Source organism: Prunus avium, chromosome 1 (genome assembly GCF_965620075.1).
Source record: "Prunus avium chromosome 1, drPruAviu1.hap1.1, whole genome shotgun sequence".
In the NCBI taxonomy this organism is placed as follows: Eukaryota; Viridiplantae; Streptophyta; class Magnoliopsida; order Rosales; family Rosaceae; genus Prunus; species Prunus avium.
Window position 1 is genome coordinate 59,129,295 of NC_142284.1, and position 136,036 is coordinate 59,265,330.

The 136,036-nt window shown below is 36.9% G+C and overlaps 19 protein-coding genes and 1 long non-coding RNA gene across 42 annotated transcripts in view; 13 read left to right on the forward strand and 7 right to left on the reverse strand.

The window, feature by feature from the left end:
* Positions 1-7,176: 7,176 nt before the first annotated feature.
* Positions 7,177-13,478, forward strand: LOC110771216 (inositol-pentakisphosphate 2-kinase-like). Of its 11 annotated transcripts, none has more exons than XR_015832829.1 (11): positions 7,177-7,474; positions 7,599-7,737; positions 8,154-8,357; positions 8,686-8,833; positions 9,343-9,383; positions 9,522-9,632; positions 9,838-10,437; positions 10,632-10,831; positions 11,871-12,473; positions 12,565-12,753; positions 13,102-13,478. XR_015832829.1 is itself a non-coding variant. In XM_088246759.1 (9 exons), the coding sequence occupies exons 2-8, from the start codon at positions 7,636-7,638 to the stop codon at positions 10,785-10,787; spliced, it is 1,362 nt and encodes a 453-aa protein (XP_088102885.1). In that variant the 5' UTR covers positions 7,177-7,474; positions 7,599-7,635; the 3' UTR covers positions 10,788-10,831; positions 13,102-13,478. The 11 variants fall into 11 exon arrangements, 2 of the variants coding, with proteins under 2 accessions (XP_088102885.1, XP_088102884.1); XR_015832832.1 differs by having other exon boundaries at positions 12,565-12,660; XR_015832830.1 differs by having other exon boundaries at positions 11,871-12,217.
* Positions 13,479-15,442: 1,964 nt separating this feature from the next.
* Positions 15,443-19,331, forward strand: LOC110771214 (putative disease resistance protein RGA1). 3 transcript variants are annotated; one of them, XM_088251356.1, is made up of 3 exons: positions 15,444-18,624; positions 18,710-18,758; positions 19,130-19,331. In XM_088251356.1, the coding sequence occupies exons 1-2, from the start codon at positions 15,797-15,799 to the stop codon at positions 18,723-18,725; spliced, it is 2,844 nt and encodes a 947-aa protein (XP_088107482.1). In that variant the 5' UTR covers positions 15,444-15,796; the 3' UTR covers positions 18,726-18,758; positions 19,130-19,331. The 3 variants fall into 3 exon arrangements, with proteins under 3 accessions (XP_088107484.1, XP_088107482.1, XP_021831164.2); XM_021975472.2 differs by having other exon boundaries at positions 15,445-18,624; positions 19,045-19,331; XM_088251358.1 differs by lacking the exons at positions 18,710-18,758; positions 19,130-19,331 and having other exon boundaries at positions 15,443-18,628.
* A 1,407-nt stretch (positions 19,332-20,738) lies between these two features.
* LOC110771212 (putative disease resistance protein RGA4) lies at positions 20,739-22,510 on the forward strand. Its single transcript, XM_088249731.1, has 3 exons — positions 20,739-20,762; positions 21,201-21,763; positions 22,179-22,510. Exons 1-3 carry the CDS (start codon positions 20,739-20,741, stop codon positions 22,219-22,221), a joined length of 630 nt encoding a protein of 209 aa, XP_088105857.1. The 3' UTR covers positions 22,222-22,510.
* Positions 22,511-23,299: 789 nt separating this feature from the next.
* LOC110771211 (putative disease resistance protein RGA1) lies at positions 23,300-26,236 on the forward strand. Its single transcript, XM_021975470.2, has one exon. The coding sequence runs from the start codon at positions 23,366-23,368 to the stop codon at positions 26,204-26,206; it is 2,841 nt and encodes a 946-aa protein (XP_021831162.2). The 5' UTR covers positions 23,300-23,365; the 3' UTR covers positions 26,207-26,236.
* A 3,358-nt stretch (positions 26,237-29,594) lies between these two features.
* UPF3 (Smg-4/UPF3 family protein) lies at positions 29,595-38,714 on the forward strand. 3 transcript variants are annotated; one of them, XM_088246940.1, is made up of 14 exons: positions 29,595-29,854; positions 30,620-30,726; positions 30,998-31,093; positions 31,435-31,533; positions 31,892-31,971; positions 33,346-33,444; positions 33,680-33,803; positions 34,847-34,902; positions 35,060-35,558; positions 35,740-35,838; positions 35,975-36,093; positions 36,186-36,241; positions 38,142-38,284; positions 38,382-38,714. In XM_088246940.1, the coding sequence occupies exons 1-12, from the start codon at positions 29,715-29,717 to the stop codon at positions 36,225-36,227; spliced, it is 1,560 nt and encodes a 519-aa protein (XP_088103066.1). In that variant the 5' UTR covers positions 29,595-29,714; the 3' UTR covers positions 36,228-36,241; positions 38,142-38,284; positions 38,382-38,714. The 3 variants fall into 3 exon arrangements, with proteins under 3 accessions (XP_088103066.1, XP_021831171.2, XP_021831172.2); XM_021975479.2 differs by having other exon boundaries at positions 29,596-29,854; positions 34,817-34,902; XM_021975480.2 differs by having other exon boundaries at positions 29,596-29,854; positions 34,817-34,902; positions 36,189-36,241.
* An 843-nt stretch (positions 38,715-39,557) lies between these two features.
* Positions 39,558-44,812, reverse strand: LOC110771229 (putative methylesterase 12, chloroplastic). Its single transcript, XM_021975491.2, has 5 exons — positions 44,189-44,812; positions 42,695-42,934; positions 42,470-42,613; positions 41,667-41,801; positions 39,558-40,081 (listed from the first exon to the last, which is right to left on the reverse strand). Exons 1-5 carry the CDS (start codon positions 44,426-44,428, stop codon positions 39,809-39,811), a joined length of 1,032 nt encoding a protein of 343 aa, XP_021831183.2. The 5' UTR covers positions 44,429-44,812; the 3' UTR covers positions 39,558-39,808.
* Positions 44,813-48,949: 4,137 nt separating this feature from the next.
* LOC110771224 (disease resistance protein RPV1-like) lies at positions 48,950-50,541 on the forward strand. Its single transcript, XM_021975488.2, has 2 exons — positions 48,950-49,739; positions 50,203-50,541. The coding sequence occupies exons 1-2, from the start codon at positions 49,267-49,269 to the stop codon at positions 50,366-50,368; spliced, it is 639 nt and encodes a 212-aa protein (XP_021831180.2). The 5' UTR covers positions 48,950-49,266; the 3' UTR covers positions 50,369-50,541.
* Positions 50,542-51,435: 894 nt separating this feature from the next.
* Positions 51,436-55,539, forward strand: LOC110771223 (vacuolar protein sorting-associated protein 60.1). 2 transcript variants are annotated; one of them, XM_021975486.2, is made up of 8 exons: positions 51,436-51,654; positions 51,763-52,004; positions 52,492-52,643; positions 53,384-53,477; positions 54,194-54,265; positions 54,368-54,479; positions 54,859-55,025; positions 55,302-55,539. In XM_021975486.2, exons 2-8 carry the CDS (start codon positions 51,936-51,938, stop codon positions 55,353-55,355), a joined length of 720 nt encoding a protein of 239 aa, XP_021831178.2. In that variant the 5' UTR covers positions 51,436-51,654; positions 51,763-51,935; the 3' UTR covers positions 55,356-55,539. The 2 variants fall into 2 exon arrangements, with proteins under 2 accessions (XP_021831178.2, XP_021831179.2); XM_021975487.2 differs by having other exon boundaries at positions 51,438-51,654; positions 54,859-55,019.
* A 5,569-nt stretch (positions 55,540-61,108) lies between these two features.
* LOC110771226 (crossover junction endonuclease EME1B-like) lies at positions 61,109-70,755 on the forward strand. Of its 2 annotated transcripts, XM_088245918.1 has the most exons (12): positions 61,109-61,524; positions 62,720-62,875; positions 63,010-63,089; positions 64,364-64,543; positions 64,619-64,772; positions 64,853-64,962; positions 65,387-65,562; positions 66,799-66,862; positions 66,991-67,109; positions 67,470-67,559; positions 68,322-68,436; positions 70,417-70,755. In XM_088245918.1, the coding sequence occupies exons 1-12, from the start codon at positions 61,206-61,208 to the stop codon at positions 70,594-70,596; spliced, it is 1,743 nt and encodes a 580-aa protein (XP_088102044.1). In that variant the 5' UTR covers positions 61,109-61,205; the 3' UTR covers positions 70,597-70,755. The 2 variants fall into 2 exon arrangements, with proteins under 2 accessions (XP_088102044.1, XP_088102046.1); XM_088245920.1 differs by lacking the exon at positions 70,417-70,755 and having other exon boundaries at positions 67,470-68,243; positions 68,322-68,461.
* A 383-nt stretch (positions 70,756-71,138) lies between these two features.
* On the reverse strand, positions 71,139-74,011 carry LOC110771210 (disease resistance protein RUN1-like). The gene is made up of 4 exons (XM_088245915.1): positions 72,959-74,011; positions 72,237-72,512; positions 71,555-72,118; positions 71,139-71,449 (listed from the first exon to the last, which is right to left on the reverse strand). Exons 1-4 carry the CDS (start codon positions 73,877-73,879, stop codon positions 71,315-71,317), a joined length of 1,896 nt encoding a protein of 631 aa, XP_088102041.1. The 5' UTR covers positions 73,880-74,011; the 3' UTR covers positions 71,139-71,314.
* A 735-nt stretch (positions 74,012-74,746) lies between these two features.
* LOC148298096 (protein MKS1-like) lies at positions 74,747-75,747 on the forward strand. The gene is made up of 3 exons (XM_088249732.1): positions 74,747-74,754; positions 74,837-74,877; positions 75,069-75,747. The coding sequence occupies exons 1-3, from the start codon at positions 74,747-74,749 to the stop codon at positions 75,737-75,739; spliced, it is 720 nt and encodes a 239-aa protein (XP_088105858.1). The 3' UTR covers positions 75,740-75,747.
* A 1,263-nt stretch (positions 75,748-77,010) lies between these two features.
* On the reverse strand, positions 77,011-82,376 carry LOC110771209 (disease resistance protein RPV1-like). The gene is made up of 6 exons (XM_088245908.1): positions 82,200-82,376; positions 81,052-81,608; positions 79,673-80,762; positions 78,533-78,811; positions 77,868-78,431; positions 77,011-77,774 (listed from the first exon to the last, which is right to left on the reverse strand). Exons 2-6 carry the CDS (start codon positions 81,585-81,587, stop codon positions 77,247-77,249), a joined length of 2,997 nt encoding a protein of 998 aa, XP_088102034.1. The 5' UTR covers positions 81,588-81,608; positions 82,200-82,376; the 3' UTR covers positions 77,011-77,246.
* Positions 82,377-82,383: 7 nt separating this feature from the next.
* LOC110771230 (disease resistance protein RPV1-like) lies at positions 82,384-86,347 on the forward strand. Its single transcript, XM_088245910.1, has 5 exons — positions 82,384-83,079; positions 83,350-84,442; positions 84,987-85,262; positions 85,379-85,942; positions 86,032-86,347. Exons 1-5 carry the CDS (start codon positions 82,550-82,552, stop codon positions 86,155-86,157), a joined length of 2,589 nt encoding a protein of 862 aa, XP_088102036.1. The 5' UTR covers positions 82,384-82,549; the 3' UTR covers positions 86,158-86,347.
* A 1,349-nt stretch (positions 86,348-87,696) lies between these two features.
* On the forward strand, positions 87,697-91,469 carry LOC110745395 (uncharacterized). Its single transcript, XM_021945480.2, has 4 exons — positions 87,697-87,916; positions 88,312-88,722; positions 89,287-89,565; positions 90,107-91,469. The coding sequence occupies exons 2-4, from the start codon at positions 88,414-88,416 to the stop codon at positions 91,190-91,192; spliced, it is 1,674 nt and encodes a 557-aa protein (XP_021801172.2). The 5' UTR covers positions 87,697-87,916; positions 88,312-88,413; the 3' UTR covers positions 91,193-91,469.
* A 4,592-nt stretch (positions 91,470-96,061) lies between these two features.
* On the reverse strand, positions 96,062-97,232 carry LOC148298097 (uncharacterized). The gene has a single exon (XM_088249733.1). It carries the CDS (start codon positions 97,142-97,144, stop codon positions 96,062-96,064), a length of 1,083 nt encoding a protein of 360 aa, XP_088105859.1. The 5' UTR covers positions 97,145-97,232.
* A 2,555-nt stretch (positions 97,233-99,787) lies between these two features.
* Positions 99,788-103,975, reverse strand: LOC110745394 (Tetratricopeptide repeat (TPR)-like superfamily protein). 5 transcript variants are annotated; one of them, XM_088245460.1, is made up of 4 exons: positions 103,664-103,975; positions 102,798-102,902; positions 102,351-102,432; positions 99,788-102,158 (listed from the first exon to the last, which is right to left on the reverse strand). In XM_088245460.1, the coding sequence occupies exon 4, from the start codon at positions 102,050-102,052 to the stop codon at positions 99,869-99,871; it is 2,184 nt and encodes a 727-aa protein (XP_088101586.1). In that variant the 5' UTR covers positions 102,053-102,158; positions 102,351-102,432; positions 102,798-102,902; positions 103,664-103,975; the 3' UTR covers positions 99,788-99,868. The 5 variants fall into 5 exon arrangements, with proteins under 5 accessions (XP_088101586.1, XP_021801170.2, XP_021801169.2 ...); XM_021945478.2 differs by lacking the exon at positions 102,798-102,902 and having other exon boundaries at positions 103,668-103,975; XM_021945477.2 differs by lacking the exon at positions 102,798-102,902 and having other exon boundaries at positions 102,317-102,432; positions 103,668-103,975.
* Positions 103,976-104,040: 65 nt separating this feature from the next.
* Positions 104,041-117,139, forward strand: FANCM (DEAD/DEAH box RNA helicase family protein). 3 transcript variants are annotated; one of them, XM_021945471.2, is made up of 22 exons: positions 104,041-104,556; positions 105,158-105,301; positions 106,570-106,652; positions 106,761-106,875; positions 107,379-107,470; positions 107,641-107,695; positions 107,772-107,893; positions 108,005-108,118; positions 108,649-108,839; positions 109,418-109,548; positions 109,805-109,865; positions 109,971-110,041; positions 110,914-110,963; positions 111,028-111,193; positions 111,393-111,520; positions 111,614-111,946; positions 112,029-112,095; positions 113,119-113,745; positions 113,860-114,336; positions 114,623-114,674; positions 114,858-115,004; positions 116,259-117,139. In XM_021945471.2, exons 1-22 carry the CDS (start codon positions 104,172-104,174, stop codon positions 116,815-116,817), a joined length of 4,170 nt encoding a protein of 1,389 aa, XP_021801163.2. In that variant the 5' UTR covers positions 104,041-104,171; the 3' UTR covers positions 116,818-117,139. The 3 variants fall into 3 exon arrangements, with proteins under 3 accessions (XP_021801163.2, XP_021801164.2, XP_021801166.2); XM_021945472.2 differs by having other exon boundaries at positions 113,860-114,267; XM_021945474.2 differs by lacking the exons at positions 104,041-104,556; positions 105,158-105,301 and having other exon boundaries at positions 106,569-106,652; positions 106,739-106,875.
* A 4,249-nt stretch (positions 117,140-121,388) lies between these two features.
* On the reverse strand, positions 121,389-125,188 carry DNK (P-loop containing nucleoside triphosphate hydrolases superfamily protein). The gene is made up of 5 exons (XM_021945481.2): positions 124,246-125,188; positions 123,434-123,904; positions 122,687-123,064; positions 122,544-122,611; positions 121,389-121,849 (listed from the first exon to the last, which is right to left on the reverse strand). The coding sequence occupies exons 1-5, from the start codon at positions 124,867-124,869 to the stop codon at positions 121,639-121,641; spliced, it is 1,752 nt and encodes a 583-aa protein (XP_021801173.2). The 5' UTR covers positions 124,870-125,188; the 3' UTR covers positions 121,389-121,638.
* A 4,916-nt stretch (positions 125,189-130,104) lies between these two features.
* On the forward strand, positions 130,105-132,399 carry LOC148298098 (uncharacterized). Its single transcript, XR_015836039.1, has 2 exons — positions 130,105-130,326; positions 132,066-132,399. It is a non-coding gene; the product is annotated as an uncharacterized LOC148298098 (long non-coding RNA).
* Positions 132,400-135,324: 2,925 nt separating this feature from the next.
* Positions 135,325-136,036, reverse strand: part of LOC110745399 (transcription repressor MYB6) — a 1,757-nt gene continuing 1,045 nt past the window's right edge. Inside the window, exon 3 of the mRNA XM_021945485.2 lies at positions 135,325-136,036. This exon is cut by the window's right edge and continues 154 nt beyond it. Coding sequence (XP_021801177.2) covers positions 135,512-136,036 — 525 coding nt within the window. The 3' untranslated portion in view covers positions 135,325-135,511.

Here is a 136,036-nt window from a genome sequence, read left to right on the forward strand (position 1 = left end):
TTAATTGGTTGTTTGCACATTAATTTGTGTCCTTTTAGGAATGCAACACATATCCATGTACATATCGTACAAATATCGACAATATCGACGGTAATATCGGAAAATATCGATGTCGATAATTTCGCTCACACTTCAACAATATTTTATCAAAATATCGGTGTAATATCGCTAAAATATCGAAAATATCGAAAATATCGATGTAAAGGAAAAAAAAAACAAAAAAATAAGAAAAAAAAGGGGGGGAAAGGAAAAAAAAAACACAAAGGGGATTTGAACCCCTCCCATTTTACTCCTCTAACACCTTAACCACCATATCACTTATGTTTTTGTGATAATATGCTAAAATATTTATATTTATATGGGTGGCATGTTAACAATTACATGCAAAACTATTTTGGGGATTTATCATTTGATGACTACTCTTCATAATACACTTACTCTACACATAGAGATGATGAAGATAGTGAAAATTTTGAACCTCATATAGGAACTCTAAGTGGTACTAAGTCACTCATGTATCTTACCATGCAATGTATAAAGTGTAAAATATTGTAAGAAATCATTATATATAAATGATTATAGTGTGTTTAATCTATTTTCATTAATTACTATATATTTTCTACACTTACAGTGTTTGTTAGCTCGCTGTATAATCAACTTAAATCAGTTAAATCCATCATGCAATGCATTTCCTTCTAATTTTTTGTGATAAACTAATAGATAATTGACTAAATAAACATTCTCCAAAGTTTCAATAAAAATTTTCAAGTTTTTCTTATATTTTTATTCAATTTTTATCGATATCGATAATATCCCGATATTTCCATCGAAATTTCCGTGTTTTTGGACTACCGATATTTCCGATATCATCGATATCCTCAGCCCATCGACGCGCCCAGCCCATTATCAAATAAACAGGCCAAAGCAATACACTTGGCCCAAACATTGAGACTGGAAAGCAATCAAAACCGAAAAGAAAATTGGGCTTGAAACCAAAAATGGACTTGGCAGCTTTTTAAAGGAAGAAAAGAAGAGAAGCCCACAAGAGAAACAGACTCGCGTGACCTCTGTTTTGGAGAAGTCAACAATTTCGGCTGGAGTTAGAGATTGAACAGAGGCAGTTAAAAAGAACATCTCTGAAAAAACTCTGCCAAACCTGCTGCCAAAGAAATCAAAACCCATTTTTTCCAGAGATATTTTCTCTGCTCCAAAGAAGGCACCATTTTCAAGGGATAAGCAGACTCTATGAAAAGGAGATAAGCGGGAAACAGGGAGTTGTTCAAAAACTGAGAACTTACCATCACAAGCTTCAGACTCTTGCAAAAGCAGTTGAATTGGAAAAAGGGTTTGGCACCCCATCAAAAATACAGGGAAATAATCACTTCAGGAACTGATGGTTGAGTGCTTGCTTGCCAGAAAATGGATAGAACTCCCTTTCTTTTTCTTTTAAAACTAAAAAAAATCTTTTGAGATTGTTTGCCGCCCATTATTAAAAGAATTAAAACTCCCACTCCCAAAACCATTTCTTATAAATACAAGAAAGAGTGAACAGAGCAGAGAACAATCAACTCAACCAAAAAACTCAGTCAAAAGACAAACACTCAAAATGATCGCTTGATCTCAGAAAATTTTCAAACAGATTCAAACAGACCTAGAATCTGAAACATTTCAATTTCAAAAGCTTCACAACAAGCTCGCAGAATCATCCTGTTTTTCCCAGCAAAGACAGTTAAAACACTGCTTCTGATTTGAATCTCAGTTTACAAAACAGCAGAACGAGATTTTTCTCGTTACAAATTTGGTTCAGCAAAGCCAAGACAAGCAGAGTTTGAGTTTTCTTACAAATAGGAAAACCTCAACAAATTTATGGAGAGCCCTGACCAAGCAGCACAGGTACCACAGTACAGTCCCAGCTTAAGTCCAGCCACTTCTGCCCCTTTCAGACTGGAGAAGTCCCAGTTCTGCCCATCCAAAAGCCTTCCAGGGCTTGAAATAGATTAAAGCTCTGCCAAACTCAAGCTTTGGTATTGATTTGTAGTTGGAACCTAACAGTTGAAGCTGTCAAAGATCCAGTCCAGCCCAGGCATACCCAGTCCAGCCCAGAACGGAGGCATCTACCCAGACAGAAATAGAAGCACATCCTGCTTTTTGTCTTTTTATAGTCAGTTTTCCCTTTTTGAGCTTTGTAAAGAAGAGTTCTGCCTAAAAGCGGTTTACTCTGTTGTCATTTATTCTGGCCAGAACTACCAATTTTATACTGTGAAAAATTGTGAAGTCCTCACCAGTCTGAGGCAGGAAAAGAACTTACTTGGGAGATATTCCTCACCCAAATTCACAATCGCTTGTTCAAAGATTAGTAACTTGGGGCGCAAGTTATCTATTTTTAAAAGAAGTCTGCTAGGATTTTTATCGCTAGCAGTGGCACGCTCGACACACAAAGAAAGTTAATTTATTGACCAAACATGGTCTTTGGATTAACGGGGAACTTTACCCTACCATCACAGAAAACAAATCAAAACGGGTGAACAAATAATCATTAATATATATATATATATAAGATTTAAAAAAAATTATAATAATAATAATAATCAGTTCCTCTCCCACTTTGGGCCTAGTTGGAAGTGATTCTGTAAAGGCAAAAAGTGCTTTCTAATAGCGTTCGGTAGAAAATTTTGAAAGTGCTTCTATTCCTATAGTTTTTCCAATTCCTAAAAGGATCGGCTTTTACTTGGTATACCCAACTACCGTCAGGTTATATCTTGACATGGGACGACAGGCAAAAAGTGTTTTTGGCGCAATTTGTCAGTTCCAAGAAGAAAGTCTCCTCGATCATGGACGTAGCACATGCAACTCAAAAGCCAGCGGAAAATGTCAATGACTTTGTCATGAGATGGAGGACACTTAACTTCCAATGCCTTGAGAAAATTACTGAGCAATCAGCATTGCAAATGTATTACAACCTCTTGTCAGGCATTGCAAATTTGGTTGCCGCAACTAAACCCCAATCATTCGATGTGTTAGTGTCAAAGGCGAGCAATGTGAAAAGGCATATAGCTTGACAAAAATTGACGACCCAAAATTTTCAAATTGGGGAAAAGAAAATGAAAAAACGTCATACCTTTGTCAATACATATTAAAAAAATGAAAATGGCAAAAATAAAGAACCACCAAAAAGGCTAACTCTTAAAGAACGAAGATATGTCAAGTATTTTTTTGAAGATGATAATGTTGAAGAAATCTTTTGATGAACTTCTTGCTTGCATTGCAAGGCCATTACCCTACCATAATCAAGGCATCCTGTTGTGGCCAACAAGATATAAAAACAATAAATATTGTTGGTAGTCACTCATACACTCAAGCCATAACAAATATGATTAAGGTGAAACTCAATGCCACCGCGTCATTACCAAAGGGAGCAAAACATGTGGGTTTTAATGTCGACAATGAGGTCACAATGGTACATGCATATCCAGATATGCTGGAGGCAGGGGCGGATCCACAGTGGAGCAAGGGTGGTTAATTGACCCCCGCAAAGCCGAAATCTGATGCGTGAAGAAGAAAATTTGACCCCTGCAAACTGGTGGATGGCTAGGCAATTCATGCCCAGCACATGTTCGAAGAAATGCCCCAAAAGGTGTAGGCAACTTCAACATTGATTCAGATTTTTTTAAGCTTGATGGCGCTTCTGCTATTTGTATGTCAACAATCCCTAACTTTTTTAAGTCTTAGGTTTTTTGTTTGTCGCTCAGTCTCACCAGAATTAGCTGCACCCAATTGAAGAAGACGATGATGTGTTGAAAAGTGTTGGCAGCCAAAGAACCCAAATAAAACAGACAGCCCCACCCAACAAGAAGAAAATAAATTTAACATTTTTTTCCGATATTTTCAATAAATATTTATTATTGAGATTTGAATGGCAAAATTACTTTCTAAAAGAAAGAAAAACTTTTGAACAAAATGATTTACAAAGACAAATGATAATGATAAGAATGAAAGTAAACAAATAATCTACTTTCTTATAATTAAAATAATAATCTACTTACACGTATTAATAAACCCATCCAAAACCTAGATTATAAATTATCTTCTTGCTCACTTTTAGACACAAGTAAATATTATATTATGTTGTTTTTGGGTAATGAATAAGCAGCTAATTATTTAGTTAGAATGACTTTTTTCTAAGTGTCATCTATTTATATTGTTGGGTAATGAATAAGCAGCTATTTATACAAATCATCTATTTATGTTGCTGCTTATTCTCACTTTTAGACACAAATTATATTATCTTGTTTCATGAAAAAAATAATAATTGTCATCTATATAGAGAATGAATTGAACAGGGGGGAAATTTGCTCATCATGTGAATAAACAAAAACAAAAATCAAATTACAACACTAAATGCTGCTAGCATTGGTCCTTCATTTGAACGAGTCTCTTTTCTCCAAAATGTTTGTTGACATTTTACAAGTTGATCCCTAGAAGTAAAATTCTTGGATCTGCCACTGTCTGGAGGTCCACAAATTCTCACTCTTCATGAGCTTGTGACTACACCAAGTTTAGAGGTATGGGAAGATTCATTGGTCGACAAATCCGCTGAGGTATGGAAGATTCATTTGCCAAACAATTCCCACCTAATCACATATCTTCTACTTGTTTCGGTGTTTAGATTTGAGGCATGTCATCCTTAAAAAATAGAAGAATGAAGAAGTGGGTGCAAACGAAAGTTTAGGTCCCACAAAAGAATGACTATGAACAGCTCGCAAGGTCCCTCACACACTTATTGAGTTTTTACCAGCTGAGTTCTTTGCAAATGAATTTGTAGCTGGGGAAGAAGTTATTCAGTGCAACATGCTCTCTGTAGAGAAATATGAGGATGACACATATGTTGATAAGATTACATTCTTCTTTGATTAATGCACTCATCTACAAATAAAACACAACAAAATGAGGAAGATGAGTCCTCCAAAACCTCGAGGAAGTCAAAGTCAAAAGAGATCCATGTCTCCCTCCCGAAAAATAATGTTGCAATGGAAGCTCCAGTCTCCACCTCAAAGGCAATGGCCCCTAAACCTGATCATGGTAAAGCAAATGCATCATCACAATCACATACAGTTAAGTATGATATATTGGCTCATCTTAAGCGTATATTTGGTCCTCTAAGTATTTATTATGCTTTACAAATGTCAAGAAAGCTTAAGGAAGCACTTGTAATGGCATTGATGATCCCCGACCTATATAAGTCATGTCTTAAGTCAACAAAGATTTGCGCATCATGCCTGTTAGCAATCACTTTTGATGAAGATGACTTTTTTCGTGGGTCCGAGTTTCATAACCAACCACTCTACGACATTATCTTCTCACTTACAGAGTTCTTGATATCCAAGGTTGATCTGCTTTGCCTGACGAAGAAGTATTCACAATAGAAACCCGCACATGGTAGTTGTATTTTGATGGGGTATCAAGAAGACAATGAGCATGGGCATGTTTAGTGTTTTTTACGCAATCGGGGGCTTAATCCCATAATCATTCTCTGTTGTAACTTTATGCTCAAATAACATGGCAGAGTATGAAGCACTCATCATTGGCCTTGAAATTGATCTCGAGATGCATGTCGATTGTTTGCGAGCATATAGTGATACACACTTAATTGTCAGGATAGTTGGATGATCAATACAAAGTCAGAAATGCCACTCTCGTCCCATACCATTAAAAAGAAAAATATACCGTGTCACAATTCCAAGATATTCGTGTCAGTCACATCCCAAGGTCAGAGAATGATAAAGCTGATGCATTGGCTGATTTGGCTACATCATTAACACTACGTGGCGAAACATATTTACTAATCATTGTTGGGGAACATCATTTACTACTCCCAACAATAAAGATAATTGAAGAGGTTACTGATTAAAATGTCATTACGGCTTATGAATCTGCTGAAGATCCAAATGATCTCGATTGAAGCAAGCCTATAATTGAGTATCTCCAACATGACAAGTTGCCAAGTGACTAAAAGAAAAAAGTTGAAGTTAGGCACAAAGCAATCCGATTTATTTACTTAAATGACACCGTCATAATCTCATGTTTCTTCTTTTTTGTCTAACCCATTTAAAAATGTAATTGTAAATATATAAAGAGGTTAAAAGGCTTGTGGCTTCCAAATTCTCTCAGTTGTTGCTATCCAATTTTGAAGTAAAAGGTAACCTAATTTCAAAAGTAAGGATTCCAAATTGAGTATGGTAAAGACAAAACACTATGAGTTTTGCTATCATAGGAAAATATAGCTTTCTTAGATCTCCACGTAGTTATATCAACAAGAAAACTTTGAGGCTTGTTTGAAGTTTTCTTAAGCACTATCATTGTAACCGTTCACATTTTATATCACAAACAGCTATGTTCATGAGAGTTTTCGTTTGAGCACCATCCAATCCACCATTGTCTCTCATTTCCGGTTTGTTGTAATTTATAATTCAAGGACTTGAGAGATCAGCTGAACAACCAACTTCTTTCCATTGAACACGTCATTCACACAAGCACTCCCTCGACCAACATCAAACGACACCAACAACTATGTCACCAAATTTAAGAAACAAAAGGTGCGAAATTCTATAGTGATGATGTCATATATGGACCTCTTATGTGGGCCTTTATATTAGTCACATGATCATTTCTTTAAACTTAAGTAAAGTTACTATTCAGATGAATCATATGACTAATATGAAGATCCACATCTATGGTCCATATATGGCACCCTCACCATAAAACGACTCAACCCTCACCATAGAATGACTCAACAAAAGGTAATTACTGTCAATCAAGAATTATATAGTGAGGGCCTAATATATGACTCTATCTTTTAACCGTTGGATCAAAATGATTGGCCATTAGATCAAATTGATTAACCTGAACCAATATTTAAGAAATAGGGTCTCACTTAAGGCTATATATTAGATCCTCACTGTAGAATTACTCTACAGTCAATAGGCCTTCTGGTTGCCAAGTGGGTTTGTTCTCTGTAAGCATCGCATAATGGGCGAAGCCCATTAATTAAACTGCAATTTGTTTTGTTGTGCGTAGCCCAACGACCCAAGTTCGTATATCTTGTCGCGGTCGACCTGTTCTTGTGATTTTTCCTTTCTTTCTTTTAAAAGTTTCATTTTTTCTTTCCTTTTACTTTTCCGGAGTGGGTTTTGGGTTTAGGTTGCTTGTCTCATACTTGTGCTATAAATGCGGTATAACTAGTGAGATTACGCGGAAAGGAATTAGCATCCCAGAAAGTGAAGCTACAAAGGTAAAAGTGAAGCCACTGACACAGTGATAAGCCATTAAGAAATTGTTCGAGTCCAAACAAAGATTCCCAGTTCCCACTACGAACGACTTTCTTTGTTTGTTCTGCGTTCTCAGCCTCAGGTCTTATCTATTAAATCATCATCTCTCTGCGACTTCGGTGTTTTGTGTGTCAGCTGATTCTTGCAAGGTGTTTGATCAAGCTGATTCTTGCAAATCTTATCTCCTCAATTGGGCACTTTCAAATTTCGATCTTGCATTGAGGATTTTTGTTTTGGATAGAAAAAAGAAACTGAAAATCTTCATTTGTGCAGTAACTATGAGCAGCTGAATCTTAGTCAACACCAAGATATGGAGGTTGTTTTAGAGAAAAAAGACGCTGCTGATTGGGTTTACAGAGGCGAAGGCGCTGCCAATCTTGTTCTCGGTTACAGCGGATCCGCCCCTGCTTTTGTATGTTTCATACTTTGTTTGATTGTTTCCAAAACACACACCACCTGAGCTTCAATTATGCACTTATCTAAAAGTATGTGTTTTTTCTTCCTGAGAAAAAAGAGAGAAGAATTTCTTAGGCCGTTTGATAACCTTTTCAATTTTAGTTTTTAGCTTTCATTTTTTGTGCTAGAGTATAGAGGAAAAAGAGGGGGAATGAAAGTGAGAATGAGTGGAGATGAGATTGAGAGGGGATGATGGTAGGGAAGAGTAACAAAAGTGAAAACAAAAACTAAAAACTGAAATCTCTTTGAAATTGTTTTCACTTTCAAGTTTTTGTTTTCACTTTTGTAACTCCTCCCCTCTCATCCTCTCTCTCAACCTCATCCTTACTCTCATGTTTGAAGCTTATAATGATTGTACCTTGCTCTATGTAGATTGGGAAAGTAATGCGTCTACAGAAAGCTCCAATTAATGGGTCAAAGTCCATGAACAGTCCCACTGCATTAACCGTGCATGAACGTCTTCTGTGGAAGGACACGGAGGACATTGTAGCTACCTCTAACAAAGAACTTGCTTGCCAACTGTTTGTGAAGCACATCATGAGCCCTCTATTGGGTTCCACACACGTTGATTCTGGGGTATGTAGCTATCTACACTTGTACTAATGCATGATGCTTGTCCACGTTGTATGTATCATTTCAAAATAGTTATGGTGGGCTTTAAGGCATTTTTTAGTTGAGTTGTATTTGTACATGGGGTATGTATCTATGTCCGGGTCCAAGACAATTATGCCGCGTCATGCGGTAAGCTTTCTCTTATAAGGGGAAGCTACAATAGTGTTGATGGAAATACCCTCATACTACTGCAATATAGTTATGCATTTGGTTTTCCCGTGAAGTCATGCATGCATGTGGTAAGATGTACAAAATGGTTTAGTTCTTTAACCTTCAGTTTGAAATTTGGCAGATGCGTGTCCCTGCTTCCAAAGAATTCTTGGAGTCGGTTGAGAAGAACGTAATTTGTCAGCGTCCTGCTTCTCGAGTTGATGCTGCCAAAGTTGACACACAATGTGATTCTGTGCTTCTCATGTCTGATCATTCTCTTTTTCCTCGTGGTAATTAGTCTCTCTGTTACAATTTTAATTGGTGCTGCACTTAAAGATATAGAACTGTCTGTTCTGCACTTGTCAATAATTTAGTTCGAAAGTCAGATGGCTTATTTAGTCTAGCCTATGATCCAGGTTTCTTTCTTTCATGCCTGTTTTGGTTGCTAACACTTAAAAGTTCTCCCTTTGCCTTTTACTTTTCTAGTAAAAGATATGAGGTAATATCTACACACCTACACTAAAACTCAGAGAAGCAGGGAGAGAAACCTGGAGATAGCAGCATTCTGCTTAGAATCATAGGAAATTTGTATCTTATTAAAAGTAGGTGCACATATTTATCTAAATATTGTCTTGTGATAGATATGATCAGAAGTTTTCTTTTATGTTTTGTTTTATTTCTGAGACCTTAGGAAAAAGCTCTGACAGTCCGGAACATAATAAATTAATAATTTGATTGTCACTTTTATTTAAGTGTAAATTTCAAGGAGTGATAGTTTATTCTTCTTTATTCATTTCAGGTACTCATGAAGTTGAACCCTGTATATCTGTGGAGATAAAGGTGCTTTTCCCTGTTTGTGTTCTTTGTTTCTATTTTATGCTTGTCATGTAAACTTTTTTCTCGTTACCTTCACATGAGTAATACCCTTGAAATATATTTAGTTATTCCTTTTTTCTTTTCAATTGTTCCCAAAAATAGCCAAAATGTGGATTTCTGCCATCTTCAAAGTTCATTGATGAAGGAAATGCCATTAAACGGAGCATTACTCGTTTTCGGATGCACCAAGCTCTGAAGTTGCATCAAGGAGAGGTGTGCTTTTACTATGTTCTTCTCTTGGTCAAATTATTTACTACCCGGAAATCAGCCAAATGAGTTCCATATGTTCAATGGGAATTCCATCTCATCTAATTCTTAGAACTTCTACGCACAAATATAAGCAAAGAGAGTCCTATTGTAGTAATACTAAACATCAATGTTTAATTTTGACTTGGATATGTCTAAACCTGTGTTACAGGTATCAGAATATAGTGAATATAATCCACTTGATCTGTTCTCTGGATCCAAGGACAGAATACATAAAGCTATCAGGGATCTCTTCTCAACCCCGCAGAATAACTTCCGTGTATTCTTGAATGGTTCTCAAATATTTGGGGGCTTAGGTGGTGGTGCAGACAGTACCGATTTTGTGACTCGGGGAAAATTTGAAGATGCACTCAAGTGTGTTATTCAGGGAGGTGATGGTTTGCGCACAATGAGTTTTCTACTGCTTGTTGCTGAGACAGTTCATAAATCTGGAGTGTTGGATCGGCTCCTTGAGGTCCAGAAACTTGATAATCTTGACATTGATGGGGCTATCCATGCGTATTATGACATTATTTCGGAGCCTTGCAGGGTATGTAGAGCATCCGGTAAAGAAAAAATGTCACAGAGATATCTTTCATTGCATTCCATCTCTTTGGATGAAAGCTTGAAGATTGTGAAGGATTTTTTGATAGCTGCTACTGCAAAGGACTGCAGTTTGATGATTAGTTTTAGACCAAGGGAAGATGGGAATCCAGGATCTCCATATAATAATTTGTATCTAGATTCAACCAACCAATTTTTTGATTACAAGGTACAGAGCCTCTTATCATTTTGTTCCGACTGATTTTCATTTTTTACAAATTTTCTTCTCGTAATTTAATACCATTTCTTAACAGCTAGAGCACGTAAATATCTTATTTGAGTTGCATTTTCCTAGGTGAAATCCCCTGTGGGGGAAATCCTTCCTTTTGACATTAATATCTTATTTGAGTTTCATTTTCCTAGGTGAATTTCATTGACCTGGATTTGAAACAGTTGAAGAAAATGGAAGAATATTATGAGTTGGATAAAAAAATAGTAAGCTACTACAATCAAATGGTGGAAACTGAGGAAAGACAAAAGAAAAATACAAGCACAATGGCTCTAAAAACTGCAAATTGAGATTTGTTGCTGTGCCATGGAAGATACTTTACTTCAAATTATGAGTAAGTGCAAGTCGGTTGATATATAGTATTTTCTGTAAATTATTGTTGTTAATAGCTGTATTTGTTTGTATACTTCGTGGCTTTTAGCCATTATTTCTTTATTTCCTTTGTTTCTATGAAGTTTTTGATTTGCAAGGTTTGTAATATAAGCAAGTTATTCCCATCCCTCTTCCCCTCCTTTTTCTTTGTGCCAATGATTTATCATATATAAGCTTTATCTTAGTGTTTGCATGTGGGGTTTGGTTGGGGAAGGGCTTTGTTTGTTTTGAAGAATGATGAAATTCTTTTCTTTGTTCTTTTTTCTTTTTTTAATAACTGGTTTGAAATATATCCTGGACTGCCGCAGCATGCATCATCAGTCCATGCAAATCTTTCATTTCTAGAATAGATTAAGCTACGGTAATTTTTATACTGCAAGTCTGCAAATGTTCGTGGGCATGTCCTAATTTTGTTTGAACTTACCATTCATTAGGAGGCAAATGCATTCAATTTAGATTGAGTTATGCATATTTACTGCAACTTTTTTATTGTATTAGCATAAACATGGCATGCTGCTTTAGTCCTCACATAGTTTTGTAGAGGCACGTAATCAGTGTTTCATGTTGTTAATAAAGCTCATGAAGACTAACGAGGGAAGTAGAGAATGTGATAAAAAAAAACCGTTGTATAAGATTGAGAAGTTTAATTGGAAATGAGGAGAAACTGATGTATCAACTAACTTCAATGTGATTCCATCAAAAACCCACATGGCCTATTAATTTAGACAGCTGGATTTTCAAATTGTGGTATTAGTACTACTATAAAGAAAAACAAAGGACCAGGGCATCCATGGTGTTTTCTAACTGATATTTTAGGGAATCAATGAATTATCTAAGTTTGAACAAGCGATTTCTTGCATAGGCATTAATCTAAATTTCCAGTTTTTATCATCAGAATTCTTTTTGCACTTGCTTTATGCTTCCTTATAGTTCTTCATATTTTTCAAGTTTTCCATTGTTGGTGCAGATTTATATTTTGATATCCTTTAATAAATTGTCAGGTAAACGTAAGGATCTTACAGTTTTGATTTCAACAATGGAACCAAACACATTTAGTTTTGAGCAGTAACTTATGACATTTTCCACTTGTCTGATGTACAAAGTGTGATTTGGAGTTCGTTTTTGTAACTACATTGCCAAACCACGAACATTCAAAAGAAATGACTTGGAAGAATCAATGAACCTGATGCTGGAACATGTTTCTAGACCAGGTGGTAAGACTAATATGGAAGGCTCTGTGAACTCTGGTTGTTCAGCTTTGATATTTTGATCAGCATATATGTGGAATATAAAGGCCGTGGGTTGGCTACATCATGTGCTGAACAATGAGCTCCTGAGCTGTCTATAGGTCTATCTCTCTCTCTCTCTCTCTCTCTCTCTCCCTCTCTGTTTGTTTGTGTGGATCTAATCCTGTTAAAGTTGATGATTCAAGTACGGGGAAGAAGGAATTAATACGTTCCAGAAGTGGGTCAAGTTTGCCCTCAACTGATCCCACTAAAGCTGAATTGAGAAACTGATTGCCATTACTATATCCCAATACATTGCATAATGTCAGGTCTTCTTTATTTTCTTGGAGACATCCTGAGCTAAAACCTCATTTGTTGGTTTGTTCAAAATCTTTGTTTTCTTCAGTGAATCAGCATGTTACTTCTAGTAAAATTTGCTACAAGCTGACACACCTGTGTGTACAAACAGGCGAATGGGCAAGCTTGTCAGAGTCAGGCAGGCCTGCAACATTTTTTGGTGAAAACCAAGGTATCCCCCGCGCGATTGAGGGGACTAACCCTCGAGGTACTGTCGGGCGCGAAGCGGCCTGCAACATTTTAACTTTGCTATAAAATGTCTCATTTCTTTTAAGATAAAGAGGATTTGCATTGTAGAAAGGTGTGTTTTTCTTCCTACTAAAACTATAAGTAATTGTTCGCATATATCATAATTTTTCTGTGAAGAGGATTTTTCAAATGAGTATGAAAGGTGCTTTGATGTTTGTTTTGTTAAATCTCTGGAGTTAATTTTCAATTAGCTAATATTAATAAATTAGTTTACTTATTAAGCCACACGAGGTTTGTTGTTTTGTTTAATCTGCATGCTTTAGTTGTTTCTCAAAAAAATTAATTCCCGAATCGAAAAATGTCTAAGAGAAATGATTGCAACAAGCAAATTAATTGATTTCTATAACTGGACAAGCAGTTTCTACTCTTTCCTTCATTTTAATACCGTTCATCATTTCAGGGACTCTATGGAAGCGAACGGAGGGGTGTAAACCATCAAAGTCAGCCTATGGAAGTTCCAATAACTGATAATTTTGATAATTTTCATCAAAAATCAGCCTTGAGAACTTGACAGAGACTTGATGAATTTCGAAGGTCTACTGAGCTTTTGATTTACAAACATTGATGAGTACCCTTATTTTTTGTTTTGTAAGCAGGAACTTCGTGAGCACCTTATTTTTAAGGTACAGGCAACATCGACTGTATATATAACTAATCTACTGGTGTATTGATCATTTGCAAAACTTCCTTTGTGTCATTAATTCGTAAAATGTACTCTGACGAACTGGTGAATTTGGGTTTGCAATTTACCTTGGCTGTCTCATTGTTTTTTGTGCATCAGTTCCCAGTTTTTGCAGTTCCTCTAGAAGGTGTGTTTTGTTTGCCTTCGGTAACTTCGATTTGGTGCGTGTTCTTAAGCTAGAAAAGTCGTTAATATCGTTAACCTTGCCTTCAACAACTAATTCATAGGAGAAGAGGTAACTTGTTTTGAACGTGAAAAAAGAAGTTGAACAATTCGTTGGCAATCTCAAAGCTATTCAAGCTGCGCGCGCTTGAGGATGCAGAGCAAATGCAATGTCTTCCCTTACTGGGGTTTCTTTTCTTTCCTCTAAATATACTTCACGAGGCCCATTAGTCTCTTGGATATGGAGCTTAGTGCAACAAGCCTTTGGTCCAATATCCTTTTTATTTTCTTGCAGCATTGGTCTCATTTTTTGTGCTTGGGCATGGTCTTGGAAATTGCCCAATGAATTATTGGCTTCTTTGAGTTCCTGAGACCATCTCCAACCATTGGGGTGGAAACCCAAATTTTCATTTTGAGTCCAAAATTCTTCTTCAACCCATGTATTTTGGAGGGTGGAAATTTGAGAAATATCTAATTTGGGGTGGAATTCCAGTCCAAGTTTTGCCTGAACTGGTTTTTTATGTGGAGCCTAAAGCTTTGCTTGGAAGCCCATATGAAAAAGAAAAAGTGTTGGGCCCCGCGTGACAGCTTTGCTATCTATCCAGCAGATTTGTGCGCAATAGCTGGCAGCTCCAGCAAAGGTGATTCCAACAGCTGAATTCAAAAGATGTGCTTTTTTTTTTCTTTTCTTTTTTTCACTCCAACGGCTATATTTTGCATCTGATTGATATTCGGCAATCTGAACGCTAAAATTTCACATACAACGGCTCAAATTTAAATCCAAGGGTCAAAATAATATTTATAATTAATCTAAATCAGATCTAACCCCAAAACTTATTCCAAACTATATAAATAGCCATTCATTTGGTAAATAATCCACTAATTTTTTTTTTCCTTTCTTCTTTTGTTATATTTTTTTATTCTACTTTCATTCTTGTTGAGAATGACCCCAAAACATATGGTGAAGGTCATCATCATCAAAATTGTTGAGCATATTGCTCCAACAAAAACATATGGTGATGAACATGCAACCCTCTGTTGATGAAGGTCATCATCATCAGAATCATCATTGAAGAAATTTTGTATACTCTTCCCACGTGAATTCATTGTAAGAAGGAGAATGAGATTGAAGGAGATTGTGTGGTCAATTCGGTAGAATAACACTTCTTAAATAGAGAAGAGAATGAGATGACCTACATGTTTGAAAATAATTGAATGAAGATAGGAAAAAATAGGGAAAGATAAAGGAATCCAATAAAGTGAGATGAACAAAGATGAGCAATAGTTCAGAACATGATTGAAACAAGACAATAGGGGATGGGAAAGGGTTCAGAAAATAATTGAAGAACACAAGTGGAGGTGGGCAAAAGTTCATAACATTATTGAAGTGCCCTTTATGATATATTTTTTTCCTTAGTCTTTTATGAATTTAGGAGTTAGAGTTTTCGATTTTTGATATTGAAATCCTTGATATTGGAAAAAATAAAATTAAAGGATTGCAAAAAAGAGCCAAAGCGATAGATTGGTAATGATTATTACTTAGTAGAAAATAAGAGTTTAAGAAGGAAGATACATGAATTTCTATTTCTTTTATTGTTGTTGTTACAATAGAAGAACAAAAAAACAAAAAACAAAATCAAGGTAAAACTGTAAAATTGGAGGCACAAAGAACTAACGTAGAATCGAAATTAGAGAAATGAAAAAGCATTTGTGGATCTGCGGCAATCAATTACAATTCATTTTCTGAAAACGAATTCGTAAATCACTTTCCGAAATTTCATATGTAATACCTTGATCCTTGATTTTAATACTTAGAATTAGTAAATAAATACCCATAGTCAATAGAACTAAAATTAAGTAATACACATCATATCTCCATCTAGAGGCGGACAAAAAAATTGTTGTCACCGGTAAACAAGGGCGGCTTTATTTTAGTGATTGGCGTGGAGTTGGAAATTCGGATACATTATATAAATGGCTTGGATACTTTTCTTTTGGGGGACCGGTTGACTTGGAGTTTTCCTTGATTACTTACTCGCTATAGAAACGTACCAGCCCCAGATTAGAATATATGTCAACTTGTCACTTTAAAATATAGTGTCCATGTTATGCATCTTGAAATTGACTTGGAGTTTGCCTTGAAGACTTACTCAGCATATAAACTGGGCATAAGAAAGGGAACACCACAAACAATCATCCTGCATTTTTCTTGATCATAAACACTGTCAACCAATTTCTAAAGCTCAAAATAATGGCTGCTGGGCTCATTTCCATGCTGCTAGATCGCTTGGCCTCTGCAACCTATGAATACATAGAAGGAGGGGTGAAACAAGTTTTGAACGTGAAGGAAGATGTTGAGAAATTCACTGGGACTCTGGAAGTTATTCAAGCCGTGCTTGAGGATGTAGAGCAAAGGCAAGTGACAGAGGCAAGTGTCAAAATCTGGTTGGATAAGCTGAAAGATATATCCTACCAGATGGTGGATGTGCTGGATGAGTGGAACACAAACATTCTCAAACAACAAGTTGAGAAGCAAGAAAGAGAACAAAATGATCTTGTTCCCCCCAATAAGAAGGTACGTTTCTCTGATTTCTTTTCTTTTCGCAAAGACAGTCGGGAGATTCTTCGCCGTGACATTGCTCTGAAAATAAAAAATCTGAATGATAAGTTAACTGAGATTTATGAGGAAAGAATAAGGTACCAATTTCTACGCAAAGAATTAGGCATAATTCAACAACCTCAACAACCTCAACAACCTCAACGACCTCAAACTGCATCTTATGTCAATATGTCTGAGATATTTGGTCGTGAAAAGGAGCAGAATATTTTGATAACAAAGTTGTTGGGTGATAGTAGTGAAGAAGAAAAGGGGCTCCTTCTCATCCCTATTGTAGGGATGGGAGGCATGGGAAAGACAACTCTGACCCAACTAGCCTATAATGATGACCGAGTCAAATCCCATTTTGATATGAGGAAATGGGTTTGTGTTTCAGACACTTTCGATGAGATTAAGATTGCCAAAGCCATTAGTGGCGATTACGCCCCAAGTTCAAATGAATTGGATGAGGTCTTGCAATGTATGTCTAGATCCATCCAGGGCAAAAGGTTTCTCCTTGTCCTGGATGATGTATGGACCGATGATCGTGAAAAGTGGGAAAAATTAAAGGTACCATTAATCCAAAGTGGTGCTAAAGGCAGCAGAATACTGGTGACCACAAGAAAACATGTGGTTGCTAATATGATGAGAGCAACAAGAAACATGATCAATTTGGGAGGGTTGAGTGATGAATATTGTTTGTCAATCTTCAATCACATGGCCTTTTCGGATAGGGATGTACACGAGTTTGGAGATATTAGCAAGGAAATTGTAAAGAAGTGTAAAGGTTTGCCTCTTGCTGCAAAGACTTTAGGTAGTCTCATGCATAATAAGACAAAAATGGGAGAATGGAAAGAAGTTTTGAATAGTAAGATATGGGCTCTAGAGAAGGTCGAGCAAGAAGTTTTCCAACCCTTATTCCTAAGTTATTATGATTTGTCCCCAACAATTAAATCTTGCCTTTTATATTGTGCTACTTTTCCTAAAGATTACGAGTTTCAACGAGATGATTTGATTAACCTTTGGATGGCACAAGACTATGTTATTTTGAAAGGAAATAAAGAAAAGGGAACAACAGGTGGTGCAGTTTTTGACAACTTAGTGGCACGATCATTTTTCCAAGATTTTGAGAAAGATTCTGACACTGGTACAATTACAAGTTGCAAAATGCATGATATTGTGCATGACTTTGTACAATTTCTCACCAGGAATGAGTGTTTGATTATCGATTATGGTGAGGAAACTACCAACGAATCGAAGGTATTGGGTGATAAGGTTCGTCATTTGACCTTGAGATATGTTCCTGAAGGTCCACTTGCTATCTCATCCTACAATTGCAAAAAGCTTCGCACGCTCATAACTTTTGGTTCAAGAATTACTACCATAGACCCAAATTTAATTTTACAATTGAAATGTCTTAGGACATTAAATTTGAGTGGTAATTTCATCAAAGAACTCCCAGAGGAGATTGGTGAATTGATACATTTGAGGCATATTGATTTGTCTTACAATCTTTATTTGGAGAAATTACCAGACACTATTTGTGGTTTGTACAATTTGTCTACCTTGAGCCTTCGTTTTTGCTTCAAACTTAAAAAACTGCCTGAAATCATGGGAAACTTGATTAACTTAAAGCATTTTTATGTTATCAGTTGTGGAGTTCTAGAGTTGCCCAAAGGGATAGGGAGATTAACAAGTTTACAAACACTAGATGTGTGTCGGTGTGGTGGTGACAACGATGAAGCATTCCAAATTGGGGATCTGAGAAAGTTGAACCTTAAGGGACGTCTGGAAATACAACTTGTGGGGGATGCGACAGATAAGAGCGAGGTTGAGAAAGCACAATTGTGGGACAAAAAGCTATTTCATCTCACCGTTGGTTTTAGAAGGCAGACGAACAGTGGTAGTAGTGTAAAAATACTGAATGCCTTACGACCGCATCCAGATTTGGAATCTTTAGAGATTTGGGATCATAATGGGACCACGTGGCCCAATTGGATGCAATCTTTACACAATTTGAGAATCCTTGCTCTTGGTAAAGGGACACAGTGTGAACTTTGGCCTCTTGGGAAATTGGAGTGCCTTGAAAGACTGACCCTATGGGAGATGGAAGGAGTGAGAAAGGTCGGTGTTGAATTTTTGGGATTAGAAGATCAAACCTCATTCAGAATCAGATCACCACCCCTGATATTATTCCCAAAATTGAAACAACTCAGCTTTTTGCATATGGAAGAGTGGGAAGAGTGGGAAGGCGTGGAAGAGTGGACGAAAGAGGATTCTGAAATTACAATCATGCCATGCCTTTCTGAGTTAACAATTTACCATTGCAAATTGCTAAAAGCACTGCCAGACTTCGTCTTCAAAACACCACTGCAGACTCTTCGCATCCTTGAATCTGAGAGACTTTCAGAGCGTTACCAAGAAGGAAATGGAGAGTGGGCCAAGATTTCTGCTACGAACCCAAACATCCGCATACAAAGAAGGTAACTGAGCTCTAGCAATCCCTTATTTACATACTTATGTATCAATTCCAACTATGATCTTATTTGTTTCCTTCAAAATCTTCAGAGGCCGGCTTTGGTAATCTTGAGATGAGTATGATAATCTTCTTTAAAAGGTACTTTCCTTTTTAATTTTCTACTAAAAGTAAAACTAATTGTTCGCATTCCTGTTGGGCAGTTGTTTTAGGTGCTTTGATGTTTGTTTTGTTAAATCTCTGGAGTTAATTATCAATTAGCTAGTATTAATAAATTAATTTACTTGTTATGCCACACGAGGTTTGTTGTTTTGTTTAATCTGCAAGTATTAGCTTTAGTTGTTTCTCAAAAAATTTAATTCGGGAATTGAGAAATGATTGCTAGGAGCAAATTAATTGATAAACTACGTATGTGTCATCATTTCAGGGCAGAGTGATGTAAATCATCAAATGTCAGCCTACGGAAGTTCCAATAACTGAAATTTTGATTATTTCCATCACTGCCTTGACAGAGACATGGTGAATTTGGAAGGTCAACTGAGCTTGATGATTGCCCTGATTTATTCTGTTTTGTAAGCAGAAACTTTGTGAACACCTTATATCTATTGGTGTATTGATCATTTGCAAAACTTCCTTTGTGTCATTAATTCGTAAAATGTACTATGACGAACTAGTGAATTTGGGTTTGCAATTTACCTTGGCTTTCTCTTGTTTTATTGTGTATCAGTTCCCAGTGTTTTGCTGTTCCTCTAGAAGGTGTGTGTTTTGTTTGCCTTGGGTAACTTTGATTTGGTGTGTGTTCTTAAGCTAGAAAAGTTGTTAATATCGTTAACCTTGCCTTCAACAACTAATTCATAGAAGAAGAGGTAACTTGTTTTCAACGTGAAGAAACAAGTTGAACAATTCGTTGCCAATCTCAAAGCTATTCAAGCTGCGTGCGCTTGAGGATGCAGAGCAAATGCAAGCAACCAAGGCCAGTGTATACAACTTTTTGCAACTTGTAAGGCCATCCCCAATGGGGGCTTTATTTGGGGCTCAACCACCACAGATCTCTCATATATGCAGCCCAATGCCAAAAAGGCATTCCCAATCGGGAGCTTCTATAATGAGGAGGTAGAGTGAGGAGCTTATTTGAGGAGGCCCATCTCACCATCAAAAGGGGTGTGGACCCCCCAATGCCCCCCCATATACTTTGTTTTTGGTTGTTGATGGTGAGATTTCACCTCCTCAAATAAGCTCCTCACTCAACCTCCGCCGGAGCTGTCCTCAAATCTGTGGACACGGATGCAGCCCCTTCAGCCCGAGTGGTCCCCACATGAATCACTTTTTAATCTCCTCAATCGCCCAAGACGCGCAACTGCCCTCATACTCTCCTACCAAACCACATGCATGGGCCCGCTAACACATAAAAAATACTTATTTTTGTACTCTCCTCTTTTTCTACCGTTTCTTTTTCTTTTCAAATGAATGTCCTCATTTTTTATATAGAAATAAATGGCTAGTTTTTTTTTTCTTTACTCTAATCCCTTTTTTTTAATAGATATTTATAAAAATACCCAATCCTAGACATGTATTTATAAAAATACCCAAGCACTATTTAAACATAGAAACATACTCAAAATGGGTTTTGGGTATGTGTGTAATGATGGATTTTGGGTATGTTTATAAATGGGTTTTTTTTTTTTTTTTTTTTGTGGTGAAAACCAAGGTATCCCCCGCGCGATTGCGGGGACTAACCCTCGAGGTACTGTCGGGCGCAAAGCGGGGACCTCTCCCAACAAAGTCTGCTCTATTCGCAAGCGCCTGGGTTTATAAATGGGTTTTGAGTGTGTGTAATGATGAGTTTTGGGTATGTTCATAAAGTATTTTGGGTGTTGGGTATTTTTATAATTTCAGCCCCCATTTTAGGTATTTTAGTGAAACTCCCTTTTTTTAAATCTTGTCCAAATTTTGATTTTTTTGGGTTGAAATGTTTAAAAAAAAAAAAAAAAGGGTGATTGGCGTGGAGTTGGAAATGGGTTGGAGAGTGTAGTAAAAAAAGCAAATAAGAAGATAATGTAATAAATAAAAAGGTAAAAGCAGGTTGACGAAAAGTGCAAGTGGAAAATTAGTCAAAAGATAATGGCTCTTGAAATCATGAAAGAAGTCTGTGTGTGTGATTCTTCAAAGTTGGCTGCACTTTCCAGCGCACCAGCACTACTTCATTGTCTTTTTCAGATTCTGCCATTACTATTATCTCTCATTGTGATTCTGATTTCCATTATCTCATTCTGACTCTTTTTTGGAGGGAGCTATAAAACACCTTCGAGGTTTTTAAGTAGTTTTTACAAAATCCACTTTTATTTGATTGTTCGTCCAAAAATTGATAATTTTATTTATATAAAAATTTATGCAAATGACAAAGTTAGGCTCAATGAATGTATTGTAATCTAATCTCAAATACTACTTTTGGCTTTTAAAAAAAATGTCTATAGGCTAAATTGACAATGGTGTGATAATTCAAGGGCAAATAGGCAGATACCGAAAACAAAATTTAGAAATCAATCAATCAATGTTGTCGTTAATCTGGTCTTGTATGATAAGGTCAAGAATGCCTTGCGACCGCACCCAGATTCGGAATCTTTATGGATTTACAATCATAATGGCACCACGTGGCCCAATTGGATACAGTCTTTACACAATTTGAGATTCCTTACTGTTTCTTCGAGTACACATTGTGAACTTTGGCCTCTTGGGAAATTGGAGTACCTTGAAAGACTGACCCTATGGAATATGCTTAAAGTGAGAAAGGTCGGTGTTGAATTTTTGGGATTAGAAGATCAAACCTCATTCAGAATCAGATCACCGTGCCTGATATTATTCCCAAAATTGAAACAACTCTACTTTGCACACATGTGGGGTTGGGAAGAGTGGGAAGGCGTGGAAGAGTGGACGAAAGAGGATTCTGAAATTACAATCATGCCACGCCTTTCTGAGTTAACAATTCGAGGCTGGAATTCGCTAAAAGCACTGCCAGACTTCCTCTTCAAAACACCACTGCAGACTCTTGAGATCTATGGATCTCCCAGACTTTTAGAGCGTTACCAAGAAGGCAATGGAGAGCGGGCCAAGATTTCTGCTACGATCCCAAACATCTGCATTATCAAGTAATTGAGCTCTAGCAATCTCTTAATTATTTACATACTTATGTATGAATTCCAACTATGATCATATTTGTTTCCTTGAAAATCTTCAGATGATGGTAACTCGCTAGGTATTTTTCTTCCTACTAAAACTATAAGTAATTGTTGGCATATATGATATCATAATTTTTCTACGAAGGGGATTTTTAAAATGAGCATGAAAGGTGCTTTGATGTTTGTTTTGTTAAATCTCTGGTGTTAATTTTCAATTAGCTAGTATTAATAAATTAATTTACTTGTTATGCCACACGAGGTTTGTTGTTTTGTTTAATCTGCAAGTATTAGCTTTAGTTGTTTCTCAAAAAATTTAATTCCCTCTAAGAGAAATGATTGCAAGAAGCAAATTAATTGATCAACTATGTATGTGTCATCATTTCAGGGACTCTATTGAAGCAAGCAGAGAAGATCCAATAACTTCGTGAACACATTATTTTTGGTTTTTGTAAGCAGAAACTTGGTGAACACCTTATGATATATATTCAAGAAAATAATTGAATGAAGATAGGAAAAGATAGGGAAAGATAAGGGAATCCAATAAAGTGAGATGGACAAAGCTGAGCAATAATTCAGAATATGATTGAAACAAGACAATAGGTGATGAGAAATGGTTCAGAAAATAATTGAAGAACACAAGTGGAGGTGGGCAAAAGTTCAGAACATTATTGAAGTGCCCTTTATGATATATATTTTTTCCTTAGTCCTTTATGAATTTAGGAGTTAGTGTTTTCGATTTTTGATATTGAAATCCTTGATATTGGAAAAAAATAAAATTAAAGGATTGCAAAAAAGAGCCAAAGCGATAGATTGGTAATGATTATTACTTAGTAGAAAATAAGAGTTTAAGAAGGAAGAGACATGAATTTCTATTTCTTTTATTGTTGTTGTTACAATAGAAAAACAAAAAAACAAAACAAAAAAACAAAAAACAAAATCAAGGTAAAACTGTAATCATTGATGTACACACATATATATATATAACATATACATTTAAAAAAATTGGGGGCCCTAAAATATTGGAGGCACAAAGAACTAACGTAGAATCGAAATTAGAGAAATGAAAAAGCATTTATGGATCTACGGCAATCAATTACAATTCATTTTCTGAAAACGAATTCGTAAATCACTTTCCGAAATTTCATATGTAATACCTTGATCCTTGATTTTAATACTTAGAATTAGTAAATAAATACCCATAGTCAATAGAACTAAAATTAAGTAATACGCATCATATCTCCATCTAGAGGCGGACAAAAAAATTGTTGTCACCGGTAAACAAGGGCGGCTTTATTTTAGTGTTGTCACCCTATATCTTGGTAATGCTTCATGTAAGGTCAAGAAAGACAGTCTGGACTCTGGCACACTCACCAGCCCCAGATTAGAATATATGTCAACTTGTCACTTTAAAATATAGTGTCCCTGTTATGCATCTTGAAATTGACTTGGAGTTTGCCTTGAAGACTTACTCAGCATATAAACTGGACATAAGAAAGGGAATACCACAAACAATCATCCTGCAATCAGTTCTTGTTCGTAAACACTGTCAACCAATTTCTAAAGCTAGAAATAATGGCTGATGCTCTCATTTCCGTGCTGCTAGAACGGTTGGCCTCGACAACCTATGAATACATAGAAGGAGAGCTGAAACATGTTTTGAACGTGAAGGAAGATGTTGAGAAATTCACTCGGACACTCCGAGTTATTCAATCTGTGCTTGAGGATGCAGAGCAACGCCAAGTGACGGATCAAGCTGTCAAAATCTGGTTGGATGAGCTGAAAGATATATCCTACCAGATGGTGGATGTGCTGGATGAGTGGAACACTGACATTCTGAGACAACAAGTTGAGAAGCAAGAAAGAGAAGGTGATCCAAATGCTCTTGTTACAAAGAAGAAGGTACGCTTCTCTAGTTTCTCCCGTTGCTTTTGTTTTGGCAAAGTCAGTCGGGTGATTCTTCGCCGTGACATTGCTCTGAAAATAAAAGATCTGAATGATAAGTTAACTGAGATTTATGAGGAAAGAAAAAAGCACCACTTTCTACGCAAAGAATTAGGCATAATTCAACAACCTCAACAACCTCAACGACCTCAAACTGCATCTTATGTCAATATGTCTGAGATATTTGGTCGTGAAAAGGAGCAGAATATTTTGATAACAAAGTTGTTGGGTGATAGTAGTGAAGAAGACAAGGGGCTCCTTCTCATCCCTATTGTAGGGATGGGAGGCATGGGAAAGACAACTCTGACCCAACTAGCCTATAATGATGACCGAGTCAAATCCCATTTTGATATGAGGAAATGGGTTTGTGTTTCAGACCCTTTTGATGGGATTAAGATTGCCAAAGCCATTAGTGGCGATTACGCCCCAAGTTCAAATGAATTGGATGAGGTCTTGCAATGTATGTCTAGATCCATCCAGGGCAAAAGGTTTCTCCTTGTCTTGGATGATGTATGGACCGATGATCCTAAAAAGTGGGAAAAACTAAAGGTACCATTAATCCAAAGTGGTGCTAAAGGCAGCAGAATACTGGTGACCACAAGAAAACTAGAGGTTGCTAATATGATGAGAGCAACAAGAAACATGATCAATCTGGGAGGGTTGAGCGATGAATATTGTTTGTCAATCTTCAATCACATGGCCTTTTCGGATAGGGATGTACAAGAGTTTGGAGATATTAGCAAGGAAATTGTAAAGAAGTGTAAAGGTTTGCCTCTTGCTGCAAAGACTTTAGGTAGTCTCATGCAGAATAAGAGAACAATGAGAGAATGGAAAGAGGTTTTGAAGAGTAAGATATGGGATCTAGAGAAGGTCGAGCAAGAAGTTTTCCAACCCTTATTCCTAAGTTATTATGATTTGTCCCCAACAATTAAATCTTGCCTTTTATATTGTGCTACTTTTCCTAAAGATTACGAGTTTCAACGAGATGATCTGATTAACCTTTGGGTGGCACAAGACTATGTTATTTCGAAAGGAAATAAAGAAAAGGGAACAACGGGTGATGCAGTTTTTGACAACTTAGTGGCACGATCATTTTTCCAAGATTTTGAGAAAGATCCATACACTGGTACAATTACAAGTTGCAAAATGCATGATATTGTGCATGACTTTGTGCAATTTCTCACCAAGAATGAGTGTTTGATTATGGATCACGCTGAGGGTGCTACTAGCGAATCAAAGGTATTGGATGATAAGGTTCGTCATTTGACCTTGAGATATGTTCCTAAAGGTCCACTTCCACTTTCTATCTCATCTTACAATTGCAAAAATCTTCGCACGCTCGCAACTTTTGATTCAAAAATTACTACCATGGACCCAAATTTAATTTTACAATTGAAAAGTCTTAGGACATTAAATTTGAGTGGTAATTCCATCAAAGAACTCCCAGAGGAGATTGGTGAATTGATACATTTGAGGCATATTGATTTGTCTCACAATGGTGATTTGGAGAAATTACCAGACACTATTTGTGGTTTGTACAATTTGTCCACCTTGAGCCTTCGTTTTTGCTATAAACTTAAAAAACTGCCTGAAAACATGGGAAACTTGATTAATTTAAAGCATCTTTATGTTTTGGGTGGAGGTCTAGAGTCGTTGCCCAAAGGGATAAGGAGATTAACAAGTTTACAAACACTAGATGTGTGTCGGTGTGGTGGTGACAACGATGAAGCATTCCAAATTGGGGATCTAAGAAAGTTGAACCTTGAGGGAATTCTCAGAATAGAACTTGTGGGGGATGCGACAGATAAGAGCGAGGTTGAGAAAGCACAATTGTGGGACAAAAAGCTATTTCATCTCGCCGTTGATTTTGAAAGGCAGCCGAACAGTAGTAGTAGTGTAGAAATACTGAATGCCTTACGACCGCACCCAGATTTGGAATCTTTAACGATTAGGCATCATAATGGCACCACGTGGCCCAATTGGATTCAGTCTTTACACAATTTGAGATTCCTTAGTGTTGGTTGGGTGGCAGGGTGTGAACTTTGGCCTCTTGGGAAATTGGAGTGCCTTGAAACATTGACCCTATTACGTATGGAGGGAGTGAGAAAGGTCGGTGTTGAATTTTTGGGATTAGAAGATCAAACCTCATTCAGAATCAGATCACCACCCCTGATATTATTCCCAAAATTGAAACAACTATCGTTTCTCTATATGTTGAATTGGGAAGAGTGGAAAGGCGTGGAAGAGTGGACGAAAGAGGATTCTGATATTACAATCATGCCATGCCTTTCTAAGTTAACAATTTACGATTGCAAATTGCTAAAAGCACTGCCAGACTTCCTCTTCAAAACACCACTGCAGACTCTTCGTATCTCTAGATCTGAGAGACTTTTAGAGCGTTACCAAGAAGGCAATGGAGAGTGGGCCAAGATTTCTGCTACGATCCCAAACATCCGCATACAAAGACGGTAACTGAGCTCTAGCAATCTCTTATTTACATACTTATGTATGAATTCCAACTATGATCATATTTGTTTCCTTGAAAATCTTCAGATGATGGTGACTGGCAAGGCACATTTATGAAAACATCTGTCTCGGCGGCATATATAATCTTGAGATGGTGACTCGATAGGTATTTTTCTTCCTACTAAAACTATAAGTAATTGTTCGCATATATGATATCATCATTTTTCTATGAAGAGGATTTTTAAAATGAGTATGAAAGGTGCTTTGATGTTTGTTTTGTTAAATCTCTGGAGTTAATTTTCAATTAGCTAGTATTAATAAATTAATTTACACGAGGTTTGTTGTTTTGTTTAATCTGCAAGTATTAACTTTAGTTGTTTCTCAAAAAATTTAATTCGGGAATTGAGAAATGATTGCAAGAAGCAAATGAATTGATCAACTATGCATGTGTCATCATTTCAGGGACTCTATTGAAGCAAACAGAGTGATGTAAACCATCAAAAGTCAGCCTACGGAAGTTCCAATAACTGAAATTTTGATAATTTTCATCAAAAGTCAGCCTTGAGAACTTGACAGAGACATGATGAATTTCGAAGGTCTAGTGAGCTTTTGATTTACAAACATTGATGAGTGCCCTTATTTTTTGTTTTTGTAAGCAGAAACTTGGTGAACACCTTATTTTTTTAAGGTACAAGCAATTCAGATTATCTACTCTGTATATGTATTGATCATTTGCAAAACTTCCTTTGTGTCATTAATTTGTAAGTTGTACTCTGAGATTCAGTCTCTAGTTTAGACTATACCTCGTCGCTTAGTTGGCAGCTATAGCAATTGGGTTTGCAATTTGCCTTGATTTTCTTTTGGGTTTGCAATTTGCCTGGGTTTCTCATCTACAAATCAACCTAAGCTGAGCTACTGAGGTCCCCCTAAATTTTATGGAAGATAACATCTCATGGCAAGTGGAGCCTGTTTTCTAATAAGAATTTAAAATGAGTCCCTAAAAGCCTACAAGGACAAACATACCCACCGAAAAGGCCACTAGGGGCTTGTAAACAAAAAAACACTCCAATACATGCCCATAAAAGGCAAAAAAGGCCCACTAACAATCAATAAACGGCGAAAAAGCCCCACTGCAAGGGGCATAAACGACAAAATAGGCCTACTATGTGGGCCATAAAAGGAAAAATAGGCTCACTGCATGGGTCATAAACGATAAAATATGCCTACTAAAGAGTCCATAAACAACAAAATAGGCCCGCTAAAGGGCCAATAAATGACAAAACATGTAACATCTCGTCTTGGATTTTAAACTTATTTTTAAAATTTTAAAATGAATGGATGGTTTTGCCGTTTTAAAGTGGTTTAGAGGCCACTCTTTGTTCAAGACTGGTTTTGCCATTTTAAAGTGGTTAAGGCTCCAATTCGTGGAAAGCGTTCTTATGAGTTCGTAGACACGTACTATGCGTAAATTATAGTCAGAAAGTTACGATCAACAAAAGTGCAGTGGCACAACTGTAATTTTCAAAAAAGTCAAAAAAAATTTTAATTAAAAAAAACTCACGACAACTTTCTCTCTACTCACCTTTTCTTCTCTCTCCTCTCTCCCTGATTCTAACTCCTCTATTGTGAAAAAAGGGCGAATAGCACATGAGGAAAATTTCTAACACCTTTCGATTGTGACACGCAATGAGACCGATCGAGAATTTCTCCTCTTCGACCCACGAACCTTTCCCCCAGCACCCCTAGTCCAATTAACCACTGTAATCGTCTAATTTTGGACGGAGAATTTTGGGATGTTTGCATAGTTGATGTTGCCGTTTTCAAAGGCAATTCCTCGAGCTCCGGCCACCTATGGCCATTATTCTTCTTAGAAAATGTGCGCCTCTCCTCCCTCTACATTTTCCCTAAGTTAGTCGATGTTGTTATTGGCTATCGTCAGCGCTGCGAGCTCGAGAAGCTCCCACCAAAACCTTCACGAGTTTGGCTTTTTTTAGGCCAATCCGACCATTTTTCGGCCAAGGTCAAAAAGTAAAAGGTGTTCCCCTTGAAGTGCTTGTGGTTGTGGAATATTGGGTTGTTGGCAATTTGGACTTTTTTGGTCGCCAAAAAACTCCTCAAGCCACGAGTCGCAGCTGGTGGTGCGTGAGCACCTAGTGGAGCATACTTTGCTTCGTTATTGTCTTTACGTCGTCTCAAGCACAAAGATAAGCTTGGATTGGCGAGATTCTATCGTTTGATCGGTGAACGGAGTTTTGCCTATTAAGTATTGATTAATTGGGAAAATTGAACCGTCGGATTGGTTCTAGCTTCGAATGTGTTGTTCCCCGTAGAAGAAGAGAAGACACCTAAAGTTCATGATTTGGTTCGATTCTTCTAGACACTTTCTATAACAACCGCACCGTGTGCAATTTCCCATTTAGTTCTAATTTGAGAGAAAAATCGGACCAAACTGCACTGTGCCCATCCATATTCTCTTACATAAAGTTCTTTTGGGCCTTCGCGAAGAGGGGTTGTGTGCTTCACTAGGTAAAACAAAATGAGAAGGTGACTCACATAAAATGATCATCTTGTCCTTAAATTTGAAGAAAAATTTAACATATAATGATGTTAAGACCAATGATGCTAACAAAAGGGGAATTTAGGGTCTAAATGAGTCATTTTTAAAGTTGAAGGATCAAAATGTGAATGGAACACAATTTCAGGGCTTATTGCTCTCCTAAGGCCATCTCTAATAGTGGGCTAAATTTAGCCCTTTCACATCCAAAACCTGTCTTCAACAAATGGGCTAAATGTGCCATGTAACTGGGCCATAGCCAATCAACAGGCCGAAGGGTCAAATGATGGGCCAAATGTGGCCTATTTTTTGGGTGGGCTATATCTTATTTTATTATTTATTGGGTGGGCTAGTTATTATTTTTAAATTAAACTATTGTTGTTGTTTTTAAATTAAAGTTTTTGTTTCTTGGGTTTTAAATTAATTCTATCATATCCAAAAATATTTTTTATTTCTAAATCCTATCCAAAAATATTTTTATCTTCTAAAATAGATTTTAAATATGGTCATTTTAATTAAATCATCCAATATATTTAAACAATATACTAAAAACTAATAAAATATTGAGAGGCGATGATTTAACCCTGCACTAATGGAGAAGGTAAAAATATAACCCAGCACTATTTCTTAAAAAATTATAAATTATAGGCTAAATTTTATAAGTGGGCTATGTTTAGCCCTCCACCGCTATAGATGGCCTAAGAACTCCAAGTTCGGCTAAAGGGCAGTTTACAAAACAGTGTATAAGGCCATCATGCTCCAGAATTGGGCTGGACTTTCTACACTAGGCCCATTCGATGGTCCTGCCTTCCCAACTTAACCCAATCTTCAATTTTCTCGTTGAATTTTCTAGAGGAAGAGAAAAGAAATTCACGGAGGGAAGAGAAAGCGGTGAAGGGAAAAGTACACAGAAGAAAAACTCAGAAGATTGTTTTGTGCGAATGAAAAACTAATCGGAAGATGAAGGACCCATTGGTGAGGACGAAGGTGTTAGTTCGGCACTTGCCTCCGTCTCTGTCTCACTCCGATCTCTTTCAGCAAATCGACCATCAACTCGCTGGCCGCTACAACTGGTTTTGCTTCCGTCCGGGAAAGAACAGGTTAAGTTTTTTCTATATCTTTTAATATTGTTGCTGTGGCTTAGAAAATTTTGGCCAGGAAAATTAGGTTTAGGATTGCTTTGTTCTTATTTTTTTTAATTCCAGAGGGGGCTGGTTTTCGATTTTTGTTTCCCTTGAATATGGTTGGGTTTTTTTTTTTTTTTTTTAATGGGAATTTTTTAGTTGGAGCTGTTCTTTTTACAAAATTTTTTACCGGTAGCATTCTAAGTGATTGTTCATTTTTATTGCGTCTGAAAGCAAAATTTGATTTTGATCTTAAAAGCAAGGAAAACCACTTCAAAATGCATTTCTTAACACTTTTTGTGGCATGGAGAAATTGAGAGTTTGTGTAGAGATGTTTATTTCTTGTTTGCTTTTAAGGGGTTTCTGAAACAAAAAGGTTTTAGGCATTTTATATTAACTCAAATGACTATTATTTATTTTTGTGGGTGTAGTTTGTTGAGTTTTAGTTATTATGATGGGATGTTAGACTTCGACATAGAGTCCCTACTCTTAAACTTGGCCTAGTCTAAATAGACTTGGGAATGTGTTTTGTTCCCTTCTCTTCTCAGTTGCTAAATTTTTCTTTTCAAACATTTTCATAAAAGCCAGAACGACTTGTGTATTTGGGTGGACTCTCATGATATATGGAAATTAGGTTTTGAAACTTAAAAGTTCTATTTCTTTCTTTTTCATTTCTTTGCAAAGAATTTGAGAATAAGGCATTTTCTCACTTCCGCGTTTTCTGTTAAAATAATGTTGCAGCCAGAAGAATCAGAGGTACTCTCGAGCCTACATAGACTTCAAGCGGCCTGAAGATGTTTTCGAGTTTGCTGAATTCTTTGATGGACATGTGTTTGTTAATGAGAAGGGTAATAAAAAAAATCAAATTTGTTTACTTTACCATGTTACAAGCATCTAGAAATTTCTTAGCTTTAGTTTATGCTTCAGTGAGAATTTTTTATTTAATTACTGTTTTATAGGTATATACTAATGTTTCTTTGTACTTTCATGTATATTAAACTTCAATAGAAAAAAATTTCTTATGGAGTCACTGATTGATTCTTCGTGCACCATGGTGTTAGAGTGTTATTCTTATTTTGTTTTTGAAGCTTGAAACTATAATTTTTATTCTTTTCTCAGGGTCTCAGTTCAAGGCTATAGTTGAATATGCACCCTCACAGCGTGTTCCAAAACCATGTACCAAAAAGGATGGCCGTGAAGGGACTATATATAAAGGTACTAAGTTAGGACTAGACGAGGAAAGAAAAAAGAAAAGAAAAGAGGAGTATAAAACAGAGATGAGAGAGGCAACAAAGAATAAATAGATTTGAAATTAAAAGCTCAAATCTGTTCATTTTGTTTTTATTTGAACAACCATTGTATGCTTTCTCACATCGCTCATGTCTCTTCTTTTTGTTGTCTCCCTCTCCCACTAAAGAAAAAACAACTGAAATACACAATGGAAACATTTCAAATGGGCATTTAGTTCTCAAGTAATAAGCTCTTATGATATCTGGATCTGACATAGGCAATTTGTTGGCTTGTATGACTAACTGCTATATAATTGACGTATGTAGATCCTGATTATTTGGAGTTCCTAAAACATATTGCGAAGCCTGTTGAGCATCTTCCTAGTGCAGAAATACAGCTGGAAAGAAAGGAAGCAGAACAAGCTGGTCAGTTATACATTTACCGACTCTATGTACACGTCTTATGACTGTAAAAATAATTGATGATTTTGTCACTTTTTTCTTCTTACATGTCCACACACCACCTTCATATTCATACTAGAAATGTATGACGCAAGACCCTTCAATCCCCGCCCCCAAGAAAAAGAAAGGGGTTGAGGCAGTACCTTGTTTTGTTCAGTTTATTTTTTATTAAGGAAAAACTAGTTTGACTAGCATAACTGCCTCTAGATATTTGGCTGTCTAGTTTCCCCTCTTCTCCTTTTGCTTGTGATGAAAGATATTTACTGAAAGGTAAAAGTTGGTTGTCTCAAGATTTGAAAGTATTCCTCTGTTACTTTGTTAGGTGGTGCAAAAGAGCCTCCTATTGTTACCCCCCTCATGGAGTATGTTCGTCAGAAACGAGCTATCGGAAGTGGGACCCAGGTAATGGCACAAATTTTTTTCTTCTATGTGTTTGTGTGTTGAAGAATACAATTTTGGGAAATTAAATGATATAAGATTCATTTCAAGAGCATTCTTGTGAAAATCCTAGGCTCTTGTGTAATCTTTTGACTGACTATGGAGCCCTATTTAACACACTAATGACCAAGAAATTACTTAGTGATCACCTTATCAAATAATCTCTAATTTTATAATGAAATTACGAAACCATCTAATGAATTACAGTAGTTGGATCCCTACTTTTATGTACTCGCCCGTGCACACTTGCTTGTATTTGAAAGTGCGAGTATTTACCTACTGAGTAAGAGTGATTGGCTTTTTATTTTTATATGCTAGCCTTTAAGACGTGAACTTGTCTTTGAGAAAAATCTTAGTTAAAAGTAAGATAGATCACTATGGTGGTCCAGAGGTTGGTTTTGGACAGAATTAGATATCTAGCTGTTTTTTTGGGTATTTTTGTCTTAGCATTTTTCCTTTAGGGTATTACATCTTGACTAGGAAGAGTTTTGAGTAATTGTAACTTAATTTTGGTACACCACGGTAGTTGCTTTTTGCTTAGATAGACTTCTTGTTCAGCTTTTTAGCCTTATTTTCTCTTTTTCCTATCTAAAAAAAACGAAGAAAGCACAAGGGGCATGTATCTCAAGTGGTCAAAGAGCATGTACCCTTGCACCCGAGGTTGTATGTTCAATTTCCCCCTCCCCCAATATCGCTTGTATCAAAAAGGGAAAAAAAATCGAAGAAATTGTGCCTGTAAATACAGTGGAACAAATGAGGTGTTAAGTTTGCCCCGGGGGGTGGGCAGCAGATGGAAATGGAATTCTTGTCTTTGTGTTTATGCAGGAACTTTTGTATTACAACCACATGAATTTTTGGTATGTTTTAATGATGAACAAGGGCAACATTGTATATTGATAGAAGTCTAATTCCTGACTAGTAGCTCATTTAAAAATTTCCCTGCTCTCTCCCAAAAAGAGAAGATGTGTTTCTTTGAATCCAACCCATGAGTGAGGGGCGCATGTGCACGAGACTGGACGCTTTATATTACAATGAAATGAAAACACAACACCTTGGGAAGTGTTTGATGGGGCCCAGTGTTTGACATCATTGCAGTAAAGCAACAAATGGTCACCTGATATGAGTTAGATGGCCGTCATTGCTTAATACAAGTATTGCATAAGTTGACAAATTAAGGCCTGCATTAATTTTCTTTTGACCTTTTAATCATAACAAGTTTGTGTTATTTCATAAAAAGGTGCGATGTGAACTTTCTTTCCTGTATCCGGATAAGTCTTACTTTATATTTTTATTTATCTAAAAGTCCTTTGAATTATCGAATTTTGTGTTTGATAATAGGTTTCATCAGTTGTTCGGAAGGTTAGAAGAAGAGCGGGGGCTGCATCTCTTAACAAACGTGGCTCAACTTCTACAAAACGGGTCTCTGAGAAGAAAAAGGCATGTAAATCAGTTCTTATATTTTTCATGAGATGCATAATATATTTCCATGAAATAACTTTTCAGTTGATAATTTTTGAAAATATTACATTCATTTGGTTAATTTTCTCAGTTTCATCACTTACGTGCAGCTTTGAGTCTTTGTGTTTACCAGTTGAAATATTACCGTGACATGTACCATGTGACATGGAAGCTTAGGGAATCGCTAAGCTCAAGTTACTTTTTTTATTGACAGTACATATTAAAGGACAGTGCTAAACATACAAGTCGAAAAGACAAGTCAACTTTCACTGTGGTCCCCAGGCGAGAGGATCAATTGGCCAGTTCAAGTGGAAAAGAAACCTTAGAAAATGAAATTGGTACTTAGTATTCTTTCATTATCAATCATTATGTTTTTTTCTATGAGATATTTGCTATTAAAACTATTGATGACGATGTATTGATTGGAGGAATTTCTGCCTCTAATTTTAGTTCAGAATTGGCCACTATTGTTAGTACCATTTGGTTGCAAGAAATTTTTTCCGATAGTATGCGGTTAGTGGTTATAATATGTTCTGATGTGATAATGTTTCTGTATTTTTTAGATAGGGTTGTCAATGGGTCAGATTAAAGATCCGAATTTAACTTAAATTCAATTAGGTTAAACTATCATACAGAACAAGTGTGATGGTCGAATTAGATTCCAAGAGTCCGCTTATAGTTTATTAAATTTGGGATTGGGTACAATTGATTAGAACATTAGATTAAGATCCGAAATTGATTTTAAATAGTCATTGATGAAGCGCTAGATATTTATATGAGATTTTATGTAAGTAATATTTTTTTAGATGGTTGTTTTGAGACATTCAAAGTTGATTACTTGTTAATGAACATTTCTTGATGCTGTTATCCTGGTTGTCTATAAGTGTGTGCTTATTGCTGGTTGTAAGTTTGAATAGGCTAAAAGATGGGTTGTTGACAGCTCTGCAAAATTAACTTGGTGCAGAATGAAACATAAGCTATCTTGTAAGTTGATTTTGTCAGTTTGGTAAGCAAAAGTTTTCTACAGAAGTCCAAAAAAAAAAAAGGTTCCCACCATAAATTTAGATTAATTAGCCTGGTGGAGTCCATCATAAATTTAGAAGAGAAGATGTAAATGTGAACATTATGCAATATCATCACTTTTTAATGACCATTATACTGGATTATAGTAGAATTTTGAGGTAGCGGTTTCATTTGACTGAAATTTGAGGAAATGAACTTTCAATCTGCTTGCACAGGCCAAAATAGATACAAAATGGAAAAAAAATAAAATTGCCCATCATTTCTTTGTATTTTTTGTCTTTATCCTGTGTTCTTCATGTTTGCTTACTTTAAATTTCTACTATTGAAGGTTCTGTTTCGGGAATCGCTGTGATTGCAGACTCTGGAAAGAAGAAAATCCTACTCCTTAAAGGAAAAGAGCGTGAAATACCTTCTGTGAGTTCTCAATTTTTTCAGTTACCTAACTTGGTTGTCTCTGTTATTTCTGAGCCTTTTTTACTATTTAATACTTTATTACATGGACATTATCAACTATTTTACCACTCAATATATCATTTTGGATATGCTGTAATAGACTTTTTTATTTCCCTAGGCTTCTGAAGGTATGCTACCACAGGGGAGTGTAACATCCGTTGGAAGTTCTGTTTCAGCTGCTCCAAAGCAGAACCAAAGGCGTGAGGCTGGTGGAAAGTTGATCAGAAGCATACTTCTAAATAATGAGGGACGCCAAAGTCAAAGTTCAACTGAAATTCAGCCTCAGCAGAAAATTCTAAGTCTGAACTCAGACGTTAAGCGGGCGTCTCGGCCCTCCAATGCAAGGTTAGGGTTGAATGGTCAAGTCTCTAATAATGAGCCTAACTCAATGAGCTCTGAAGGGGATAGAAAGAGGGCTACAGTTGATAAATTTTCAAAGAAGGATCTGCATGGTACCACTAATGTTAGTGAGAAGCAAGAAAAACATACAAGAAACAAGGATAGACCTGATCGTGGTGTTTGGGCTCCTCTTCGTCGTGCTGATAGTTCACATGCTAGTGATGAGCATTTGCCATCCGTACCACAACGTCCTCAACTGCTCTCTGATTCCTTTGAAGGTAAAGGCTGTTGCTATACATGGATATTCAGGTGTTTGTCAGTCTATGGATGATCTATTTTTGGAACATGATTTTTGGAGTTAAATCATCCTCTTTCAAATCTTAAGCCTGGTCATAGGGAGGAATTTTGTGTAGTTGTCATCAAGGAAATGTTATACACTCGCTGTTTATGATTTTCCAGTTTCCCATGGAGAAGTGAAGGATGATACCTCTTATGGAAGCAGGACTGGGGAAGTTATAAATCCTACAAGTGGACGTAATAGTTCTCATGTAGAGAATGGTTAGTTATATAATCAAAGCATGACACTAGCCACCCTGAACTTATGTGATGTCATTTATTTATATATTTATATCTTTGAAATAACACATGATTTTATTGATTACCAGTCCTGTAAAAACTTTTTTGCTTTGTCTAGGTTCACAAAGACATTTTGGTCGCCGTGGAAGTGCCCATAATATAAAAGATGATGGTTCTATAAATGTAAGTGAGGGAAAGCCATCTAAAAGAGGTGCTACTGTTCATGGTGCCCCTGAGGTATGCATCACTTGTCATGTAGGTTGCCACATTATTTTTATTTCACCTTCATTTTATCAGAAAGTGGTTGACAATCTTTCACTGTTTGCTAGCAGAAACAAGTGTGGGTTCAAAAATCATCTTCAGGTTCTTAGAATAACCAAGGCTGGTATGTCCTCAGTTACTTGCATGTTTTGCTTCCTTCTTTTTCTTGCCTTAATTTTTTCTACAGTTGTAGACAAAAGAAACTGCACTAGACTTTTCTGCTATTTGTTTCATGTCTCAGACGGGTTCTACAACCCAAACGCCCATGATTAATGATCAATCAAATTCATATTTGATGTAGGATATGGGTGAATTGAGTATTTAGGTAATTTAGTGGAAGCAAAAACAAAGACAAAACAGAAAGTAGATGGTAAAAGATGCCTTGGCTTCACACCAAGGAGTCTCCAATCTCTGGAAAATAAACTTTTCTCAATATCTCAACAACTCAACTCTATATTGAATTACATAGAAGGGTATTTATAACAATCTAACCCTAGAGTGAAAAGGAAAAATTAAACTTATTCTAGGAAAGAAATCCTAATCCAAATAAAAAAGGTGATCAAATCTAAATCGTATTAAATAAGTAAACCAAATCATAGTCAAACAAGAAATCCTGAATCCTTCGAAGAGAGTCCTGTTAACACTCCTATATTATTGGCTTTCCGGACAATCACCAGACCCTTACTTAACTTATTCATTTTCTTGTGTAGCGAGCGTACCGGACTAACTTACTCTTTCAGCGGTAAGAACTTAAGTATAGAAAACTTAGAAAACAAGTTTAAAACGCAGAAATCATCCATTGCTCCAAAATTGTCAGATTTGACGACCAAATTAAATAATTTCCCCTTCCATCTTTTTCGTTTGTAGACCCTAATGGGTTGGACAAAGATGTCCTCATCAATATTGATTTCATTGATTCAACTTTCTATTGTAGCAACTAAATATAAGCCATTACTGTCTTGCCTGAATATGGTAATATGTAATCATCATGGAGCACATGACCTTGGAACTATTCCTACTGTCTAGGAAAAGGAAAAGAAATTGGGTAATAGTAGTGTAAATTGCTTTTGTGTTTAGCCTTTGTAGTTTACGTTTCCTCAAGTGATGGACTGAGAACTTCACATATAAGAACTAAACGCCTTGCATCTTCTAGGCATTTTTAGTCTTCAAAGAAGTTTTCTATTGCTTCGCATATCTGAGAGCATTATCTTGTATCTTATTTTAGGGAATATTCTCTTTAGTCTTTCCATCAGAGTGGACTCCCAGCTAAATATTTTTAAGTTTGACAAATTGACAATCTAGATCAGGTTTTCGGTGATGTTATAGCACTCAAATGGTTTATGAGGACACACTTGTGGTGGTCATGGAGGCACATGGTAGGGACATATAATTTCTGGAAATACGTGGCAGAGTGGAAGGAAGGTGACAGATTGGCGAATTTTATGTTTATAATTCCTAGGATTTCCATGGGGATGGTTTCTGATAGCCTTCTGAATTTTACCAGGAAGGAACCACTAAAATGTGCCTTGTACCGAATTATTTGTGTGGCTGCAAGTGAAAAGGAAATTATGGCACCATATAGGGGGCAGTCTATTTTATACTGGTGATGGCTATATCACTGGTCTAGCGTTTTTCTTCACTCTCTTAGCGTTTAGATGTTCTTTTAACTACTAAAGTTCTGTTGCAGTTTGCATGCATGGATTGTGCCACTTTGGCAGTTTCTAGTAAATATATTATTACTTTCTTTAAGGGTTGATGATGGTTGTGGGGCTTTTACAATTACGAGTATTACTGCAGTCAATAGCTGTTGTGCATTGAAGGAGAAAGAGGAGTTTTATTTTGTTTAATGTGAGTTTATTTGTGGTTTAATGGTTTGGTCTGCAAAAGCGGGTCTTTGTGCATTTTGGGTGTACAGCCTGCATCTTGACAGCTGTTATATTTTATCTGCAATGAATGACCTTGTCCCAATTGTCTGTGAAAAAGATTTGGTGGATTATAATGGTTTGCTGCCCTGTTGAAAACAGATTCTTTCATTCAGTCAGAACACTAAATTCCTCATATGTCCCAAGGCAATCATCTCTGTTATCGTGGCTTAAGGCCTCTACTGAAGACGTTGTGGAAATGGGGGCTTACCTTAAAGGAGAACTTTTGGTTGGGCCAAATTAGGGTATGTCCGTGTGTTATTATTTTGAAATGGTTCCTAATCATGGGTTGCAATCTCACATGATATTTTCTTTTCATTTTTTTTTCCCCTCACTTTGTAGACCAAATTTTCTTATGGTATGATCCAATTTGTGCCGGATGGACGGATAGCAGCATGCTCATTTGGAGTGCTGAGTTACGAGCCCTATGGACAAGATGACAAAAGTCTTGAGAGATGGTTTGACTTTTATCTTCATTGCATGACTTTATCGTTAAGTCATATGTATAGTTTAACTAGTAAAGTATTTCCTCAGGGGAAAATACTCCCAAGTCCTGATTGTTGTGATGTATAAGAATCTTCATGTCTATCTACCGACCCGTGATTGTGAACAATGTAACATAAACTAAGGAACATTTTGGTAGAGATAAAATTATGTACAATGGTTATTTTGTAATTCTAGCCAAATTTTCTTTACTGATTGTGAACAGTGTGCAATGTATTAATTTGCTCACGTACTGATTATTCGGTAAATCAGTTTTATAACCCCACGACTCGCTTGTCGCATGAATGGAAAACCGCCACCAATTTTTCTCAAAACTTATGGCTGAAAGCTCTAAAAATGGTGGATAGATCCCCTCGCATAGAATCGAGCTAGACTGACTGATTCTGACTCTGTTGTACAGGCAAAAGCATAGGTAAGCTAGCGGCAAAGCAGGGTAGTTATGAGAGTTTGTACAAGCTTTTCTCGGCCTCTAAAAGATTAGCTAGCCAGGATGATGAGGAATAAGGAAGTTAGATGATGATGATCAGCATGATCATGAAGAGATCAAGAAGGGTAGTTATGATCATGGGAATAATAACAAATTGATGAAAAAGCCCTAGCGGCTCTTTGTTGGGACTGCTGCAGGCAATCCCAATATTCCAGGAGGGATGGCAGAGTTGGTAGTTTTCCATTCCTGTGTATTTTTTCAGAGATTTGTTGTTCCACTTCGATTTTATGCATGGTCAGTTTGTTATTGAAAGTGGGATATACGTCCAATACAAAAATGTATTAACAGTCATAACAAGTGTACTAACAATTAACCGTTAATACACATAAAATTTTAGTGTATTAGGTGGTTCATTGCCAATCCAATGAGAACTGTTAAACAACCACTAGTTCCAAAAGCTTTACATTGGACCACTTGCAAAGAAGGCTTTAATACCATGTTAGACGACTACTAACCTCAAAAACTTGAGCTATTAAAGAATAGGTTGATAATGTATATGAAGCTTACAATGCAAGGACAAGGACCACTGTTGTAAATTCAAGCTTCCTGAGCCTTATCCGCAACAAAACACATGAGCATGAGTAGATGAAATTGCTTTTGTATAGTGTAAATCAGCATTTCTTTTACCTATATACTAAGTAGAAATTGGATACAAGCAATTGAGCCACCATGTTCTACATACAACCATGGCCGAACATCATAGAACTAAGCAATCAGCTACGTTTTTGTTATGTAACTCAAAGGTAAAACAAAGGAATACAATTTCTGATATTTAAAGCTATGGAATCTGAGCAATTTCCACCAACATTTTGTGCAGCGATTGTGGCTTTGAGAAGAATGGGCAGTGGTCACTGCCTTTTATCTTGAACACTCCCTCTGGTGGGTTTTCCCTCACTAGCTTTTCTTGGACATCTGGGGAAAGTGCCCGATCATCTAATGTTTGAATGAAGAACCGCCGGCTAGTTCCATAGTTTTTGGGCGACAATGACAGTTTTTCCATGATCGGGCCTAGTGGGATAGGTCTCATGGAAACCATGGCCAGAGCAACATCCTGGAATGAATTAACTGCCGTTATAGAGATAATGTGAAAGGAAGTTAAATCAAATTAAGAATAGATGACGAGAAACCGAAGTATCTCAATAGATTATACCATGGTGAAGAAACCCAGGAAGGCCACACAACTTAGATTTTATGGTGTAACACTAAAGGAGACTGATCATCATATATTGTTCTCAGAAACAAAAGACTCAATGGAACAAGAAAATAAAGTTTACAAAAGTAGAAGAGAGTTAGAAACGAAAATATTATGTTTGTTTTGTTAGTAAACAAATTTTTAGGGGTTACAGTTGAACTCTTTAAATAAGGAATATCTAGCTGAATCTGAAAATATGACGTGTGTGTGCGCCTGTGCGTGTTTCTGTCTTAAATATGCTGGAGAGGTGAATCAGAAAATAATGGCAACATAATAGTATGCATAGTAAATGACAAATTTTAATTAAGTAGGACTCAGCTTTCATAAGTGACTACATACATCTTTGAGGAATAATATATGTTGATCTGGAAATATAAAATGTGTGTGTGTGTGTGTTTTAAAATAAAATTTCACACCCAAGCCCTTGATGGAAAGTGGATATAAAATGCTGGTAAGGTGAATCAGAAAATAATGGCAACAAAATAGTTCGGATAGTAAGCAACAAATCTTTACTATTTAGGACTCGGCTTTCAAAATTGACTAGGTACATCTGTGAGGCATCATAGATGCTGATCTGGAAACAGATATGAGACAGTGAAGATATGCTATTAATTTATGAACCCTTCACATGGTTCTACTTATTAAAGAGAAACAGAATGATTGAAATTGATTCTGTCGTTAGATAAGATAATCAGTACAATCTTGTTGCTTAAATACAAGGCTATACAAGTCAACTGAGAGCTGCCAGGTCAGCATAACAATACAATGACCTACGGTAGAATCTAAAATGTACAAACTAAAGTCTGTAGAGCACTATTTACAAGAACACAATATTTCATGCCTGTCCTACCTGTAAGTCTTTCTTCAATGGGATGGTTCTCGCTCTCAATTTTTGAATCAGAGCACTACCAAAAACTAGTGCTAGCATCAAACATCTCACTTTCTAGCGTAATGGTTTTCCTTAGCCAACAAAATATAAAGAGAAAATGCAAAAACTAAGTCAAAGGAATATTAAATATTTGTTTCACGAAGATTACATATGCCCACTGTGTTGATACAGGTAAGTACCAACTGCCAATAAAAAAAGTTAAGGACACGATACAGATTTCCAGAATTTTGATTGATCTAACTACAAAAAGAATGCGGTTAAACATATCTGGACACGATGGAGGTATCGTGGACTTGTATAAATGTAAAAACACTACTTGCATTCTCACTTCTATTTACATGTTCTCATCTTACTTTCCATTATATTTATTTAGCTCTGCATTTTGTTTCAAATCATTTAATGGGCACATATAATATTCAGCTACACATAGTATTATAAAGGAAATGCATAACTTCTACAAAAATGCTGCTTCCTGTGAGGAAAAAATACTAAGACAATATTAACCTTGAAAAACTTGGACAAAGTTATCTGCTTTAGTTGAGAGTTGCACCATACCTTTGCAGGAGATTGATTGAAATATAACCCTTTCATCTGCTCTTTCTCAAACATGAATCCTGTAGGAGGCTTGTCTTTTCCATTCCCATGAATCAAAAACTTTGACCCTTGCATAAATTGTTCTGCAGAACCAAGCTGCAATACAGATTTCCTTCTTGAGAACACGAAAATCAGAGAGTATAAAGAAATTAAACTGCCAAGGGGAAGAAAATGGCTTGCTTGAAAAAGGAAATATAGTTTTATTTTAAGTTACTATAAGAACCTTCATTAATTATAAGAACATAGAGATAATTTTTCTACAAGAAAGGTGTGGAGGTTAGCATTCCCAATTTATAGATTGCAAGACAGTCCAGCATGCTACAACGTGAGACAAACTGTCTATCATGACTGCATATTCATACGTATGATTCTGTATGATATGGGTCTGATTGACAGTGACAGCATAAGATGTTAAACTGCCTGGCTACCAAGTGAACATTACCATATATGTATTTACGCGCAGAGACACCCACCCACATATGCATGCACACACTCATAATGGATTCACTAGAAGCTTGGAGGTTTATTTAAATTTTTTACACAGATAGTTTTGCACGGATGAAATTAATATTTTTCAATGACATTGTATTCAATGCCTATGGTGTGACGAAATAGTTGCAATAGCTTGGAATTTTTTGAAAAGGAAGAAGCATTTTCTGTTGTTTAGAAGTACTCAGTGGCATTATGCTGCATGGTCATAACTTTCAGACAAGACCAACAAATTCTTAACAGATGTTAGCCTTAACCAGTTTATAATAAATTACCTCTTCAGCGAACACATCAAACGGTCTCTGGCCATCAGACACCATAGTAGCACAGATGAAAATTGCTTTTGAAATTTTCTGCGAAAAGTGCTCTAGTGCATAAGAAACACAGGCACCTCCATTACTGTGACCAACCAAGATAACCTGCACGAGAATTAGATGTATAAATTTGACAGTATGTTACATGCTTAGTGTAATGGAATGAATAACATCTCAGCTTTTAACCTTGTCATCCTCTTCAAGATTTTCTAGATATTCAATCAATGGTTTTGAATATTCTGCCAGCGTAGCAACGGAGTTAGTATCTGTAAGATCAATACCAGAACCCTTGAGATCAAAGGTAACCGGAAGCAATCCTGCTTCCTCTAGTAGAGCAATTGTTTTGTACCAACACCATGCTCCAAACCCTTCTCCATGTACCAGAATAAATTTTTTTGTTTTAATATTCTCCAAATATTCTGGTACCTGTAAAATAAAATGAAATCAATAATCATGGAAATCATTCAAGGGAGGACAAACATGAAATGGTGGAGGACCATATCTTAGTAACTGATTACTATGCTCAGAGTTGCTTGTCTATATGAATCTATTGGCTACTAAAAAAAGCAGACTAGCAACCAAAACAAAGGAGCAGCAGGAAGGTGAAAGTTTTATGGATATTGGGAGTTGTACAAAGAGATGTTATTAATTATCATTTCCTAGAAGAGAAAAACTGTACTTTAATGGATTAGATGACCCGGTGTTGATTTTGAAAGCAACAGACCAATACTCTTACAGTTATGACATATTTCCAGCTCAGTTAAGGTCAAGGTTATAAAGAATTTCGAATACAAACAACACCGGGTTAAATAAGTACACATTTCTACAAAATTGAAAATACATCATACAGAAAAAGACATAAAATTTATGAATAGATGCCTTCACAATCTTGCTTAATGACCACCCCTTGATAAACAGCTAAATCTTTCAAGAATGATGGCTTTAACTTTATCTATGTTATATACATATTGGATATATAATATGAACTGCTTCCTGTTTTTATAGAAAAATCTGGGTATCCTGAAAAGGAACGTAACGTTGTTTAACAGTACGGTGGTTGCAATGGTAATTGGCAAAACAGGACTCAAATGGTCCAACAAGCTACATAATATAAAGATCTCAATACTATTTCGACTTCGTTCCGGGCTTTAGCACAATTTTCACACTCACTGCCATTAATAATGGTTAAATACCATAAAAGCACTGATCTCAACTGCCTGATAAAATATCTAGAAAGCTCCCATCTCAACCACTGAAACTGAAGTGAGCTGATCAAGGGTTATAAAGTTGGATGACTCTTTAGAAAAAGTGAGACTCCAAACACACTTTTTGTTCTAGATACAGAAAAGGTAAACTAGAGATCATAAGACTGTGTTAGAATAATATAATTGCCAGATCTTTGACAGCACAATCATCTAAGAGCGCATCCTTTTGAGATGCACTTTTCAAGCCATCAAAATAAAGAAGTATCATTACCTTTTCACTTCTTTAATATTCATTCATAGCTTTTCTATAAATTGGTAATTTAGTAACTGTTGATTTCACATTTAATTAAGCACTTTTTAGCTTTAACCCAAAGCTACTTAATCATTAAAACCCCCTTTTCATCACAGATCAAATCATGACAAAGAAAAAAGTAATATGTGTTTGAAATCAACTTTGAATCAAAACAAAGCACACCTGCTTCCCATTAGCGAATGGATCAGCGAGTCTCCTAGAGCTTGTGGACCCAATTCTTCTAGACATGGATCCGTCAAACCTCTGAGACAATTGGTGCTGATGAAGAGCCATAGACAGAGCTTGCCTGTGCAAGAACTCTTCCTCAGCCAGCAGTTTCCTCTGTGAGCGATTTACTCTCTTGCTTCTGGATCCACTATCTTTAGTATCTTTCTTTGACATGCAAATAAATCGATTACCCATTGTCGGAAAACAAGTTCTAAGCAAAACCCACTAATCCTTTCTGGGAACTTCCACGGAAAACGGAAGAAAGTCAGGACATTTTCCCGGAAAATGATGTATTGTTGAAGACATATGACATTGTCCGCAAAGATGCAGTCTTGTATGTCAAAGCTGAATTTTCAATCAACTTTTTACCTCAGAAAGAGAGGAGAGAGAGAAAGAGATTAGGTGAGGTGAGGTTTGAGAGGCAGGAGAGAAGTTGTTGGGTACAATAAATAAGAATGTGCGATGTGCAATGAAAACCAGGAACACTACCACCCAACTGAAATGAGAGCTATTTAATGCTTTTCTGTTTCTTTCAAGGCTTCAACGGTAGAAGACTTTTCACTTCTCTTTCCTTTTTTGTTTTCTTATTTTCTTTCCAGAAGAGTGTCACTACAAAATGGAAATTCTGTCTCTACAGAGCTCAGTAAAAAGCAGAGACGGAGCAACTTCACTCTCTCTCTGTGTCAATTTGCCATGGTAAAATCTCTGCAGCATATTTCTAGTTATACATATACGTTGCAGGGTGTGGGGTGGTGTGGTGTGTGCGGCGTGCCTCGTGGCTATTGAATGCTGGATTGTCATTTAGTGATAAAACTATAGTGAACAGAAGACTTCTGCGTGAAACTAAACACATTGTTGACCAAAAATACCACAAAAGATATAATCGGGTAACCGAAATAATGGGTTGATGTGGACATGTGGCGTCCATCCGTAGTGCCACCGTGACGCAATATACGTCCTAGATGGTGACACGTGAAATGCATGTTATCAGCTCAACCAGAAAATAAGGAATATTTTTAAGTTAAGGCTTGAATCAAATCCTAGTTATAGAAATAAATACATGGGTTTTAAATTGAGGTATTCCTCAAGTAATTGTAGGACTCACCACGCATTGTACAAAATTGTCTTTGTCATTCGCTAATAAGGGGAGAGGGGGGGAAGTATTATATTGAGTGGCCTCAAGATTGTCTCCTACATGATTCGAACACGGGTGCACTTGAGGGGAGAGGGAGAATTTGTCCTACTTTTTCACTATAGTGCCACCCCATGCGCTGTTTATTTTTAGGTATTTGTTTAGACCTTGATTTTTTCACCCATATGTCTAAAAAAAGTGGCCCTTCAGAGTTGATGACAATTGAAGAAAGATAAATGTTTTGGGCCTAAGCCACACGAGTGGCTTGGGTAAGAGACCTAATCTCCGTGTTTTACTCCAACGTTGTTCATTATGTTAAATTATCGTTAAAAAATTCATTAAAGTCTAAAAATTAATAAATAAAACATTGGTAAGTTCAGTTTATAATATTAATACAAATAACAAAATTAAAAAAAGAAAAAGAAATTCTGGAAACCCAACAGACTATGTGCTAGTTTGGCATTGCTTATTTGGGGTAATAAGTGATTTTAAAAAAAATTTGAGAAGCCCAGCCCGTTTGGTAAACTATGAGAAAATCACTTATTGTTAAAAATTGCTGTGAGAGAAAGCTACAAGAGAAAGCAGCTAATGAGGTGCTTTCATTTTCTGATTATGCAGGAATCAGTTTCGAAGAGGCGCTAGGTTTAATGATTATGCGAGAATCATTTTATGATTATGTGGGAATTAGTATCAACAACACTCTTAACAAAAAGTTTACCAAACACCAAACTGCTTTCTCTCACAGCTAGTTTCTCTCACAGCAAGTCTGACAGTGATTATTTTCACAGCACAACAATGCCCAACTAGCAATATGTGTCCTTCTCTCATGCTGCTACCGCCACCCAACCCAACACCACAACCATCAGTTGCCTGCAAATACTGATATTGAATCTTTATTTCACTCATATTGTGGGTGTGGGTGGGATGGAAAAAGGGAGAGAGAAAGAGAGAGGAAAGAGATGGAGGAGTTGTGGGGTGGGTGGGTGGGATGGATCGGCGAGGGAAGGGAGGGCTTGGGCCAGATTTCTTTATCTCCCTCCCTCTCTCGCTCTCGCACCCTCTCCCTCCCTCTCTTTACTTTGGGGATGGATAAGCGGAGATTATCGCTCGGAGAATCGAAGCAGCTGTTGATTTCCTTCTGTGCGGTGATGAGCTTAGAGAGGCAGTATGAGGGGATGACAACGAGGATGGAGACTGCGGCGGCCCTGACTTCAGGGTCGGGGAAGTCGAGATCGGTGAGAATTCTAAAGCAGACTGTGTCCTAGAGGTCGGCGGTGAGGCGGGTAGAGCGAATGAGATCAAAGGCGAGCTTTTGGCAGACGACGGAGGCAGGTGAGGCAACGATCTCTTCGACAATGAATTTGGCGATGATGGATATGTCGCGACCAGCTACGGATTGCTGGAGGGCTTGGAGGAAAGTGTCGGACTGGCGAAAAGCGTCGTTGGAGCGGAGGTCCGCTTGGATATGAGCGAAGAGTATGTCCATTTGGGAAGCTGAGATCAACTTCAGTTGATTGAGTTGACCGGTTTTAGGGTTCGTTAGGATTTGAGAATTTGGGACATTGAGAGAGAGGAACTGAGAGTTTAGGTAGATTGCAGTAGAAATGCAAAGTATGCTAAGCTCTAGCTTTTCTTGTATTGGTTTTTAGTTTAACGAAGAAAATGATGAGGGTAAAAATCATCAGGCTTCTTGGAGGTTCAGTTGGTTGGCACGGCTAGATTGGCAAAAACAGAGTTCATTGTAAAAATCTCCTTTTTTGGCAAAAACAGACTCCCAAACCCCATATATTTAGTCACTCTAAAATCTCCTTTTTTGGCATTTGCTACGCGCCCACTCTCCCACAACCTGAAAACTCATAATTCTAAGCCTGCCCACATGTCTCTAGAACGACCTGAATCTAGCTCTTCTTTTGCGAACCCAGCCCAAACACAGATACGGTGAGAGAGGAAGAGAATGAGATAGTGAGTCGGGGAGGGGCAGATATGTGGGTGGGGTTTGTATGGCTTTAATGGTGGTTGGGTGGGGAGGTGATCGGAGATGGGTCGGAGATGTGGGTGGGGTTTTCAAGTTCTGGGCAGAGAGAGAGAGATAGTGAAGATTTTTTTCTTTTTCTGTTTTTAAAAATCTAATTTAATAATATTTTCGAAGAATTTTTTATTATTTTTGTTCACACATTAGCATCAAAGTGGGTACCACAATTGCCACGTCACCAATTTAACAGAAAATCTAACTGTGAACTTGATAGACAGTGTAGATTGGCTGAATTTGAAAACTATGAGGTGTAAAATGATGAAATTCAAACCCGATGACCCATATTAAGAATGACCCCAAACCTTGAGGAGGTCTTTTGATGTTAGTCCTAAAATTTAACCACTAGGCACTAATGTGTGTTACAGTGTGTGTTACATCTTCATCCCCTTGCTACCTTTAACTGAAAAATAAAATACGAGAGTTATAGTGGTAAAATCGGCCAACTACTGGGACTGAAAGTAAATTTTTGCTTTTTTTTTTGGGCTAACGACAAAACATACCCTGCAAGTTTTGGGTGGTTCTCAATATGGACCCCAATGTATTAATTTTATCAATTTACACCCTTACATTTGCAACATCGTCCAATGTTATCATTACGTTAAGTTGACCGTGTAGTCAATCGTTAAATGCTGACGTGTCTACTGTGGGACCCACCTACTAACCAACCAGTTCCTAAAAAAACATAAATTAAAAAATTAAAAATAAAAATCTCAACTCCTCCCCAGCCCAACAAACCCAGCACCCCTTGTTCACCCCCTCTTGCCCCACACCAACCCCAGCCCCCAGCCCCCATCTCCCTCTCTCTCTCTCTGATACTTCAACTTCCCATTCTATTAAGTCCTAATCCTTAGGTGGGAAAAACACAATCTAACTTTCCACAACCACAACTTCAACTACAATCTATCAAAAGATTCAGACCTTCAATTTCAATTCACAACATATAATTTACAGATCACAAGATGCACAATTCACTACTCAACAAACAACAACAACAACAGACAATAATTGATTTGTGATTAAAAGTGGAAAAAGATTTAAAAGCAGTTGACTTTAACTTAAAATCTACTCAAGCTAAGCTTTCTCATGATTTCTGTTGAGACGACTGTCGTCAATTTTGCAAGAGAAGACCTGTTGGGGTAAGCACAAAGCCTCGATCTTGGGAAGCACATGTCGTTGAGGACGTCGCTGCGACACCACTGGCACTTTGGGTTCCGAGAGCATTGTGGCTCCGACGACATGTCGTTGTAGCTCGGGATCTGGTTCTGACTACCGTTGTTCCTCCTTTGGCTAAATTGGGTTTTGATGTTCCGCCGCCGAGCCGACGCCAAGAGAGAGAGAGAGAGGGATAGGGGCTGGGGTTGGTTCGGGGTCAGAGGGGGTGAACAGGGGGCGTTGGGTTTATTGGGATAGGATTTTTTAAGTTTACTTCTTCAAAATTAAACAGAGAGTGATTATGGAGGTGTTGGTTTTGTCTGTGACAAATTGTTTCGACAACCAAGTTGTTTAGCTGCTTCTCTTTGGATGCGGGTGCATCTATTAGACTTCCTAATCTAATCTAAATAGGCTCATTAGCCAATAAGGCTAAGTTTTAGTTATAATAAATTAATAGGTTATTTTATTATTTGTTTTCCTATTCTTACTAGGATTTGGTTCAATTTCCTGTTTTGGTTTTAATTTCCTTTGTCAATTAGGGTTTCTTATTAAACTAGGAATAGGAATACTTGGCTGGTGTATTCTAGTATAAATAGTCTATAGAGGGTCTGAATATTCAGTATTATTAATATTATCTGTGCAGCACACGACCTTTTTCATAAAAATTAATCAGACGAAACAACTTGTTCAGCATACAAGTCTGCAGTAACAATATTAATGGATACCAGTATAGTGGACGAAGCCTCCTCTCCATCCTCTCCATCCTCTTCATCCTGCTCCTCAATTGATGAGATGTACGATGTGTTCTTGAGCTGCAGCGTAGACACACGCAAGACCTTCACAGACCACCTCTACTGGACATTAAAACGCGCCAGAGTCGACGTCTTGATTGCCGAGAATAAACTAAGAGGACCAGAACTGATGCAAGCAATTAAACAGTCCAGAATCGCTGTCATCATCTTCTCAAGGGAGTATGCATTTTCCAAGATCATGGAGTGTAGAAGAACACTGGGGCAGATGGTTTTGCCAATTTTCTACGATGTTGATCCTAAAGACGTTGGGAAACAAACTGGTTGTTTTCTAGTCTACTACCATAGAGTTACAGATTGGGAAGAAATGATGCAGTCTTGGAGAAAGTCTCTAATTGAAGCTGCAAATTTGTCCGGCCTTGATTGTACGGAGAGTGATGGGTAACTACTTATTTCCATCTCTTTGTTTCTTCTGTTCTTCTTTTTCTTAATGTTTTTTCCCGACCTATTTTTTGCATACCACCACCATGCATTGTTTGAATGATTCCTTTTTACAATATTTAAGTGCCAAAATCATCTTTGGTTTTTATCAGTGTAATGAAGAGCTTATAGGATCACTGATACGAGAATTTATAATCATTCTCTTTCTTTTACACGTGTGGTCAGATATTTTTTATATTTAAATATATTTCTATTAGTGTTTTCAGAAGTTTACAAAATCTTAATGGGATTATGAGATTTTGATTCAGCAATTTCGGATAAATGTTGAACTAATACATTCAAATCTTATTCAATCCCAAGCTCTGTAGTCATAATGAATAAGATAGATTTTCAATTTAATCTTGCAGCGTTGCAGCGGCCTAATTAATCTTACTTTTGCTCAATTTTGAATTTTAACTAACAGGTATGAAGGAAAGTTTGCCAGACAAATTGTTGACGAGATCACCGGAAAACTGAAGATCGCATGCGTAGACGTTGCAGCGGCCAAAAGATGCTCACATTCAACTCCAAAGCCCACGGCCCTCCGCTCTCAAAGTCAACAAAGAGTCGGACTCAAGACAAAGAAGTGAGAGTTCAGGTCCTTTCAACGCTACTCTCCATGTAACTTTTATCGCGTAGTTCATAGTTTTAAGGATTTCATGTAACTTCCGTAAACAAAACTCAAAAAACTGTTTTGAGTTCTTGGGCATTCCCCATTTCGATAATCTATTTCATACATCAACAAGATTTTCTTTGTTTGTCATTTACAAAGCCAATTTTTGAACATCATCCAATTCATCCAAATTCCTTGAGATACCTGCATTTCTTAAGTTATTTGAAACCACTTGGCTATCGAGCCTAATGCCACCACTAAGCTACCGAGCTCGGTGATACTATTAAACACATTTTCAATTTAAAAAGTTTTATAGTTGAGACCTAGAACTCTACTGTCGAGAACCCGTTCTTAACTTGGCCACAGTAGCTCGAAAGAAGCCAAGATCACAGCAATACATCACTCATTTGCACCCACTTGTAGGTGAATCTCTACAACATGTCACCATCAACATTTTGACCAACGCATTCAAAACAACTGACCACATGACCCGATTTAAAACTAGACCAAACAATAATGGTCTGATTTGGGGTCAATTTTGAGCTTTTATAAACTGAGTTGAATTAAACCGGACATATTAATTGTATAAACTTTTATATTATTTTATTTTATACTTGTAAGTCTCTTATTGACTAATAATTAGATAAATATGCTAATAAAGATGTTTGATCGAAGTTATTAATCTTTAGGTTATAACTATTAATTTGCCGCATAAAAAAAAACTATTAATTTGATAGCACGTTGAATTTTGATGACATTTCATGGAAATGAAAAGAAAAAAAAAAAGTATGTTATCGAATTTTTGTTTTGTTGTAATTGGACTAATAAAGTTGGAAAAAATGCAAAAGAAAGAAGGATTAGCCGTGTGAACCCCTTCTAATCCGAACCAAACTGCCGTGTACAAATTGGAACTTCACCCATGCTACAGAGAATCCAAATCATAATTTAACCCTTTGGGTTAAGTGAAAAGCGTTTTCCTTTCACACCAAAAAAAAAAAAAAAAAAAAAAGCGTTTTCCTTTTAAAAAGTACATTTTGTTTTCTTGTTGGTGAGTTTTGATAGCTTTCTGTCCAAAACGCAAAGTAAAGGAAGCCGCGGGGAAGGAATAGCGAACCCACCTCGAAAAATCCCAAATTTGCATTTTCAATATTCAGAAAATTCCCAAAATTAGTAGGGCTTATTGAACTGATCGAGCTCGGATCTCATCAATTGTCCTCTTATTTTCTTCTCATCAACTTTGAGTTGAAAATTCCCATTTTCCTGGTAAGTTTGATGGAAATCTGATTGGGTTTTTGTAGATTTGGATTTCTTTTTGTATGTAATGAGAAACCAGATTCAATTTTATGATTGAATGCTCTGCCTTGGTTTCAGATATATCCCATTGACTACAAAAGGGGGTGATTTGCTGAAGCAGACCATTGAAGTATTGCTCTCTCTCTCTCTCTCTCTCTCTCTCTGTGCGTGTTGTGTTCAAGTGCTTTGGGAGAAAAAGCTTGGTTGAATCGGTCGTAGCTTAGGTCAAAGGAGGAGAAGTACGAGAGAAGATGAAGAGGGTCTTCGGTGTCAAGAAAGAAAAAGAACCTCCGCCGTCTGTTGGAGATGCCTCCGAAAGGGTCCTCTCTTTCTCTCTACTCTTCTAGTTTATTTCGTAAAGCTATTGTTGGGTATCTCAGAATTAGGGTTGGGGTAATCAGGTATTTATTGTTCTTTAGGTTACTTGGGAAGAATCCTGGATTTTTCAACTTGTATTCCCTTCTTGCTTTAATATGTTTAGATTGGTAACATGGGAAACATTAACAAAATGCATAATTGCCAAAAATGGGTCATGAACAATTTTAAGAATTGCCAACTAACTGGTGTATCCATCTTATTACAAACCCATATTCAATATCTGTTGGGAGAGCCAGTTAATGATAAACCCTACTATAATCAAGAGTGAAGATTTATTCAAATCATTATGACCAGCTTTAGAATCGATAATGGTTGTAACTAATTTGATGCTTGGTTTCCGAGCAACTCTTGTTTGAATATTTCAGCTTTACAATTTCTGTTGGTATTCTGCTAGAACTGTTGGGTGAAGTAAACATTATTATGTAACAGATTAATAAAAGAGGCGAAACAGTGGATGAGAAGATCAAGAAGCTTGATATTGAACTTAATAGATACAAAGAGCAGATCAAGAAGACAAGGCCTGGTCCTGCACAAGAAGCTGTCAAGTCTCGAGCCATGAGGGTTCTCAAGCAAAAGCGAATGTAAGTGCCCCCCTTCATGTTAATGGTTTATTGCTCCTCTATGTGATTTATGTTTCCCCGTATTTTGTTGCATGTTTCATTCATGTGAAATCAGTCAGCAGTTTTATCAGGATTTGGAAGTTGGTTTATTTGGACTTTTCAGAAAAGCTTGGTCTTTGATTCGAATCTTTGAAGAAGGTTACAACTGGGGAAATAGGAAGAATGGTTAAATATTTTTGTGACATCAGAAGGGTTAAGAATGGATACTTATGTGTTGGACGTAAGTGGTTGATTGAAGACTTGGAATGATATTGTTGGAACATTTTTCACATAAACATGATGGGCAACTGAAGTGTGAAGGTTATGCTAGAAGGTTATGCTCCAGGGAAATACTAAGTAGGCATGCATACAGATGAGTATGTGCATGTACTTAGATTTTCTAGAGCGTAGTGTTGCTAATTGAAGGCATAAGGTTTAAGTTTTTGCATTGTCTGGCCTCAAATGAAAAATAGAATATTTTGCATCGTGAAATACCAAATCTAGGTCATCACTGGGACGTCGAAATGAGTGAGATAGGGTTACATTTATGCAAACATTTTTTTATTTGCCATTAATATTGGGATCATTCTCTTTGGCATCTAGAATTTGATTGATACATTTTGCAAATTGTAAGGGGTATGGTGAATATACTGTATGACTCAATTTGCATTATCCTTTTTTCTTCAATGATTTGTATTAATTCATTAAGTTTCTGGACACAGGTATGAAGGACAGCGTGACATGCTGTATAATCAGACATTTAACCTTGACCAAGTGGCCTTTGCCTCAGAGGGTATAAAAGATGCTCAGCAAACGGTATGTCTTTAGCTGTTAAATTTTGTGATTATGTTCACATGTTTTTTATTGAGTGTATATGTATAAGGATCTATTAGTCTCACCATGCCCATGTGTTGGATTGTTTTGATTGTCAAATGTGAGGATTGGAGGATAATGAATGTCGTAGCTCAGCATAACAAATGACTTTGTACCATGAACTTTTATCTTTTTATTGGTGAAATTACACCTTTAGGCTTGAGGGCTGGGGGTATGAACCCAGTAATTTTTTTTTTAATGACATGTATTTAGATGGATAAGATGCCTTCTTTCCTCTCATGAAGGGGGAGAAAAAGGATAAGTAAGATGCCCAAATTAATGAGGTAGTTACTGATTTGCAACATGTTGGAGAGTCACTCTATGCTACATCAAATTTGGTTGAACTGGGGCTATACTATATTCACCTTAAAATTGTTGGTTTTCCTTGGTAGCGCCCCAAGGGGCATAGTTCAAAGCTGTTGAGGAGGAGCTTTTTCTGTACCCTGATTGGAACCTGCTGCCTACCTCATGAGAGGTAGGAGATGGACCATTTGTGTATAGGGAGGGTTTTTGCTTATAAATATGTGATTGGTATAAGTCCTAGATTCTGTTGTACTTCCTGGTATCCATTTAGATTTCTAAATGTAGATTCCATGGAGGCATATTTTCTGCAGTGAGTAGATTTTGTTTGGAAATTAACTTTGATATGTTTTACACAGATGACAGCTCTGAAATCTGCCAACAAGGAGCTAAAAGGAATGATGAAAATGGTGAAGATTCAAGATATTGATGTCAGTAGCAGTACTCTCTTCTGTTTTTTGTTTCCCGTTGCTTCCATGCTTTGTACATTTGAAAGTATCTCTTGCTGACATGTGAATACTCGTTTGCCATAGAATTTGCAAGATGAAATGATGGACCTGATGGATGTAAGCAATGAAATTCAAGAAACCCTTGGTAGAAGCTATAATGTTCCTGATGACATTGATGAGGAGGATCTTATGGGTGGTAAGCTTAGAAATCATTGAATTCTTAAATATTGAAGGATATACTGGCTACAGGTTCCATACAGAGAAGAGAACTTTCTGATTAATTTCACCCAGTGGCTTGGGTGAAGTAAATCATCCAATGAGTTTCAAAAGCTGCTTTGTGATTTGTCTGCATGACAAGATTGTAGGTTCTGAAATCAGGGATTTAGAATATAGGCTAGGTGAAACTGTCTTGTTCATCTTGCGCCCAGACTTTTAAGTGACTTTACTTGTTGTCAATAGTACTGCATTAAGACCTATTGTGGTCTCATATAAAGCATCAATGCATATGATTCCATGATCTGATGCAATCTTGTTCTGTTTTTAATTGTCCAACTGTATTTCAATCTTGTCTGCAGAGCTGGATGCTCTAGAAGCAGACATGGGTTTGGAAACTGAAGCCGATGGCGTTCCCTCCTATCTCCAACCTGATAAGGAATCTGATTTAGATGCAGAGCTCCACTTGCCTTCAGCACCCATAGGACATGCAGCAGCTCCAGCGGGCAGATCCAATGCCCAGGTACAAGTGTATTGAATTTGTTTGCTGAAATGCACATTTGCCTTATGGTTAAAATACCAATTTTTTTTTTGAAATTTGAACATTGTTTCTATCTCATGAGAAAATGTGTGTTGAACAAAAGAGGCAAGTCTTAGGCCTCAGCTGCCACCTCTTATCATTGGAATGATTGTTTATTTACTTGGGTGGCGGCACCAGGTGGAGGGGAGTACTTACTCCACTGGCCACATGCCACCCATCATTGTTGCCTTGTGCTAATTCTTCTTTAAAATTCACTTCTGGCAGGCTGAGGACGAATTGGGTTTACCAGCTGTCCCTCGGGCGTCACTTCGTGGTTAGGGTTGTGCATTCGCTGTATCTTGTGCATGAGGAGCTGGATGGAGCAACCTCTTTATAAACGTATTGTGCAGAAGTGAATTCATTTAGTGTTCAAATTCACGCATTGTGATTGGCTATTATATATACATGAAATAGTTTGGTTTTCGACATTTCATAATAAATATTACTGAGATTTGGAATGAAAGCGGAAATCACACAAGTTCGTTATTATCGAGGCTCAAGACATCTGAAGACTAAGAAAGATAATCAGACACAGGTTCAGTATCTTGACAAAGATTCCGGATACCTGAAATAGAGATAAAATATGATAAGCCCTTCAATAATAGGAGGCTTTCGTTGCTTGAGAAATCGGATGAGCCCTTCAATAATTAGATTATCAAAATCCGAATGACTACCAGAAGAAAGACCAAATTTCAAACCATGTGCTTCTTCAGCCTCTAGTACAGAACAAAATCCAATAGGAATGGCTTACTAATCCGGAGGAATTGAACGTAATACTGCCATGAGAATTACGAATAACATAACCAGCCGCGTCTTTTCCATTTTGATGGACATTCTGAATGTTCCAAAAGTCAAACATAATTTGTTTAATGGAAGTAATGGTACCAAATGGCATGAGCGATTTTGGACTGAAAAATTAAATGATTACATTGCAACCATATCTGCCAAGAAGTTTCTCAATAGTCAAGTGTTCATGATTTAGGATTACCATTTAGAATTTACCTTGAAACTATAATGAAAATGAAGGTTGAAATTACTTGGTTTTGGACATGGTGTAAAATTAGCACAGAAAACATAAGCCATGGGTCCGGACTCAAACCACAATATGAAACTCAAGTCCCACATTTTAATTCCAATCACTTAAAAGCCAACTATATTGCTTCTCAAATGTTGGAAGATGTTCAACCTTCGAATCCCTCCCCCATTAATTAGAAAAAGCCTCAACAAATTAAATCCTAATCAAGGTTTACGTTTCGTGACAAGAAACAGAGAGCTACTGGGACAGGTTGTGAACAAAACATATCATCAGTCGCAGCACTAGTCAACCAATGAGATTTCATCCCTAACCCAGTCTGGCAACAACTATCATCTAACAATTATTGTAATCAAGTGTTCTTCGTCGAGAGTCATTCGATTAATGGGATTGACAGAGGAAATCCGGTAATAAGGAAGTACATTTACAGAGTTCATGTCAAAGTTCTTCAAAGTAAGCAGGAAAAATCCCTCAACTTGAGCAACTATTAGGCTCAGATTATTCCATACGAAATTTGAACAGGAGGAGAGCACATCTCTAACATCCACTTCTATGCAGTATGGCCCTGTACAAAAGGAAATTTACAATCAGTTATCCCGCACAATTTTTCGTTTAAGAAAGGAGGCATCAAAGCTGAGAGGTATGTAAGAAGATTAAGCAATAGAAAACAAAATTTTGATATAAACTTCAACATTTTAGTGGAGAACTACTATAGATCACGAGACTGCACTCTGGAGTTGATTTACATAATACTTTAGAGCATGCAGACTCACATAATCAAGCTACCTATATTTCGACTTCACAAAATCTCATAACAAATTCTGTCTGCTTGTTGAAATGCAAGGGGAATGAAAATATAGCATATCCTGGGAAAGCACAATATGGTTTTAAAGATAGCAAAAGTTAATTTCTCTTATCTCATCAAGTTTTTTTACAAAGCCAACCACTTTTAGCACCCATGGTGATGTGTGAACCCTTTTCCTATATGCAAATCAAAAATTTTGAGCAAATTGCAAATGGAAATACCATATACCCCTAATGAATAGCCACACACCACTTAACCCAATCTTCTCTTTCACTCACATAAATGTGGGTCTCACACTCTCATCATCTCACCCTATAACACTGACACTCATCTCTCATAAACCTCAAACTCCCAAAGAACCACACTCCTGCCAAGCTCCACCGTGAAAGCCTCTCATTTTTAGCAACCAAAAAACAAAGGTATATAATAATTTCGTTTTCTTATATCCGATGGATATAAGACGTATTTGAAAACAATTAAGTACCTATAATACCTTAACCACATCCAGGGCAACATATATATGGGTAATATCTATAGCACTGGTACCTACACAGAATTCTACAAATAATAATAAGTGAAGGCTTTAAAAGGCAAAGTCAAAAAGCACTAAATGGAAATTTCACATACACTTGCCAGGTCATTCAAATCACAACAGAGATATGAAACCAGAGTTTTAGCAAAGAGGAAAAGGTACTGACCGAGCTATGTCTTATTTGGTGGACTTAGGATTGTTCTTGGAAGAAGTGTAATCAGGAGGTGAATAGATGAGGGCGGCGACCATGGCTCCAGGAAGAACCACGTACTTGGCCAACACTGCAAGCTTCGTCACTAGTGGCTCTCCCCTCATTAAGGCCATTTCTCTGCTTACTCAGAGCCTGTAAAACTTTCTGCTACATTTCAACACAAACGTCCAAAGAATCACACAACAAAACTTAAAATAAAACAAACACAAAACATAATATTTTTCAGAAGCTACAAATTTCCACTTTCTAAGTGTTTTTCAGCAATATAAGAAATAAAATTTTCTTTTAGGGTTTTGTTTTCATGGCAACCAAATGCATAATAAGCAGAATAGGCAGATCATATACCAGCCTTCGACTAATAAAAACTAAATAACAAAGTTAGATTATAAACATTATAAATAACAAATATATTATCAGGGGAAAATGTATGAGTTCATGTCTGAACTCAGTGATGTGAACGTGTTTACAACTCAAACACTAGTTCTTACTGATGGCCTATGAACACAAATTATAACATATAAAATTATTTCCTTCCCCTTCAGTTGGGCATTAGAAACAGAACAGAACACTAATTTCTCATGGAAATGTCTTCAAATACTTGTTACATAGGTCCTACATGTACACACGTTGGTAAGATTGGAACTTACCGACCCAACAAAAGATCACTCAAAAAGGGAGTTCAAAATAAAAACCATATTCAGCAAGGAACCAGAAAATCAAGGCAAGACTAAAGAATCCCATTAAATCTTAAAAATTTCAGCCTTTCTAAGAAGAGAGTCTAGCATGAGTACATGTTTTTATTATCTAAAATAAAAACTTATTTATCTTAAGCCATCTTTACTCAGTGCTCCTTAACTGTAATCCTCATTGCCTGGACACAGGTACGAGTATAACGATACGATATGGTGATACAAAAAATGTCCAAAAACTAGGATACGGCAAGGATACGACAATTAAAATAATGTAAATATATATTTTAAATAATTTAAATACAAAATTGGTTATAACTCCACATCATGAGCATAATTAGCACTAGAAGTGCCCACATCCCCCACACTACCCATTTCTTGTTCGAAAATATCTTTCATAAAGGAGTTTTAATTTCTTTTTACTCGACAGAATCTGGACAGGATTTGGATTTGGTTATAATGAATAAACTTATCTCTAATACATCTACAAAGTAAGTGAAGGAGCAACAAGTTAACGTGAGTTAAGACCTGGTGGAACTTTCAGTGGAGAAGAAGAGGTCCTTTTGAAATTTCTTTCTTCTTTCTTCTTCCTTCTGGATCTTTGAATTGGTTGGTGCTGCTGTTTCTTTTCAAATGTGAAAACCTAGCGTTTTCCTCTTTCTGTTGAGAAGAATAGGCTGGGTGTGATCTGGCCAAGTTTTAAAATTCACATTTCGACCCTATTTTGTTATAGTATTAAAAAAGACCACATAAATTTTCAAACAATTTCTAAATAACCACTAGCCGTATCTAGACCGTATTGGGACAGTGTTCTGTGAGTATCAGTTCTGTATCAACGCCGTAACCCATGGTCAGCAAAATAGAAAAGTTAACAATACTTCATATCCCGGCATGTATTGAAGACGTATCATATCCATACCTATATTTGATACCTCCCCTGGCCAAAGTTTGAAGTATCGGTGCAGTATGGTTCAAACTTAGAATTAAAATTATAAGTTATTCTCTGTGGTAAAGAATCACCTCATCATTTCAGAAAGTGGCCAAGAAGGTTGATTTTTTCTTAGCTTTTGCTGCTACTATGTTTTTTTTTAATACAAACTTTTGTATTAATAACCAAGAGGATAAGTTATCCTCGATCGACAACAAAGAGAAAACCTGCTCTGTTATAGGCAGAGTTAAAAAGACGAAAGACATCTAAGCTGAGCTTTTGCTGCTACTAATAAGTTGGCAATTATAACTGTCCAACCTTATAAACAAAATCTACACCAATTTTTTCTGTTGAAGTTGAAGAAGAGGACACAGCTATAGAGTTGCAGATACTCAAGTTGCAAGATATGATTGAGAAATCATTTCTATCTATTGGAGACTATTTTTCAATTATTATGTAATTAATTTACATATCGAAACTTGAGAAAATTAGAATGCAAAAACATTTGTCACTGTTATTCGAAAGAGGGCATGACACATTATCTTTGGATAATGGTTTCTGTACATCTTAAATACACCCCTTGCAGCTTTTTTCATAAAAACAAAGTATACAGCTTAAAAATATAAATCTCAGTTATGACACAAAGTACCTCTTGGACAAATAAACACTTTAAAGTAAGATCTGAATTGATCATTCAATCATCGTACAGATGACCTTTCACTTGATTCTTACTGCCACCCAGTGAAATAATTTTGTTTTCAGATAAGCAGACTTTGTTTTGTTCTTTATAAACCAAAAGGAAAAGAAAAAGAGAAAGACATCTAAACAATCCAAATCCTACTGTTTCATTTTCAAGTATCAAAAGAAGGGAGTGTTGGACATCTAGCAACCAAAAATAAGCTACATCCCATAATCAATGGGTGGGCAAGGAACGCATTAGTTTGGTCGAGCCCCGACCGCACACTTGAACCTATAAACACAAAATCCCTTTTGGGCAGTTTGATCGGTTTGGGCAACAGATTTAACCCAAACAAATAATTGCAAATGTGCGATAATCATTAACCAAAAACACACTAAAAAAATCAATCATTACAAATCAAACACAAGAACCAAATACATATAAACCAGAAAAAAAAAAAAGAGAGAGCATATATACCAAATAATACTAAAAAATTTCACTGCTCGATGGGTGAAAGGGGCAAGAGGAAGTTGGTGGCGGCCAATTTTCCAATCAATACTAATAATGAAACAAAAATAAAAACATGCTTGCTGATTTTCAAATTATAATCAAACAATTTTCAATTATTCTTTTTTCCTTTGGTTAGACAAACAATATTTGATTATTCACGAAACCCATAAATACAATAGGAATAAAAAAAAATTACAGCATACACTTACCGAGCAAGAGATTTAAAGGAGGGAGCTGGGACTGAAAATGAAAGATGAAGATGGAGGGCGCACAGCAGAGAGGGCTCTAATGGGGTGGACTGAAAATGCAAGATCAAAAAGTGTCGAGAGGCTCCAGAGTCCAGAGACTAAATTTGCTGATCCCACCCACCCCCGAACAATTCTTTTCACCCAATATTACGATTTTACCCCCAGACAGAGTTTTAAGAAAATAATTGAAACGTGAAAGGACCAATTTGATTGTAGGGGGCTTCTCCAATTTGATTGTATGCTTTGTTTGTAACGTAAAAGGATCATGTAAAAAATATATATATAAAGGACCAAAGCTGGTTATTTCGCGAACATTAGAGATTATTTGTGATAAAAAGTGAAAAAATAAAAGATCTTTTCCAACCAAAAAAGAAAAAAAACTCTAAATTGCCTTCATTTAACCGGGTAAAAGAAACCGGTTGCCGCTGAAATTTTTTTAAACGCATCTCTTTCTCTTGAGCCCTCTTCATTCTCTTCTTCATTCGCAGTCTCAAATGTCGAAGCATCAGCAGCCAATAGTCCTCTCCGACGAAGAAGAAGAAAATGACCAGAATGCCCTCTCCTCACTCCCTCCGTTCCAACCATTCCACTGCTCTAATAAGAAACACCGAACCGAACTCTACCCCTACCCAAACCTCAATACTCAGACTCCGGTTCTCGTCCTTGACGACGACGACGACCCGACCAGACCGATACGGAAGCCACCGGGCCCCACCTCACCCCGCTACTTCGAGGTCCTTGACGAGTCTCCATGCTCAAAAGCCCCTTCCGACTCCCAAGCTAGCGTTTCACATTCCCCGCGCAAGTTCTCCGGTTGGTTGATTGATTGATTGGTTTCTGTTATTATTTCACGCATTTTGTTTGAACTAGGGTTTCTGGGCTTACACTCGATTTTTGTGTGCTTTGTGGAAAATGCTTAGTTATTTGCCATTTTGGTTTTTGTGTGAACTTCTTGTTTATGCTTTGTTTCTTAATTGTTATGGTTGGTGTTTAATCATATTATTTTCTTTTTGTTGGTTAAATTGATTCAGTTCAATTCAAAGTTTTGTTATTAAATTTTTTATTTCCATCATAATAACTGTTATGTATACAACGACATCCCGATCTGGCCGAAGCCTATGTTAAGATTATAATTTTTTTTTGGGTGAAATTGGGGCAGAAGCCTATACGAAGATGAAAACATTACTAAACAACAACAGCCCTATCTTGGCATTTCCACATCAATGTTCTTTAATTCATTTTGCCAAGCAAGTTGTAATCCATAAGGTAGTCCCCAAAGTTCTGTCTCCATACAGCACCAATATTTACACTAAATCTACCCAACCAGTCACCATTAGAATCCCTTAATAGACCACCTGCAGTAGTTTTGCCCTCACCACTTTTATAGCTGCCATCAACATTAGTTTTAACCCTACCGGCTTGAGGAGAATGCCATTTAAGTTGCACAGTTTCTCTAGCAGGCTTACAGTTCATAACCAAGTTAGCCTCATGCCACTCCTTGGCAAATTGAACTATTATCTCAGCCATAATAACTGGAGGTTCATAACTAGGATTAACTACATGATTACAACGCCATTTCTAGAAATGCTGTAATATAGCAAAAAAAAACCAAATTCTAAGGCAGATTTTGTACCAAAATACCTTGCTTTTCAAATTATGCAGCAGCCATACATCAAAAGGCCGAGAGAAAGTGTGAATTACCTCAAAAGAAACATTTATCACATTCCATACTGCGCTGTATTAGTTGCCATGCATCACTATTGTTACAAATTTAAAACTAAAATTAATTCAAATTAGAAAAAAAATCAGCAAGGGAGGTAAGCCTCACTAGCTTGAGAAGGCTAGAGCTAGAACCATGTCGGCCTTCTCAAGCCAGTGAAGCTGGTCCTCTTTGGCCAGGTCGGCCTTCTCAAACCATGTCGGCCTTCTAAATTTTGTTGAAAATTTTATTTTAGTTTGCAAATGTTGAAGGTTTTTCACGTGTATACTGTGTTTTGTTCACATTCAGGCATTAATGACTTGGTATTTCTGGAATCTGATAATGAGTCTGAAAGTAGTTCTGGATGGGAAAGGGGGAAGGATAACAAATCAATATCTAGTGGTTTTGGTGTGGCAAAGGGGTTAGATTGGAGTTCCAGATTTGTCGAATCCACATCTTCTCTTGGTATGTTTTTCATGTATCTGTCATACCTTTGGTTATTGTTATTTATCAGCTTAGATTTCAAAATGTTCAACAAAATGACTATACTCCCTGGACTATGTTTTTCCTTTTAATATGGACACATACATGTTTATCAGGACATGACAATCTAGCACATATGTCTGAGGACTGTTCTACGCTACCTATTTCTTTGCAAGATGATTTTGATATTAATCAGGTACAATTGATAGCCTGGTCTACGATGTTTACTAATTATGTTTGATTGTTCAGAGACATGCTTCTTGTTACAAGTGTGTTTTGTTCTGTTAATTTCTGTGGGGCATTATATTTTCTAAATGTAGGCAATACATGATTCCTAACCTTAATAAGTTTCAAATTCATTATGATTTGGATGTCAAGACTAATTGATGAAGACATTTCAGAAGGGACTGGTGAAAATTTAGTGAATGAAGTGTTGATTGAAATGAAAGTTATGAGTGTACTTAAAAATTTATTAAAATTTTGCAACCTAAAGTATGTTGTTTTTTGGGATAGATTTCTGGGTACTTTTTTAAAAAATAAATAAATGAGTATCATATTTCTTTGGATAAGAAATAAAATTTATTAGTAGGCTTGTTAAAATATAGAGTTGTGGACAAGTTGTCCACTGTATACAATACAAAACCAGCAAACAAAAGTACAAAAAACATTAATGAAGACTATATTAAGTGAAGCCCTCCAATGCAGAGAGCTAAATTTTGAAACTTGGAGAAACCGATGGTGAAAGTGAAGTCCAATACCTTACTCTGTCCCAACGAAACTCTTTCCCCTCTTTTCTATTAATTTCAAAATTCCTTTTGTTGCTTTCTAACCAAACCACTGGAAAAAAATGCCAGTACCCAACAGTTTCAGATTACCGTTGTTTTTCTCCCTCAAACTACTTATGACTCTAAAATGGAATGGATCTGCAATCGGGTGGAATAACCCAGCTCAGTTCACCTTAAGTAATCTCCTCCACAGATGTACAACATAATGAGAACAAGTTTTAGCTCCTCTGCATTTGCCTTTACTGAGGCGGAGAAAAGTAATCTGTACTTTTACAATTTCCTCAATTAACAAGGTTTAGCTCCTCTGAATGTTTTCTGTTTGCTGTTTTGCTGATTTCATTTTCACATTGACAGTCTAGTAGTTGCACCAGTCTTGCAGTATAACAATCATCTTGTTATGTCTAATATCTCTTTTTTCCCCTCTATTTGTTGAACTGGAATGTATAATAATCAAGAAATAAGCTATTTTGGACAGTTTCTTGTTGGTTGTCATTTATTTCTGTGGCCCTGTGTTATTCAAACTAAATGTTATTATATGTATAGACTATTCATGAGACGTCATAAAGTTTTGATATTTCGTTGTGTTCTCATTTTTAATGAAGTTGTGGTGTGCTATCTTTCATTTGCTGCTATCCTTACACGCCATTGGGTGTTTATCCTAAAATGTATGACATGATGAGATCAGGTACTTGATTATCCTGTTGACAAAGAAAATAGAATGGATCAGATGGGAAACATTGTGAAACAGAGAAGAAAAACTAAAGCTATTACTGAAAAAAGTATTAGAGACGAAGCAATGGGTACAAGTAAGATGGCGAAAGAGGAAAGGATACGCCTAATGGAAGAAAAGAATCTAAAGAAGCAAGTAAGTTGCTATTTACGGTCTTTACCCAATTCATGTTAACAGAAATATGAAATAATCGAGATTAATGAAAAACAGCAAGAGAAGTTGCAAAGAGCAGCTCTGAAAGCTGAAGCAGCAGAGATGAAAAAGATTCAGAAAGAACAACAAAAGTGGGAAAAAGGAAAGTTTGCTGTGAAGTACATAGTGGCTGAGATTGACATTAAAGTAGTGGAATTGGGGTCAGTTGGAGGTGTGCTATTCATATTCTTCTCTTTCTCTTTCCGTATAACATCATATCTGGTAGCTGAGATATATAAACTTTTGTGGTAGGAAATCTGCTCACAGGGTTTGCTGAAAGAGGGATAACATACCGTATAACATCAAATCCAATTGAAAGATCAATTGTCTGGACCATGACTGTTCCAGAACATATTTCACAGGTAATAAGTGTACGAAATTGAAGAGTTTTGTAAGCTCCGCCAGTATAAAGTATTTTTCTACTAGCATTAGCTCCTAAGCTTCATAATAGGAAAATTAGCTGGAATTTGATTTATTTTTGATATTTTCTGTATGGTTGAACATTTTATGTGCCCCCTAATAGATCATAAAAGTAGGTAAATTCATTTTTTGCATAAAAATATAAACCCTGATACCAAAGGTTTATTGTGAGTGTGAATCCCGTGTGGCTTGAAGGTTCGCTCTCAAAGGATCATGATATAGTGATTAGTTACTGTTGTGCATCTTCATGGGTTGTGTGTGTAGGTAGGCCAGGATCATTATTTTGAGGATATAATTTTTAGCATTTATTAACCTTACAGATTGCTATTATTTTTAGCATATATTAACCTCAATATCTAATTGCAGAGTTCTCCTGAACGAATAGAGATTCAATATGTATTGCTCGTGTATGAAGCTGAAGAATTTTGCAACCTTGTCATCAATGAATCTCTTTTGGACCATGTTTTTAGTGTTCGAAGTCGTTATCCATCCTATACAGTGTGTTATCTTACAAATAGGTTGATGGCATATATTAATAAAAGGTGAGAGATTGATGAAAATCAGATTTTACCATTGTGCATCTGTAGCTCATTTTAATTATGTAAATATATGTATTATATCCTAGTGATGAATTTTTACCATGCCATTTCATTCATTCATCTTCCGAAACTGTTCTATGTATTCTTCTTAGACGGATGCTGCATAATTGTTATCCTGATTTAGATAAACAGTCTGCGCATGATGTTACTAACATCTCTATGCTATACTGTTGTTTTATTTTTCTTGTGGTCTAGGTTGCTTCTTCACTATGAGCATGCCTCTTTGTTTTTCTTTTCTATCATCAATTTGGTTCTAAATTCATCAATACCTACTAAATTAAGTAGAGAACAAAAACCGTGTTATTAATGTGGCTCTTAAGCTTAATTGGTCAAAGTGGTCTCAGCCCTCCTTATTCTTAATAAGTAAGTCTGCAGCCATTTCTTACACAACATAAATGAAACCTCAAATTTAGAAATCCAAAGATTTTAATTTTGAGCTTTGGAACTTCGGTTCATTAAACAATTTGATGATGGCTCCACAAGCTGATTATCTAAGAACTTGAATATTCTTTTTCCTTTCAGTAGATAATTGGTATTTCATTCAAATGGGAGCAAGTGATAAGTAAAGATGAGCTGATTTCTAGAAAAGTCAAGCTTTGTTTTTTTTTTTCCTTGCTCTTTTTACTTTTTTTTTAAACATGTGGAACGTATGCAATGTTCATTAAAATTTACGTACCTTTTGAGTATTATCAATTGATTATAACTTGCTAATGTTCATTATAAATGAGGAAACATTGTGCTATTGCTGAAAAATCATATGAAATTGAAAGGATCTATTTATTTTGTGTTGACATTTAGTCCTCTATACTTGCTATATGAAATATACAATTTTTTGAGCTTTATTTGTTACAAATACACAATGTTTCCTCATTTATGCCCGTGGCAGTTGAATGTGTTTGTCAAAAGCATGTGTTTTGTCACATTTGTTGGACCTCATAATTGTACTTAAATTGTTTGATTGTCTTCAGATGCAGTATGAACACGTTGGTTTAGAATGTAGTTTTTCCTGATAGATGATCAATTTGTTAGTTATTTATTTCTCGATGCAAGTTTACCGTTTGTGATGATGGCAATTGAAATCTCTATTTTCCATTTTCCTATAACATAATAGTTATTTCTTGGATTTGTGCAATAGTCATGATGTAATGCTTCATCTCATGGAATTGTTTACAATGTTAGGGAACAAGAAGTGTACAAGAACCTAACAAAGGATAATGATTGGAGACGCCCGCCTGTTGAGGAGGTTGAACTACTAACAGAAAATGCTTCGGATTCCAACACATTAATGATTTCTGAATTTTCATTCATGTCTTGCAGAATAGTGGATCTGTTTTTTTAATTAGTATTTTGACTTCTTCTTTTTTTTACCAGGTGCTGGCAAAATTGACCACTAATTTTTTTAAAGTTCATTCCAGGCAGTGCATAGATGAGGCTGAACTTGCTGAACACATTGTTGGTTTGACGTGCAGCCTCTCATCCTGCCAATTTAGGTGTTTGATCCATTTGTTTTTCTAATGAACTTAAAACTTTATAACAGTTTGAAAATGCTTTAAAACGCATATCCTGGGGAAGTAAGGTTTTCTAGTCTCAAGATTTGATATATGCATCTACATTGTACACTTTTCTTTTTTGTTTAAGACTTTGTATGAGGTTCACATAGCTTCACCCAGTTTTTGAACATTGAAATTCAGTTTTCGCTCTGGTTTAATATTAACTAGAAATAGTTGTGTTTTCAGTAAAGTTTTTATTTCTATATAAAAAGGAAAAATTCTCTTTCTCTCTCTCTCTCTGCATTTTCATATTTTAACTGGTTACTGTTCTGATTCTACCTTTCCTTTATGAAATTGCAGAAAGAAGTTAACGAGACTGGACGTAAATGCTAACGGACCTCTTATGATTAAGGACTGTGTTGACCGGAATATAATTAATAAGAGCGCGTGGTGAGTAGTATGATGTTAATAGATAGAGACCAGTGATAAGATAAAGCTTTCTTCTACGGGTCTGAACTGAACTGCTTAATCATTGTTCCTGGCACCAAGAGTAACTGTAGTATCAACACATATTTTAATCATGTCCTATGGTTGTGTGGTTCTACTTGATATTTCATCTGATGTACTTTCTAATTTCCTTGAGGGGCATTTGAATCTTTGACTTCACTTTTTGGGATCAAAGAGTCCCAATCCAGCTGTTATGACCCTGTGTTGCAAGGAGCACTATTTAAGTTTCAGGAGATCTAGATATAGGCTGATGAGTTTCCTTTGTGACAGGGGGGACAAGGGGAACCGTGATGAAAGTGAGAGGGTTGAGAGAAACCTACAAGCCTAGTTGTCTAGTTAGTTGGGACAATCTATCCTTCCTACAAGCCCTCCTTCAACCACTGCCTCAAAAGAACCATGGCCCCCTCAACTAAAACTGGATTTCCGGAATTCCACATATATTTATGAATTGAATTTCGGGAATTCCACATATATTTATGAATTGAATTTCGCATGGCTTTGTTTCACTCAGTCTTTTTCTTTCTCCCTATTAGTGTTCTCAACTACAGATGTCAAATCACTTTTAGCAGACATCAGGAAAATATGTTGTTCAACAAGCCTTCTCTGTACAAAATACAAATTAATTTGGTTTGTCTGTTTTTCACAAGTTTTTCATTACTCTGCAAGGATTTTTATTTTATACCTAATGCTAGTTTCTGCATCCAGGTTAAAAGCTTTGGTAGCTATCCCAAAGGTACAGCCACGGTTTGCTATTGCTATATGGAAGAAGTACCCTACCATGAAATCTCTGTTGAGTGTTTACATGGATCAAAATGTATCGGTAAGTATAATATGCTTCAACCTGCCCGAAATATAAATGAACATTTGTTGATTGATCTAACACTGTCTTCATTAGACCCATATGCACTTCAATTTAGGCGCATTTGGTTGCCCAGGAAGAAGTGAATGGATTTATGGCTATTGACAAGTCACAGATACATATTATCGTGGAATAAAGTTTTCTAGAACGTTTTGCTCATCAACCTAATGGGATGATATTTGACAAGTTTTGGGACCATTTTATAAATTTACATTAGTTCTGTTGATTGCTGCTATGGTCTGCAACGGCCTCCATTTTGATGATGTATTCTTTCTGAACTGCAGTGCTCACATCTAGTTTCCTTAGGTGTCTAAACACATCCTTTTTGTGTTTTTCCGACATTAAATATATATTATAATGTTTCTCTTTTGCCCTTTTCATTTTCCATGGAAACTAGATGGAAACCTTCCTTAATAAGTTAAAAGCGTGAACATACTGTAAGTCCTGTAGGAATCTCACGGGCTTGTTTTGGAGATGTGATGGAGGAGCAGCATCTACAAGTCTCTCTCTCCAGGAGTACTTGGGCCCTGCTTGCCACCTATGCTAGGGTTCTAATTAGTTTGGGATTTAGGTTATATTTATTGTCTTTTATTTGTCTTGCTTAGGGTTTTATGTTTTATGTTATGTGATAGACTTACAGTCCTAGTGTTTTTAATTAGTAGTCATGCTAGTTTTTAAAGAGAATAAGCTAGGATTTATTAGGTACTTTCATAATTAAGGCTAGCAGGCTAGGGGTGCTGTAATCCTAGTATAAATAGCCTATTAAGAGACTTTGTATTCGAGTTTTATTAATTTAATTCCAGAAATCATATTATAGAGTTCCTGTAAGAGTTGCTTTGCCCTAGGACTCTTATTTTCGTTCGAACTGCAATTCTATTGCTTTATTTCACTATTTTTCTGCTGTTCACCACTGGGAATTTTTTTTTTTTTTTTTTCTGCTGTGATTTGACGCTGTATAGCCAGGAGCTTAGTATCTTTTTCTGGTATTTGCTGAAACGGAAAGAAATTTTCCACCCTGAAATTCCGACTAGCTGATCTTGTTTTATTTATGAAACCAACTTGTTCATCTTGTCCACCATTAAAACGGTGAAAATCAAGTTCCACACACTTTGGGGTGTAGGATTGTTGTGATCCATTTAAATGGGCCCCCTTAGTGTTGCTATTCCAATGTCATTAACCATGAACATATTTGAGTGCTTCATGATCACAGATAGTTCATGAACTAATCTTATTGAAGACCATAAATGATAGAGGGTACTTCAACCTTCAGCTTTTCCAATCTTGCTATGCTCTAATACCACTTTATAGGACCCATGGACAGAGTTTCCCTTGCAAACTAGCTTGCAAGGGAAGACTGCCCAAAGATGTCCGACTATTCCAATGTGGGGAGATACTGGGATCTTGTCATTGTCACTATCATCCACCCTTTTACCCAACCGGTTTGAAGGGATTTTGGCCAACTTTAGGTTCAGCTAGTTCTGCTTCCTGAATAGCCATTTATGGTTTGGGCAGTGCAGATGACTACTGAGAAATATGTCTGATGACTACTCACCATTTATGCAGTACAACCATGAAATTCCACTATATGTTAATTAGGATTATGGTATGCCCGTTCTATGTCACTCTGAACAAAGTTGCTTTGATTGTATCTATAATTTTTTCCTTTGATGGAGTTAATTGACGCCTGTAAAAGTACACTGATTTGGAGGGTTAACTTGCAATGTATATTTAGTTTGAATATGTCCCCTCCATGCTTTTGCAATATGCATTGATATAAGATTGATATTTGATTACATATATATGTGCCATTTTTCACAAGGCATCCTTGCATCCAGCAGCATGTACATTGCTATATCAAGGCAGAATTCAACACTTTTTTGTAGATTCTATTTACTTTGTTTTTTTCTCTATTTTCTTGGTTGCTCTATATTGAAATGACAGGTTCATCAAAAGGAATTTCTGCTGAAGGACTTGATAACTGAAGGTTTACTTCGTGATGACAGAAGAGTGGGTGAGGTTTGTTCCAAGAGAGTGTACAGAATACTTATGGCACAAAGTGGATCCATTAAAACTGATGATGTTGAGGATGGTGCTGATTTGTTTAGGCGTCAACTGGCGTAAATAAGTCCAGATTTGTCTATTACTTGTATTCTGCAGTAGCGCTCTGATTCCTTTTTGGTAAATGTTATTTTCAGAGCCTTAAGTAGTAGTTCTTGCTGTGTAAAGTACAACTCATTAATGTCAAGAAAAAAATGTAAATATTCTTGCGGTTTTGGTTTATCAATTGGGAAGAGGATTAAGACTTGGCACCTCTTCGAATATTGGGAAAGGAAGTACCACTCATCAAGAGCTAGTCTGTAACAGTTGTAGATGGAAATTTATCCATACTTTTGTGACAATGATGTAAATGCAACATATTACTATGACTATTTAAAAACCAAAGAAAAAAATTTGAGACGTGTGCTTGGCTGTATCAGCCATTAATGGAAGTGAGTCTCCAAGTGGAAGACACAAAAGCTAATATATATCAGGTAATTTTGTGTCACGAGTAATATACCAAACGCATCATTTTAGTCCGTCTTCTTCATATTAGATCTGTCATTCTTGTCGTCTTACCCAGTGTATGTCAGTCTCGACTTCAAATTTTTTATTAAAATCAGAGGTAATATTGTCCAATCACTCCATTAAAAAATATTTGTGTCCCGAATCGAACCGATCTGCGCACATGCTTATTTTCACCGCACGGATAATAAGTTCCATGCATCGGGTACAATTGATAGCACAGCACAAATGCGAAAATCACAATAGTTGAAGTCATTTGAAGTACAGATGCAAATAGTCAAAACTTTTCATTCAAAACCGAATACTTTGGGGCATAACCGAGTATTTCACCCTTGGTGTCGACACTCCTCAACCATGCAGGAAAATCATTTGTAGGAAGGAAAAGGCAATCATTTCGGCACGCACTCCATCCCTACACGATTTGCGGCAAGATTTGTACAAGCAATTAATAGACATGCATGCATTTAACATGTAAACATGAGAGAGAGAGAGAGAGAGAGAGAGAGAGAGAGAGAACCTGTATGATTGCATCCTTAAAATCAGCAGCGAGATTGATGCACCATTCCATATGAATTCTTGTCATGGAGTTCAACGACTTATCCAAGCCTGGAATCTCGGTAAGTTTTGGGGAGCGATTAAGGTGCAATTCTCTCATGCACAGCATTCTTGAAAAATTTGGCATTTCTTCCAATGCAATGCACTCATCCGCTTGAAGGATTTCCAGATTAGTAGGTAAATTTGGGATCGCCCGAAGGTTTGCGCAATTAGTCAATTGTAAACTTTGAAGCCTGGAAAGCCTACTAAGGGTTGGTAGCCCATAAAAAACATTGCCTCTTAGATCTAACTCTTCTAAAGAAGTTAGATCCCCAAGATCTTCAGGAATTGCTTCATCAGTTAAGTTGCAGTCCGCAAGGCACAAATATTTAAGGGTTTTCAGTTGTAGTATAGAATGGTGAATCTCAGACAAACTGTTGCAGCCTTGGAGTATCAATTTCTCGAGATTTGGGAGTTTTGAAAAGTCCGGTGATTGTTTCAGGTGATCACAATAACCAAGATTAAGAAACTTCAACTTCTCAAGTGGCTGTGAGACAAAAGGGAAAACAAACGTAAAAAAACCAACTAGATGAGAGAAAGCATGACGTTGGTATTTAAAAAACTTGGAGGAAAGAATTAATTATTTGGTTGAGATTATATTGTACCATGTCAGAATCCTTCCAAACTTGTATGTGGCTATGACTCAGGTCGATATCGACTATGTTTGGTTGATTGAAATCTTCTGGTATGGCTTCTGGAGGAAACCGAGGCCAACACAACCATCTTAACCTTTTGGAAAGATGTTTGCAGTCTCCCGTGAACTTTACACCTTTGAGTTTGAGCAATCTGAGTCCCTGCATATTTTTCAATGCTTCTGCACTGAAGCTAGGCTCGTGAGATCCTTGCAAATCTAATGTGACCCCTTCAATTCTCTCTGTCCCCTGTAAGAAAAAACAAAAGGAAATGAGTAAGAAGATGCTAAATTGCAAGTGAAAAGATTATTTGTAAACATGAAGCAAAGCCATAAATTGGATGTATGAACTAAAAGAGAGGTGGAGGCAGCATTTATTATCTACTATCATCTGCTGCGGTACCTCTGGATCAAAGAAATATACGAGTTCTGTTTTACAAACTCTCTACATTGGTTAGGTATCTTTGCCAACTTTTGGCAGGGGTGTTACATTTTCCTTATTGTATTTATGATAATTCAATCAATCAGTTTCTCTCTTACACTCTCCTTTCTCTGTTTTATTTCTCTTTTCATTTAACCTGCAGTATAATGTTTGTTGACACATTCCGGGCTTACAATTTATGAGATGGGGATGCATATATACTTCTCTTTTATTATGTACATGCATTAATCCAATTTGATTGTGAATGTACTTACAGAATTGGTCATCAATACGTCTATTACATCTTCAGGATCCCACAATCTGCTACGTTTTCCTCTAATGCTAGGAGATTTTTCACGTACGATTTCTCTGCCCATATCTCGAAGCAAATCATGCATCATCAGGTTGTTTCCTTCATCAACACTTACAAGGCATCGATCATGGAGTTCTCCAATTCCTAATAATGGATCAAAGTCACAACCATCCAATATTGCCATGACATGGTCCTTGTTCATTCCAATAAAAAAGCAACATATATCAAGGAAGATAGCCTGCACTTCATCATCAATTAGCCCATCATAGCTTATTTTAAGCTTTTCATGAATTTCCCCATGAGGCTTTCTTTTCAGTTTACGCAATGCACTTCTCCATTCTCTTTTGGTTCTTTTACATAGATAAGAACCTAAAACTTCAAGCGCCAGTGGCAAACCTCCACAGTATTCAACAACTTTTCTTGAAAGTTCAAGATATTCTTCATCGCTAGGATGACGCTCAGTAAAGGCACGACAACAAAGGAGTTGAAGAGCTTCTTCATTACTCATTGCTGGTGGAAAATATGTATCATCTACTTCAAGTATCCTTAGAAAATGCGCATTTGTTGTTGTTATAATAATTCTACTCCCTAGACCAAACGAGTCACGTTTTATAGCTAACTCATCTAATTTTTTCTGACAATCAACATCATCAATTATGACAAGTGCCCTTATGCTGCTAAGTCTATTTTTTATCTCCTTCGTCCCTTCAGCGATACTACGTACCTCTTTCTTGGCCGGTTTCAACATATCACAAAGAAGTTGATTTTGCAATTTAACCATATCCCCTTCCCTCACTTTTGAAAGGAAACTTTTGCCTTCAAACCTTTGATGAAATTTGTTGAAAATGGCTTTTGCAACTGCTGTCTTACCCATTCCGACCATGCCCAAAATGCCAATAATGCGAACATCATCTGATCCTCCAACATTTAAATAATTACTGACTGCTTGCACACGAGATTATATTCCAATTTGGTTAGTAGCTACGTCTAAGCATGTGTTGTTCAATTTTCTAGTGATGTGTTCAGTTTTAAAAACAACAACCCACCCAAGAAACTAAAATATTATTTTAAAAATAATAACTAGCCCACCTAAGAATAGGGCTCATCAAGCCGGCCCAAATTTAATGGGCTTGGATCAGGCCGGGCCAAATCGGTTATTTTAGAAATTTCAAAGCCCAAGCTCGACTCATGGGCCGGGTTTGAGAAAGCCCATCGGGCCGGACTAAGCCCAACGGGCCTGATCAAAATGGGCCTACTTTATTCAAAAAAAATCACAAAATTAATTATAAGGGCATTTTAGTCTAAATTTGAGATTAAACTCACTTAATTCCAATATTTTCACATCAAACCAAATTTATAAAACATCCAATAAAGTCACACAACTTAATAAGATTTTCCACAAAAATAATAAAATCAGGTATTATTTTTGAAGTTATTACATAATTAGACAAGAAATAATAAAGTCATCAAAGGACTACTGTTTCCTGGTACAAGATTCCAGAACAAGAGGGAGAAAAAGATGAAATTTTTTATGTTATTTACAAATTAGATGATGAAACAGACGTATTTGTAGAAAAGAGAGGACAACAGAATTAATTGCTTGGCCACGAATCCCAATGCGTCTTCACTCCTTCACGAATCCCGATGTGCTTCTTTTGTATAGAGAAGAGCCTAAAACATAGTTAGAGCATCCACAGTGGGGGGGTGTATAAGGGGGTGTATGTTAAATATACACCCGTTGTGATCGGAAATGGGGGTGTATATGAATGTATAATTACACCACCACCTTGGAGATGTATATTTAGATGCAATTGTACATCTTTTTTAACATCTCTTGCAGGTGGAACCCAGCTGCAAAAAGGAGAGGAAAAATGAAGAAAAGTGGCTTTACACCTCCGAAAATACACCCCTTCACTGTGGATGCTCTTACTGACTTCTTGCTTGCTAGATTCTATTCCAACTTGTTTGGTGGCTGCTCTTCAATTTTCTATTGATCTCGTCAATAATTTTCCTGATAAACACTCCTTCATACCTGTTAGATAAACTCAAAATTGAGAAAAAGTAAGACGTAGACGTAGCCACCGAGCAAGAAATCAGTAATGATGTAAAGGTTCAAGTTGAAAAAGATTCTCGCTTGCAAGAAATTAGCACTCATTTAGATGTTGGAGGCCCAAAAGATGCTCACAGTCAACTCCAAGGCCCACGGCCCTCCGCTCTCAAAGTCAACAAAGAGTCGGTCAAGACAAAGAAGCGAGCACCACATGGCCGTCGGACAGTGGTCATCCAAGCCAATCCTAGTGAGTTCAGGTCCTTAGTCCAACGCTTGACCAGCACTTCCTCTTCGCCGTCCTCCGGTGATGGTGGCCTCTCACCAGCTGCAAGACTCGCCTCCATCAACAAAACAAGCCCTAATTCTTCTTGCACTTCAGATCACAACAAGCCTTTGATGCCCACCGTTTCTTCTCATGACGAAGACTTCATGGGAAGTATTTTTGATAATCTTGAAGATCAAGGAAGAGGAGAAGGAGGAGGAGGATCCCTGCAACGTGATGAAATGCGTCACTTTCCAGGCATACTGTCTCCTGCCCCAGCCACTTTGCCGCCCATCCCACATGGGTTTTTCTCCGATCAGCATGACGACGCCCTTATGCCATCTCCAACTGGGGCAGGCCAAAGCCAAAAATTGAGTTCCTGCCAAGATTGTTTACCGGCCAGGCCAAATTTTCCCCCAAGTCCAAGATAAAGCGGAATATAGCCCCCTTGGGAAATTTTCCCCCAAGTCCAACACTTTCTCCTTGGGAAACTCACGTAAAGCTTAATAAGCTATGTTCAGCTAGCTGATGATTGCCTGAGAGATACATTGCTTGATATATCTTGTTTCTTCATTGGAATGAACAAGAACTATGTCATGCATTTATTGGACGGTTGTGGCTTTTCTCCAGTAATAGCAATGAGCCTTTTTAACTGTTGGTGATAAAAAAACAAGCTGATGATGCATGGATTTGGTTCGAGACATGGACGGAGAAATCGTACGTGCAAAATCTTTACATCCATGGAAGGCCTAGTAGATTGTGGAATCATGAAATGTAAAACGCCTACTGAGGAACCAATTGGTAACATGCATTTGCGATCAATTGTATTACATGCATGTAGGTAATGAAAGAGAAGTATATGTATATCCCACATCTAATAAATTTTATGCCCCGTACGTGACAACAATATACAATACAATACAATACAATATAAATGCCATGTACATATTAAATTAGGAAATGCTAGGCTTACCATATTTTTATACCACATTGTATACCACCTCTTTAATAAAGGTGGGCCCCATTGTATTAGTGGGCTCCACCTCTATTAGAGAGGTGATACACAATATGATATAAAAATGTGGTAAGCCTAGCATTACCCAATAAATTATACTACACGTTGAGTGAAAAAAGAAATGTGGCTGAAAAAGGAAAATTGTCTGCCTCTCTTGTGGTTCATACATCCAATTCATGGCTTTTCTTCATGTGTATATATAACATATTTTTACATGCAAATAACCCCCTTCTTGCTTCGTCCCTTAATTTTTTTTTTCTTCTAACAGGAACAGAGGAAATTGAAAGACTCACTTCAGATTTGCAAGAATCTGACGAGCGTTGCTTCAGTACAGAAGCATTTAGAAGGATGCGGAGACTGAGATGTGTCAAACTCAATTACATAAAGCTGACTGGTAGTTAATTAATAGCATCTTTCGAAAGAGTTATGATAATTGTGTTGGTATGGATTTCTTCTGGTGGTCATACTCATACCCGAAGATTTTAATCAAGAAAACCTAGTTGCTATTTAAATGGACGATGAATTAACAACTTCATTATGGCTGCCAAATATAATCATTCTATTAATTAACATCAGACAAAAAAACCAAGACTCAATCAAATAAAATACCAAAATAATGTGCATAACCGCACAGAGTTCACATCTTTGGGTCAAAGCGAGCACAGGTACAAGATGATGGACAGGGTTTTACCAGAACAAGAGGGAGAAAAATATGAATTTTTTTATGTTAATTACAAATTAGATGATGAAACAGACATATTTGTAGAAAAGAGAGGACAACAGAATTAATTGCTAATGGGAAAGGAGAAATGTCTTAGTTTTAACGAGAGGTTGTCCGAACCACCTCTTCCGCGATGCGTCTTCACTCCTTCCCTCTCTTTTTTCCTTGGGAGAAAGTGTCAAAGAGGGGCCTTGCGAGAAATCTACGATTCCCGGATTTCCCGTATGAGGTTATACGAGTGTCTGCTTGGCCATGCGTCATCATCAGTAGCAGGATATGTATATGGTTTAGACTCCCACTCTATCTTATAGCCTTTATGTATAAACTCTCTCTCTAGACAGAGTCCTGTTTTCTTCAACTTTAAATGCTTCTTGCCCTCTTCTCTTAAAAATTCTGCGCGAGCATGAACCTTGTGACCGCCTTTCAGATTGAGCACATTGTTTGGTATACGTCCAAGCCAGAGATAATCTTCATGGGGAGTCACTCCGGAGACAGTCATTGGAAATATGGAAAACACAGTGCGCCGGGTACGATTTGTAACAGTCAAAGAAAGTCTCCCACTAGACTGCGAGTCGTCTGAGGAATAAATGATGCACACAGTCAAGGCACCTATGCCAGAATTCGGCACATCGATATAGACAATTTCATCCTCATTGACCACAGCTGTGAACCACGAAGGAATATCATTTCCGGAGAAGAAAAGGCCACCCCCTCCGCTCGAGGCCCATCCCTATACCATGTGGAGCAAGTTTTGCATAAGCAATACAAATCTTGAATGTGCGTGAATGTATGCATGTGAGTCGGAGAAAGACAGAGAGATTACCTTTAGCATGTCCTCCTTAAACCGAGCACTGAGATTGGTGCAGCCTTCCATATGAATCGTTTCCGTGAAGTGTAACGAGTCACCCAAGTCTGAAATATCCTTGAGTTTTCGGCAGTCCTTCAGATCCAATTCTCTCATACTCGACATGTGTGGAAAAAATTCAATGCTTTCTAGTGCAGTGCAGTAATTCGCTTTCAGGAATTTCATAGGCATTGGTAAATGACTGATTCGTCGAAGGTTTTTGCAATCATTTAAAGTTAACTCTTCAAGGGAACTGTTCTTCAGTGAAGGTAGACTATTGAAACCATTTCCATCCAGACGTAATTTTTTTAAAGAACGTAGACAACCAAGCAGTCTAACAACTTTATCTTCAGTTATGTTGCAGTACCCAAGATCTAACAATTTAAGCTTGTCCGACGGTATCAAAATGAAATCGTGATCCCATAACAAACTCTTACAGCCTCTGAGTATCAATTCCTCGAGCTCTGGGAGTCTAAAAAAGTCGGGTAATTGTTTCAGGCAATCGGAATGGCTGAGAACAAGAGACTTCAACTTCTCAAGAAACTGTTAGACAAAACGGAAAACAAAAATAAAAAATCAAATAGAAGAGAGAAAGCCTGGAGGAACGGATTAATGAATTGGTTGAGGTTATGATTATACTGTACCACGTCGGAATCTTCCCAAACTCGTATGAGCTTGCTATAGCTCATGTCAATAGCAACTAGGTTTTTTTGATAAATTTTTTTTGGTATGACCTCCAGAGGAAATCCATGCCAACATAAAAATCTTAACTTCTTGGAAAGATGCTTGTAGCTTCCAGTCAGCTGTACATAGTTGAGTTTGAGCAATCTCAATTTCCGCATCCTTCTAAATGCTGTTGTACGGAAGTGAGGATCCTTAGATTCTTGCAAATCTAAAGTGAGTGCTTCAATTTCCTCTGTTCCCTGTTAGAAGCAAAAAAGAAAAAGAAAAAAAGAAGAAAGAAGAAAAAGGAACGAAGTAAGAAAAGGGTACGTCTGGAAAGCCATATAATTCAATACAAAGATTTTGAGATAATTCAATAAAACCGGTTCCTCTCTTCTCTATATATATCCAAAGTTTACAATTTATAGACACTAGCCTCTTGGCACACGCTCAAGCATGTGCCAATTGGTTTTCTTTTTTCTTTTTATTTTTATTTTTATTTTTATGGGTAGTTATGTTCCATAAAAGTAGGACCTATTATCTGATTTTGTTTTTAATTTTAATTTTTTAATATGAAAAAAATGTGAATTTACCATATTATCATCATTTAATTAATAATTTCAATTCTTAATGTTTGAATTAACTAAGGGTATTTTCTGGTATTTTGAATGTTTCACCTTTCTCTGCCTTTTGCTTTATATATATAGATGCCGTTATTTTTAGTTAAGTAGCTCATGCGCTATTGTAACGTTGGGTTATACCAGTGACCAATTTGACTACATTATTTTTTTTTTGTGACCAAATTGAAATTATGTGTAAAACCCAGTAACCAAAAAGATCTTTAACCATTATTTTAATGCCACTCTCACGGTTTATTTAACGAAAAACTACTGATATATCTACTGGTATATTTATATAAATTTGTAAACATTGGGTTACACAATGATCAATTTAGCTATTTAGTGATTAAAAAAATATTTAACCCCGTAATCTAATATGTATACACTACATTGTATTGTATATTGTTGACACGTCCAAGGCATTAAATTTATTAGATGTAGGATATGCATATACTTCTCTAACTACATGCATTTAAACAATCGGATTGCGAATATACTTACAGATTTGTTCCTCAATACGTCTTTTACATCTTCATGATGCCACAATCTACTACGTTTTCCAGGGATGTTAGGGGATTGTGCACGTACAATTTCTCTGCCCATGTCTCGAACCAAATCATGCATCATCAACTTGTTATCTTCACCAACAGTTAAGAGGCTCTCTTCAAGGAGGACACTCAGCCTTATTACCGGAGAAAAGCCACGATGGTCCAATATTTGCACGACATAGTTCATGTCCATTCCAATGAAGAAACATGATATATCAAGAAATGCATCTCTCAGGTAATTATCAGGTAGCTCATCATAGCTTAATTTAAGCTTTTCGTGAATTTCCTTAGGAGGAAGTGTTTTCCATTTATCCAATGCATTTCTCCATTCTGTTGTGCTTCTATTGTATAGAGAAGAGCCTAAAACTTTCAGTGCTAGTGGCAAACCACCACAGTAACCAACAACTTCCCTTGAGAGTTCAAGATATCCTTCACTTGGACAACGACGTTTAAAGGCATGCAAACTAAGTAGCTCAAGAGCTTCTACTTCATTCATTACTTTAAGGCAACATATATTATCCACTTCAATTATCTTTAGCAAATGTTTTTTTCTTGTTGTTATAACAATTCTACTTCCTCGACCAAAGGAGTCACGTTTAATAGCTAATGCCTTAAGTTGGTCTACATGACAGATATCATCAAATATAACAAGTACCTTTCTTGTTGGAAGTCTTTTCTTTATCTCGTCCATCATTTCACCCACATTGTTTCCTTCTACCTTAGTCAATTTGACGATATCAAAAAGAAGTTGTTCTTGAAGATCAACCAGTTTCCTTTCCCTCATGTTTTGAAGGAAACTTTTAGCATCAAAACTAGGATGATACTTGTTGAAAATTGCTTCTGCAACCGTTGTTTTACCCATTCCGCCCATACCCCAAATTCCAATTATGCGAACATCATTTGATCCTCCAGCATCGAAATGAGTACTAATATCTTGCAAGCGAGAATCTATTCCAACTTGTTTGGTGGCTATGTCTAAGCATGTGCTCTTCAATTTTCTATTGATCTCGTCAGTAATTTTCCTGATAAACACTCCTTCATACCTGGTAGATAAACTCAAAATTGAGAAAAAGTAAGATTTAAATTAACTTTAACTAATATCTTACTTATTTAGAAATTGGTGAACCAAACTTTCAAAATCCTACTAAAATTTTGTAAACTTCTGAAAACATTACTAGAAATATATATAATTGCGGTGTACTATGTTGATCCTGATCCATGTGAATCGATCAGAGTTTCTAAGCTCCGCATTACACTGAAAAACCAAAGACGGGTCGGGAATAACATTAACAAAATGAAGAAAAAAACAAAGAAATGGAAATTAGTAATTACCCATCAATCTTGCTAAAAAACAGGCCGTCCAGACCTGCAGCTTCAGTTAGAGACTTTCTCCACGACTGTATCTTTTCTTCCTTATCTTTAACTCCACGGAAGCGCACTTCATGTGTCTGAAATGCTTCTGCAAAACTACCAGTTTGTTTCCTGACATCTTCAGCATCAACATCGTAAAAAATTGGCAAAACCATTTGCCCCAGTGTTCTTCTACACTCCATGATCTTCTCCAGCTCCTCAAGACACCATATGGAATCCGCATACCTCCTTGAGAAGACGATGACAGAGATTCTGGACCGCTCGATTATTTGCTTGAGTTCGTCTGGTATAATTTCTCCTCCTCTTATTTCATTCTCGTCAATAAACACGTCAACTCTAGCACGTTTTAACCTCCAGTAGAGGTGGTCGGTGAAGGTCTTGCGTGTGTCTTCACCTCTAAAGCTCAAGAACACATCGTACATCTCATCGTCTAAGGAGCAGGATGAAGAGGATGAGAAGGTTGGAGAGGAGGCTTCAACGGCTGTACTGGTATCCATGAATTGTTCCTGCAGTGCAGACTTGTATGCAGAACAAGTTTTTCGTCTAATTAGTTATCTGATTGAAGTCAAACTACTTCTTTCTGGGACAGAGCTAGAATTGCAAGTCTGGGAGTCCAATATATAAAATACCATAAATATTCAAATATTACATGTTAAAACTAAACATAATTGCCCTAACTTATTCGCGTATAATAATACTATTTATATTAACATGTAAATGCGGGGGGCCCAAGTTTTTTGTCTCTCCGCATAAAAAAAAAAGTTTTTTTGTTTCTTGAGAAAGAAAGAAAATTTATTCATAAATCAAGAAAATGAATCACCTCTCGCTGGCAAGATGAGAGGAAAAAAAGAATTCCTAGCAAAAAGACAAAAAACTAAACAACTTGATATATCGGACTCCATCGCCTCCGAGCCACAAAAAAAAAAAAAAAGACAACCAACGGCTCCATAATCACTCGCATATCCAATTGCCCAAGGTTAAAGGACTAGATCTGTAGTTCAACCCCAAAACGAAATACGATGATGGCCTTTGAGAAAAGGAAATCGACATAAGCTAACGAACTAAAGGAGAAAAAATACAACAGATCCAAAAGAAAGTTAAAAATAAACCTGCTTAATCCTTGCCACCACCCAGCCTCTCTTATGAATAGGGAAAACGACCCGGCCTCTCTGCTTGATCCTTCAGACCAAACTTAATTCCCCAATTGATAAGAAGAAAGGAGAACGAAAGAGGGAGGAAATGGACAGCTGATAGCCGGGGGGAGAGACATGTCATTTGCTTCTGCCTCTGGTTTGGTAACACCAAAGCAGAAATAAGTTAAACATATCATTGGCAAAGAAAAATAATAAACTTATTGCCCGCTTCTTTTGTGGACTGGGTCGTTGAAACTAGGCGTTGACTTAACTTGGTTATTTCCCATATCATCTGTGCAAGACACAACCTCTGTCAAGAACAATTCATGGATGCGGCCAGTACAGCCCTCGAAGCCTCCTCTTCATCCTCACCATCCAATTCCTCAAAACATTGGAAATACGACGTGTTCTTGAGCTTTAGAGGTGAAGACACACGCAAGAACTTCACGGACCACCTCTATTGTACATTAATAGAAAACAGGGTCAACGCCTATATTGATGAGAAAGAACTACCAAGAGGCGAAAATATATCAGAAAAACTAAAGCAAGCAATCGAACAGTCTAGGATCTCTGTCATTGTCTTCTCAAACGGGTATGCGGATTCCACATGGTGTCTTGAGGAACTGGAGAAGATCATGGAGTATAGAAGAAGAAGACTTGGGCAAATGGTTTTGCCAATTTTCTATGATATTGATCCTACACATGTCAGGAAACAAACTGGTAGTTTTGCAGAAGCATTCCAAAGACATGAAGCGAACTTCCCTGAAGATGAAGATAAAGATAAGATACAGAGGTGGAGATCTGCTTTGTCTGAAGCTGCAAATTTGGCTGGCGGGAACCTTAAAAACAATGATGGGTAATCACACAAATATTTCAATGATCTACGTTTTTATTTTTTATTTTTTGTCGAAAGCAGATCTACTTTTTCACTTCCTGCTATTACCCTGATTCTACACCTGATCAATAAATTATTTAAGTGCAAGTCTAAACACTCTGACTAATATATTCAAATCTTATTCAGTCTCAAAATGTGTTGTTCAGTTTAATCCTGCACTCAATAATAAATCTTGCATTTGTTTAATTTTTTACTTTGAACTGCTTGTAACCAAAAAATTTGAACTGCCAGGTATGAAGGAAAATTTGTAGAGAAAATTGTAGCCGAGATCACCAGAAAACTGAACAACACATGCTTACACGTAGCCACCAACGAAATTGGAATGAAATCCCGCGTGCAAGAAGTCAGTAATTATTTGCGTGTTGGAGGATCAGATGATGTTCGCATTATTGGCATTTCAGGTATGGGTGGAACGGGTAAGACAACAATTGCAAAAGCCATTTTCAACGAATTTTATCAAAGTTTTCAAGGTTACAGTTTTCTTTCAGATGTGAGGAAAGGGCATATGGTTAAATTGCAAAATCAACTTCTTTGTGATATCTTGAAACCGGCCAAGATAGAGGTAACTAGTGTCGATGAAGGAACCAAGAAGATAAAAGACAAACTTGGCAGCATAAAGGTACTCGTCATATTTGATGATATTGATTGCGAAGAACAATTAGATAAGTTAGCTATAAAACGCGAATCCTTTGGTCCAGGGAGTAGAATTATTGTAACAACAAGAAACGAACGTGTTCTAAAGATACTTGAAGTGGATGACACATGTTCGCCACAAACAATGAGTAACGAAGAAGCTCTTCAACTCTTTTGTTGCCATGCCTTTACTGAGCATCATCCTAATGATGAAGATTATCTTAAACTCTCAAAAAAAGTTGTTGACTACTGCAGAGGTTTGCCACGGGCACTTGAAGTTTTAGGTTCTTATCTACGTAGAAGAACTAAAAGAGAGTGGATAAGTGCATTGAAAAAATTGAAAAGAAAGCCTCACGGGAAAATTCATGAAATGCTTAAAATAAGCTATGATGGGCTAATTGATGATGAAGTGAAGGCTATCTTCCTTGATATATCTTGTTTTTTTATTGGAATGAACAAGAACTATGTTGTGACAATATTGGATGGCTGTGACTTCGATACAGAAATAGGAATTGGAGAACTCCATGATCGATGCCTCGTAAGTGTTGATGAAGGAAACAACCTGATAATGCATGATTTGCTTCGAGATATGGGCAGAGAAATCGTACGTGAAAAATCCCCTAACATCACCGGAAAGCGTAGTAGATTGTGGGATCCTGAAGATGTAAAAGACGTATTGAGAAGCAAATCTGTAAGTACATTCGCAATTTTATATTGGATTAAATGCATGTAGGTAACAAAACACAAGTATTTCAGTATCCCGCACATCTAAGAAATTGTAAGCCCGGAATGTGTTAACAATATACTGCAGGTTGAATGAAAAGAGAAATAAAGCAGAAAAAGGAAAGTGTAAGAGAGAAAATGAATTTTTTTTTTTAATGCAAACAATAATGGGGGATATGGGAATCAAACATAGCACCTCGGATGCAGAGGTAAATGCTCTAAACCAATTGAGCTAGAAAGAAACTGATTTATTGAACTATCTTATATAGGAAAAATATAACACCTGTAATGTAAGCTGAATATATAACACCTAACTAAAGTAGATAGTTGGAAAACACAACTGAAGTGTAAGCATAACTGTATGTCTTTGATCCAGAAGTACCGCAGCAGCTGATAGTAGATGATAATACCTCTCTTTCATACTTGCAATTCATGGATTTGGTCATGTGTATAAATCCCTTTTCATTTGAACTTAAGCACTTTCTTACTTATTTCCTTCTTTTGTCTAACAGGGAACAGAGAAAATTGAAGGGCTCACTTTAGATTTGCAAGAATCTCAGCAGGATAGCTTCAGTGCAGAAGCATTAGAAGGGATGCAGGGACTAAGATTGCTCAAACTCAAAGGTGTAAATTTCGAAGGACACTGCAAACATCTTTCCAAAAAGTTAAGTTTGTTGTGTTGGCCTAAGTGTCCTCTAAAATCCATGCCACAAGATTTCAATCAACCAAACCTGGTTGATATTGACCTGAGTTGTAGCCACATAAAAGTTTGGAAGGATTCGAATGTGGTACAATATAATCTCAACCAAATCATTAAGCGTTTCCTATTTCAATTAAATATCAACGACCTTCTTTCTCTCATCGCATTGGTTTTTTTATGTTTGTTTTCCCTTTTGTCTTGCAGGCACATGAGAAGTTGAAGTTTCTTAATCTTGGTGGTTGCAATCGCCTGAAAAGATGTCCGGACTTTTCAAAACTCCCAAATCTTGAGAAACTGATACTCCGCGACTGTAAGAGTTTATCCAAGATTCACCAATCCATAGTACAACTGAAAAACCTTAAATACTTATACCTTGCGGGCTGCAAATTAGCTGATAGAGCAATTCCTGAAGATCTTGGGGGTCTATCTTCTTTGGGAGTTTTAGATTTAAGAGGAAATGCTTTTAAGGGGCTGCCAACCCTCAGCCACCTTTCCAAGCTTCAAACTTTACAATTGTCTAATTGCTCAAAGCTTCTAGCAATCCCGGATTTACCAACTAATTTGGAAATCCTGCAAGCGGATGAGTGCATTGCATTGGAAAAAATGCCAAATTTTTCAGAAATGTTGCGCATGAGAGAATTGCATCTTAATCACTCCCCCAAGCTTACTGAGATTATTGGCTTGGAGAAGTCATTATACTCCATGACAAGAATTCATATGGAAGGGTGCACCAATCTCACTGCTACTTTTAAGGAAGCAATCATACAGGTTCTCTCTCTCTCTCACACATCTTTACAAAATGCATCCATGCACATGTGTATTAATTATTTGTACAAACCTTGCTCCACATGGTATAGGGATGGAGTGCAAATGGAAATGGTGGCCCTTTTCTTCCTGGAAATGATTCTCCTTCATTGTTTAGGCGTGTCAACCCTAAGGTTGAAATAACTTCTTGTCTCCCATTCCCAAAGTTTGTGTTGTGATTTAAAAGTATTGACTGTTTGCATTATTTATTCTTGAGACGACTTCAAATCTGGTTATTATCTTTGCATTTGTGTTTTCAATTGTAAGTTGTAATCAGTGCATGGAATTTATCATCCGTGCATTGAAAATAAGCATGGCCACGAATCGATTTTATTCGAAAGACAAATTCTTTTTTGGTATTTTTTTAATGGAATGATTGGATGATATTACCTTTGATTTTAATCAAAATTTGACGTTGAGAGTTCAAACTGTCATATGTCGAACAAGTGAACAAGGACGACATAGATCTAATTTGCAGAATAGGGACTCACCTCCAGTGGATGTAAGAATTAATTTGGAAACTTTTTAAAATTTAACAATAAATTCATATTTAGCATACCTAATCGGATTATTTAATAAAAATGTTTTATTTATTTATTTATGAACAATATGTGATTAATCTATATATATAAAGCAAAAGACAGAGAATGGTAAAACATTCAAAATAACAGAAAATGTTATTGGTTAATGCAAACATTAAGAATTGAAATTATTAATTAAATGAGGATAATATGGTAAATTCACACTTTTTCATATTAAAAAAAATTAAAATTAAAAGAAAATTCAGATAATGGATCCTATTTTTATGAAACACAACTACCCATTATTTTATTTTTTAATTCTAAAATAAATTTAATTTTTTTAAAAAAAAGCCTCTCACACATAATAGCGTACATACAATTTTATGTTGAAAAAATAACGTACCTATTACTTCTTTTACAAAAAAATAATGTAGCTAGTATGAATTTACTTATAATTCAAATAATATACCCAACTTTTATAAACGTATTTTGGATATAATTTACGTAATAATTTCTATTATGCAATATAATTTTTAATTTACCTATTATGGATATATAGCAAGTTATGAAATTTTTTTTTTGGTAATTGGGTTAACAATGTTGAAAAATGCAAAAGGAAAGAGAATTAGGCTTCAGTCCAAACCAGTCGAACCAAACCATCTTAAATTGGTTTGATTTAGTTTAATTTCCTTCGCAATTTTTGTCAAAATTGAATCGAACCAAACAGTTATATTGGTTTCGGTTTCCTTCATTTCTTTGGGTCGCCGTCGTCTCTCTCGGAAATTCGATTTGCTCCTCATAGGCCCACCTCCAAAACCCCAAACAAGTCACACTAGCATTTCCACCCTAGTAGCCTAGCCCAAGCAAAAGGCTCCCTAGGCCTCAAAAACCATTTCCAGCCCAGCAATCTAGTCCCGGTAGATGGTGGGCTCCGCTAAACCTGGGTAGGCCCGAAGGTAAGAACATCTCGAGTTGTTGCCTGAGGGCAGCCTAATGTTATCAACCTAAATTTTTTATAAAAAATTATGAAAAATTCATAAATATTTTTTAATACATACCTATCAATTTTTTTTTTTTTATTATTAATCTCATACATATAAAAAAATTTAATCCCGTATGACTAGTAATTGCCCTTGAGTTACCATTGTATAATGTCTACCCTTACTTGTCCTTGCCATTTTCCATGACACCATGGGCGAAGAATCCTACAAAACCTCTCTCTTTCTCATCATCTTTCAAATAAACCCCTTCGATCACCTCTTTATTACGATCCTGCCCCCTTCCCGCTGCAACTATTTTTCCTTCCCGAAATTTCCTCCCGTGCCCTCTGCGGATAGACAACAACAGGCGGCGAAGCTGAACTAATCTCTATGTATGAAGCTAGGACGCAGTGGTTGCTCAATTCTTCAAGAACACGGTAAGAATTTTATGCTTAATTCTTTAATTTTATTATTACGTCCTAAACCCTAACTCGCCTATGAAAGATGTTGTAAGCCTAAATTGTTTTCGGCTATTGCAATTCCTAGGGATTGAAAATTCAGAATTTTCATATAGCTCCGTAAGGTCAATTCGATTAATTTTGCTCGGCATGTAAGCAAATTCCATACTTGAATTTGGTACAAGGATTTCAATATTTTTCTTGTTTGAATCTTATTATCTTCTGCTCAATTTTATTACCTGAATCATGAACTGAAAATGAATAACCTCATGTGTACTGGAAATTCTTTTACTTAGTTTGAGATATTTGACTGTGCTCTGTTTTTTTTTTCTGTCCTTGATATTTACTACTTTGATTATTCTTTCTCTTTCTAGTTTCCTTCACTGAAATTTTCATAGACAACAAGTGATTTGGTTGCTGCAACTGGGACTTGGGAACTTGTGGTGACCAAGAAAAAAAAAAATTCTGTTACACCGATGAATACAACGTCGTTCTTGGACAAGCAGATAATGGATCTGTCGCAAGGATCATCGCAGCAGAATGACTTCATCGGCCTGATGAACCATCCCCAAGAGGTGGAACAGCAGGTGGGCTACGGTAATGGGCTTTCCAAGAAGGAAGAGATCTTATCCAACTATGATTTCCAGCCCATTCGTCCCATCATCAGATCTTCTTTCCAGTCCCCAAATATTGATGCCACACATAATCTTGGAGGTGGAGGAGAAGGATCCACTAGGGCGTGGAGCTCCTCCGAGTCAAAGTCCAACACTACGTCTCCTATCAGAGTACTTAACCTGTCTCAGAATCTCACTCTTTATCTTTCTTTGTCCATACAGTTACTGGTTAGTTTTCTAGGGAATTGATAATTGTGTTTATTACTATGGTAGTGAGATTGTCTGATAATGTTTTTTATTAGCATATTGTAAATTTGCATGATATGTTTCAGGCTTCAGATGGAGTTAAATGTTTTGTAAGTTACTGTACTCGAATTTCCTGAGGGCAGTGCATGAACTAGGCGATAGAGTTTTGAATGATTTTGTTGCCATTTATTAGAGAGTAGATTATTTGAAGATGATGCTTTCAAAAGTGTTGATGCCTATAATAATGGGCTTTTATCCAAGTCTTTTACAGTTAGAAAAGGGTACAAATCAAATAAAAACTTGGGGGCTATTGCCCTCTTTACATTGCTCCTCTTTTTCCAGTATAGTAGCCTTCCCCTGGTTTTCTAAATATACCTTTCTGCTGTTTAGTAGACTTTAGGTAGGCATTGCTGATTGATAATTGAATGTGAGCTTGGCATTTACTTTATTTACACTGATATAGTGCTACTCCTTCCATTTTTTATACAGAATTATGGTTCTCTGGATTCCATTAAACCGTCAGAACTTATTTTAGAGAAGGACCGAAATGTTACTGATGCTACAATTGTGTCAGAGATTGACCGCACCATGAAGAAGCATGTCGATAGTTTACTCCATGTGTTGGAAGGTGTTAGTGAGAAACTAACACAACTAGAGAGCAGAACCCGCCACCTTGAAAATTCTGTAGATGATGTGAAGATATCTGTGGGAAACAATCATGGGAACACTGATGGAAAGATGAGACAGTTGGAGAATGTTCTTAGAGATGTATGTTGCCTCTTTGCCCTTCTTTTTGGTGTGAGCTTGACATCTTGCCTTGCATTTGGTATTTTAGCAATCAGATGACTTCTGTTCAACTGGAAATCTTATAAATACCATTGGCAGCATGAGTGATAGATGCAGGAACACCATTAGTTATTTCCTTTTCTCTATTTGTTACGGTGTCTCTCCTTGTGATTCCAGAACTATTTAGAGTGTGAAGGCAGGGTTACGCATTGCACATGCTTTCACCAAATCTGAAAAGCTTAAAATCTTCAATCTTCTAGACATTTAAATTGTGTTGGGTGGGGTAGAATTTTACCCCTAAAAGATGACTCCAATAATGAATGTCTTAGAGCAAGGTGTTGTCAATAAGGTCACTTGCCTGTTTGTGAAGGTGCAAAAAAGCACTAAGTTTATTAAGCATGAAAAACTGACATTTGTTTATTAGCATACTAACATATGTGTTTATGCTACTCTTTTCTTTATTCTGCTAATGCGGTTATTCCTTTTCTCTGGTTCATTTGGTTATTGTCAATATCACGCACAGGTGCAAACAGGTATTCGGGTATTGAAGGATAAACAAGCAATAGTAGAGGCCCAGCTCCAGCTTGGGAAGACGCAGGTATCAAATTCCAAGGTAGACACTCAATCGCAAGTTTCTGTGCAGACAGCAGCTTCTGAATCTACGCAAGCTCACCAACAGCTTCCTCACCCTGTGAATCTTCCATCTTCACTTCCTGCCGTCTCTCCACCAAATGCTCCTCCCCAACCTATGTTCCAAAGTGTACTACCTTCAGTTCCGCCTCCAAATCAGTTTTCTGAGAACCAGATGCCTCCTGTCCCTCAGCGAGACCCTTATTTTCCAGCACCTGGTCAAACTCAAGAAGCCCCAAATCAGCAATACCAGTTACCTCCAAGTCAGCAGTCACTCCCCCCTCCTACAGCAGCACCACATCAACAATTTCAACCTACCACTCAACCACAGCATTCTCAGCCACCACCTCAGCTGCCTCAACAGCACCCTTCACTTGCACCTGTTAATCCCTCTCAACTCCGGCCTACATTAGGCCACCATGCGGAAGAGACACCTTATGTTCCTTCCCTAAGCTACCCACCCAATCTTTCCCAGCCACCTTATCAGACACCCAGTGGGCTCCCTCCCTCCCAACAGTATTATGGTCCAGGTTCCCACGCCTATGAACCACCATCTAGCAAATCCAGTACAGGATTTTCTTCTGGTTATGGTCCTCCATCTGCGCTAGGTGAGACATATCATTACGGTGGATCACTTCAAGATGGCAGTTCCTTAATGAAACCACGAATCCCTTCTTCTGCCGCAGCTCACAGTGGAGGAATTGGTTACCCACAGCTCCCAGTTGCTCGAGTATTGCCTCATGCATCGCCTACCTCTTCTAGGGTGGGTGGTTCTTCAGGTTCAGCTGGGACCGGAAACAAGGTTCCCATTGATGATGTGATTGATCATGTGACAACTATGGGTTTTCCAAGAGACCATGTTAGGGCAACAATTCGGAAGCTGACAGACAATGGCCAAGCAGTTGATGTGAATGTGGTGCTAGATAAGCTGATGAATGATGGGGAAGTCCAGCCGCCTAGAGGTTGGTTTGGCCGGTAGTACAGTGTGCTTGGTTCAGACTTCTGTACAGGAAGTATTACTTGTTTCTACATCCTCTTTTCTGTGGACATACATCTCTGTGAATTTAGGTGGTAAGCCCCTTCACGTGCTTTGCGCTTTGCTTGTACTGTCCTTCTGAAGGATCTACATTCCCTGCGCTTGTTTTGAATCTGTTTTCTTGCTTGCCCAGCTCCCGTTAGTGATTACATCTCTTCATCTCACTGTGTATTGACTCGTAATAATTGAAATTTGATTGCTGAGTTGCCTTTTGTGTTCCTTTTTGTATTTTGGGTACGTAGTTGTATGATCCCTTTTCCTTCAATATCTCTTTTCTTCTTCTTTTTTGTTTGTTTTATTTTTATAAATGGTCTAGAACTCCAAAAATTAGAATGCCGAATTAGAAACAAAACTTGGATACTATCAAAACGCCAACGAAAAATTATATTTGTAAAGCAGACAGAGTACTCCTGTTGATGTGGAAAATAAACCGCAATAATTTCAACGCCAAAAATTATATTTCTGCAGTTGTTACCAATTCAAATATAAGACCCTGTTATAAAATAAAATAATTAGAGTATGGAATTACCACTGAAAAATGATAGTGGAATTATATCTTTTCTTGTGGCGTTTGCACATATTGAATTTCCTCTCAAATAGAAACTCACTCAATAGTATTCAAATCTCACTCTCCTTTTCTTTCTTCTCTTCTGATGGTGTACATTACAAATGAACGAACATGCCTATTTATAGGCGCTTCTGAAGTTTTCTCGTGAGTGTACAGTGCAAAGTTTCTGCCTCAATTTCAAACCATCACTTTCATCCGTGAGTGTACAGTGAAATTTTTGCCTCATTTTCAAACTTCATAATTGATTGTGGGCTCCACTTCCACTATTTATAACACTCCCCCTTGGAGACCACATATCCCTAGATTAGTTGCCTCATTAAAACCTTGCTTGGAAAAACCCAGTGGGAAAAAACCGAAGCGAAGGAAAAAGAGTACAACCTTACTTGGGACATTAGAGTAATGTGAAGTGCGCACATGTTGCCTCGTTAAAACCTTGCTAGGAAAAACCCAGTGGGAAAAACCCTAGTCGAAGGAAAAAGAGTACAACGCGCTTATGTCCTGTGTTAGAGGACTCTTGAATGCTCCCCTTGATTTTGCATACTCCAACTTGATTGCTTGCAGAGTTGTCGTAATCCGATGCCATGTACTAGCTTCTGGAATGTACACTTGGGTAAAGACTTGGTGAAGAGATCTGCCAAGTTATCGCTTGAACGGATTTGTCTGACTTTGATTTCTTGATTCTTCTGAAGCTCATGCGTGTAGAAAAACTTTGGTGATATGTGCTTGGTCCGGTCACCCTTGATGTACCCTCCTGTGATTTGAACAATACAAGCTGCATTGTCTTCATTTAGAATGGTTGGAGTGTCCGTTGCTGAGGGCAAAGCACAGGTGCTTCGAATGTAATGAATCATTGATCTTAACCAAACGCATTCACGACTGGCTTCATGGAGGGCAAGTATTTCTGAGTGATTGGAAGATGTGGCTACCAACGTTTGCTTTGTTGAGCGCCATGAGATTGCAGTTCCTCCACATGTAAATACATACCCAGTTTGTGAGCGTCCTTGATGTGGATCAGAGAGATATCCTGCATCAGCATACCCAACAATACTCGGGGCATTGGTCAATTCACTGGAATAGAATAAGCCCATGTCGGTCGTTCCACGAAGATATCGTAGAATATGTTTAACACCGGTCCAATGTCGACTTGTTGGAGCAGAGCTGTATCTTGCTAACAAATTTACTGAAAATGCTATGTCAGGTCTGGTAAATTGTGCTAAATACATTAAAGCACCTATTGCACTAAGATATGGTACTTCTGAACCAAGGACCATTTCATCATCCCCTTTTGGACGATATGGATCTTTCTTAGTGTCGAGCGACCGAACGATCATCGGAGTGCTAAGTGGATGGGCTTTATCCATGCCAAACCTCTTTAATACTTTTTCAGTATAATTTGATTGATGCACCAAAATTCCATCAGCACTGTGCTCAATCTGTAGGCTAAGACAATATTTTGTCTTTCCAAGATCTTTCATCTCAAATTCGCGTTTGAGATAATCAGCAGTCTTTTGGAGCTCTTTAGGAGTTCCAATTAGATTCATATCATCAACATAGACTGCCACTATTGCAAATCCAGACTCTGATTTCTTAATAAACACACATGGGCAGACAGGATCATTTGTGTATCCTTCCTTCAGTAAATACTTGCTGAGACGATTATACCACATTCGCCCAGATTGTTTTAACCCATATAATGATCTTCTCAATTTGATTGAGAACATGGCCCGTGGTTTATTACTGGCTGCATCGGGCAGCTTAAGTCCTTCTGGGACTTTCATGTATATGTCTGTATCCAACTCTCCATACAGATATGCGGTAATGACATCCATAAGTCTCATTTCAAGTTTTTCTGAAACCGCTAAGCTTATCAAGTAACGGAACGTAATTGCGTCCATTACTGGGGAGTATGTTTCCACATAATCAATTCCAGGCCTTTGTGAAAAACCTTGCGCAATAAGTCGTGCTTTATACCTTGCAATCTCATTGTTCTCATTGCGCTTTCTTGTAAATACCCACTTGTAACCTACAGGGTTCACATTAAGTGGGGTTGGAACAATAGATCCAAAAACACTCATTTTTTCCAAAGAGTCTAATTCTGCCTGGATTGCATCTTTCCATTTAGGCCAATCCTGTCTCTGTGTGCATTCATCAATGGAGCAAGGCTCAACATCATCAACTTTTATGATCTCAGTAGCCACTAAGAATGCAAATATATTATCGATGATTATCTCATTTCTGTTCCACAATTCATTAGTGGATGCATAATTTATGGAGATTTCTTGGCTTTCAGGTACAACTACCACTTCAGGAGCACATGTCTCATCAAGGACATTTTCCTTCTCAGGAAGTACCCGTCCCTCATGGGGGGAATTTGAAACATGAATTATGGGCTCTCCATTTATTTCATTTGCATTCATTTTGGCCATCAACTTCCTCTTTCGAGGAACTGAGTCCTTTGAGCCTAGTGGTCTGCCACGCTTCAAGCGTGCAACAGATGAGCCGGTTGCTGGCGCATTGCCTTCTTTATTATGAACATCAATCCTTGCAGGTGCATTTGCAGTTGGGATATGTGATTTCATCACTTTCGTTGCATCATTAAATGCATCTGGCATCTGATTCGCAATGCTTTGGAGGTGAACGATCCTTCTCACTTCGTTTTCGCATTGAGCGGTACGAGGATCGAGATGAAGCAAAGTGGGTACATCCCATGATAATTCACGTCGTTCTTCATGAACGAGTTTGCCTTGTTCTTTAAGAACAGATTTTTCTCCCCCTAATAATGGAAAAATTGTCTCATCAAAATGACAATCCACGAATCGTGCCCTAAAGATATCACCAGTCAAGGGCTCCAGATATCTGATGATAGATGGTGAATTAAAGCCAACATAAATTCCCAATCTGCGTTGAGGGCCCATCTTAGTACGTTGCGGTGGTGCAATAGGCACATAAACCGCACAACCAAAGACTCTTAAATGTGAAACATTTGGTTGATTACTCAACACAAGCTGTATTGGAGAATATTGATTGTTGGCGACGGGCCTCAACCGCACCAGAGATGCTGCATGTAAAATGGCATATCCCCAAGCAGAAACTGGCAACTTTGTTCTCATTAGCAATGTGCGTGCTATCAATTGAAGACGCTTAATCAAAGCTTCTGCCAAGCCATTTTGAGTATGAACATGGGGAACAGGATGTTCAATGTCAATGCCTAACGACATGCAGTAATCATCAAAAGTCTGAGATGTAAATTCACCAGCATTATCGAGTCTAATGGACTTGATGGGATAATATGGGAATTGGGCTCGTAATTTAATTATCTGAGCCAAGAGCCTAGCAAATGCCATATTCCGAGTGGACAAAAGGCAAACATGTGACCATCGGGTAGATGCATCCACCAAAACCATAAAGTATCGAAATGGTCCATATGGAGGATGAATAGGCCCACAAATGTCCCCTTGAATTCTCTGTAAAAATGATGGGGATTCAATATCAACCTTTGGTTGTGATGGTCTGATTACCAACTTCCCTTGTGAACAAGCTTGACAAAAGCTGTCATTTGATACCATAATATGTTTTGTCAATAAGGGATGTCCTTCATAGTTGGTAATGATCCTACGCATCATGGTGGATCCAGGATGACCCAACCGGTCATGCCAAAGCTTGAAAGTATTTGAGTCAATGGACTTTTGATCCATGACACTATGTGCCTCAATTGTCCGTATGGTTGTATAGTACAACCCTGATGAGAGCGCACAAAACTTTTCCAATATACGCTTTTGGGTATCATTGGAAATAATACAAAGATATTCCATGTTTTTCTCATTCTTCGTTTCAACATGGTAACCATTCAAACGAATATCTTTGAAACTCAACAGATTTCTTCTGGAGTTAGATGAATACAAGGCATCTTGAATGGACAGTATTGTCCCATTTGGTAACATAACTTGGGCTATGCCTGAGCCTTCAATCAGGTCTGTAGGTCCTGATATGGTTGTTACCTTTACTTTTGTAAGCATCAATTTTGAGAAATACTTTCGATCTCGAAGGATTGTATGAGTAGTTGCACTGTCTGCAAGACAAATATCTTTGCTGGAGCTCTTGTTTTGGGGGCATCCATAATTTACATCCATGCCTTCAAATAAAATAAGTTGAATCAACAATCATTCAAAACATTGCCACTTTTATTGAAGGCAGAAAGGAAAATAAACAGTGCTTCAGATAATACAAATGGTACATGTAGGAATTTAATCCAGTTCGGACCCATAAATTTCATTCCCCCTTTCAGTAACAAAATCGGAAACATCTAGATGCGTCTTGTCTAAACGACGCGATATTTCCGATGAGCCGTCTATGGCTGGCGGATCTGGTGCAACATAATTTGTCTCTACTTTTCTGTTTTTAAGTGAAGTTTGATAAAAATCCGCCAAGTGCCTCGGCGTACGACATGTACGCATCCAATGTCCCTTTGCACCACATCTGTAACAAGCTCTTTCATTATTTCTAGGCACATAGCTTGTTTGTGTTTTTCCCCTATTTCTGGGTGCATTTTTGCCATTCATGGATGGATTGTTTCTTGGCCCCAAGCTGTATGAGTGGGCACCACGATCTTTTCTACTCCCTTGCCATCGGCCACGTTTGCCTCCTCGCCAACGTTTGTGGATACAGCCACGAGATGAGGTTGTATTCACTTCCCGAGATGCAACATTTATTTCAGGAAGTGGTGCTGAGCCTGTTGGGCGAGATTGGTGATTTTTCAATAAAAGCTCGTTGTTCTGCTCAGCAAGCAAGAGGCAAGATACAAGTTCTGAGTACTTTGTGAAACCACTATGCCTATATTGCTGTTGCAGAAGCACATTTGAGGCATGAAATGTACTCAGAGTTTTTTCGAGCATATCTTCCTCAGATATATTTTCACCACATAATTTCATAAGGGAGGTGATCCTGTGCATAGCTGAGTTGTATTCGGACACTGTCTTGAAGTCTTGAAATCTCAAGTGTGTCCATTCATATCTAGCTTTTGGGAGAGTCACCGTCTTCTGATGATTGTATCTCTCACACAAGGCTTTCCACAGGACCAATGGTTCATCAATCACCACATATTCGCTCTTCAGCGCTTCATGAATGTGGCGGCGAAGGAAAATCATGGCCTTCGCATTTTCCTCAGGTGATGCATCACTTCCATCTTCAATGGCTTTGCCAAGGCCATTAGCACGCAGATGGATCTTGCCATCCAGGACCCATGATAGGTAATTGTCCCCAGAAAGCTCTAGGGCAGCGAATTCCAATTTAGCCAGATTTGCCATCTTCAAAAGAAGAATGAGATGCATTAGAATTCGCAATAATCTTCAGGCTTAATATATTTTTGAACTTCATGCCAAAAATATTTTACTCAAAATTTCAGATTCGGGATCTGGGACATTAAGCCATTTATTAATAGGAACTTCAGGCCCTATAATTGTTTGAGGAACTCCAGGCCCTTATTTTAGTTGGTTATAAAAATAAAGTGCTATAAATTTGCTGGTATGGACGATAAACCCGCACCATACTTTGAATGAAAGTAAATGTGCAGTAAAGTAAATTCATAAAGTAAATTGCTTGCTGTATGGACGTTAATCCCGCACCATACTTTAAATAAAAGTAAATGTGCTGTAAAGTAAACGTGCTGGTATGGGCACTAATCCTGCTCCATACTTTTAATAAAAGAAATAAAAGGCAGTTGTGTGGACGATAAACCCGCTCCACACTTTAAATAAATACTGCCATATGGGTAATAAACCTACACCATACAGTAAATAAAATAAGTGTGGGAATAAAACCACCACTTAAAAATATATGAGGTGAAACCGTTCATAAGGTTATTGGTGGGTTCTTATTAACACCACAATCAAATGATATAATATAATAGTATATTATCATAGTCCAGTAAAGTTTACGTGGGCCTTATATGAAATAATATGTATGCATTAAAAAAAAAATCATACTATAATAATATTATATGATGATTTGTGTTACAACGCGATGGGTAATGAAAATTACACCACCATAAAACAACAGAATGGGGTATAAAACCGTGCCATTCCAAATTATATTACAAAGAAATAAATTAAGCAAACATGGATGAAACAACACAAAAATTGTGAGAACACAAAAAAGAAAGTTTGCATGTCATCGTAGTAGTAGAGTGAGAGGAGACATATGACGGAGAGGAGAAAGAGGAATAACCACATAGTGTTGAACTGAGAAAATTTAACAGTGGAGAGACTATCGTGCTGATAACGTGTTATAAAATAAAATAATTAGAATATGGAATTACCACTGAAAAATGATAGTGGAATTATATCTTTTCTTGTGGCGTTTGCACAGATTGAATTTCCTCTCAAATAGAAACTCACTCAATAGTATTCAAATCTCACTCTCCTTTTCTTTCTTCTCTTCTGATGGTGTACATTACAAATGAACGAACATGCCTATTTATAGGCGCTTCTGAAGTTTTCTCGTGAGTGTACAGTGCAAAGTTTCTGCCTCAATTTCAAACCATCACTTTCATCTGTGAGTGTACAGTGAAATTTTTGCCTCATTTTCAAACTTCATAATTGATTGTGGGCTCCACTTCCACTATTTATAACAGACCCAGCACTACCAAAAGTATTCTAACATCTACACTGGCTGCTGATAAATCAAGTGGACATACTATAAGTTACTTGATGAGTCAGATTTGTAATTTTATTCTTCCTAAAATACCCTTATTAATTTATTATAGCATGATATAGGGGAGGAGGAGACGTTTTTCTTGTTTTTTCAATAATGCTACGACACCAACTTGTTTACTAACTTTTTAATACCAACACATGTGGAACATAATATGGCAGCCCACGTCATTTACCACATTATCTTTTCTTAATCACTCAAGGTTTAAGTTCATATAATTAAGGATAAATATTGTTGTTATCATCTCTCGAAACTTGGAAGGTTCGATTCTTTGAAGGGCACGGTGCTTGCAAATTATTTTCTTCATCCTGGTAGTTGTTAATTAGCGCTTTGTCATCCCTGCTTCTACTCCATGAGGGCTCTCCAGCAGCGGCATCTCCCTCAACCACTCCCTCGCTAATGACACGTTAAACTAACGCAAGCGAACTTTGAGTTTCATGGCGTCTGCTGTCTGGAGGACGATTACCAAATGCTTCTTGGTGTTCACAAACCTTTTTACAGTCTACCACAACGGTTTTTGGCATAGATCTGGCTTCCTCGTTGCATCTTGCATTCCAAACTTCTTGGTTGGCAGCAATTACGCAGGTTTGCCTTCACAATTTTTTTCATATTATCCATGGGTGGACAACGGTAATTTTTCTCTCACATTTTTTTCATGTGTTATTTTCTATTGGTTTTTGTTTTTTTACGGTTTTGCTCTGTTTTTTAGTTTGCTTTTCTTGATTTCTTTCTTTATTTTTCAGCATTTCTAGAGTTTTTTTTTTAACGTTTGTATTTGTTTATGTGCCTAAGGACTTGTTTGGTATGTCGGACTATACTAACTAATTTATGTCGGATAGTATTAATCTACTCCAGAGAGTACAAACTAATTTAAACCGTTTGGTACTGTTCCAAATAAATTGTCTGACCAAGTTATTCTGTGTTTGGTGCTCCATCAGATAACAACGGATCAATTTTTTTGTTTTTATTTTTAGTTCTTTGATAATTTAAATGGAAATTGAAATTCATATGACACAAATTTTTTTTGGCAAGATTTATACAGCAAGTGTTTTTTTTTCTTCTTTTGACTGTAAGAGTCAAGACGACAACAGAGCTTGTCACCAGGCTGCGCAACCAGTCTCATTGCAATTTCCCTCTAGAACGTTATAATGACACATCTTATAGCAGGTTGGTTGGTGCTTCAATTACTTGAATGCGAGGGAAGATGAGATTTGATAGGGGAAATTTGCCACGCACAGAAACTTTTTGTTTGATGGCCTATATAAAAGAACCAAAATCAATTCAGATGAGATATGTTAGCAATCCTTTTGTTTAGTATAATTAGTTCCCTTTTTTCCATACTACTACTCAAACACATCATAACCTGAACTAAAATCGTCATTGACAACAGAATCAGCATCTTTCATTAGCTCAGTTAATCCATCCAACAGAAGGTAAATGTCATTTCTCAGCTCATTTGTTGTGTCCCCCACCAAAAACAGGGAAAATCCATCGCCCACATCAACCCAAGCACATCCAGGAGCCTTCCTCACACCCAAGTCCCTCATGAAAGTCCTCACTCTCGCTAGCTTGTTCCAACAACCAGCAGCAGCATACATGTTAGCAATTAACACGTAGTAACCAGAATTTTCGGGTCTCATTTCCAACAGTTTCTCGGCTGCCCATTCCCCTGTATCTATATTTCCATGGATCCGACAAGCTCCAAGAAGAGTAGCCCACATTGCAGAAGTTGGCCTATAAGGCATCCTTGTGATAATCTCCTTTGCTTTGTTTAATAGACCAGCCCTCCCGTAAAGATCAACCATGCAAGCATAGTGCTCCAAACGGGGAGTTATACCATATACACTCATCATCTTTTCAAAAAGCATTTGGCCTTGGATTACAAGACGAGAATGGCTACAAGCTGATAAAATTGAAACCATGGTTACATGATCAGGTTTGATGTGTAACATGTTCATCTCTTCAAATAACTTCAATGCAGCTTTTCCCTCACCCTGGACTCCATATCCTGCAATCATTGAAGTATAAGTTACTTCATCTCGCTTAGACATTGAATCAAATACTCGTTTAGCTTCTAAAATTTTGCCTGATCTGGCATACATGTCCACAAGAGCATTCCACAGAAGTAAATAATCATCAAACACTACACGTTTTGTGATGTAGCAGTGGAACTCCTTCCCATGTTGAAGATTCGCTACCCGAGCACAGAGGGGAAGGATGCTGGCAATTGTAATGTAATTAGGTTCAATTCCAGAACACAACATCTCCCTAAATAAGAATGAAGCTTCCTCAGCTCGGTCCATGCGGGAATAACCAGAAAGCATGGAGTTCCAAGTAATTATACTTCTATCTTCTATCAATTGAAACAAAGCATAGGCTTGCCTAAGGTCTTTGCACCTGGAATACATTGTAATTAATGCATGTTTAACATTATCATAGCCATCCCAACAACTACGAATTGCAGAACCATGAATCTCCTTCCCTAACTTAATGACTCCAATGTGGGAACAAGCACTCAAACCAATAATCAACGCTACCGAGTCCAATAAAATACCACAGATTCTCATTTGAGAAAGCAACTCAAGTGCACCCTTGAAATTGCCTGTCCTCAAGCACCCTCCAGCTATGGTATTCCAAGTTAAGATATCAACTCCAAGACCCTCCATCCGCATGCTTCCAAACAGCTCGAATGCTTCCGTCCACATGCCCTTGGAGGCATAACCAGATATCATTGCATTCCAAGAGATCTCATCCCTTGTGGGCATTTTGTCAAACAAGTGACGAGCAACATCCACAAGCCCAAATCTCCCATACATGGAGACCAATGAATTATGCACAAATAAATTCCAATCCTGACAACTAGCATTGATGGACTTATGCACCTCCCTCCCAAACCCTATATCCAATTTTTCACCACATGCCTTGAGAACAGATGGGTAAGTGAAACAATCTGGTCTAACCCCCTTATTGACCATTTGTTTATACGTAGAGAGAGCCTCATCCAAAAGTTCATTTTTAACATATGAAGAGATAAGCACATTCCAAGGTAGAGGATGCAATATATTTGAATTCTCAATGACAATATGAGCATCAACATGGAAATTAAAGCTTGAGTAAAAAGTAACCAGCTTGGAAACCAAATTGGGGTGTCGCTCAAAACCCAATCTGACAATATGTGCATGAAGCTGTTCACCCTGTGGGAAAGATTTATGGTTGGCGCAAGACAAAAGAAGAGAAGAGATGGGATGCAAGATAAGGTCACAAGAAGTGGCAGAAGAGCCATGGAGCTTGAGAAGAGAGAAAGCTTTGAATGCTTTGGATAAATTACCCTCGCTTGCATAGTTCTTAATGGATATAAGAAGAGAATCTATCATAGAATCATCAACTGCTGAACCTGTTTCGAAAATAGACAGTGCTGACGGTTTCTCAAATTGGGTGCTGCCTCGTTTCCAGCTTTTAGGTATGAAGCGTTGGATTTGGGATAGACAAAGGCCCCTTGGGATGAAACGAGAAGACGACGATGGCATACACTGGAGAAGTATCTGCTGTATGTAATATCATGGTAGGCAAGAACTGATCGCATGGCTTTGCCCAAATTTGCAGCATGTGCCTCCGGAATATGGATTAATGCCCCTTCAAATTTCAAAGAGGTGTCTTCATTTAGTAATTTGGGGAAAACGAGGGAGTAGTATAGCACAAGCCCAAACTTAAGACAACAGTGTTGGTTTGAACAAAACCTAACCCTGACAATATAATCAAATCCCACATTATACCCCACAAGTTAAACTGACCCTCTTGTCCCCTTGACCGATGTTTTGGGCTTACATCTATGGTGCGCTTTGAAGAAACCAATCCAAGTAACAGCTGAATAAGTTGTATGCAGCTAGAATCCAAAAGCTGCCCCAATCTGCAGCATCAAAATGGAAAATGCGGATACTTTTAGGAATTGAATAACAAAGAATATTTGAAGAAAAAAAGCATACCCATAATCTGGAAAATTATTAAAACTATCACAATAAACAACTATACTTACGTCCTCAATCTATACAAACTATATTAAAAATCATTCAGATGACCTATTAGATTCTGACTTGGATTGTGTTTAACTGACTTATTAGCTTCTGTTTAAATGAAGTAAACAGTAGAGAACTGAATTGTGGGTAAGGAGAGAAAATGAAGGAAACAGGAAAAGAAAAAAAAGAGAGGTTGACCTATTAGATGTTATCTGTAGCAACCCACTCCAAACGTTTTATGTCAACTGATGGAACTCACCTTCTTCAACACCTTATATTCTCAGCTTATTCAGATTTTCCAGATTGTGAAAGGCAATTCAACCCCAACAGTGAATTCTCAAAATGCATTTCCACGATGAAGTGGCTAACAATGTATGTAAGATTTCCAGATGAGAACAATAATTTGCAAATTAAAATGTGAAGGATAAAGTGTGAACTGAGCAATAAATATTTATACGCAGAGATTACAAATAATGCACAAGCGTTTCAATAAAAATACATAACAAATTAGGAGAATTTTCTATGAGAAAATAGAACCATATGGAAACCATTGTATTAGAAAACTGAAAGAAGAACCAATTTGTTTCTAACTAAGATTTACTGTATCATCTGTTACATTTTGGTGACTTAAATTTTGAAAGGACAAAAATAAAAACCTTTGAAACTTCGTTATTTAAAGCCAAAATTCCAGCACATTGTCCCAACAATACAATAACCAGCTGGCATTGATAATGCAAGTTCGTACTAGTAAGCAACACATCACACAAGGACTGAGCAACACAATTGCAATCATCAATTTGGAGATCAACAGCAGTAGGCATAGCTGGGGTCTTAAGCCGACTAAAAAAGCAATGGTAGTGGTGACAATCTTGTTTAGCATAAGCCATAGATAAAAACTCATTATGAAGAAACAAATTGGACCACTAACTAACAAAAGGATTACTAGAAGGAGAAAGAAAAAGTCCATTAAGCAGGAAATTATTTCAGAGGATAAACAAAAGTCTAAACAACGGACACTCCAACATGATAAAACCCAAGAATCAACAACATATAAAACAAAAGTCACAGAATTACATCATTGAAAGAAAAAAAAGATTCATTCGCCTAAAAAGAAATAGCATTTACCTACCCCTGTGATGGTCTCGATGGAGGGAATCAGAAAACTTAGAGAATTGGGTTGCGATACAGCTCTGATTACAGGAGGTTTTGTGCGATTTTGGGTGAAACAGAGACGGATGAGGTTGAGTGTTTTGGGAGAAATAGACAGGGGAAGAGGAAGGAGGTCGGCTCAATGATGGGGATTGGAGTCAGTGCTGGTAGGGCACCATGGAGTTCTGAGCAGAGTGAGACGGGAGTGACAGCCCGCCAAAAGAGGGAGAGTCGTATGATTTTCTTTGGGCTTTTGGTCTTGTTGCCATTGGACCAAGTAATAGAAAGGGTCTAGTCCAGGCCCTTGGTGTGCTCCAAGTGGTCATGACTCATGGGTCCCATGATACCTTAAATTAAACTCCTAGCCTCTCCCAGGAAAACGAGCCATTCTTAAAGTTTTGCCGCCAAACTGTCTCGTTCTCCAAGGGTTTATTGATTCACATTCTCTCTCCCCAGCCAGCCCATTTCCCTTCATAGCTCTCCAATGACCTCAACTAATCCTCACCATATCATCGACGACGACGAGGATGATGATTTTGATTGGGAAGCAGCTGCTAGAGCAATCGACGTTGTTTATCAGACCCAGGCCTCAAAGCCCTCTACTTCACTCCCAGACCAATCTTCCCATTTTGCCCCTCCTCCCAATAACCCCCCAATACAAAATTCAGTCGCCTCAATCTCTGAGAACATGAAGAAGCCTGGTTCTTCACGGCAGACCACCCTCGACAAGTTTATTGGGAGGGCTTGCCCCAGGCCTCAGCCGGAGAGTCGAGATGTGGAAGAACACAACCGGGATTGTAATGAGGGTGATGGCAGAGTGTCCTCTGTTCAAATTGATACCGAGGCAGCTAAAACTTGGATGTACCCAGGTTAAATTCTCGTTCTCTTTGTAATTTTCTTTTAGGTACTGTGTGAAAGTTAGTATTTTGGGTTTTGAGGAGGTGGGTAAGCTGGTTTTTAATTATTATTATTTATTATTTGAATAGGTTTTGGAGAATGAAGTTGAAATTTGATTCTTTGGTGTAGTTTAGTTGAATGAACCAAATAGCTTATTTCTCCGGATGCTAGATTTTTAATGACATTTCCATCAAGTAAAAATTTTGTCAAATGGGTTATGTTATTGAACTAATGTGGGTTCAAATGCATGGGACATTTTAGGGTGGATGTGAGTGTTTGTGTCCAGATTGAGATTTTGATTGTTTCCTCTAGACTTTGGTGGTGTTATCGATGATACAAATTGAAATGTTGCCACCATATTGCTAATTTTAAAAGTTTCATTTTCTCCAAATTAATAGATATCTATTGCTCCTTGAAATCCGAACTTATAATGGCTCTTTGAGTCTGACTTATGAACTCACCTTTTTTTATATTAATGTGTGCGGAGGGTCATCTTTTGACTCCTTTTTTCTGTTTGGAGTTTATTGTAGCAAACATCAAACTTATTTTCTAGTCTTATTTGTAACAATGCAGTTAATTTTCCTCGGCGTGACTATCAATTTTCTATTACCAAGACGGCACTATTTTCAAATACATTGGTGGTAGTGCCAACTGGACTTGGGAAAACACTTATTGCCGCAGTAGTTATGTATAACTATTTCAGATGGTTCCCTGATGGTAATGTAATTCGTACTTCTTAACTAATGCTTATTTGGTTCACATGCTACATGAGAATCACTATTGCAGAAATCTAATATGGTCGTCATGAGTTATAAAGTGTTTATTGTTTCCAATTGCTTTAAATTGGAGATGTTTGTTAAATCTTTCTACTCATTTTAAGAAATAAATTGTATGTTTTTATCAGATCTGATAGTTTTCTTTGTATAGTTTGATGATCAACTTGAGAAATACATGTTTATGCATGAGTTTCGAGCTGAAATTGTTTGATTGATTCTTTTCTGTTCTTTCTCTGGTTCACTTGAACTGTTATATTATTGTTGTGTTTATCTTGATATACATTGTTGGTCCAGTTTCCTATCAATTTAAGTTTTTGGGATCAATGTGAACTTAACATGGAATCAGAGGTTTAGTTGCCTGTCTGATCCTACCACATAAGATTGAATTTTGTGTTAGCGGCTATCACATTAGAACTTAGCTACAATGGGATTGATCCCCCATCCAGGTTATTCGTTTACGTGCTCCAATGAAATTAAAGTTGATTTTTCAGGAATGAGATTCTTGATCTTGGGAAGGAAATGTGTCCATCAGGAATTATTTTGTTTCCAAAATGACCCTGACTATTTTTTTTTTCATTACACCAAAAATTGCCATATAATCTTACACTGAAAATACAGAAAAACAACCTGAAATACTCCTCTATGCCTACAGAAAAGGCCCATTCACCTTTTATCCAACATTTTATGAGTATTTTAAAGAAGTAATGTTCAGATAATTTGAACATCGAATTTGTAGTTGTCTTGTTACCCCACCAAAATTAAGATAATTGCAAGAGGAAAAACAAATCACTGAAATAGAGGCATAAGTTTTTTGGTGGGAGGAAGAAGGGTATGGTTCTGCGAAGATGTGCGGTGAAGAGATGCATTATTTGTTGCCAGGGGTTTGCTTTTGGGCATCTCTGTGGGCCTCAATCTTTTCCGAGTTTAGGGATACTTCTTACTCTGCCCAACTGGAATGCTGCTATTTATTTGTGTCTTTTGCTTCTTTGTTGGTTTACTGCTGTTTTCATTTGGCTTGCTGATGTTATCCTGAGTTCTCTCTCTTGCTCCTGTGGACATCTTGTGCATTGTTTTGTACCATTCTCTATTCTTAATGAAATTTGTTTCCTATTTTTTTTTTTAAAAGAATAGTCCAGTTTCCGGCGTTGTGGGTTTCTCGAGTTTATTTTTGAAAGTTGTGAAACATTGACATTGTTCTTTCCACAACAGGAAAGATAGTCTTTGCTGCTCCTTCTCGACCTCTTGTTGTGCAACAGATACAAGCATGCCATAATATCGTAGGAATATCACAAGTGAGAACCTCTTTTATTATAAGCAGAGTTTTGTTGTATATTTGGTGTTTACTCGACAACTTTATTTACTTACATATTGTGAGAAGATTATGATCAAACCGATTGCAGGAATGGACAATTGACATGACAGGTCAGATAAGTCCTACAAAAAGAGCATGCTTGTGGAAAACTAAACGAGTTTTCTTTGTTACTCCCCAAGTGCTGGAGAAGGACATTCAGTCTGGTGATTAATTCTTGAACTATACACTAGGATTTTCTCAATGACAAGGGGTGGATTTTGATATGTATATATATGTATCTATATTTCATTCATTATATTGTAAACCCTGCATCAGAAGGTGTTTCCTATGTGCAATAAGGCACTAGAGTTGAGGGAATGGCTGTACAAATTTGGTATAAGTTTCAGCACTGTTAAGAGTACCCACTTTTGAAGATGGGTAACTCCTATGTAATGCATAACGTTTTAGCTCAAAGAAGCACTTCACAGTCTCTGCATAAACACCTAAAGCTTAATCCTCTGTAAGTTTGATAGGTTCTGAATTAAAGAGCTTCCTATCCCCTTATATACATATAGAACGACCGAATTAAATAGTAATTGCTTTTATTTAATATTTTCCCATTAGAAAGTAAGTATATTCCACCACCAGTTTTTATGCATGATATATTTTCTTCTTTTTGAGAAAGATACTTTGTCAATGGATTTTTCTCAGAGGTAATTCGTTGCAGGCACATGCTCAATCGAATACTTGGTATGTTTGGTGATTGATGAAGCTCACAGAGCATTGGGAAACTATTCTTACAGTGTTGCAGTTCGTGAGGTCAGTTCTCTTTCTTTCAGTTATATCTAAACTAATATATTTCCCCATTTACCAGTTCAGATGAGTTTTATTATTATTCTTGTAGTTCTACCTTGATAAATGTTGGTTCAGGGTGTTATTTGTGGGTAAAGTTGGTCTTTTGAAATACTAACGATAATTTAGTTCTTTAGTTAATGGCTGCACAAGTGCAACTGAGAATTTTAGCTCTGAGTGCAACACCGGGATGTAAGTTTCTAATATACTGGGTTTCTACTAAGTTTCATTTTAAAAGTTAGATCCTTAGTAACATGCAATCATACAGCAAAGCAGCAGGCTGTCCAGCAAGTTATTGATAACTTATATATATCAACACTTGAATATCGCAATGAAGATGACAGTGATGTCAAAAAATATGTTCACAACAGGGAGGTAGAGTTGATTCAGGTATGTATTGTAGTCTCTTGTTTCCAGAACTAATTTTTGCTACACAGGAAAGAATTTTTTTTTTTGGGGTCTGAAAACAGAGGAAAAAAACTTTTGTTGCAATTATTCTAGGTCGCAATGGGTCAAGAAGCTGTTGAGATAGACAATAAGCTCGTGGAAGCAATGCGACCATTTGCAACCAGGCTTTGTGCAATTGGAGTTCTCCCAACTAGAGATGTTCAGACTGTATGATTTCAGAATAATTTAAATTCTAATTTCCTCTAGGAGAACTGTGCTGGACAAGATTGTTTCTTTGCATTTTAATTCTGTTCTGGGCCCTACTATAGCAGACATTATAACAATCAGGGTGGTGGTCAGTTTCTCTAGCAATGTCTGGTCTTGTTCCCTTAGTGATGATGAAGTTTGCTAAAATGTATCTTTTCACTTATTATGCAAGGCTATGATACTGCTAGCCTAGCCTATTATACAAGTTTTCTCTGGTTTCGGTTTGTTATGTAGATAGCTTTGGAAAATATTCACTGGTTTTAAAGAAGCTGTACCTCAGATACTCCTCTAGTTTAAGGAACAGAAAAGGCTCTCTTTAATTATCATCGTTTTTTTAATTATTAATGGGATTTACTATCTTATCTTTATATATATATATATATTTTGTGGTTAATTATTAATGATGCAATCACATTCTTTTTGGGTCTACATAATTTCACTCTTTCTTTTTTGTTTTTGATTTTTTGGTGGTGGGGGCGGAATTCTTACAGTTGAGCCCGTGTTATTTACTTGATTCAAGGGAGAAATTTCGTCAAGCACCTCCAGACCTCCCCCAAATTAAGTCTGGAGACATTGAAGGTTATTTTGGAGCACTCCTTACGCTTTACCACATTCGTAAGCTAATATCAAGCCATGGAATAAGGCCAGCATATGAAATGCTTGAAGAAAAATTAAAACAAGGGTATATTCTTGTCTCCTCACCATCAAGCCCCTCATCTGCTTCTCCATTTCCTCATTGTCTTGTTTAGCTCATCCGTACATTCTAATAACTATGCCTGTTATTATATTCTGAACCATCATGCTTTTGACTTTTTTCGAGTCAGGAATTTTTCAATCTATTAGGAGCCTTCTCATTGAAATGTTACTAATGCAGCTTGAAAATGAAGTGTCACAAGCTATTCGTTAAATGAGAATCACCTTTTGATCTGATTTGGTATCAGACATAAACAAATCTGCCTTGCATAAGTTTGAGGCAGATATTTTTCTAAGTTCTAAGATACTTTTCAAAAGTTTTAAGATATTTTAGTCTTATGTGAAGGCCACACCCTCCATTGTCCCATCATCATAATTGGTGTTTGACTTCATAACAAAGAAATTCAGTATTTGAAAATTCAGTTCAATGGCAGAAATTTCTTGTTTAGACATAACTAGTATCGTGATTAATCTATTATATGTTAAATGTCGATGACGTGGAGTTTAAGCTGTTTAGTTTTTAACAAGCAATTCAAGAATATTAAGTTGTTTAAGGTCATTTTTCAGGTCATTTGCAAGGTATATGTGTAGAAATGAAGATATTTCTAAAGCAAAGCTCATAATGCAGCAAACTTTGTCTCATGGTGCTCCGAGTCCCAAATTGTCCAAAATGTTAGAAGTGCTGCTTGATCATTTCAGTATGTGGCCTGTTATCTAAACTTTATTGTATTTTCCATAACATGCCGTTTTTAATATTTTAAAGTTCTGCTTATCAAATGTTAGAAGCATTGCTTGTCTCATGGTTTCAATATTGTATTCTTCATCAAATGCTGATTTTTGTAACAAAAATTTGTCATCAAATGCTGATTTGGACTGCCTATTATTTAAATTTTAGACTATGTATGATTCAGAGTGTTAGCTTCCAGTTGCTGATAATTATATATCTGACTGCAGAAACAAATGATCCACAGAAATCAAGGGTTATCATTTTCTCAAATTTTAGGGGCAGTGTCAGGTGCCACCTTTTCTCTGCGTTTAAGTTGTTATTTTATTGTTTCTGATTGCAATTTATATATAAAATGTGAAAAATATTCCTGGCTATAATTAAGCAAACATACAGGGACATAATGGATGCGTTAGCAAACATCGGCAACTTTGTTAGAGCTACGGAGTTTATTGGTCAAAGTTCAGGTTTGAAGCTCCACTCTTTATTTTGGCTTGTCCCATTAAATATAATTTTTTATGTAATTTAGTTTTTTTGTCTCAATGAAATTTAGAATAAGATGAAATTGTTGTTACTTGGGAAGTGATTGTTAGTGATCTTTTAAACTACTCATTGAACAGAAAGAAAGTTGTCTGGCATGTGGGCAAAACACATTGAAGTGTTGTTATGGTTATGACATTGACTTGCCTTCTCCTTTGAAGTGTTGTTTATGATTTGGTCTATTATTTGTCAATTATTGTGTGTTCGTTTTCTCTCTTTCTCTCTCCCTCTTTATCTCACTTTCTCTTCCATCTCCCTCTTGCTAGATCCTTGACCTCTCTTTTAATGAATTTATGTTCAAGGAAAAGAGAAGATTATTATTGTCAAGAGATCTTAGAAGATGTTGATCTCAATACTGTCCTAGATCTAAACAATTATGGCATAGCCAAGAATATATGTATGTCTTAGTTAACTTTAGTTCTTTCTTATAATCCATTAGCCTATAGTTATTGTTGAATTGATATAGATAGTCGGTCTATTCTCTAATAGCTCAAGCATTTGAGATCTAGAGGTTGCCTAACATGATATCAGAGCTCTGGTTTTAGAGACTTCTGAGTTTGAAACTTCCAATCCCTCCAACTCACTTATGTAGTGATTTGCAAGGTGCAACGTAAGGCTGCACCTATATGCTTCTCCCAGACTCTATTTTCCTGCCTCTCCATGTGCAGGAGATGTGGCTGCAAGTGAGGGAGGGCATTAGCTTCATATACATTGTCTGCTTATTCCCTAATAGCTTAAGCTTTTGGGGTTTAGTGGTTGCCTAACAATTATATGAGATTCAGTATCTAATTTCTTACAGGGAAAGCATTAAAAGGCCAGTCACAAAAAGTTCAACAAGCTGTTTTGGAGGTAAATATGTTGTTTTTATTTCTTTTCGTAGCACCTTTCATTGGCTTACTTAGATTTCCCACAGAAATTTCGTGCTGGTGGATACAATGTCATTGTTGCCACATCAATTGGCGAAGAGGGCCTGGATATCATGGAAGTTGATCTAGTTATATGCTTTGATGCTAATGTATCACCATTGAGAATGATTCAGCGCATGGGGAGAACTGGAAGGAAGCATGATGGAAGAGTTGATATCCTTTTCTCATATGAGTACTGCATGTTCTGTAGTTGGCTGTTGGTGAGATCAATGAACATGCAATGAACTTTTGCTTGTCCCCCACTTTTATCCAAGTTTTAGTATCTATCCACTTTCCTTTTTTTTTCATTACACTTTCTTTCAAACACCTTTCGTTGCATTTGCAATAAATCTAAATCCTTGACAAGTCGTACTAGTTTTAGCCTGTGAAGGATCAGAGTTGAAGGGTTACAAGCGTAAGCAAGGAAACAGTAAGAATATGATGAAACACATGCGAAATGGGGGGAGAAATAGCTTCAATTTCCATTCTAGTCCGAGGATGGTGGGATTTTCTAAGAAAGGCTGCATCTTTATGACTTTTAATGCTATAGTCTTGCATTTTAAACGCATTTGATTGTGTCATTATTTATTGCAGATCCCTCACATTTTCAAACCGGAGGTCCAGTTTGTTGAGTTTTCAATTGAACAATTCGTTCATCGTGGAAAGAAAGTGATAGATGATAACACTATTCAGACACCTGTTATTGCAAACAAATTAACTGTTGCTGAGACTACATTAATTGCCAAGTATTTTGACCCCCATGAAATTACATGGAAACCATCTCTTATTGCCTTTCCTCACTTCCAAACATATCCTTCAAGAGTGTATAAAGTAATGCATTCACATCGGACGACAATGTTAATTGATATGATGCAATGTTTGCAAGGACTAACCTTTTCTAGGGACAGCAATATTTCCCTTCTTGAGGTTTGATTCAATCTATGTGGTTGAGTTGTTTGCCTTGTTGTGTTGTATGACATTTTCTTATGTTATTACTCAATGCTTTCAGGATGAAATATGTTTAAAGAAGTGCTTGGGAGTTGACACTGCTGAACAACATGACAACAATGGAGAAGGTAGCTCAAAAAGGCTTTTATGAGAAGAAAATTTTCATTCCAAATTCTTCCATTTGTTTTAAGGCATTATTCAGATTATGTGCAAATAATTACTAAGGAAAAAGATTCTTTGCTACTAGGATTAGTTTCATCGTGTTGATTGGAGATCTGAGGTGCATTTACTTGTTTACTCTTGCTTTCAAGTCCCGCATCAAACTTATGCACATTTGCATGCTAATCAATTTGAGCTTAGCAAATGTAGTTTATTGTTCTTTTACTTTTTTTCAAGGTTCATTTGAGACAAGTGAGCATTTTGCTTCATTGCTAATAATTCTTCTACAAATAGGTCAGAAGTCCATTATGTTCAAGATCACCAACTCAATGTTCATTTTGTGTTTATAATATAAACTTTATATTACCTATTTTGTTATAATTTTAGTATTTCATCTTCAACTTTACCAAATGTTCAATGCTATATGCTTTCGTTGTATCCATTTGAGTCCTCTTATTCTTTACTTTGTAGATAGAAATTTTCGCACTTTTGCCTCCTCTGTATATGTGCATGCCTGTTAAACTTTATTCTAAAACTAATTCCTCTTAACGTTTTTCTTGCTTGATGATTGAAATAAAACCTTTTCTCTTCTGTATACTTTTCTTCATCTTCTGACAATAAAAGTAGTACTACGTCTATGAGGTTGGTTATCTTTTCTTGGGGTTAACTAACTCAAGGAATGAACTGAAACCATAAAAAATGTTCATACTCTACAACATTTTTGTACTGTAAATTGGTATGTGTAAGCATGCATGTGCTTATGTTCCCAATCTCAAGTCCTGATGCTGCACCTGCATTGGGGGATGGGGAGTGGGGTTAATTGAACATAAATTGTAGGAGGATTTTTTCTTGCTCGGTTTTGTGAACATAAAATATTATGGCCTAGTCAGCATTTTAAATAATAACAAACACTTGTCTTTTCTTTTCTGGATTGGGGGGCTGGAGGGGATTGAATGTGGAGAAGATGCTAAATCTTGAACATTTTGTTGCAGATTTTCTGAATCCTGACGATTCTGAAGTATCACCTACTGGGACATTGGAAACTGAGGAGAAGCATAACGAACTTAATTACCCTGTTGAAAATCCTTATGAGCACTCTTACCTCTTTGGTTCAGATGTTGTAACTGTTGATGCTTCCGGAAACGTCCTAATCATGGTTGTCCCTGTGTTTCCTTGGAAAGACTTATCGCATTCCATGTCAACAAGTGCAAGCATTATTAAGTTGGATTACTTGAAGCAAAATTCTTGCCATGCAAGGACTTCAGATGAAGACCACACAGACCTAACTACTGAAGCTGGTCCCTGTGGAGATCTGAAATCGACTCAGATAACACGCATGAAGAATGAGATTTCACTTAAGTCTCGATGTTGTGATTCTGAAACCTGGATGGAGAAATCAGTCAGCAGGGTTGAAAAAATTCCTCAAACTCCAATTTTGAAGGGAAATTTGTCAAATCAAGGAGCTAGTGTCTCTGAGTCACCTGATGTTCTGGAAAGCAAGGCATCATTATTTCTGGCTGATGAAGACAATAATTTTTTCAGAGATGGTGAGCTCAGTCCACGGCTTACTAATTTAATCAAAAGTGGAGTTGTCCCAGAGTCTCCTATCCATAATAGTGGTTAGTAATGCAATTAGTAAGATTTTATCTTAATTCAAAATGTGATATGGTTTCCTAGGGATTGCTATTGTCCCCTAATATAAGATGATGCTTATATAAATGTGAATTATGCAGGACTATCAAATAACACAGATGAGTATCTAGAACCTGACCCTGTTTCACCTGCCCAATTACATACTGGAATACTATTGAAGTGTTCAAGTCCTGGGAAAAGTGAAAAAGTCGATATGAGAGGCAATGCCTGTGGAAGAAATGTCTCTGTTTCTCCTGTTGATAATGAAATTCAAACTCCCTTGCATAACAAGGGTGAAACTGCAAGCATAAGAGGATGTACCTCCACATCACCAATTATTGATAGAGCCCAAACTGTTTTAGCAGACCTTACAAACAATAGCTGTGGCAAAGATTGGCATTTAAGTTCTGGAGACAAGTCGGAAAGTGTAAAACAGGCACGCAAGTTTAGAAGGTTACACAAAGTTGGGGATCATTGGAAAAGTAGGGGAGAAAGCATGACAAAAAATGGTGGGTCAACAGAAAACCCTGCCAGATCTTTTTCTAGAGCAGTTCCTCTCTATAATAAGCACGACAGAGGTATTATGAATATGAATTGAGTCTATTGAAATGTATCTAGACCAGATGTTTGTCCTTTCCAGTTTTTTTTTTTTTTTTTTTGGGAAAGGGTCATTTCCAGTATCGTTTATTTATTTGCTATTTATTTTTCTATTTTTGGAGTTCTGATGCTAACTAACTAGACTAGATCCTTCTCTCTATGACTAAAAGTCCAATCACACCAAAGACTTATACGAATGCTACCTGTTCAGCTTCCAATCTTTTTATGAGACCTATTTACCAATATGTTTATTTTTTGGTTACATAGGTAAAAGGAAGTCAGTTGATGATGTAAGGGTCTTCATTGAGGAGGAAGCTGAGTAAGTTCATACATTTATGACATGTAGCTAAGTTATTTGCAAATTTTTTATAGTTGCATTTCCAGGTAAAAGCATAAGAAGAATATTTTCTGATTATTTAATTATTATTTTTTGTGGATAATAAGATGAAATTTTTGTTGAAAGTAATACTTGATGTGCTGCTACTCCAATGAAATTACTCAGGGTATCTTCAGAAGCTGATATTTCTGATGATGAGGAAGATGATCGAGACAACTACTCAAATGATAGTTTCATAGATGACAGGATAAATCCTACGGTTGCCGGTACTCAGTTTGCAACCGGTGGAATTGACATGATGGCAATATACAGGTCTTTCATCTCTCTCTCAGTGTATCCTTCACAAACCATTAGTGGTTTGACTGAACTATTTCTTTGTATACTGTAGGAACCTATGAACATGAGTAGTTGCCAAAAGTATTTTTGAAAGTTCATATTATTGAATATTCTACCATCTTGGAAAATCTAGTAGTGTAATGTGTATCCAACTTTTACTTTCTTTCACGTAACACATCGTTCTGTGATCAAGTGACATTTGAAAGAAAAAGCTGGCACTGGTCCAAAGAGGTGCTTATTCCAAAGTTTTTGGTCTATTAAGAAACTTAGTATATAACATTCAATTGTCATAAGAAATTAGGCATAGTTTTACAAGAATAAAAATTATATGCAATTTATTATATTTGGCCCGTTATGATTTGATACTTCTGGTTTAATGAGCTTGGAAGGATTAGAATTTTTGTAATGATTTCATATTTATTACCATATAAATATAGTCTGATGAATCAATGACTGCCTTTCATTATCAAAATTTAACAATCTACATTCTTAGTGGAAAATATGTTAGTTTTTCATAGATGGAAACTGTGGCTGAGTCGCTGATGTAGGAAGCCCGCCATGGTGCAACTGATGGTTCTTGGTATCTTTGTTCCTTTTTTAAAACTTATTTTGGTAACATATTGGTTCAGATATCATTATGTCAACGATTTTGATGGGTTGATGCCAAGAACCTAGCAAAAGATTTCAAAATTGATTTGCAGCCACTTTTAAGAATTTTTAAAAATCTAAGATGCATTTGGATGGCTATTCAACCATATTGAGGTTCAAGTGAGATTAATCTTCCCCCTACCAGGGGTGGCGGTTGTCATTTCTTGAAACTACTTTTTACAACTATTATGTCACTTGGATATGTAAGCTGAAATTCTATTCTTAGTAAAATGATTTCCTAGTTGCAAACTGAAGTGACAGTTAAAGTTCATATGTCCCATATATTACCAGACCCCAATCCTCCTGCATTTCGCCTGTGAATTATGCCATCAATCTAGTTGCTTGGATTTATTTGTTTCATTGCTCTTTGCTTTTTATTTTTATTTATTTTTATATTTATTATCTCTTCTAGTTCTGTAACCTGTATGATTATGGTTCCGGATGGAGCATGCCCTCTGTTAGCATGTCCTCATATTTTTGCAAGTAAAAATTGAATGCTCTCTTATAATATCATCCTTACCTCCAGAGTTGCGGGCTTCTGAAATTCTTTAAAATAAAAAATTCTTCAATGTCTTGGAACAGGCGTTCATTGCTCACCCAATCACCCCTGCAGAGGCAGCCTAGCAGTTCTACCACATATTCACCTGATTCTGTGGCACCAACAATGAGGACAACTGAAACTGGAAGTTCTTGTGGGAAACCATTCTTCTCTCTCCAAACTCCTCAAAGCGATTGTACAAATCAGCCAAACAGGATGGATTCGAAGTCCTTCCAAATGAACTGTAACGCTGAAGGCACACCTTGTACAACTGGTGTTTCCCCAGGATATGAGATTGAAAGCCGAAAAAGAAAATTGGGTTCTCATCATTCAAGATCTGTTCCTGCAGTCAACTTGGAGCGAGAGTTCTCACGCCAGTCAGAGGCTGCAGGCAGAGACTTGCAGCACAATGATGCAAATGGGGACGTGCTTTATGATGATCTATTTTTTGAGGGCCTTGATCTTGACGCAGTGGAAGCGCAAGCTACATTGCTTCTTAAACAGAAATCAGAACTGCCAAGGCAGAAGCAGCAGATGGTTCCCAATATACACCCACAAAATCCTAGCCTACAACATTCTCCGACGTTTGATCTTGGAATATAAAATTTTTGGAAAATATATATCTAAATGGTGCCCAGCAGAAGGATTGAACGAAATATGGTGACAGTTTCTGACAATTGAGATTGTTTATGCAAGATCAGTTGCAAGTTTTGAGGGTTTGATTGTTTTTTTTTTCCCTTTATTGTTTTGAGAGATTAGTTAGATGCATTGGGATCTGCATCTTGTTGGGGGAAAACAGATGTAGTTTATAGGAAAGTGAGGCATGCAAATTCATGCAAGAAAGGGAAATGTATACATACATGTATATATGTATGAATGTAAATATTACATTCGTTCTATAAATAATCTTCAGATGAGAATTTCCTATGGCATCTTTGCGTATTTTTGTTTCAAGTTTACACTTTACAACTGCTGGTAAAAATAACGTCTAACTAGGTATATTATCACCCCCATTGTATCTCCCAATCCTCAATCATCATTCCCTCTTCTTTTTTCTGATATTGATTCCCAAATCCTCCTTCAGTAACCCTTCATTTCTTGCAATGCCAATTTTAACTTCTTTCCTCATTCTCCTACTAGACAAAATTGTGTGAGGACAGGTCCAGTGATGCATTGGATGGACTGATTCTACTTGTCCCTTTCTGGGCTTCATTACATTGCCCCCTTTTATAAATTAAATTTAACACATGTGCATATGTCAAACAGTAATTTTTCTCGAAGGAGAAAAATAGTGAAGTATTTTATGATTTCCTGACGGGTCTAAATTTGAGAGAGAGCGGACCAAAATTACCGGGTCTTTACTTACTCTACCTTGCTCAATTACCTGGTCTCTACTGGATACGTGGTATTATGTGTTGGACTCAATTTATTTAGCTTGAATTACCCTTATAAAAAAGACCAATATATTAGTAGCACGTGTGGCCCATTATGTGGTCCCACTACTATTAACATCAATGTATTTTTATGACAAAACTCTAATTCTGTTATACTACCAAGTGGTTAAAAGGAAAGTATCGGTGTTGGACCAATTAGTATTCTACTTAGAAACAAATAGATGAAATCAAATTTTCATTATGGGTGTACTTACAACATGGCGCCATAACTAGACTTGGAAACCTATCATGTGGAATTATTCCAAACCCAAACCCAACATGTTACCTTATTGTGGTCAAATACATAAACCTAGGGGTGGGCATTTGACTAAAAAATCCGCATACTGACCAGCCAAACAGATGGTTTGGTTAATGTAATTTTTCAAATTTAAAATTTTTCCCACCCGATATGAAGCAAAAGTAATGTTCATTTAATAAAAGCACATGTGAGCATAAGTGCTTCCTACAGGAGCATTCCCGAACGAGTTGCTGTTGGTGAAAAAAAAAATGTTGAGTGTGTTTTAGTGTTTAAAGAAGTTGTCAAAGCCCTTGTTAGTAATTGGTTACAGATTCCCTTTAAGTTGGCAGCTAGGTTATATATATATATTTGTGTGTGTGTACGTATATATCACAGTTTTGAATTGGTAATTTATTTTAACAAATAAATAAAATGCTTTACCTCATCAACTATGCACAGAGGTATGTATTTAATATCGTAGTTTTCAGAGGAAAGTGATCAAGACGGGTTTGAAATTAGTGTAGCTTTCAAAGGAAACGGCTTAATATATATATAATACTATAATAAAATAAACTACAGTTGTAAGGGAAAAACATTTACAGATTGCAATGCAAAGAGCTACCACTGTTTTCTATTGTGCAATGCAAAGCTAACACTGGTTTCTATTAGCGCGCACACTTAGAGATATATATTTTATGTATTTGTCTTCAGAATTAAATTGAGTCCTAGTTCAATTATAATGAACATGTTTCGCTCAAAATCATTAGTCCCTCTAAGTCTCTTATATTTCTTCATTTTCCTCTACGTGACGTTTGCAAATGCTTTTGTGGGGCATAACTGTTCTAGTAAGCTAAAATTTCCAGTCATGGGGTATTATGGTGTTAACTTGAATAGGTTACTGACACACAAGTTATATAGAGAGGTTCCATTTACAGGATACCAAAGTGGCGCACAATGTTGGAATTTGATCACCATCCCACGTTGTAGAAGATGTATCCAAGCTGCAGGTGGAGAGCTTCGCATACGCTGCCCATACATTAAAGGAGCCATAATTTGGTATGAAAGTTGCCTCGTAAAATACTTACATACTTATTTCTTAAGTAGAAGTGACACAAATAATGTGGTTTATGTGAAGAATACCATATCCAGACATGTTCTCTTATTGCAAGATCAAACAGTTCATGAGTTGTTGACCACTTATGTTCTAAAGCTTCCCTTAATCCACCGTTGTATATTTATGGAAAACTAGATCTTGTGGTATCAAATAAAGATTCAGGTCATGGGAAGCTAGATCTTGGGAAATCAAAGAAGGATTTAGTTTATGGTGCAGCTCAATGCACTGGTGACCTTTCTAGCATAGATTATGCTAATAGTGTCTTGATTGCACTTACAGAAGTCAACAGCAGATAACATAATGTCTATAAATTTGGGACACATAGTGACTAGTTTGGCTTAATTTTTTTCTCATAGACCAAATTGAATTTTAATCTAAAACCCAGTAACCAAAAAGGTATTTAACCCATTTCTTCAAAAGTTCTTAACTCACATGTTGAACGTGCATAACATAAAATGATTGATGTAATTATTAAATTTGACAAGTAATCATCTCAGATACTTTGATCACCTAGTTTAATCCATTAAGATTAAAGGATTAGAGCCAGACCTGGATGACATTTGTTGCATCATGTTTGTCACATACTATAAAACGATGTTTGTTCAACATAGGCACGGATCCAAGCCTGGCTCACTAGGGCTCTAGCCCAACACAAAGTTATGAGAGTTCAAATCTTTCACAAGCAATATGTAATAATATTATAAAAGTTCTAATAATGTGTTTGTGTCCCTCCCACCACAAAGAAGAAAAAAAATGTTAGCTCCCCATTCATGACGCCCCATAAGATTGCCATTCCCTCCCCTACGAATGCATTTGTTTTTGTGTTTTGTGACAAAATAACCACCTTTATAAATTCAAACAAAAACATTTCGACATTGCAAGCATGAATAATTTTGGGAATGTAAGAATGGCAACGTCTTTCTTTGGAAAAGACATATTTTGATTCCAATTGCTGCCTAAACCAAACAGTAAAATGATAATAAAAATTATATAGCAATTACCAAACATACATGTCAAAATACTGCAATTGGAATACATCATTCTCATCCCCTGCATAGGGATGGGATCATAAAAGAGCTCATAATGTGAAACAAGCACCACCTAAAAGAGGTATAGTTCGAATCTAATATAACAACTCTCATAATAAGCACACCCACCGCTCTTTCCATGCATTTGATAAAGAAGTTCACTCAGGAAGCACGTTTAGTCTTCTTTCTAAACGAATTAGGGTATATTGTTATATTAGGGTTTAACAAATTGAGGAAAAACTTGAGTTGAAATCGAAATTGTTAAGTATAAGGTCACATATTGGATGCTATACTGAAGCATGAATTGATTGAGTGAGAACCGTATTGTGACTTTGGAGGGCAAGGCGATAGAGCACCAAAATGTATTGGTAAGTTGTTGATTTCATTTTAATTTGGTTTGGCTTTTTTATTTTCGTTGAGTTAGAGAAAGAGGATTGAAGGTGTTTTCTAAAAAAATTAAAATTAAAACTACACTTAAGGGAAGATAACAGAACATCTATAAATTGTAAACTTTGAAAAACACAGTGACCACTTTGGCTAAATTTTTTCCTCCGTGACCAAATTGAATTTTCGCATAAAACCGAGTGACCCAAAAATTATTTAACCCTAAAGAAAAATATGATACGAAACTCCCATTAGTATTAATCTCTACTATGACAACTCACATTAATTTTTGTTTTTTACTAGATACTTTTCTTGGTTTGTTCATTTTTATTGGATTTCTTCTTTTTTTTTAATGACGGCGTTGTGTTCATAAGAAAGTCTAAGAATCTTAAGAAATTTTAAAACAATGAAATCTTAAAAATGAATTTTTAACTTTTAGAATTTGTAAAGCTTATTGTTTGACTAACCTATTCAATATAAAGTGAATGAAATATAAAAATTACAATTGTCTTGATCAAGGTATTAATTGGTAAATGAGTGGGAGTGGTAGTGAAAATGACGGGGAAAGTGCTGGTGGCAATGGCACGGTGGTTGCGGTTGTAACTGTAGTGGAAAAACAGTAATCTAAACGGGTCAGTAATGGTTGTAATGGTGGTGGCCATGATGTGGTGAGGATGTTGGTGGCAGCCATGGCAATGTGTGGTGGCAGTCTACCACTTTGATGTGTTGCGCGAGCATGCCACCACCACCAGACTAGTAAAACTTCGTAGAAAGAGAAAATATGGACACCAATGAGTCTAACTTCAAATCAAATGACGGCGAGCAGGTTAGGAATTGGTTTGGCATAATTTCTTTTCGAAGCCTTAATTGATTAAGCATCTATTCTGAGCTCTTTGACATACTCTCTTTTCCAAAGGAAGCCATACCCCAAAGTGGTAACTGAAATTAAATACGCAACGAAAATTGACATCTTTGCATGGACAAGGTCTTTTCACATTGAAGCAGGCATTGATGAAGTGTTTCCATTCAAATAAATAAAACTTCAACCAAACTTCAGAAACCTTAAGGGCAGTACAACTTTCTCTACATCTCTAGGGGCTAGACACATTTTTATACAAGCACCAAGGATCTAACACAACCCAGACACAAATGAGACAAAAACAGATGACTCATTACATGTATCTGAGTAAAGCTTAAACAAAAACGAGAGTAGAGGAATCAAATTCGCTAGCCAGACATGAGAGACATGGCTCGTCTAAACTCCAGAGATTTGAGGGCTGACTCGGGGAAATGCTTATCAGGAACCCATAATTCTCCATTTTGGGGCAGCACTATTTGTTGTTGGCTACTCTTCTTAGCTTCCTCACCACCTTTTGCAGATGGGACTTCTTGCTTTTTCTTCACAAATTCAAAAAACTCTGCTACTTGTCGAGCATACCTTTTTTAAAAGTCAAATTGCACAACAAATCAGTCCCGATATGCGATGTTATGTATTTAGGAAAGAAAAAATAAAGTGCCAAAGCAGCACCACAGAAATGCTAACATATTATTAGTATCAGTTGACAAAAAGAAACAACGTTGCAGAAAACTATTATTCTAGCGCCCTGACTATGTCGTCAACAAACCTGGCCAGGAGATAATTTTCTTAAGCGTTAGCATAGTCCCCTTCCACAAGATAGTGGAAGCCTTTGGTCTAGTTAATACTGTAATTTCTTCACTAAAGACATCACTTTATCAGAGACCACATGTAATGGCAGCCAAATATTGGTACGTAATTGGCCCAACACAAGGAATGTGTTCAGACAACACTTTAAACGGACTTCATATCAAGATTTGAAGCAATTAGATAAATCCCACATTTGATAAACAAACCCATGCTTGATTATGTTTTTACATGCTGAGTAAAACTAACTTTGCAACTCGGATTACTTGGGGACATGAAGCAATTAACTATCAATAATACAGAAGAAGAATGCAACTTCGAGGCATAATTATAGTAGATATTCCAAACAACAGACCTCAAAAAAAATCCACAACATAAGAGGACAAGAATCTAACGAACCATATTTCCAAATAAAGTCATAGAAATCAGTAAGATTCCCATGCAAGATTTTTAAGGATAGTTATCTTACTGCCTCTTTGCTTCAATGTCTTTGCTAAAATCAATGTTTGGCTCGCAGTCAAGAACCAAAGCAGGAACCTGCAGACCATCAAAGAAAAATAAGCCACATTCTCAGGATGAGATAACAGAAGGTCACCAAGATCAACATGATACCTTTTGAATACTTGAATGCATATGATCACCCTCCAAATAGAATACACGGTCCCTAATATCGGGAGGTAAAGAGCTGTCAATGTGTAAAGGAAGCTTACTAACAGACAAGACCCCATGATTACCACTCTGGAATGGGAAAAGCCAGCTTTCATGTTTTTCATGCAAGCCGTGGAGATACTCTAGGCTGACTCCACCTTCCTCGGCTCTCTGCCGTAGCTTCATTCTCTTGTGACAAGTATCAGGACTTGCTCTAAGATATATGAAACCATCAGGGATAAGCCCAGGCAAGGACGATACAACTGGGTCAAACCAGGAGTCATAGATGCTGATCTCCATCTCATTCATCCACTTCGCTTCATGAACAGCTCGCACAAAAACCTTTATTATGTAACAATGAGATAAATCCATCAGCCTTGAAACACTAAGTTGGGTTTTGCTTCCCCTCGAATGGGATCAACCAAACAGGATGAAAGAACTGAAAAGTTTCAATTGAATCAATTTTGGTCATTGCTAAATTTTGACGAGGTTAGAAAAATTCCAAAATCATTTTGAAATAAAACAATTTTTTCTCCACTCCTAGTGGAGGAGGGTCTGTAGGTATATATAATGATAGAACAGAACAGAACAAACAGTGGAGTTAACAGAATGTCCCCAAACTTCATGGAAAATACTTAGAAACAAAGAAGCAGTATAATTTCAGTTTATCACACTGAGTCAAGAGAAACTGACTCATAACAAAATACTTACCATCCTGTCACTAAAAACACTCCTTTCCATCAACCGGAGGGGCTTGATGCCACCAGAGGATTCTCTCTCCTGCATCAACCTTGTAACAAACACATAATTCTGGAAGGTATAGGCATACCTCTGCGGCTCAGCATAGAAAGCATTCAATATATTAAAATGGTCGGGTCCAACATCCTGCCACTTGTTAATAGGTTCTGGAACCACCTCAACAAGATCTCTTAGCTCAAGTGTTTCATTTGCTATTCTCTGAAGAAATGTTGTCTTTCCAACACTGATATTTCCCTCAACGCAGAAAGTAAGCCGCTTCTTTTGTGTATGCTTCACTTCTGAGTTCGAGCTGTCCTCCTTCAACTCCTCTTCATCGACACTCTCTTTAATATAAGTAGTAATACTCTCAGCATGGTTTTTGTGGATGATTCCCACCGAACTTTGTAAATACTCAACCATCTTCTGACTAGCTTTTCCAAAGAACTGCAAGCAGCAGGCCAAAATTCCTTGTCATTATAGAGTCATAAGTGTCCATATATCAGCCATAATGTAACCATTCCATCTATTAAAGAAAGAGCCTTGGTTTCTTTTCAGTTTCCAAATCAATGCTACACAAAGTAATCATTCTAAATCACCATAATTTCTCTAACAATAGAGAGCAAAGGTTCAAATTATCTACTCAAATCATTTTCAGGCCACTGGGGTTGGAAAAAACAACGTATTAAATCTATAAAACAAAAGAAAAAAAACTACCTTTAACATAATAATTTACTTGTTCAACTAGAGGCCTTTTTATGGACAAATTTCAGTATATTACACAATACCTTATCTCTATACAATTGCTTGAGCTCAGAAACTCCCCCAATACCCTTTTCCACCAGCTTTCTCAAGTTCCTCGGCCCCACGCCAGGAATCGCCAACAAGTCCGGGTTTCCAGCCAATAACCCGCCGCTCCCGGAACTCCTCTGCCGCCTATTACTCAACCTATTTGGCTTCTCCTCCGAACCCTTCTCAGCCTCTCCACCATCACCACCGCTCAAATCCTCAAAACCCTCCAAACCCTTCTCTAAACCCTTGCAACCCTCTGCTGCCGAAACAGAAAACGACCCATCAGAGCTCGTGTGCAGCCACGCCGGCCGGGACCCCAAACCGGAGTCTTTGAGCACAAGCCAAGCCCGGGACGGGGCTCTGTCATGGACTGAGCAGCGGCAGAGGCCGCAGTTGATGCGATAGGGGATATTGTAAGTGGGTTTGCTGTGAACAGTAGCGGCGAGGGCTGAGCCCCCGCGAAAAGCTGTAGCTGCAGTGTGCATTCTTGAAGGGTTATCGGTTGAGCTCTTGAAAGCTTTTGATAGAATGCTTGAGGCCAGGGGGAGAGAGGAAAGAGGAGCCTTAGCCGAAGTGCACAGAATGGGGCCTGAGGGGCTTATGCGGAGCAGTTTCTGCATCACTGCTAAGCATTTCAGAGACCCTTTGGATATTTTGTTTCTCTGTTTCACTGTGTTCTTTGTTTTGGGTGTGAGAGTGTCAGAGAAAGAAGGAAATAGAGAGAGAAGGGTTTTGCGGGTTTTTGAAACTGAGAATTGGGGAATTTCTTAGGGTTTTTTAATTTATAGTTTTGTTTGCAGTCATTGATTACTGATGGGAAGGGGCTTTGTCTTTTGATTGGGGCTGTGGGCTGCGTCACGGATTTAGGGTTTTAGCAGCTCACAGACATTTTCTTTTCTTTTCTTTTCTTTCTTAAAAGGAGGGAAGAGAGACCGATAGACCATGGACAGAGAATTTTAAAGTCCGTATTTCCGTAAAGGAAGGAGAGATTGTCTCATGCGGTAACGCTTATTTTTACCCCAATTTATTCCTCTACCTGCGATTTTGACACGTAGGTGATGGCAATGCATCCAAAATTCGAAATTTACCAGAATAATGATATGAACAGCGATTTCTTTGTGGGCCCCTTTAGACGGAAGGATTTGAATTTGCATAGGCAAAACAAGTTGAAGTTAAAAGAGTTCACTTAGAGGATTGATCCGTACAAACACTTTTTGTGTACAAGTGATAGTTTAAAAGAGGGAGCGAGTTCAAATCATACTTTTTCTTTTTCACTGAGTTAGATTTCGTTAATCATAAACAAGCACTTTAATTATACAAGTTTGTGTTAAAAGTGATACGAAAACTGGGACCACATCTTATATTCTCACATAAACCATATAACATTCCTAAACTATTGAACCTTCGAATCAAAAGTTTCACTTGAACCAAAGTCAAAACCATTGACCTGATTTTGTATAGCTAAAACCTTTGGACGAAAGAACAAATGAAAGGATCATTGTCACAAAGAAAAGCTCAAGGATGTCTGGTCCTCTGGCTGGACCATATGAGAAGGAAATGGTTGAGGTTGATTATGATAACCATTCACTTTGAACTGCATTGTTTCAGGATATGAAACCCAATTGAGTTTTGGGTTGGTTTCCCCACGAAAGATGACATATAATATTCCTAATGTTTCTTCCAACATAGTCATAATATTTTTATAACTCTTTAACATTTTTTGTTCATGTGAAGAACGAAAAAAGAAAACATGCAAAAAGAAGAAGATATATGTTCAAAGTGCACTGGAATTGACCCCTTTTTTTGGTGTCTTCCTTGAATTTTTGTGGATTTTTCTGTCAACATTATTGTAATATTCGCTCTCATTTGTCTACAGATGGTTGATTTGTCCAATATTTAACTACAATTCAATTCAAGTTATACGTACCTATTACGCGCCAGCGGATCCTACCTTTCTATCTCTCTCTCTGATTCTCCCTCAACGCTAAGTGTTTCTCCCCCGTCCGGGCACCAATGGCTGCCGATTTTGTCCCAAAATTTCCCCCTCTCTTTCCTCTACCTAACCCATCCAAAATTAAGGCCATCCAACCACAATGGAAGACGGTGGCTCATTCGAAAGTAAACCCAGAATTATATAGTAACAACTTTGGAATTTGAATAAAATCAAGTCTTTAAGTCCATAATTCATTGCTCTTCAAAAGAAGACTTCTATCTCCTTCACTTAGAATAGGGACTATGAATGGCTTCATTTTTGTTGGACACCTAACAACACCAAAGAATAAAATGATGTCATGAAGATCAAGGAGGGGAAAAAAAATGAAAAATGCTATCTCCCAAGCAATAGTAAGCCAAAAGGAAATTGACCTTCAGATTGGCTAATGAGAAATAGTATCCACTCTGTGTTCTCATCATCAGGAAGAGATTTCAGTAAACAAAATTCTCCTGGGTTGCTACTCATTAGTAATCGAACAACCTTCAACATCTGCAATCTACTGAGGTTTGGTATCTTTGAAACCACTTCATGTATATCTTGATTATTTATGAACTTAAAAATTAAGGTGTAGACTTTACCCTTTACACAACGGGCCAAGTTAAGTGCGCTCATAATATCAGGCCGAGTTCGGGCGGAAAGGCTAGAATGAGGAGCTAATTTGAGGAGGTTATTTGAGGAGGTGAAATCTCACCATCAATAATAAAAAACAAAGTACATGGGGGGGTGCATTGGGGGGTCCACACCCCTTTTGATGGTGAGATGGGCCTCCTCACATAACCTCCTCAAATTAGCTCCTCATTATAGAAGCTCCCGAGTTCGGGCTACCCCATCGGGCTTGGATAATTTTTAAAAACCTTGTGGTGGGAGTGGTTGATCTAGTGTGAGTCATGGGTGGTTGGACATGATTCATGAAATGCCAATTTTGCACCTAAATTGGGGGAAGGACCAAAATGTAGATCTTGCCTAATTTAGGACTAATGTTACCAATAAACCAATGAAAAATATAATTAAGAAAATGATATATGTTCTAGATTTCAATAATATAATACACGTGGATGTATTCGTCTCAATTATGGATTTTGCTAATAAATCTACTTTTTAGTTGGATATTGATAATAAAAAGTAAAGAAAATAATTGGTAAATATGTGTTGAGTAATGCTACACTTACAACATTTTTATTCCACATTTCTATACCACATGATGCGGCATGCCATATCATATGCCACATCAATTACATGAATGAAATGTATTTTAATAAATAAAATTAGAAAAACAAAAACTAGTATTTTACAAGATGTGGTATGTATACATCAACTGCCACATCATACGGTGTAAAACTGTGGTATAAAAATGTGGTAGTACTTGAACAGTGTATTTCCTTAAATTTAATAGGTTGGCTCAGCCGGTTTTCTTGGAGGAGGGAGATGGATGAAGGTTTAGGCTTTAGGGAGAGGAGATGGCTGTATTTTGGGTAAGTTCGTTAGCGGAAATATGGGCTTTTTGAAAATTTTAGGGATGAGGAGATGGAGATTTTATAAGATAATTCTGTGTTTGGGCATCCTTATGGGCTTTAGTTTGTTCAGCAATTTTGGATATGCATTGTTAGCTTTTGACAAAACAAAAGCTACTTTGTTTTTTTTTGTTTTTTTTTTCCAAACGCTAGGGAGATTGCATTTTTAAATTACGTCATAAGCGCAGTACAAATACAAAAACCACAATCAAGGGGTTTAAATGGGTAAAATGAGATTTGACCAAAATTTCAGGGTTACTATAGTTAAAAAGCCTTATATTAATAATACGAGTATTGAAAACTTATGGTGGATAATTGTTGCTTGTGATGATATTTTTTCTATGAATCATGAATATATCATTTCATTGCTGCAATTATTTTTTACATGAAAAATAATTTGAGAATTTTTACAAGTCAACTCCCTGTAAGAAAATTCATGAATCCGTCGCTGTTCATACACCTCTTTACAGCCCACTAACCATACATTCATCTTTTCTTCAATTTAATTAACCAACTATACCCATCATCTAACAAAATAACTCGAATAACTATTCCCTTCAATCCATCAGTCCTGCACATCTTTCCAAGAAAATTTAGATTCCCCCCCCCCCCCCCCCCCCCCCCCCCCTCTCCTCCTTTTTGTTTATTAAAAAATATATTTCATTTTATATGTCATATTATTTTATTTTACAATATTTATTTATTTTAACATATGAAGCCTTCATATTTAATGGCAAATTGATGAAATGTTGAGAATTTGGATGGCGGGAGGAAATTGAGAATAAAATTTAGTTCGAGTCCTTAATTTTCTAAAAAAATAAAAAGTTCAGTGAGTAAATTGATAATTAGGTACAGGTTTAGGAGGTAATTCGGTGAATTACCCAAGAATTGATCCAAGGATTATAAAAGAAATAAAAGTTATGTGGAATCTTGAGATATGTAGGCATATGAGGAGGAAAAGTTTAGGGTTTAGGGGAAAAAAGAGAATAAATAACAAAGACTGTGGGCAACACTCAATGAAGGCCACAATAATGTTATCTTCTAAACCCTTGACGTTCCATCCTTGTGAGTCTTAAAGGAAAATTCCATAGAGTGGGGAGGAGGAAGAAGCGTCACTGCCCCTCCTCCCCCTCCTCTCTTCTCATCTTTTCCTTTTAGGTTAGTGAATAAGTTCACTGGGGCGTTTTGAATAAAAAGCCTCTTGTGGTGATTTCTTCTAAGTCATGGTTAGATTGAAGTTCCCCATCACCCATTTTAGTCTATGTTTTCAATCAAATCTTACTCCCAAAACCCACTCCCTAACGCCTCTCATGTTCTTTAAATTTGATTTTACATCGTCTTTGACGGAGGTTGCTGCAAATCACCCAATTGTTCTTTGGCAAAGTTGTTTTCATTTATTTGTTCACTCTTATGCACAGGTAGATTGCTGAAAATCATATTTTTTTTCCCAGATATGTTACGAGTGCGGTGGTTGGTGTGGCCGCAATGGCGTTTCTTCAGGTGGTGGTAGGGTTCGTTTAGGCTCATGAGTTGATTTAGGGTTTTGGTTATGTTGGGTTTGTGGGCTTATGGCTAATTATGGTGATGTGAGCTAGTAGTTTTAGTGCAGCTTTTATCTGCGTTAGTTTTGCTTTTAGCATGTTAGTTTGTTGCCCTCTTGGGATTGGTATTTTAGATGTCTTGTTGATGTCTTTGATTGTACCGTTAAAATTTATATAATGAAGTTTCTATTTGTTAAAAAAATAAAAAATAAAAAAGAAGGAAAAGGTCCCTTAGGTCTACCAAGGGTTTATGTGGGTCAGTGCTTGGGTTAGTATTTATATGGGTATTATGGGGATAAAGGATGGTGGGAAAAGAAAAATATTATTTGAAATTCAACATGATAAGTTTAAGAGACGCCGACATATGTATGGAATTTGTAATTCAAATGATTAAAAGCAGTTATCCTACATTCGAAGTCGTGTGTCATAATTGTTCAATAACAGATATATATTAACTCTTTTTTTTTTTTAAAGCCAACATAATGCGCACACACAAGAAGTTTAGCCCCAACGTATTGGTTAATTGGTTAATGGTTAAATGTCCATTCAGAATCGGCACCGAATGTCTGTTTTCTCATGCCGATAAGAGTTAGGATATAGAGAGAGTGATGTCTTGAAGCCAAATGCCAAAAAATTAGGTGCAAAGTATCATGGCTTTTCCCTAGCTTTCTAGAAGCACTAGAGCTAGAAGCAAGTTCCATATTTAGGAAAGTAAATTGTAAAATAAAATGTACCCAATAAGAAAACAAATTTTTTTAAAAAAAATATCCACAAGCACACAAGCACAAGTCGACCCCATTGCTCCATGGATTGATGAGAAGGGACAGGAGGTGGTTGCCCTTTCTAACGTCACCTCATGCACCAACCTCTACCAACCCTGCATACAATCTCTCTCTCTCTCTCTCTCTCTCTCTCTCTCATAGTCAAGACTCATGTGCATGTTCTTCAATTTAATTCGAAGCTGGTAGAGTCTATCCTTTTGTGGTTCTTATCATATTGTTGCTTTTCCCACATCGACGCCCACATGAATGGGTAGGTACGCTCTCCTCTTTGTTTTACGGGTTCATTGTACTTTACACACAATCATGGTTTTAGGGCATCTAATAATTCGGTCTTTACCTTTTAAAGCTGGCAAAATATTTTCAACCTTAATTTTCTGTCTATAAAATTATTGCGTTGATTAGCTTTTGATGTAGCACTTGATAACCTAATTTACCTGATTATCGAAGTTACGTACGAACCTCTAAAGAGAAATAGAAAATAGGGTTATGCGGCTGCCTCTCGTTTGGTTTCGTATACAACTCTAGCTAGCTTGGTTGCAAACGGAAAAGTCAAACATATAGGCACGAGGAATGAAAGGCTGGATTTCACTTTAATTTCAAGTTTTTTTATTTAAAATTTAAAATTTAGATAGTGATTTCGATTGACTTCTCAAATTGAAAATTCATAGATAGAACACAACGCGTCGTTTTAGATCAACAAATTTATCACTTTCTTTCATTTGTTCCTTTTCTTTCTTCCATTTATAATCTTCACTTTCTTTGTATTCCTCCAGTTAATTTTATACTTTGTTCTATCCAATCGATATTGAGAGAAGTCGTTTCTAACAGGACATTGAATACAAGAATAACTGCTCTAAACTACTTGAGCTACAAGCTCCCTTACTTTATACTCTTATTTTTATAATACAAGTATAGTTAGGGGGACTTATTTCTTGCTTCTCCTTTACAATAGGCCTTTACCATTCGAACCAAATGAAATGTATTCTTATTCTTTACTCATTAGCCTATGAAAATATACTTTAATAAGAAGAACAAAATTATGTACATGCACCCCATCCTCTCTCTAATTTACTTATATGTCAATACCAAAAGCTTTAGAAGAAAAAAAAAAAGAAAAAAAAAAGAAGCAATGGTGGATGATGATGGATGATGGATGATGGATGATTTACTTATATGCCAGATAACCAAGTAGCCAATAAACCCCTTACCTTTTAAAAAGGCATCAATTTTGGCTGGCTTAAATCTAAATTCTCAATATTCCCATTAATCCAGGAATCTCATACCTCACTGGATGGCCACATGCATAACCTTCTTCTTCTCTCTTTTCTTCTGACTCACCCCACCACCACCACCAAACCCTTAACTAACCAACTGTTTTTATTTCTTTTTTTCCCCATTACTATATTCTTATCTTATTAATTTTTAATTAGAGATCGGTTACCTACCTTCCAAACATGTCACATGTACATCCTTTTTTCTATTTTTTTTTTTAATTGGATGTCACATGTGCATCTTCCTTCTCCTTTTTCCCTTCTCTATCTTCATATGATATATTTGATTTCATTATCACTCTATTATGCTTTCTGATAACTAAAATATCCTCATCACCACCACCACCAGGACCCACTCTCTTATTGAAACTTTTGGGTAAATGCTGTATATAGTACATGTAATCCTTCTAAAAATTGGCATGCTAATATTGCTTTTGAAAAGTGAAAATATATAAATACAAACGACGTACTAGTGTAGTGGTTTGGAGGAAATGTTCCTCAAGGAAAGGCTATGAGTTCGAGTCTTAGCATCCACGTAATATATGTGAGTTTAGCATGTTATCGCCTCTTTCGATAGAAAAAGGTCCTCGGAAAACTGAAAAATACAAAACGCAAAATCTTATTATTGGAGTAGTCCTCCTTTCATGAGCTAATTTTTCTATTAGAGATCATTTTAATTACTGCTTCCATTTCTATTGGTCATTGTTATAATTTGCAGGCTGAAGCTTTAACATTACCCAATACTTTAATTTGGGCTTCTAGTCTTATCTCAGCTGGAAATTGACTGTGATTATAAAGTATTCATCCATATTCTTGATCACTCATCTCCTTCGAGCTTCGACTATCAGAACAATTATTCAACATCTATGGCAGCTATACTTCTGGATTTTCGTCAAGTTTCGTTAAATCATGCTTATAGGGAAACAAATTAAGTAGTTGATACCTTGGCTAAACGAGATCATGCATCTTCAGATACTTGTGTTTGGTTTGAAAAAACTATATATTACGATTGAGGGATCCTGAAATAAATTTATTTAAATAATATTTTTGTAGGGTTGACCCCGTTCCTATTTTAAAAATCCGAAGCATTTATGTTTTAGGTATTCTCTCAATCATCGTTGTAAAAATAATTTTAATATAAATGATCTAATTACACAATTAAATGGGTGTTATTTTAGTTTTTCTTTTCTTTTCTTGTAACACCTTAGTTCATCTATTTTAGATTAATCTACATAAAAATAAATCTTATGTCTAGCATTAGGTTAGGGACATGTTTCCATCGTTGAGATAGATTTTCCCATGGAAGCCTTTTCCCCCCACAGATTATGCCCCCACCCAAATCAATATAAACTCAATCCTACCAGCTTCAATCTCACACAATCAAACTGTATATAATTGTTTAATGAGTTGGTGTTTCTAGGTGGAGAGATATCCGCCATTCCTGAGACAAGATTCCATATATACACGTGGTTTATATTAAATCATACTAATAATTTATATTTTCTTCATTAGTGGTTGGTAGGTCTAACCATTCCCATTCCCATTCCCTTTCCTATGGTATAATCTTGGACTGTCCCAAGGTTCTAGAACCAGATGTTTTTATAATTCAGAGTTTAATTAAACTATGGGAAGCCTTGCTATTTTTTTCCAGTCAGATTTAGACCTTCAAAGGCTAAGAAAATGAAATGAAGGAAATTGAAAAGGACACTCTTAAAAACTTTAGGTACAATTTAATATTATTATAGCAATTTTAAAAAATATAAAAAAATCATGCTAGGTACTAGCTAGGAACAACATGTTTAGTTTGCGGGACAAGTCATAGTTGTGAAAGTAGATTGGAGGAGGATGCATTTGAATCCAAGACAGCCAAAAAATCCGAACTGTTTATTCTATTGATTTTAAAAAAATTAAATTAAATTAAATCCAGCACTGTTGTATGATAATTTATTCCTAATCAGACCTCCATTATCATGGCCTGTCCACACACACCAACAATTTGATGGCATAGCAACTAGTGGTCTTAGTGAACGGTCAATGTTTAAAGAAGTAAATGCTTAAATTTTGTTTGCAACAGATTTTATATGAGTGATTTTGGATTGGCCAAAATCATTTTTGGGAAGAAGCACTTCCTACGTGCTTCTCCAGAAAATCACTTAAAGTGATTATATGGAGAAGTGTTGGAAAAAAAAAATTATATGGAGAAGTGATTATCCATAAAAATCATTATTGTCCTATCCAGAATCACTCCCAAACTAGCGTAAAGTTTTCACATGTCAGTTGCATCACTCGTTGAAAGATCAAGCTGTTGTTTACAAGTTTTCTGTCGAAGAAATTCTACTTTGTTTCTTTTAAATTTTATTTTTCAAAGATAAAAATTCAATCTGAATTGATTAAGGCAAACCTCTATGTCTTTACAGGAGTGTGTATTTTGAAAGCGAATATCATCAACTTGTCATATATTTGTCTCCACTTGATTGGAGGATGTCTCAAATTTCATTCATGTGAACGGTGAAAATGGTATATATTTATGATGAGTTCGATATCTAATTAGTTATAATCATATTGTGATGATGTAAATTGATATAAGTGTATTCGTCGGTTATAAAAGTACAAATAATTCATTATTTGTAAGCAACCAAGAATTGTTCCTTCTCGACGGCAAAAATATTTATACTTACATGCACATCATAGGAATAGGGCTACAAAACGAGGAAAAAAAAACACTAAGAAAAATCACGTTTAGATACTTATCCAGTTAGGCTTTTAACAGAACACTTCTCATATTCTAATCGTTTGAATAAAAATTCAATGCCTAAATTAATAGAAGAAAGTCAATCAATCAACCTCCTCATAATAATAATAATAATAATAATAATGTAATTAATATTAATAGAAGTCTTAGAACATGTGAGCATATGCCACATGTCTATCTCTCCATGTGTATATTGCAACGTGACTGTGCAGTGCAATTATGTCATCCTAAATATATAGTTTTATGCAAGACGGTAGATGCCAAGCGAGTTAGGTGGGTGTAATCATCCCAACAAATAAATCATCACTTGATAAAATAAATAAATAAATCATCACTCATGCTCCGGTGGATGGTAGGTTTTTGAGAATATGGTACACCAAATAATTCAAGTCAAAGAAAACAAGATACGGAAAAAAGAATATGGTATCACCATTGCTAATCTTTACCTAAATCTACCCAAAATTGGTTACATAAATGTCAGGTTGATCCATATATACCAGAGAAGAAAGTTCGTCTGGTCATTTATTCTAGCAAGTAGGGATTGGATTGATTGATTGACAAGCTTATATTCCTAATTGAATGCAGATGCCGAAGTCGTCGGGTTGGTGCTAGAACAAATTTGATCGGACTATGATATAGTGTCACGTAATGTTATTAGTCGACTTATATTATTAAAATTGTATCTTAATAAATAAATTCGTTAATCACTGCGTGTTATTGATAATTTCATGTAGCATTGTTATGGTCAAATACAGAATTTCTCGACAAGTTTATTTTTTAACAAAACTGCCCTTATTATGTCCCACAGAAATTGACACTCCTCCAACTGTCTCTGATTGATGTTATGGAAGTCAAGCACCCGAATAATGCCGGTTGCCAAACACAAATTACAGCTCACTAGAGAGAGAGAGAGAGAGAGAGTTCGGCCGAAATTATCCATAAGTTGTGTGCATCAAATGCACATGTAGGATCTTTGCACATGCGACAAGTTTTAAATATAGCCAAAACCTCATCAGCTTTAGCGACCCTACATCTCAAATTTCAAATGAAATATTTGAGTGAACTCATCAAATCTCTAATTTCAATGATAAATTGTACAAAGACAAAATTCAAAACGGAAAAAGTGAAATCAGCAGCAAATAATTATTAAATAGTACTAAAATACGATCACCTAATTCAACTGATTCACATGTTATAATATGAATGGTCAATTCGCATGTTCTAATAATATGAATAGACGATGGTATTTCATTATAATATACTTGTTCCATAATAACACTATAATTACTCGTACAACAAGAGTTACATCCAGAAAGTAATGGATTCAAGTGAAGGTGACAACAACTATACCAAATCTATAAGATTTATCAAAAGAAAAAAAGAATTTAACCCCCAAAAGAGAAAAAACCATGCTATGAATTCAAAGGTCTGTGAAATCTGTAGAACCCATTTGTGCACTGACAATTCCTACAAGCCTCACTGCTCTGAAATCCAACCTGACAACACAAACACACCGCCTGAGTCACCACCGCCTTCTGGACTGTCCCAAAAACCTGGTAATTATTCTGCTGCAGTCTTGACTCGGCCGAGTTCCCTGACGAAGCCCGAGTTGGCTCGGACTGGAAGGGCTCCAGCCCAATTGAAAGATCCAAGTTGAGGTCACTACACTTGTACATATAATGATCTTGCAATTTCTGCTGCTGATGTTGTTGTTGTTGGTCTTCCTCTGTGGTGGTCCCACTGCTGGCCTCTTCTATGTTGTCCTCTTCCATCTTGGGCTTGAACAATACAAAATTGTTGTTATTGTTGTTGTTGTTGTTGGAGGAGGTTGTGTTGATGGTTTTGTGATTCAATATGGAATTTTTGTTGGTGGTTTTATCAACGACGGCGGATGGCGGAGAAATGTTTCTGAAATCTAAGCGAGAAGCGGGTGTCGT

What these genes read in the sequence shown, in the direction of transcription:
- LOC110771211 (XM_021975470.2), top strand. Translation starts at nt 23,366, where the DNA reads ATGGCTGATGCTCTCATTTCCGTGCTGCTAGAACGGTTGGCCTCGACA.
- LOC110771216 (XM_088246759.1), top strand. Translation starts at nt 7,636, where the DNA reads ATGGAGGTTGTTTTAGAGAAAAAAGACGCTGCTGATTGGGTTTACAGA. An exon ending in GCGGATCCGCCCCTGCTTTT is followed by an intron (nt 7,738 to 8,153) that starts GTATGTTTCATA and finishes TGCTCTATGTAG; the next exon opens with ATTGGGAAAGTAATGCGTCT. An exon ending in TGAAGTTGCATCAAGGAGAG is followed by an intron (nt 9,633 to 9,837) that starts GTGTGCTTTTAC and finishes CCTGTGTTACAG; the next exon opens with GTATCAGAATATAGTGAATA.
- LOC110771226 (XM_088245918.1), top strand. Translation starts at nt 61,206, where the DNA reads ATGTCGAAGCATCAGCAGCCAATAGTCCTCTCCGACGAAGAAGAAGAA. An exon ending in AAAAGAATCTAAAGAAGCAA is followed by an intron (nt 64,544 to 64,618) that starts GTAAGTTGCTAT and finishes AATGAAAAACAG; the next exon opens with CAAGAGAAGTTGCAAAGAGC. An exon ending in GACGCCCGCCTGTTGAGGAG is followed by an intron (nt 66,863 to 66,990) that starts GTTGAACTACTA and finishes TTTTTTTACCAG; the next exon opens with GTGCTGGCAAAATTGACCAC.
- LOC110745394 (XM_021945478.2), bottom strand. Translation starts at nt 102,052, where the DNA reads ATGCCATCGTCGTCTTCTCGTTTCATCCCAAGGGGCCTTTGTCTATCC.
- LOC110771209 (XM_088245908.1), bottom strand. Translation starts at nt 81,587, where the DNA reads ATGGATACCAGTACAGCCGTTGAAGCCTCCTCTCCAACCTTCTCATCC. An exon ending in TTTTTTAGCAAGATTGATGG is followed by an intron (nt 80,763 to 81,051) that starts GTAATTACTAAT and finishes TTTATCTACCAG; the next exon opens with GTATGAAGGAGTGTTTATCA. An exon ending in TTTGGGAAGATTCCGACGTG is followed by an intron (nt 78,432 to 78,532) that starts GTACAGTATAAT and finishes TTTGTCTAACAG; the next exon opens with TTTCTTGAGAAGTTGAAGTC.
- UPF3 (XM_021975479.2), top strand. Translation starts at nt 29,715, where the DNA reads ATGAAGGACCCATTGGTGAGGACGAAGGTGTTAGTTCGGCACTTGCCT. An exon ending in GCTCTCTGATTCCTTTGAAG is followed by an intron (nt 35,559 to 35,739) that starts GTAAAGGCTGTT and finishes ATGATTTTCCAG; the next exon opens with TTTCCCATGGAGAAGTGAAG. An exon ending in TAGTTCTCATGTAGAGAATG is followed by an intron (nt 35,839 to 35,974) that starts GTTAGTTATATA and finishes TGCTTTGTCTAG; the next exon opens with GTTCACAAAGACATTTTGGT.
- DNK (XM_021945481.2), bottom strand. Translation starts at nt 124,869, where the DNA reads ATGCAGAAACTGCTCCGCATAAGCCCCTCAGGCCCCATTCTGTGCACT. An exon ending in GTGTTTTTAGTGACAGGATG is followed by an intron (nt 123,065 to 123,433) that starts GTAAGTATTTTG and finishes TACATAATAAAG; the next exon opens with GTTTTTGTGCGAGCTGTTCA. An exon ending in TGCATTCAAGTATTCAAAAG is followed by an intron (nt 122,612 to 122,686) that starts GTATCATGTTGA and finishes GATGGTCTGCAG; the next exon opens with GTTCCTGCTTTGGTTCTTGA.
- LOC110771224 (XM_021975488.2), top strand. Translation starts at nt 49,267, where the DNA reads ATGGATACCAGTATAGTGGACGAAGCCTCCTCTCCATCCTCTCCATCC. An exon ending in GATTGTACGGAGAGTGATGG is followed by an intron (nt 49,740 to 50,202) that starts GTAACTACTTAT and finishes TTTAACTAACAG; the next exon opens with GTATGAAGGAAAGTTTGCCA.
- LOC110771229 (XM_021975491.2), bottom strand. Translation starts at nt 44,428, where the DNA reads ATGGGTAATCGATTTATTTGCATGTCAAAGAAAGATACTAAAGATAGT. An exon ending in CATTCGCTAATGGGAAGCAG is followed by an intron (nt 42,935 to 44,188) that starts GTGTGCTTTGTT and finishes TTTATTTTACAG; the next exon opens with GTACCAGAATATTTGGAGAA. An exon ending in TCAATCAATCTCCTGCAAAG is followed by an intron (nt 40,082 to 41,666) that starts GTATGGTGCAAC and finishes AATTCATTCCAG; the next exon opens with GATGTTGCTCTGGCCATGGT.
- LOC110771214 (XM_088251356.1), top strand. Translation starts at nt 15,797, where the DNA reads ATGGCTGCTGGGCTCATTTCCATGCTGCTAGATCGCTTGGCCTCTGCA.
- FANCM (XM_021945471.2), top strand. Translation starts at nt 104,172, where the DNA reads ATGACCTCAACTAATCCTCACCATATCATCGACGACGACGAGGATGAT. An exon ending in GTCTCCTATCCATAATAGTG is followed by an intron (nt 113,746 to 113,859) that starts GTTAGTAATGCA and finishes TGAATTATGCAG; the next exon opens with GACTATCAAATAACACAGAT. An exon ending in TTCATTGAGGAGGAAGCTGA is followed by an intron (nt 114,675 to 114,857) that starts GTAAGTTCATAC and finishes GAAATTACTCAG; the next exon opens with GGTATCTTCAGAAGCTGATA.
- LOC110745395 (XM_021945480.2), top strand. Translation starts at nt 88,414, where the DNA reads ATGAATACAACGTCGTTCTTGGACAAGCAGATAATGGATCTGTCGCAA. An exon ending in ACACTACGTCTCCTATCAGA is followed by an intron (nt 88,723 to 89,286) that starts GTACTTAACCTG and finishes TTTTTTATACAG; the next exon opens with AATTATGGTTCTCTGGATTC. An exon ending in TGGAGAATGTTCTTAGAGAT is followed by an intron (nt 89,566 to 90,106) that starts GTATGTTGCCTC and finishes TATCACGCACAG; the next exon opens with GTGCAAACAGGTATTCGGGT.
- LOC110771223 (XM_021975486.2), top strand. Translation starts at nt 51,936, where the DNA reads ATGAAGAGGGTCTTCGGTGTCAAGAAAGAAAAAGAACCTCCGCCGTCT. An exon ending in TGAGGAGGATCTTATGGGTG is followed by an intron (nt 54,480 to 54,858) that starts GTAAGCTTAGAA and finishes TCTTGTCTGCAG; the next exon opens with AGCTGGATGCTCTAGAAGCA. An exon ending in GATCCAATGCCCAGGTACAA is followed by an intron (nt 55,026 to 55,301) that starts GTGTATTGAATT and finishes CACTTCTGGCAG; the next exon opens with GCTGAGGACGAATTGGGTTT.
- LOC148298096 (XM_088249732.1), top strand. An exon ending in GAGAGGAAAAATGAAGAAAA is followed by an intron (nt 74,878 to 75,068) that starts GTGGCTTTACAC and finishes AGTAAGACGTAG; the next exon opens with ACGTAGCCACCGAGCAAGAA.
- LOC110771230 (XM_088245910.1), top strand. Translation starts at nt 82,550, where the DNA reads ATGGATGCGGCCAGTACAGCCCTCGAAGCCTCCTCTTCATCCTCACCA. An exon ending in AACCTTAAAAACAATGATGG is followed by an intron (nt 83,080 to 83,349) that starts GTAATCACACAA and finishes TTGAACTGCCAG; the next exon opens with GTATGAAGGAAAATTTGTAG. An exon ending in TTTGGAAGGATTCGAATGTG is followed by an intron (nt 85,263 to 85,378) that starts GTACAATATAAT and finishes TTTGTCTTGCAG; the next exon opens with GCACATGAGAAGTTGAAGTT.
- LOC110771210 (XM_088245915.1), bottom strand. Translation starts at nt 73,879, where the DNA reads ATGGTCGGAATGGGTAAGACAGCAGTTGCAAAAGCCATTTTCAACAAA. An exon ending in ACGTATTGATGACCAATTCT is followed by an intron (nt 72,513 to 72,958) that starts GTAAGTACATTC and finishes TTTTTCTTACAG; the next exon opens with GGGACAGAGAGAATTGAAGG. An exon ending in TTAAGGATGCAATCATACAG is followed by an intron (nt 71,450 to 71,554) that starts GTTCTCTCTCTC and finishes CAAATCGTGTAG; the next exon opens with GGATGGAGTGCGTGCCGAAA.
- LOC148298097 (XM_088249733.1), bottom strand. Translation starts at nt 97,144, where the DNA reads ATGCATCTCATTCTTCTTTTGAAGATGGCAAATCTGGCTAAATTGGAA.
- LOC110771212 (XM_088249731.1), top strand. Translation starts at nt 20,739, where the DNA reads ATGGCTCTTGAAATCATGAAAGAA. An exon ending in CTCTTGAAATCATGAAAGAA is followed by an intron (nt 20,763 to 21,200) that starts GTCTGTGTGTGT and finishes TTGTATGATAAG; the next exon opens with GTCAAGAATGCCTTGCGACC. An exon ending in CCAAACATCTGCATTATCAA is followed by an intron (nt 21,764 to 22,178) that starts GTAATTGAGCTC and finishes TCATCATTTCAG; the next exon opens with GGACTCTATTGAAGCAAGCA.